This window comes from Ahaetulla prasina, chromosome 5 (assembly GCF_028640845.1).
Source record: "Ahaetulla prasina isolate Xishuangbanna chromosome 5, ASM2864084v1, whole genome shotgun sequence".
In the NCBI taxonomy this organism is placed as follows: Eukaryota; Metazoa; Chordata; class Lepidosauria; order Squamata; family Colubridae; genus Ahaetulla; species Ahaetulla prasina.
The window spans coordinates 37,240,017-37,384,195 of NC_080543.1; the positions used below are offsets into that span (position 1 = coordinate 37,240,017).

General features: G+C 37.5%; 1 protein-coding gene across 5 annotated transcripts; it reads right to left on the reverse strand.

The window, feature by feature from the left end:
• Positions 1 to 324: 324 nt before the first annotated feature.
• On the reverse strand, positions 325 to 89,618 carry CD47 (CD47 molecule). 5 transcript variants are annotated; one of them, XM_058184625.1, is made up of 11 exons: positions 86,038 to 89,617; positions 70,395 to 70,748; positions 52,906 to 52,932; positions 51,076 to 51,165; positions 31,264 to 31,365; positions 29,945 to 30,037; positions 28,721 to 28,816; positions 27,053 to 27,148; positions 22,171 to 22,202; positions 17,385 to 17,409; positions 325 to 2,988 (listed from the first exon to the last, which is right to left on the reverse strand). In XM_058184625.1, exons 1-11 carry the CDS (start codon positions 86,084 to 86,086, stop codon positions 2,972 to 2,974), a joined length of 981 nt encoding a protein of 326 aa, XP_058040608.1. In that variant the 5' UTR covers positions 86,087 to 89,617; the 3' UTR covers positions 325 to 2,971. The 5 variants fall into 5 exon arrangements, with proteins under 5 accessions (XP_058040608.1, XP_058040610.1, XP_058040607.1 ...); XM_058184624.1 differs by lacking the exon at positions 325 to 2,988 and adding an exon at positions 16,737 to 16,777 and having other exon boundaries at positions 86,038 to 89,618; XM_058184627.1 differs by lacking the exon at positions 17,385 to 17,409 and having other exon boundaries at positions 86,038 to 89,613.
• Between the last annotated feature and the right edge of the window lie 54,561 nt (positions 89,619 to 144,179).

Consider the following 144,179-nt stretch of genomic DNA (forward strand, 5'->3'; position numbering starts at 1 on the left):
CCTTATGCACAGTCACTCATGCGCTCGTTACCTCTCGCTTGGATTACTGTAATGCTCTCTACATGGGGCTCCCCTTGAAGTGCACTCGGAGGCTCCAGTTAGTCCAGAATGCAGCTGCGCGGGTGATAGAGGGAGCTACTCGTAGCTCCCATGTAACACCGCTCCTGCGCAGACTGCACTGGCTGCCTGTGGCCTTCCGAGTGCACTTTAAGGTGTTGGTTACGACCTTTAAAGCGCTCCATGGCTTAGGACCTGGGTACTTACGGGACCGCCTGCTGTTACCACATGCCTCCCACCGACCCGTACGCTCCCATAGCTTCTCAGGGTGCCGTCCGCCAAACAATGTCGGCTGGCGGCCCCCAGGGGAAGGGCCTTCTCTGTGGGGGCTCCCACACTCTGGAACGAGCTTCCCCCAGGTCTACGTCAAATACCTGACCTTCGGACATTCCGTCGCGAACTAAAGACACATCTCTTTATTCGCGCGGGGCTGGCCTAAATTGGATTTTTAATGGGAAATTTTATTAATTTTTAAACGGGGTTTTTAGTTTATGGTAATTTAATTTCAGGCTAATTTTAAATAAGTTTTTTAAATGATATTTTAACTTGTATATTTGTATTGCTGGTTTTATCTTGCCTGTACACCGCCCTGAGTCCTTCGGGAGAAGGGCGGTATAAAAATCAAATCAAATAAAAATAAATAAATAAATAAATAAATAAATAAATGATTAGAAAATAAATGGAGAGGACTGGGAGGAACCTCTCCTATTTAAATCCTAGAGATTCTGTTTGATTTGTTCTTCGTTACTGAAGTATATGGTATCATCACACTAATGAGGCATTAATAAAGACGGTTATAGATACCTGCAATTTGGCAGTTCAAATCTCACCAGGCTCAAGGTTGACTCATCCTTCCATCCTTCTGAGGTGGGTAAAATAAGGACCCAAATTGTTGGGGGCAATATGCTGACTCTGTAAACCGCTTAGGTAGGGCTGTAAAGCATCATGAAGCGATATATAAGTCTAAGTGCTATTGCTATTGCTATTATATGTCTGGAAAGGAATATTAAAAGATCACCAAACAATGATTTTATTGAAGGTGGAACAGTTTTTAAATAACTGGCAACTTAGCCAGACCAGGCTGTTTCTACAAGTTCAGCCTGAGAGCAGAATTCAAGATGCTGAAAGAAGTTTCTAAGAGCCCCAGAATTTCATTGTACATGTACCTCTTGGCATGATTGATGTTGAAGTACATGAGTGTACTATTATTTATTAAATTTGTTTGTTGATCATCTTACCATGAGGTGGTTCTGGGTGTCTTACAAGGTTAAAAAGAATAAAACTATATAAAAACAAAGAATAAAATACTATAAAAATACCAATTATCAGCTCTAATTAAACAATAGGGAGGAAAGTAGTAGGATGAGCAAGCGGGGGGGGGGGGGATGTTTTGTTACATTTAGTAGGCAAAGACCAGGATTTATGAACAATGTGCTCTGGACACAAACAAGCCAAAAATAGAGTTATTCAGTTACCATAACAAAAGACATATTTGGGGTGAACCAAAGATAGTATTTCACCAGAAGAACCTAATAACAAACTATCAAGGGTGCTTGAGGCTGCAATCAGAACCTGGGCAGCTCATCATCATAGAATTCACCATGAATTCTTCATTGTAAAAAAAGGTGTTTGAGAATAATGTGATACCATCTTGCAGAAGACTGAAAGTCAAGCAAGAGAGAGAGGGTGGGAGAGAGAAGGATGGATGGATGGATGGAATGGCTAAGTTAAAGTATAGATCTAAATCCCACTGAGATGCTATCAGGTGATTTGAAATTTGAAACAGCCCAAACATTGCACAGATGAAAAAAAATCTGCAAAAAAGGGAGGGGGGGATTCCTCCCAGGCAATGTTGGACAATAGTAAATAATTGAAAAAAAGGTTAACTTGAGGTTGTTTCTGTCAAAGGGTACATTATTAGAGACATAATTCTTTCATAGAAGAAAATGGCATATCTTTTAATTTTCTGGTGAAATAAATGATTGCAAAGTCATTTTTTTCTTTTTTAAGTTCATTTAAGTCACCTTTATATATTATTTAAATTAAGAAAAATATTGATATTTCCATATATATATATATCTTAGAGAAAATTTTACATGGGGTGTACTTACTTTTTTCACATGACAGTATAGATTGGGAATGCAGTTGTTTTTAAGAGAACAGTGAATAAAAATTCAAGAAAGAAAATCATACAATCTATCATGCAGTACAAATATTTGTATAAGTGGTCCACTAGAAATCTCTTCTGTGACCTTGAGATACTTTCAAACATCCCAGTGCTGGCTTAGCTAAACTTTTTTTTTTTTAAAGTGGGGCTGGAATTCACCAATTTTTGGCGAGCAAGAGGATCAGCAAATAAATACATACATACATTTTTCTTTGAGAACCTCTGAGCAATCCCCACTTTCAGCACTGCAGCTTTTTCTAAAATATAAAGATTGCTATTTCATATAAGCAGTTGTTGCTTAGGGATACCAAAACTGAAAGCAAAATGGAAAACAAACAAACAAAAGCCCTGGCCCAGAGGTGACGACAGCCAATGTATCAAGGTTGTGATGTCCAAAAATAGTCCCTCATGATGTTTGGTCTCTATGCAAAACAGCATTTTCAAGATCCTCTGAGAAGTGCAGCACTAAAGAGAAAGTGGACCAAGAGCGTCATAGTTTTTGCTCTCATCCATCTGTAAGGAAGGGAAAGGGGGAAACCTCACGTGCATACAACTTACTTCTCTTTTAAAATTACTACAGCTGCTGTGACTATAAGTTACATCAGGTGAGCCATTACAGCACTTTTCCAAACATGCAAAACAATTAATTTCCTGATTTTATTTCTCTTTGAGTAGTGCATCTTCAAGGCCACGGTGTATCAACAAAAGTCTCTCTCCACTTGTTTCCATGTCCATAATTGGATTCAATTACCTCATATCCAGTGCTGGAAAATAAAAAACAAAATCCTTATTCAAAATATGAGCTTCTTGTTTACTTGTTTACAATTACCTTGAGCATCTTGCTCATGAATTACTTTTATATTTCCAGAATGAAAGAAAAGGCGAAAGAACAACTGTAACATTGTCATTTCATAGGAAACTCTCTATGTAAAATTGCACAAAATTTTCACAATTATTTTCAGTTTCCCCAGCATTTATTTAAATACATTTCTCATGTGTGACAAGATAAAAACATACTGGATCATCTTGAATTATAAAAGGAAGAAAGGCTCTTTGTTTACATTTAGGGAAGGTTTTGCATTTAATGCTGAGTTGTGAGGTTCCTTTTTCTACCAGATTAAATGTTTGTCAACTTTCAGGGACAGCATTCAGCAACCTCAATAAATTATTGTAAGAATTTAAAACCCAATGTGCATATATACATTATTGCATGACACTTTAGACTCACCAAATATATTTAAATTAACTATAAAATTAGATAAGGACTGTTCAAGTTTAAGTAAATAAATTTATTTTTTGACTGAATCTAAAATAAGAATTTGCATGTGGAACAAACTGATGGAACACTCATCATTATCCCACTGATTAATTGCTTGACTGCATAAGACCTAATTACTTATTAGTTAGGCTGCAGTGAAAGTTTAATTAATCTCGATCCCCATGTAATGGCTTTAGTATAAAATAAAAATCAATGAAGTCTGAAGTAAATAGCAAGTCAGAGTGGAATGCTGCACACACAATATGAGCATTTGTTCAATTATTTTTCCTTTCAGGTGATTGATGGCAAATATGGCCAATAAAGAAAAATACATTTTACAGACTGTGCTTGAGTCACTGCAGTCAGTTTCATAGCTATAAATTAGTGAAATGGATCTATGTTACACAGATCTTACATACATAAAAAACAAAGATGGATACAGTCATTTTGATTTATATATCATTGTTTTTTATGTCTGTATATTTCCATAGCACCCATGAAATATACAGACATATAATATAAACAGTCATGTTTGTTGTCTCACAAACACGACTGTTTATGTTACTGAATTTAGTAATCAAAATGACAGGTTATACCAAGTAGAACCCACAACTTAATATTAAAATGTAAAAGGCTCTTATTTCATATACAACTACCCAGTCAGGTTCTTTATATGATATTCATTCCACCTCTGTACCAATCATCATATACATTCAATCCTTATTATTATGTATTAGAATTTCCTGTTCTCCCAAACCCTATAAATTTTCATACTTCTTCAAAAGTTGGAGTAAGTCAGTCTATTGACATATCCCCCTTTAAATATAGGAAGCTCAGTTCTGGCCTTGAAAGGAGTCATATTCAGAGAGTTAGTTTCTTCTAAAAATAAATAACCTTATTTGCTGTAGACAGTGTTCCTCATCCTTTGCAACTTTAAAAAGACCAGACATCTTAAAGTTGTTAAAGTTCAGAAACATTGCTATAAGACGTCAGAACTGATTTCAAGTTTTAAAAACATAATGAAAATATTGCAGAGGAGAGATTATTAGTGTTTTCCTTCATACATACAACTGTATTATTATAAATAACTTTGAGGACTATGACAAGAAGTAACAATCAGCACTGCAACATTTAATACAAATAATTATACAGTTTAAGTTTTGGACAAATCTTTTGCCCAGTGCAGAATTTCCCCAGATAGCAACTTCACAATTTTTCTATTGATTAAAATTTACTAAAATTTAAAAAATTGCAAAATCTCTGAGCTTGTGATGTTCTAGCTAAAATCCTGTCAAATCCTTTTTGTGGGGAGAAAACCCAAAATTTTGCAGAGTTTGGTGCTATGTTGAGATCTTAGCTATTTTAAAATTACTATTTTATTTTGGTGCCCCTCTTCAGCTTGACCATGGATAGAAGTAGCATTGTGAACCATACATTAGATCTAATGTGATACAGCTTGGGATACTTCAATATATATTTAAGAATTTATATTAAGCCTAAGAACATAAATTTTCTTTGCCCAAAATGGCAGTAAACACCCCATCAAATCAAACCATTCGCCTCAAATTTCCTACATATTCTAAAGACTTGGGAAATTTTTTCTTTACATTAGTTTAGGAAAAGACAGAAGCTCTTCAGCATTATTTTCATGTGGAGTTTTGAAGTTCAACAGTTTACAGACATTTTGGGAGATAATTATCTTGTCTTGGTATGCCAGAGTGACAAGAGGGACACTTAGGGCGTGGCCATGACCGTGGTGGGGTAAGGACCTTTCCTTCACTTCACAGGGCTTAATAATGAAGATTTATGAGGATTAATGCTGTTTGGAATGCACCGTTATGGATGAAAGTTAATAAATCATGAAGTGGAAGTGTTAATAGCCCAGCAGACTGAATTTAAAACTGGTAGGTCATCTGAAACTGCTTGAATTAAGGAGTTTTTACTGCGTGGGATGACCGAACTGGCAGACACAAGGAGTTTGGAATAAATTGCTGTCTTTTGCTTTCCTTATTATAATTATCGTGTTCTGTGTTAAATGCTGAGGCTAAGGAATATCAAAGACTGAATTTGTTAATGAGAAGAATTTTAATTGAAGAGATCGATCTTTTGTGCTGGACTGACTGGCTGATTGGCTGAAGAAGATTTTATTAGGTGGATAATTTTTTTTATTATTTTTCTTTTGAGAGGAAATTAATAGCTTGTTTATATTACAGAAAACAAAAAAAGGACTTTGTTTTGAAGTTCAAGCTGGTTTGTTTGTTTTTTTTCTCTGCCGACGTGGAGAAAAATGGCGCTGATTAAGCTGTGAGGTAATTGTGTTTCTTTGTGGAGTGAATATGACTCATAAGTTACTGATAAGCTACTAACGAGTGCAAATAAGCCGCTTCGCTTCAATTAAAGATTGTCGTCCTTGATCTTCATCAAGACCCTCTGTAAAATTGGTTTGACTGCTGTCCTTTGATCTTCACTAAGACTCTTTGAAAATTGGAATCCCAGTTTGAGAAATTTTTGGTTTGTTTTTTTCAAAATGACTCAACAACTTTCAGAAACGCAGCAAATTGCTGCAGCTTTAAATAAAATTGGGGAAAAAATAGCAGCACTATCAGAGCGTATAGATAATTTGACATTTAAACTGACATCCGAAGTGCAAAATTTAAAGCAAGATATGGATGATAACTTTGCTAAACAAAAAGAGGAAATGACAATGATTAAAGATGAAATGGAGCAGCTGCATGTGCATGAGGCAAAAGTAGATCGGCAAATTGGCAAAATATTTTATAAAATGAGCAGCAAGATAAGAGAATTTGTCTTTTGGAAGAAGAGATGAGGAAATATAATTTTGTTATCAGAGGAATCTCGGAAGAAGGAAGATAAATTGAAACAGCGGGTTTTGAAATGGATTAATGATTTGGATACGCAACTTACGTTCACAATAGCAGACCTGGCAAGCGTTTTAGAATTGGATATAGAAGGCAAAATGGTTCTAACAGGAATGTGCTTGTCAGGTTCGCAAATCTTGGTGATAAGTTGGAAGTTATGGCCAAGTTAAGAGAGTTGGGAGATGCTTTGAAGTTTGAAGGGAAGACTATTCAAGTCTTCCCGGATATATCAAGAGAAGAAAGGGCATGGAGATTTTTTTTAAAACCAATTACAAAAGTTTTGAGAGATAATGGAATTAAATACAATTGGAGGCCACCACAACAATTGAAATTTTTTTATAAAGGAAGGATGCGTACAATCACCCCAGATATAGATGCATTATTATATTTACGGGAGCTTGGACTGATTGAGATGGAGGATTTAATGGAGATAAAAGATCAAATGCTTCAGATGGGTGGAACATACGTGGAAACATCAATCTCAGAAGAAGAAAAAGGGGCTATTGGAGGGCAAGACTCCAAAGGGTTAAAGAGGAAAGAAATATCACCTGTGTTGGTTGAACAGAAGAAGAGTCGTGAGGATACAGTAGGAGAAGAAGCAGATAAGAGTCTTGGAAAATATGAAGCTGAATGCGGGTCATCGCTATCTTTTTTTTTGAGTGATGAATTTAAATAGACAGCCCGAAAGAAGTGCCCCGGGCATTGGCACGTCCCCTCTCCCCCATTCTCTTTATAGAGGCGAAACCGATGAGGATGTGGGGGAAGAAGATTGTTTGTACTTTATTGTTTGTTTTGTTTTTTGTTCCTTTTTTGTTTTCTTATTGTTGTTTATATGGTAGTTTAATGTCGGGTGGTGGGGGGCACAGAAAGGAAGATGCGGGGATAGGATTAAAAAATTTATATTTTAAATGGGAGTTATAAAAATAATGTCATGGAATGTGAAGGGTACAGGGAATCAGATTAAAAGAAGAAGATTGGAGCTTAAGATTAAAAGGGATTTACCAGACATTTTATTTTTACAAGAAACTCATCAGAAATCTGAAGATTCAAATAGAATGTATATAAAAGGTATGCAAATATATGAAAAAGCATTTGGAACTTCAAAAGCTAGAGGAGTTGCAACACTGATATCAGATAGGGTGTACTTTGAAAAACATAAGGTAATTTTGGATGAAGATGGAAGATATGTAATAATTGTTGGAAATCTTAATGAGGAAAAAGTGACACTTGTTAATTTATATTTACCGAATGAAAACAAAGAGAATTTCTTGAAAAATAACAAAAATTTTGGAGAATGAAAGTGTAGGAAAGTAATTGTGGCTGGGGATTTTAATTTAATCAGAGATAAAATAGACAGTACTAATCCCACCCGCTGTGGAGGAGCAAATAAAATGGGGATTTTAAATATGTGGATGCTTCAAACCAGCGTGGTTGATGTGTGGAGAGAGGTTAAAGGAATTGAGAGAGTATACACTTTTTTCTAAGATATATAATACATATTCTAGAATTGATTATATTTTTCTTTCTAAAGATTTGTTGAATAATGTGGATAAGGTAGATGTGGGAATTTTAAAGATTCTGATCATGCAGAAGTTATGGTGGACTTAGATTTTAATTTTGAGAAAAAAGAAGCTATTGGAGATATGACGAGAAATTGTATAAAATGAAAAGGATAAAAAATGGATACTTAAAAAATTGGAGGAAAGTTGGAGATTAAATGATAACGGGGAGGTTAAATTTGAAATTGTTTGGGATGCGATGAAAGCGGTGTTTAGAGGGGAGAGTATTAAATTATCAAGTAGGAAATATAAAAATTATAAAATTAAAATGGAAAGAGATAAAAATAAGATTAAAGAATTGGAAAATCAATTTTTGCTTACTAAAGAAAAAAAAATTCTTCAGGAGCTTAATATGTTAAGAAATAAAATGATAGAAGAAGATACAGAGTTAGTAAAAAGAAATTTGAGATTTTTAAATAGGAATTTTTTTGAATTTAGTAATAGAAATTCTAAATTATTGGCAAAGATGGCGAAAGATAAAAGAGAGAAGAGAGAAATTGGAGTTTTGATAGATGATAGAGGTATAAGATGTTATAAAAAATTAGAGAAATGTGAAGTGGTTAGAAACTTTTTTCAGAATCTATATTCAAAGAAATCAATTAATCGGGGAAAATTGCAGAGTTATTTAGAAAAGTATGTGGTGAAAATTGATCAAACATATAAGGAATTGATGGAAGAAGATATAACACAAGATGAGATTAATGGAATAATACAAAAATTAAAATTAGGGAAAGCTCCAGGTGAGGATGGATTACCTGTTGAGTTTTATAAAGAATTTAAAGAATTAATAATACCAAGATTGCAAAAATTATTCAATGGAATATTACATGGTGGGGAAGTACCTTCGTCATGGAATAGAACGGTGATATCCTAATTCCTAAACCAGATAAAGATTTAGAAAGGATTGAGTCCTATCGGCCCATTTCTTTAATTAATCAGGATGCAAAGATATTTACTGCTATTATAAGTAATAGATTAAATAGATTTATAGATAGATATATAAGTTATAATCAAGTAGGCTTTGTGAAGGGTAGATACATGAGTGATATTGTTAGAAGAGTATTAAATATTATAGATGTAGCTGAATATAATGGTGATAAAATTGGTATAGTATCATTGGATATTTTTAAAGCTTTTGATTCTGTACAATGGGAAACAATTAAAGTAATTGTGGAGGCTTTAGGCTTTGGTAATAAGTTTATACATGTTATTTCAAAATTGTACCAAAAGAGCAGTGCAAGAGTGAAGGTGAATGGAATATTAACTGAAGAGATAAAATTAGAAGCTGGTACGAGACAAGGATGTCCCTGTCCCCAACATTATTTTTATTGGCTATGGAAATATTGACAAAATGATAGAAAAGATGAAGAATTAGAAGGATATAAGGGTATAAGATAAATTTGAATGCGGATGATACTTTAATTATTTTGAAAAATGTACAGAAAGATTTGAAAAAGATATATAAGCATTTGATAGAATTTGAAGAAATGACAGGATTGAAAGTAAATTGGTCAAAGTCAGAATTATTGATGGATAGTAATGGTAATGAGTCTGAGAATATGCAAGAGCAATTTGGGATAAGGATTAAAAACACATTGAAATATTTGGGTATAGTGCTTTCACTTAAGGTTAAAGAATTGAAAAAACTTAATTATGATGTGGTGATTAACGAAATTGAGAAGAAGATAGATAAATATAAAATTTTAAAGTTGTCTTGGTTTGGTAGAATTGCAATGTGTAAGATGATGTTGCTGCCCAAGTTCAACTTTTTATTCGAGATGCTACCACTAAATCTGACAGAGAAAGATATTGAAGGATATCAGAAAAAACTGGATAAATTTTGCAATGGTAGCAAAAGACCCAGATTAGTGAAGAAAATGTGGTATCAAAATCAAAAGGAAGGCGGATTAGGAATCCCCAAATTATTTAATTATTATTGTGCGTATGGTATCCGGATAGTGGTAAAAATACTTAAAGGTGAAGATAATTATTGGAGAGATTTAGAGTTAAGGGATATAGAGAAATTTGGATCAAGGTGGTTTTTAGATAAAGCAAATTTAAAATGTGTAAGTAGAAGTTATTGGTTAAAGGGATTAAGTAAAATGTGGAACAAATTTGTTAAAATTTTAATTCCGGATATAATCTTTTTGGGGGAGACAACTGGAATTTGGCCGATTAAAAATAATATAAAACGTAATGAAGTGGACGACTTCCGGTATCCAGCGGCAACGGACGTCTGGAAGGTTTCTCCTGCCTCCAGCGCCCGAATCCGGCCGCCGCCGAGGCCCTCAGGGGCCAGGTGTTCCGAAAAGGACACCTGCCGTACGGACGGCTCGCCAGGGGTCTCCCAGCCGATATACAGGACTGTGGGGACCGATGCTGGCGCGGCCCTAGGCTTGGCGGGTTCGAGGCCACAGGCCGCGCCATTATTTTGGTCGCCGCTTGCCGCTGTGCCCGTGATACCGGGCATTGGATTTATAACTGCAGCAGCCTGGTGGTGAACAGGGCACGGAGAAGAATTGAGGAGGAGAAGGAAGGGAATATCGGTAACGTGAGTGGAGTGCTCCGGAGTGCGGGGGTTTTCTCCCTGCGGTTGGAAGGAGCACGAGTTATTCTGGAGAGAGGAGAACTTAAAATAAGAAGATTACCGGTTTTGTGGAGCTCTGGAGAGAAGAGGTGATGGAGAAATTTAGGAGGGAAGGTTTGAGGCCCCCCCTCCTTCTGGGGAACAGTGGTGGCGTCCAGCTTCCGCCTTCACTATGAGAATTTTGATGACATCACTTCCCTTCGGCTTCCTGGTTGACTAACTGTACTCTGGACTCGTTGCTCCTGTGAGTGCCCCCTGGTGGATCCGGAGGAAATTACAAGGATACTGTGCTTGCCTGAGGATTTTGAATACTTTTTTTTTCAAATGGCAAAAGGTCAGAGACCAACTGCTGGAGAGATGGAGAGAATTCTGGAAAAGTTATCCAATATGGACAAGAAATTGGATGATTTGCAAAGAGGCCAAACGGAAATAAGAGCAGAAATTGTGACTATCCAAAAGGATTTAAAGGATACTCAACAAGTCTCAGCAGAAAACAAGCAGAAAGTGGAAGGTCTGAGGGTGATATGCGGGCAGTGCAGAAAAGAGAGGAGACGACAGGCAATGCTGTGCTTGGACTACAGATGGATAAAATGTCTTATTTCCTTAGGTTTCAAAATTTGGAAGAAGTGGACCAAGAAGATTTGAGAGATGTTGTGACTAAATTGTTGGGAGAATTTCTTGGGAGAGGTGTTGATTTCATGAATTGGGATGTGGATCGAGTTTATAGAGTTAATTGCAATATGCACGCATGCAGTTCCCAGAGAGGTTCATGTCAAATTTGTGAGAAGAGAGACGAGATGAAATTCTTAGAAAACATAGGAGTGGGGCACTGATTTACAGGGCAAGGAGATAGCCATTCTGAGGCAGATTCCCAGACAGGTACGTGAAAAGAAAGAAATATTATTTTTGTCAAGCAAATTGTACCAGAAGGAGGGCTTCAGATGGCTGATGCCAGAGGGATTGATGATTTTCCGGGAGGGCATTACGAAAAAATTAGTAAAAATGTTGGAGATGTAATTGTGATGATGCTACATATTTTCATGTATGGTGGACTTGTAAGAAAATTAAGTCTTTCTGGATAAGAATCTGGTGGATTATGCAGAATGTTCTGAAGAAGAAGATAAAGTTCCTACATATTTTCATGTATGGTGGACTTGTAAGAAAATTAAGTCTTTCTGGATAAGAATCTGGTGGATTATGCAGAATGTTCTGAAGAAGAAGATAAAGTTCCTACATATTTTCATGTATGGTGGACTTGTAAGAAAATTAAGTCTTTCTGGATAAGAATCTGGTGGATTATGCAGAATGTTCTGAAGAAGAAGATAAAGTTCCTACATATTTTCATGTATGGTGGACTTGTAAGAAAATTAAGTCTTTCTGGATAAGAATCTGGTGGATTATGCAGAATGTTCTGAAGAAGAAGATAAAGTTCCTACATATTTTCATGTATGGTGGACTTGTAAGAAAATTAAGTCTTTCTGGATAAGAATCTGGTGGATTATGCAGAATGTTCTGAAGAAGAAGATAAAGTTCCTACATATTTTCATGTATGGTGGACTTGTAAGAAAATTAAGTCTTTCTGGATAAGAATCTGGTGGATTATGCAGAATGTTCTGAAGAAGAAGATAAAGTTCCTACATATTTTCATGTATGGTGGACTTGTAAGAAAATTAAGTCTTTCTGGATAAGAATCTGGTGGATTATGCAGAATGTTCTGAAGAAGAAGATAAAGTTCCTACATATTTTCATGTATGGTGGACTTGTAAGAAAATTAAGTCTTTCTGGATAAGAATCTGGTGGATTATGCAGAATGTTCTGAAGAAGAAGATAAAGTTCCTACATATTTTCATGTATGGTGGACTTGTAAGAAAATTAAGTCTTTCTGGATAAGAATCTGGTGGATTATGCAGAATGTTCTGAAGAAGAAGATAAAGTTCCTACATATTTTCATGTATGGTGGACTTGTAAGAAAATTAAGTCTTTCTGGATAAGAATCTGGTGGATTATGCAGAATGTTCTGAAGAAGAAGATAAAGTTCCTACATATTTTCATGTATGGTGGACTTGTAAGAAAATTAAGTCTTTCTGGATAAGAATCTGGTGGATTATGCAGAATGTTCTGAAGAAGAAGATAAAGTTCCTACATATTTTCATGTATGGTGGACTTGTAAGAAAATTAAGTCTTTCTGGATAAGAATCTGGTGGATTATGCAGAATGTTCTGAAGAAGAAGATAAAGTTCCTACATATTTTCATGTATGGTGGACTTGTAAGAAAATTAAGTCTTTCTGGATAAGAATCTGGTGGATTATGCAGAATGTTCTGAAGAAGAAGATAAAGTTCCTACATATTTTCATGTATGGTGGACTTGTAAGAAAATTAAGTCTTTCTGGATAAGAATCTGGTGGATTATGCAGAATGTTCTGAAGAAGAAGATAAAGTTCCTACATATTTTCATGTATGGTGGACTTGTAAGAAAATTAAGTCTTTCTGGATAAGAATCTGGTGGATTATGCAGAATGTTCTGAAGAAGAAGATAAAGTTCCTACATATTTTCATGTATGGTGGACTTGTAAGAAAATTAAGTCTTTCTGGATAAGAATCTGGTGGATTATGCAGAATGTTCTGAAGAAGAAGATAAAGTTCCTACATATTTTCATGTATGGTGGACTTGTAAGAAAATTAAGTCTTTCTGGATAAGAATCTGGTGGATTATGCAGAATGTTCTGAAGAAGAAGATAAAGTTCCTACCGCAATTTTTCCTTTTGGGAATATCAAGATTTTGGCAGCTATTCATGAAAATAATTTAATCTATCAGGTACTGTTTATAGAAATCTTCTGTTTCTCCAATTTCTTCTTATATAAATTTTAAGTTTATTAATTTTCATTTGTGTTATAAAATGCTTGGTGTAACTCATGCATGTCCAGGCATGCACTTGACATATTATATAACATTGCACCACAAGAGCCATGGTGGCGCAGTAGTTACAATGCAGCATTGCAGGCTAACTGTCAACTACAGTTTGATCCTGACCAGCTCAAGATTGACTTGGCCTTCCATCCTTCCAAGCTCAGTAAAATGAGGACTCAGACTATTGGGGACAATATGCTGACTCTGTAAACTGCTTAGAAAGGGCTGTAAGGCATTGTGAAGTGGTATATAAGTCTAAGTAGTATTGCTATTTCTGGAAGACTTGGAAACCATTTGTGGACTTTGCGCTTGGAACATTGGACGCTTCAGTACCTGTACCTCGAGAACGTGGATTTTGGCAATCATGAGGATATATCCGAAGACCCAAATCTTCCTTTTATGTATAGCACAAGGGTGTAATAATGTATTTTCTTTTTGTTTGTTTGTTGCAAAAAAATAATAATAATAAAAAAAAAATAATAAAAAAAAAAAAGAGGGACACTTAGTGTAACAAACATATTTCTGGAGCAATTGTGTCAAAAATAACACTGAACAATAAAGATTTTGCTTCCTGAACACTTTTGGGCATATCGAAGATTTTTGGCAGCTATTCATGAAAATAATTTAATCTATCAGGTACTGTTTATAGAAATCTTCTGTTTCTCCAATTTCTTCTTATATAAATTTTAAGTTTATTAATTTTCATTTGTGTTATAAAATGCTTGGTGTAACTCATGCATGTCCAGGCATGCACTTGACATGTTATATAACATTGCACCACAAGAGCCATGGTGGCGCAGTAGTTACAATGCAGCATTGCAGGCTAACTGTCAACTACAGTTTGATCCTGACCAGCTCAAGATTGACTTGGCCTTCCATCCTTCCAAGCTCAGTAAAATGAGGACTCAGACTATTGGGGACAATATGCTGACTCTGTAAACTGCTTAGAAAGGGCTGTAAGGCATTGTGAAGTGGTATATAAGTCTAAGTAGTATTGCTATTTCTGGAAGAGGTATAGTTTTGGTATATGTCAGGCATACTTAGGGTGGCTGGATGCTGCCTTGAAAGCAGCTTGCATGCACAGATGCTGCTCATTTCATTGATATCAGTTTCCATGTATTTTGATGCAGTTGTTTCAAGACATAGGATAGGCTAGGCACATGTAATTTACATAACAAGTAAGCCAGTTATAGACTTGCTATGGGACAACTAGTGATAGCAAAAATGTCTCAGTCATGTTGGAACAGTTGTGATATGTTTTACATTTGTGGCAAATACAGTTTAAGCCCCAAATGTTTTACATTTGTGGCAAATACAGTTTAAGCCCCAAAGATGCACCACGACTGGTCTTGTTAAGGAAGCATATGAATTTATTCTGGTTATGAGATTGGTGATCAAAACAACTGGGTTCGTCACATTTGTTATGAAAGATGTGCTGTTCATCTTAGATCTTGACTCCGACGAACTTGGAACTAAATGTCATTTGTTATCCCAATGATATAGTGAGAACAGAATGATCACATGAAAGTCTGTTACTTCTGTCTGATTAATGTCACTGGCTCCTCTGCTAAAAATAAGAAATAAATTAAAAAACCCAATCTGCCTTTAGCCATAAGACCAGTGCCACATGATAATCTGCCACATAATCTGCCAGTGCTGAAGACATCAAAGAAATGAAGCTTAGATGAAATAGACGAAGATGCTGCAATGCACCAGGCTGGAAGGAACAGTGACAATGATCTGGATTTTGAAGTGTGTTTATCTGGTGAGCTTCATCTCACACACAATTAAAATGAAATGAACAAAAGCTGGGTTCAAAACTGCTAGAATGGTGTTTGCTACCACCAGCATGAAGTGTTCTGTCTTTCAAAGCCGTCAAGATGATTTAACAAATTTCTTTCCACAAGTTGAAACCTCGTTTTTTTTGTACTGACATTGATTTGTTCACAGTTTTGGGTTGGGAGCATAACCCACTAGATTGGTATCTCTTTACTGATTCATCAGTGTTAAGTCTCAAGGCTGCCTTGTTACATAATGGCAATGTACATCCTTCAATTCCTATTGGTTATGCTGCACACATGAAAGAAATGTATGTAAACAAGGAACTGTTGTTGAAGCATATCCAATACACAAAGTGCAACAGGAATATCTGTGGATATCTAAAAGTACTCGCTCTGTGGCTTGCGATGCAGCTTGGATATATCAAGTACCATTGTTACAAAAGAATGTGCAAAAGAATCACATTACGTGGAAAAGAAATGGCTACTCCAAAAGAATTTGGTTCCAGGCCAGAAAAATGTGGTAGATGAACCACTTGTTGATCCAACAAATATATTTTTGCCTCCCCTTCATATAAAACTTGGACTGAAGAAAAAAATTGTGAAAGCAATGAAGAAGGAAGGTGAAGGTTTTCATTATTTGAAACAGATGTTTCCATGAATAGCTGATGCTAAAATTAAGGAAAGCATTTTTGTTGGTCCAAAGATCTCCGACGAAAAGCAGTTCGAAGATCTGTCAGTAGCGTGAAACAAAATCCCCTGGAAATCATTCGAGGATGTTGTTGAGAATTTTCTTGGCAACTGCAGAACACCAAACTGTATTCAGTTGGTTGACAAGTTAATTACAGCATACAAGATTGTGAAGTGCAACATGCCACTGAAGATTCATTTTCTGTATTCACACTTGGACTTCTTTCCCGAAAATCTAGGTGCAGTCAGTGATGAACATAGTGAAAGCTTTCATGAGAACATTGCCACAATGGAAAATCAGTACCAGGGCAACTGGAATTCATCAATGCTGGCTGACTATTGTTGGACACTGCAGTGAAATGCATCAGGCACTTAGTACAAGTGAAAATCAACAGCAAAACACTTTTAGCATGTTGAACTTGTGCAGTATGTTGGAAACATTATGCAATTAAATAAATTATAGTCAATAAAAGTGAATTTCATATTTGTCAAGATTACTATGATTTTGAAATCATATTTGTGTTCAGTCTGAAGGGGTCTAATCATAATCATCAAAAGATTTTCAGGAAGCAAATCTTTTGAAAAAATTTGTGTAGTATAATATGCACCAAGATTCTGAAAAATAAGAATAGCAATAGTTTGCTGCACGTTAGAAAAGAAACGTGGTTGTGAGATATAGGAATATAAGTCATGATGTAAAGTCTATATCATAACCAAGCTGACAGCTATTCATGTCTTATTGGGATAAGACTATAACACTAAATCATATCTTCCAAATTCTATTTTAGAAAGATGTAGAACAAAAGAAAATGTATATCATGTTGACAAAAATGCACCCAAAATACAGACAATGGCTACTCACCATCATCATTCTAACATTACTCCTTTTGCATCTTTTGAAAAAGCAAGCAAAGAGTTAGTAATTAGTCAAACAAACAAGAACAGAATAGTCCAAGCATGCCATAGTTCCATGTAACATGAAAGAAATGAGAGCACCAATGTTAACAAAAATCCCGCTGGATTATAAAAAAACCATTAACATTCCTCTTGATTTTATATTAGCAGAAGTGCTTTCAAATCAGCTGAATCAAATAAGAAATTGGATATCCAATAGCAAAACAAAACAAAGCCAACAACAAAAAAAGAGCACAGCATAATCCCAGAAATTCATGCACCCCATGCAAAAGGCAGGGTAACATCTACCTTTAAGAAGAAATCTGCTTTCACATTAAGAGCCTGATTCTTTTGGCCAAGCAACATATACGGTCACTATCCCATTTATCCTAAAAAAATACCATCCAGTAGACATACCAAAAACTACTGCACCGCAAAGTATTTAGTAACACTTGAAATGACCAGATCACCAGTGATTTGATGCCATGATTCATGTTACATTATCCTGCATACATGTCTATTTCTAAATGGCACCAACAGTCATTCTCTAATGTTCATCAAAACACCAATATCAAATCTCCCAAACTAGACAAAATTACCACCTACCATTAAGTGATTCTTCAACAGCTTTCTGTAAAATATTTAAAATACATAAAGCTTTCAAGTCTACTTTGGAGGTCCAAAATTTAAACAACTCTAATTGATATATACAATAAATAGTGATTCTATAAAAGAAATAAAAGAGGCAGCAAAACATTAGAAAGATTAGTGACAGGTTTGGTTATTTCCAGGCTATAAATGATGATGACATGCCTGCTTCAGAAGTACTTCAGTGGCAATAGCTTCTCTTTGCAATTTAGCAGTAATGCAGACAACAAACACTACAAAGAACAAGTAGCTGCATTCAGCAAGATTGCGCCTGCAATGACAACTGTGGAATACATTTCATTTAACTGGTATCAAACTACAAATCACAGAAACAAGCTGAAGAACTAAATCTTTCAAACACATCATCAAAACTTTAACAACGATAGTATCAGTTATATTTTTGTCAAAATACTGGGATATAACAGCATTATTGCTTTAACAGTGGCAGCTCCCCCCCCCAAGTATAGTTAAGGAAAGGGATGTGATGACCTCATCAGGAATATACAAATGCTGTAATTGAAAACTACCAATATGCACCCCTTTTCTTTTTATTTCAATTAATTTCAATATGTTCATTATTTTTTTAATGACATCACTAAAAAGCCCAAAAAATAACCTGGATACCAAAATAATCATCTTAAGAATGCTTTATTTAACCACATTCATTTTGGCAGGCACTAACTATTTAAACTGGACTAAAGTTTGTCTATGCTTGTTATATGAGACACAGAGCATAGATCTCAGTGCCTAATTTCTATTTGTATATATTTTTTTCAACCTGAATCAATCCACTGGCCTATTTGTTTGTCTAGTCCAGTAAAGATTGGTAGATATGTGTTTTCTACTTTCCAGTCTAAGGCTGAGAGTGAGTGACTGGCCCAAAATCACTCAGTTGGTTTGTCTGGCTAAGGGGAGACTAGAACCTGGGTCTCCCCAATCTTACTCCAGCACATTCCACACTGCACCACGCTGGCTCTCAGAGAGATAATAGGTTATGTTGTATATTGATAGACACGACATGCACAGACACACATGCTTTACATACACAGAAAAACTGAGTCTTTACCAGTTAATGATTGTATTTAAATGTTTCTTGTTTTCCTGATTACTGAATTATACAGATAATTTAAGAACTTTCCAGAAAAAGGGCACACTACAGATTAAGATATAAATCATTTAAATATACCTGGTCAGCCTAAACCAGGATGCCCACAAAACCTGTATTAAAAGGATTTGTATTGCAGATTATGTTTTCATGTATTAGAAAACTACTAACATTAGACTAGAAATCAGGTGTAGGGATTATTTCAAACTTAATGAATCTAAAGATTTGGCTAATGCCATTGCAGACGTAATACCATGCTATGGTTAAAGCAAGCCAGAAGAGATGGATTCCCAAATAGGACATGGACAGGTATAAGAAATGTGTAACCCAATTTCTGCTCTGCTATTTTAAAGTTAACTTCTCCACTATGTCTGAGTGCAAAACTTGACACACCCACAATAGTGCGCTGCACATTACACACCTGCTTTAAAGAAAAGGGCTAGAAAATTCATTTGTTGCCAGACTAATAAAGAAGCCAAGCCAAAGAGTAGTTGAAATTTGATGGCTGAATTACAAGTAGTCCTCGACTTACAACCATCATGGAATCTGCCCATTTACATTTGTAAATTGTGAAGTTGTAAACCCATGAGACCAACCCAATTTTGCAAAAAATAAATAATTTTTTTTTTCATAAAATGGATGTTGTGGTCACAAACCAACTGCCAGGGTTGCTAAGCAAACACCACAGTTGTTAAGCAAACTAATGGTTTGTTACAGGTAGGTTTTTGTGGAAACCAGAAGTAAACGCTGTTTTTTAGTACAAATGCAAAACCCAGTTTATATGACTGCAGAATGTTGCAACTGGCTATAAATACAGTCTGGTTTCCAAGTGCCTGACATGCAGTCACATGTTCATGGGAAAGACTGGCAGCTATCGGAACTTTGGAGTCATAAATATGCGAGGAAGTCCACTGTAACCTCAAATGGTTGTTAAGTGACCAGTCATAAGTCGAGGACTACCAGTATTAAAAGGATTTGTAGTACAGCTTATTTTTTCATGTACTGTTGGAAAACTAGTAACAATGAACACAAGTAGTACACTGAGTTACAGAAAAGGCCTGGAACACCTTATCTGCATTTTATTAGACACGAATTTGCAACTACGTTCACAGGTTCAACTATCTTCCTACTTTCCAAGCATATCAAAGGGAAAGGCGCATAATAAAGTCAGCATAGATAAAAAAGACAGTAGAGATGGCATCAGTAACCATCTCAGGCAGCAAGTACTCTTGGGGAATTTTGCATCGTAATTAATTAATCAATTAATTTCTATAGCCACCCATCTCAATCAATGACTCTGGATGGCTTGCAATTCCAAATGTTGTGATTTCATGAGGTCTCATTAAGAACCAAACAATGTTGTAATATTTCAGATGTATTTGTTTCTGGATGGCCAATTTAGCACACCCTCTGAGGCTGTCCATAGATTTGCATTACCCATCACTATTGTGCAGTCATGCTGTCTCCTATAAATCATTTCTAGGAACAATTTTTCAATATAGCAGAATAATGCATATCTAAAGTTGTAATTCATAAAGATCTTGTAGTACAGAGAAGTACATAGTAGAAAGCAAGAAGCAAGGCTTGGGAACACTGTGGACATGCACACAATTATTTTCTAATCACTTCATTGTATGATACTGGCTTTCTTCAATCATCCAAGAATTTATAGGGGATCACACTAGACAATAATTCACATATAACATATTTGCATTGCATGTACCAGTTATCCAAAACTTAGCAAAATGTCTATCTTAAAAATGCAAATGTTCATCCAAATCAACTTAGCAGTGAATCTTTGAAATATGTTCAATTATTTTAATTATGAAGTAGAGATACACAGCAGAAGAAAGCAAATATAGGGAATTAACCCAAAAATTGATTTAATTTGTTAAATTTTATTTTAGTCAGGTGCACATTTAACTAAGCTTTTATTTTGTCCAACTTCTTTGTATTATGTTAGCTACTTTTTTGATTTGGCCACTGACATGCCACCCCAAATTGGCCTCTGGTTAGACTGGAATGGAGTGGAGGATTACAGTAGGCAGCACTCTTGAGAATATACATTGGTTCAATAATGTTGGAAACATGGGAAAAAATTTGGGTTAGAAATGTTAAATTTACGCAAGCACAGAATTTAAGGGAAAATTTTTATAAGATGTTTTATAGATGGCATTTAGATCCTAAGAAATTATCATGTATGTATCCAGATATGCAAGCGAAATGTTGGAGATGTAATTGTGATGATGCTACATATTTTCATGTATGGTGGACTTGTAAGAAAATTAAGTCTTTCTGGATAAGAATCTGGTGGATTATGCAGAATGTTCTGAAGAAGAAGATAAAGTTCCTACCGCAATTTTTCCTTTTGGGAATAACAACGGACTGTACAGTGATTGAGACTAAGTTGATTTTGAACTTAATAACAGCAGCACGACTGTTGATTGGACAATATTGGAAGAAAAAAGAATTACCCACAATAGAAGAATGGATATTGAAAGTTTCCAATTTGGCTGAGATGGCTAAAATCTCAGCCTTCTTGAAAGACAGTACTCAAGAAAAATATTTAAATGAATGGAAGAACTGGATTGATTATATTCAAAATAGATATCAGATTAAGAAATTTCGGATTGCTTTTGAATGAAGGATGTTATTTTGATTTTAATGGAAGAAGTCAGGTTATGTGAGAGAAAGATTATAATTGTGTTAGATTTTAAAAATTTAATGTATGACTGTTTTGTTTAAGGAACTATACCTTGTGTTTGCTCCGGGAAGTCTGGGGGGGGGAGGGGGGTTTAGGAGGGAGGGGGGGAGGGGGAAAAAATTTAATTGTTGTAAAACTGTTTTAATAAAAAAAAAAAAAAAAGAGAATATACATTGGTTTAGCTATTCTTTAATAACTAAGCATGAACAAGTCAATTGCGATTTCAGGGTTCAAACCCTAAATTAATTAGCATGACTGTATTTTTCCAACACTTTGGGATTTTGTTTTTTAAATCGTATTTCCTCCATAAATTGTATTTTAGTTTTTTATTATTTTAATATAAAAAGAAAGAAGAAGAAAAGATAGGTGAGACTGTATAATGACACACAGAGGAAAAGAAAGAAACCAACACAAATGAGTCCACTGGAGTTGGATAGCTTATAGATTCAAGTAAGAATGAATGAATGAATGAATATGTAATTAATCTAGTACATGCAGACAATAATTCAATCTAATTTTAAATACCTCATTAAATCCTCATCATATGAAACAATATAATAACACTGATCACCCATTGACAGAACATCCTGATTCCAGTGGATAACTGATCAAGCTGCAAGTAAATTTTGCATTTTGCAGTTTCAATATGAAACAGGGTAAGAAAAGATATTGCCAGAAAGACTTCTTACAGTGTAGAATGAAAAATGTGGAAACCCAGGTTTAATGAGTTCCAAGAGAGTTGATACTGACTTGATGGCATATAATAGTAAAGATCCTTGAAGAAAGTATAGATAGCCAGTTACTGACAACACACATTCTTGCCAAGTTTTCTGTGGGTTTTGCTTGCTACCAACCTGCAATTATGAAAGCTTAGCATCTCATTACAAATTCCCCGAGCCATGTAGACACCCCAAATACATTAATGGTAAGCTTACCCTTGGAGGCTGATGATCTTTCAAGTTGGAACCTAGGTTAAAAATATAGAACAAATTTTCTGATTAGATAACTAAAGCACAAATATCGGATCACTTTGTACGGATGATATCATCAGAATTTAAACCGAGTGTCTCATTAATTATTTTTAAATGAGGGTTTATTTCTATCTTCAGTTATTACAATATGACATCCTTCATAAGCTAAATTAAGGGGGGAAAGTAAGAAGCAAGCCACTGCAATGTTAAGGGAAACTCTAAATAGTTCAATTGCCTAAGACAGGAATGAAGACTTAACTGAAAACTAACAAACTCTCCTTCTACAATCATTTTTCTATAAGAGGGTTAATTTATCAGAAATCTGATGAGTCCAACACGTAGCCTTTAAATGTTAACATATATTTCTCAGATATGATTTGCTACAGGTTCATTTTCTTCTGTCTGGAGGATAAATACTGGGACTCCCACCTTACAGAAGACATAGGAAGAAAATTGGGCAACTGAAACAATTCTAATAATGGAAGAAGTGATACTGGGATACAGAAATTGAGGATGATCCTGGAAATACTATCTAATCTGACTACGTGAAACAATTGTTTCTGGTACAGATTATAGTTAATCTTTAATATCCTTTACCTCCGATCTCCTAGAGTTCTAAGCACGCAGGTAGAAAATTAATGCTGTGTTAAAGTAGTCTCAACATTCTATGATCACCCCACATTTTTTGTCCCTTTTTGATGTTAGATGCATGAAAGGGGAAAAGAAGAATTTTTGGAAGAAAATATAAAGTTGTTCTTTATATATGTGAAATCTATTCATACAGTATCTACTAATTACAGACGTTGTATGATGGAACTGCATATGTAAACTGGCTTTCAGGAATACACCAAACAACGCTTATTGTAGACTGTCATCCTTGATTTTTTTCTCTCTGTTGATTGAAGTTTGTTTTCTCACACTATAATTTAATTATTTGATTTATATTTTCCATTAGGTCAGCAGTTCTCAACCTGTGGGTCGGGACCCCTTTGGGGGTCGAATGACGATTTGCCAGGGGTCGCCTAAGACCATCAGAAATATGGGAAGTATACTTGCGAGTCGAAGAATCACGCTCCAATGGTTGACTTCACAAGCCAGCTGCAGGCTCTTCAAATCGCTAGCCGAATTCGGCTTCAGGCGCGATGAATTAAAAAAGAGAGAAATCTTTGCTCTGATGTCTCCCTCTCAAGCCAGCTGCAATCACTCCCAATCACTAGCCTAATCTGGCTTCAGGCACGATAAACTTAATAGGGGAGGAGTCTCCGCTTTAATGCCTCCGTCCTCAAGGCAATCGCAAGCAGTTCAGATCGCTAGCCAATATGGCTTCAGGCGCGATAAATTCAAAACGAAAATAATTTTACGGTTGGGGGTCGCAACACCGTGGGGAATTGTATTAAAGGGGTCGCCGCACCATGGGGAATTGTATTAAAGGGGTCACAGCACTATAAAGGTTGAGAACCACTGCATTAGGTGCAGCTATTTTGTAACAAAACAACAGGATATAAATATTTTTAAACTAACCATGACTACATTCCAGCTGGCACTACATATAAGGGCAATAACTCTCTACATCAAAGTTGGTTCAAATCATTTATTATTTAATGCAGTTTTAGATTGCTTTATTTGTTATTTCAAAGCAGTCTTTTATCAGCACCCTCCTACACTAAAATCTTGCTGTTTAAATCAAGATATAATAATGGGACATCAAAATTAATTCTACTGTAGAACAAAGGGCCACACAAAGCGAAGCTCTGGGAATTTGGAAAGAATTTGTATGCAAGATAATCAGATTTGAGTCATTAATTTGAGTTCTCTGAAGCTCCTTTAAACTGTTCCACTGAAATTCAATAGCAAAATGACAATTTTATTGGATTTTTAACTAACTGCATTTAGTTTAAATTGTTTTAAACTAAAATAGAGTTTACTTATTGGACTTCTATGCTGCCCATCTCAATACTACAGCGACTCTAGCCAGTTTACAATATAATAAAGATTAAAATGGGCAAAAAGCAATTTAAAAAGCATAAAAAATTAATAAAAATTAAAACCAAAATTATATGCAGCCTCGGGTAAAGCATCTTCTCTATCCTATCAGGCCCCCTCAATGTAGAGGACCCTACAGGGCCACAGGCCAAGCAGCAGAACCAAGTTTTTAGGTTCTTCTGGAAGGCCAGGAGTATGGGAGCGGATCTCCCCTTTGACAGGGGAATATTCCAGAGGGCAATTATATCATGGGTAGAGTTATTTCATGCATGAGCAACCTTGCCCTACATCTCATTTTAAGGCTCCAGTGTACCTATGGATTGCATTATAGAAATTTCCTGATAACTCTGCCAATATTATTCGATGTAATTTTCTCAAAAACGGATTTTGTATCTTAAGCCATTCAACCTTGCACACGGAGTATGGTCTCCTTCCAGAAAACATTGTTTGGATTTCTTTTTTCTCTATTACTCTACTTATTTCTTATTACTCTAAATACCACACTGTCCTTCTGGTCTGGTCACTGTCCTATTCTGTCTAGCCTTAGGAGGCCAACATGAGGGAAACTGATCATCACTGCAACAGAGAGTACTAAGCTAGACAGATCAAGTGGTTTGAGCAAAAATAAAGCAAGCTGCAGTACTTCTGTCTGCTGACTGAATGCACAAATGTATTATAATTATAATTAAGTTCCTAATGGGAAATATATAACCTCCAGGTTGTAGGGTTACTATCAACCCAATATAGTACACCTTTTTCTCTTTGTACTATAATAGAAATAAAATTAGGTACCTGATACACCTTTGGAAGATTGTAGCATACAAACCAATCATATATAATGAGATATGTCTCTCACTGAAAAACATGCGTAACAACGCAATGCACGAATAAATTAATGGAAAACATATACTAAAAAGTAATTCTAAATGTAACGCTTGAGTAGATAATTCTGGACTCAAGTACTTCTCTGTATTTGATATAACTCAGGATTAAACAGCCACTATTGAATAGTGCTTGTTTGACTTTTACTTGCTTAAATAGTCACAGTCGTGCCTTTGCTTACATTTCTACCTATCATGATCAGTTCTCTATCTATGCAGCAGTGAGGATTTATGCACAACAAAAATCATCATTGTCTGAAGTAACTATTGAGAATGAAAGCTCCAGTCACAGCAGGTTCTTCATCATACATATTATGAACATTTTCTATAGGCACAAATTATTATATATTTATAATATATATTTATAATATAATTATAACTTATGTCATAAATTAATACCCTAAATGTCATAATTTTTATTCTTTCACTCTAATCTATTATAAAGTTTCCTAATTTTTCCCCTAACTGCTTGAAGCTTCCAATATTCAAATGTAAAAGTATGGCATTTTATGTATTAATAAAAATAAGTAATAAAATGCAAATGAAATGTTCCTGATCAAGCGTATATTAAAGCATATTCCAGTTGTGGATCATATGAAATATATCATACAACTGTTAATTCAACTAAAGGTCTCAAGTGCTGTTGTGGTGTTGTTATTGAGTCTATAACCAACCACACAGTACTATACTAGCTTTCCCAATAACCAAGGCTACATTTTCTAACTGCATGTTCATTAAGCAATATCTTTTGCCAGAAGAAACTTAGCTATGTAGTAGAACAGCATATATTAAGTGTGATTCATTCAGATGTTTATATGCCTAGGCAATGATAAATGATAATTATTTAAACTAAGTGGGGGTCACATGGTTATTTAAACCATGTGACCCCAGATGATTGACTGGATTTAACTGCTGTATATGTGACTCACATACAGGAGAAAAAAAGTATGGTCTGTGGACACTGATTAAAAACAATAATCTTGTAAATATATGACTGATGTGCCATGATAGGGAAGGCCACGCATCGTATGAACTTTCTTCATTCACAAACAATACTATGATCCAAATATTTGTTTTGTTAAAAAAAGAAAATGATTAAACAAGAATCTCTTTAAAAAAATCAGTAATTTTCTTAACTGAATATTTATATCTTATATAAGCTTTATCTATCTATCTATCCATCCATCCATCTATAAAATATATTTAAATATACTTTAAGCAGCAATTGTGATCAAGAGGGCTTTCACACAGATTGAACACTGTTCAATTAGTTGTGCCTGTTCCTGGCACTGTTGTTAGTTGTGCCTGTTCCTGACTGTTCAGACAATCACTCACATCCTAGCCACTTCATAAATGGGTAACTACAATGTACTCTAATCAGGCTGTCTTTAAAGGCCACACAGAAGCTACAGCTGCTGCAGAATGCAAGGGCACCCACAATGATAAGCATGCTGTATTATGCCCATGTGATGGCAGTACTCAAGCGCAATTCCAGGTGACAGTTATTATATAAAAAGTCTATTATGACATACAGCCTGGATTTTGATGCTGAATGTACTATATTGGGTTATAGCTGAGTGTTTCTGCCCATTCAGCATCACTGGGCAGAGTGGGATGCCTTCAATGAATCAATGTCATCTATTGGGACCTAAGAAGTGCATTCCTCTCTAACAACACCTGCCTTCTGGAATAGCATCCCACCAGAGCGTCCTACAGCTGCCATCCTGATGACATTCGTAAAATCTCTGAAAATGTGGCTATACATCCAAGCCTTGGGATACCGAAGTAATTGAGTTGGATATTGTGTCATTACACCATTTGCCTTCTGGATGCTGATCATCTGTTTCTTTTTCTTTTCTTTCTTTCATAATTCTTGTTTGTTTGTTTATTTGTTTTTAAGAAAAGTAACCTACCCAGAATCATCTGGGGTCAAATAATCTTATGAAATAAATGAGCAAACATTTTCTACAGAAATTACTTACCAATAATAATAATAATGTAAATTAAGCCAATTGCTGCTACAGCACTAATAATTGCTAAGCCTGCAATCAAAACAGCTCCATTTTTCGGCTGACATTCTGTTGAGAGAAAAAAGATGGGCATTTAAGTTAGCTGTGAAAGACCGGGGGGGGGGGCTAGTATTTTCACCAGCTCTGAACAATATTGTATAGATGTTTGAGTGCTCATATACTTTACATTTTTCAGACATAATAGTAGAACATGCAAGGACATCTTGAAATTATATACATAAATGAGGCTTAGTTTTTTCATGGCTTTACTATATAAACGTTAGGACTAACAGAATTTTATTTATTTTTTTATGGCAGACTAGTTTGTGCATGAGTCTGTTTAACCTGTATAAGGAAGGCTGTATCAGTTAAAACAGTTACATAATAATTAAACATTTCTAAGATGTTGTAAGAAGCAACCCACAACCCAGAGGCCTGACAGGCATATCTGGAATTTTAAGAGAACTCAAATTCTTACAAATATATGCCATGAAGGAAGCCTGACATGCATGACAAAATGTCTGTCACGGTAACATATCTGTTCTCACAAACGCTGATTCATCAGATAGCAGGAGATAGTAGTCCACAATAGTGAACAAAACTGTAAGCTCAAAAATGATACTATTTAAATTGTATAAAAATGCTTCACAGTTTAATTTATACAGAACTTCCATATCTGGGCTTCAAAAAAGTGCAATAATCACTAGGTGGCAGCAAAAAGAGTTTTATCTGTTATTTGGAATTTTACAGCTCTGATATGGTAGCCCCATATTAAGGCAGTATCTTTATTTATAGCTTTATTTGTTATATTTGTATCCCACCTGTCACACAGGCACTCAAAGTGGGAAACATGAAAGCAATGCAAAATATATAAAATACTAATCTTGGTCAAAAGAAACGAATCGCCAAATGTAATATTTTTGTCCTCTTTGGCAGCTCCTTAAAGCATCCATGTCTTTTCCCAGAGTTGAGTATCAGCTGCAAACAGCTGCTGCAGCAAAACCCCAGGAAAATCTATGCTTGGGTTTAGAAGATGCGATGGATGCTTACATGCAGGCCACTGTGCAAAGTGCCTTTTCCCTCTTGAAACTGAAGCCATGCACAACCATAGCACATAGCAACTAGAAGGTAGGGAGGAAGGGAGTGACGGAAGGACCACACTGAAATGGGTTAAGAAGATAGGAAGGAAAGCAAAAAGGGGGAGGGGAGGAAATAAAATGAATTAAGAGAAGGTAAGGGGGTGGAAATCATTGGGCAAGGAAGGAAAAAACCAGAGACAGCATCACAAAGGCAAGCCCAAATTAAGCTACAGCTAAGCTAATCTTCAAAGGTATTCATTCTTTTCAGCAGTGATGCTTGCGATAATTTGCATTTTTGATTTATTACCTTCTTTTCAAGACCATGTAAGATGATGCTGAGCTGCAAGGGCCAGCATTCTTTCCCATGCTAACTAGGACACTGGAAGTCCAGAAGCATTTGATATGGGTTGATAATATCTGAAAGTATTGAATTTGATATAGACATATAGCTATGCTTTGTTGTAATTTTGTTTTAGTTTGTGACAGCCACAATATAAAAGTTAAGTAACTTCTTCAGAACCAAGCTGTAACACATATTACTTTGATAAAGTACATAGTTTACCTGTCACACACAAAGCAAATCCAGCCACAGCAATTACATATCCGAGTGCTTTCAGAGCTAGCAAAATAACTGCAAAAAGTGGTTGCTTCTCAAAAACTAGGGAAAAAACAATAATGTTACTGAGAAAAGAACATATTCACAAACAAATGAGAAATAGAACAAGTCAGGATCTTTTAAAAAATAATTTAAACTTGTACAAATATGTCTCTGGCATCGAGTGTGAAACAGATAAAGGTATCAGGATGAATGAATGAAATAATCCTAGGGTAACTTGTTTCATGTGAAACTCTCAATTATTTTTTCTTGTGTTCAATTGTGTCTGATTCTCAAAGAGTGCCAGGACAAGTCTCTTAAGTTTTCTTGGCAAGGTTTTTCAGAAGAGGCTTGCAATTGCCTCCTTCCCAGAGCTGAGAGAAAATGATTTAACCAAGATCACCCAGGTAGTTTTGTGCCTAAGGAAGGACTACAGCTTCTGGTCTCCTGGTTTCCACCCTGATGCAAACATTACACCAAGGAGGCTCTCACAACTCTCAGCATAATGTAGTAGAACAGAAATTGAATACTAAAGGCCAACAAACAATGCTGGCTGGCACAAGAGTATATGGAACTCCTAGGCCACACTGACTTATGGCTCCATCTTCTATTGATGCAAAGATTTCCATATTTAGAACTATTGGTATTGGTGCTTTCTAAACTTTGGTGCTCTAAGCTTTGGTGCTCTAAGGTAGTGCCTACTTGATCTTAACCTAATGTCAACCCTGACAACAAGTACAACCCATAAACAGCCCATCAGTTATTGTACACCTACTTATAAACAAAAGTTTTGTACATTTTTCCCCAATGGGTATTTTCAGCTCAAATTCTTCTCTCACATAGGACAGTAAAAAATCACCTCTTCACTTCAAGAAAAGTGATACTTTGAGGAATCTCTAACTGATGCTTTGACCTATCAACGAAAAACAAAAAATCTCCTTGGCAATATTACATATTGTAATATTACATATTGAATTTGGTACTCTGGTACCAATTCAAAGTTCTGAATCCTTTCCTCCTTCTCCCCATATGTTGTCTAAAACGCAATGAGAATACTGTTGTTCAATGCCAATAGATCTCTACTAATTTTATGATTCCTTTCTCTTCTGCATTCCCCCCTGCACCTTCAGTTACATTTAACTTAGTCTCTAAAAAGAAATACAGTGATCAAATAAATTAGAAGATTCTCACCTGATGTGAACAGGAAGTATAAAAGAGGCACTACGATGATTGCAGGGATGACAATGAGGCCAATACCAGTTTTAACCAATGTTGTATATCCACCTGGATGAAGTCAATTTTTTAAAAAATAAATCCAGTCTTTACTGTCAAACTATTATGTAAGAATACTATTTATATTAAGAATAAAGTAGAAAAAAGTAGAAATATCCTTTTTCCAAGTTGTCTTTTTTTATTTTATTCCAATAGAATGGGCTGGAGGACCTGTGGATTTCCGGATGGCAGAACCACCATCATTCCCCACCATTAGCCATACTGGCTAGGCATAAAATGGCTACATCTGAAGAAAAAGATTGTCCCTTAGCTCTAAAATTTGCAACTAATAAAGCTACAGTTAGAAAGTAGGGAACAAATCTGATTCAATCAATACCTTCATCAATTCATATTTAATCCATAGAATTTTTTGATATGTCACTAATTATTAGTTCTTAGATAGGATGCAATATTAACATTGGAAGACAACATGTAAAATAGCTTATTGTAGGAATTTCATACTTGGAAATAATTGTGATGATTGTATTCTAAAATTAGCAGAAAATTATGAAGGTGACCTACTTAAGTGCCTCCTGAGGGGAAGAACAGCACAAGAGAAATACCACTTTCCTTTTAAATGTTTACCCAATAGTAAGGGGAAGTTATCCTACTAACACAGGAAGAAAATATTAATATGAATATTTTTAAATGACAAGGATTAATACTGGACATGCTTCATCTATATGAACCATTCTATATTTTAATGAAGGATTTCTACTCTTACTAGTCTCAATGTTCGTTGTTTATGACTGCAAATTAGCTGAACAAATAACAATGCATTCAAGATGCCTTTTATTTTATATTTGTGGTAATTTATTAAACAAAAAAAATAAAAATGTATGTTTTGTATAGTAAAGTAAAAATCGGGAAGGACAGTGAGGGAACCATGACCAAATATTTCATAACCTCAGAGATACCTGCGTTTTTATAATATTTCTAATAAATAAATATTTAATATGTAGCAAGAATAATATATACCAAGTGTATTCAAAATATATGTTGAACCTATAAAACTAGGACAGTTACAGTAATAGAAATAGAAGTAGTAATTTAATCAGGGTTACGAGTAATATCTTTAATTCACTTGGTAACATTTTGAATCTTTCAGATTAATTTGCCTTTTTTATGTAAAAACTATTATCAGTCACATACTGGCTATTATCAAATTCAGTCTTGCTATATATAGCTTAAGGCCCAATTTAGCTTGATGGAGTACATTTATTTATTAAAATTCTTACCTTGGGCATAAAAAATGATACCAATTACAGCAAAAATTGATATTAATATTCCTGTAACATTTAAGCCAATTTTCTTTTTGAATGTCATGTCAAACTTTTTAGCTAAAAGAAAAATAAAAGATAAAAACAACAATTAGAGATTAAATGCTTAAATAAATACATGACTTTCAAATTATGCTTTTGAACAGTATCAACTGAATATGAATGCTGTATGTATGTATTAGTGGTGGGTTGCTCCGGGTTCGCTCCGGTTCTGGAGAGCCGGTAATAAAAATCTGCTGGCGTTCAGAGAACTGGTAGTAATGGCTGGCTAGCCACGCCCCCAAACCGGTTCCCAGATCATCAGAGGTTTGGGTTTTTTTTACTTTTGAAAGCCTCTTTTCTTCAGCCAAAAAAAGGCTTTTAAAAGTAAAAAAAAAACCCTCTGATGATCGCGCGGCTGAGCAGGGATCATCAGAACCCTTTAAAAGTTTTTTTTTTTTTAAACAATCTCTTTGGCTGAGTTAAGAGCTTCTGGGCTGCTATTAGGCAAGTTCAGCTGGGATCCTCAGAGGAGCCTTTTAAAATCTTTTTTTCCTCTGGCCCACCTATCCCCCCTCCTCACTTACATAATTACTGCTCCTTTCAGGCTCGCTTTTCCTTGGGTTACTGCAATCAGTTGCATCAGCTAGCAACTGAATCTGCCTGTCTGGAATCCATGTCCTCAGTGCCTTTGGTGGCTGAGGAACTCTGGGAATTGAAGTCCACAAACCTTAAAGTTACTAAGGACTTTAGTAACCCCTGATCTAAAAAATATAAATAAAATAAAATAATAAAATATTTGTGCAGCTTTCTGAGATTTGGTGTGTATCTGTAGTGTTTCACTCTACACCAACACACAGAATCTCACAAAGCTGTATGTGGTATTGTATGTGTGTGAGAGAGAGAGTCAGTTGTGTGTGTGTAAAGTGTGAAAGTTGGTTTTTGAGCTTTTTGTGGCTGTGTGAGGTTCCTGCTTGTTGCAGGAGCCATTTTGGATGAAGTGCAGCTGCTTTTACATTGTGTGTGAGTCTGTGTGTTGTGTGTGTGTAAAGTGTGAAAGTTGGTTTTTGAGCTTTTTGTGGCTGTGTGAGGTTCCTGCTTGTTGCAGGGGCAATTTTGGGTGAAGTGCAGCTGCTTTTACATTGTTTGTGAGTCTGTTGTGTTGTGTTGTGTGGTGTGGTGTGGTGAGGTGGTGTGTGTGTGTGTGTGTGTGTGTGTGTGTCCCTTCGCAAGGACTTGGAGGCAGCTCCTCTGAGGAAAAGAGGAGGTGGCGAAGCTCTGGCTGCCCCCTGGGAGAAATCGCCCTATCTCTGCAGCATTGGTCATGTGACTGAGTGGGCTTGGCCAACTTGATGTCATTCACAGCAAGGTGCCGCCCCACCTTGCCCTGAATGACTTCAAGTTGGCCACGCCCATTCAGTCATATGACCACCAAGCAATGCCCACCAAATAAGCCATGCCCACAGAACTGGTAGTAAAAAAAATTGGAACCACCCCTGGTATGTATGTATGTATGTATAACTTTGTTTAGATTACATTCCCATATTTATTTATTTAAACCCAAGGCTCCTGTGGTTTTACAAACTATAGAAAAAACATGAAAGCTCACACAAAAATCAATGCACATTTCTAATGTATATATTTTCTATTTATTTTCTTCTAAGGAAATGATTTTAATCTAGTACACAATATATTTTTGCACAATATGCTTTGATTTAAAAATTAAGTCAATTTAGAAATTTAGCTAATCTAGAGGTGTGGAGGAGGAGGAGGGGTCTTTCTTTTCCTGGAAATGCTCTAAAAGTAGCAGCTGGACAGCCATCTGATGGGGCTGCTGTGACCTGAATTTCTGCACTGAGCAAGAGCTTTGGACTCAATGGCCTGTAGTATATGGCCTCTTCCAACTTTATTTTTCATCCGCTTTGCAAAATTCTGAAAAGCATGGATTTAAATGAAATCCAGGTCACACGTAGGTTTGGGAAGTGCAAATTGTGTATCTCTAGCTTTAAAACAATCCAGAATGAATTTTGTAAGGCAAAATAACCCTTACACTGCCGGAGATTTAATCTTAAAAGATCACACATAAGGGAGATTAACAAGAAAACAATTAAGACAACCACCTACGAAGAAAGATAGACAAAGGGGGCAGGGGGAGACCCAGAAAACAAACTTGCACAATTCTTAGGCATGCCTGCTCTTTGGGAGGGTATTCCCCTTCCCCCACACACAAAGAAAATTCTGTATGATCCCAATCTTAATAATAATAATAATAATAATAATAATAATAATAATAATAATAATAATAATAATAATAATAATAATAATAATAATAATAATAATAATATTTTAATTTGTATACCACCCTTCTCCCGAAGGACTCAGGGAGGTGAACAGCCATATAAAAACAACAATCAAATACACACAATACAGATAAAACAATAGCTAAAAAACTTATTTAAATTTGGCTCAAATTTAAAATACATTTAAAATCCCAAAAAACTAATTAAAATTAAAACCCATAAAACATCTAAAAATTTTATGCCAGTCCCGCGGAAAAATAAGTAGGTCTTAAGCTCGCGGCGAAAGGTCCGAAGGTCAGGAAGTTGTCAAAGTCCAGGGGGAAGTTCGTTCCATAGGGTAGGAGTCCCCACAGAGAAGGCCCTTCCCCTGGGGGCCACCAGCCGACATTGCTTGGCTGACGGCACCCTAAGGAGTCCCTCTCTGTGAGAGCGCACGGGTCGGTGGGAGGCAAACGGTGGCAGTAGGCGGTCCCATAAGTAACCCTTTAAAGGTGGTAACCAACACCTTGAAGTGCACCCGGAAGACCACAGGCAGCCAGTGCAGCTTGCGCAGGATTGGTGTTATATGGGAGCTCCGAGCAGCTCCCTCTATCACCCACGCAGCTGCATTCTGGACTAACTGAAGTCTCCGGGTGCTCCTCAAGGGGAGCCCCACATAGAGAGCATTGCAGTTGTTCAGGCGAGAGGTAACAAGAACATGAGTGACTGTGCATAAGGAATCCCGGTCAAGAAAGGGGCGCAACTGGCGGATCAGGCATACCTGATAAAAAGCTCTCCTGGAGACGGTCGTCAAATGTTCATCAAAGGACAACCATCCATCCAGGAGAACGCCTAAGTTGCACACCCTCTCCATCGGGGCCAATGACTCGCCCTTGTCTATTGGAAGAGTATTTAAACCTTCCTAACTAAAGCTTTCACAGGTTCTGCTGTGACATTAATCACTGAACAACTGCTATGTAACTTTTTAATTGTGGCACATTTTATCTCTCTTTTTTTCCTGGTGTGGTGATCTTTTATACTATTCTTTCCACGTATCTTTTTTAATTCTCTGACAGAAGTCTTGTCAACACCAAATAATGCCAATGTGCATGCTAATAGAACCTTCTGGAGTGGGAATTCCACAAATGAGATGTTGCCTTAAAAAAATCCTATAGGCTGTTAGAATTGCGTAAGATTCCAATACCACTGTACTTGCCATTAAATTGTACCCCTCTTGTCTCAATCTAGGTAAGACAACCAAGATGAAGATGGTGACCGGCATGGAGAGCAGAGAATAGCCGCTCCTCAGCCGAGTTGAGAAAAAACCGCGGTATTGACTGAAGTTGCTTGCAAAAGGGAATATTTTTAACCAAGCAGCTTTTAAGAAAAGGAAAGGAAAGAAAAGAAATATAAACATCTGGGAAGCGGAGGTAAGTGGGACCGCCTGGTTTAAATTCCCCCTTCCCCCACCACCTTCACTGAAACCTCACCTCACCGCCGTCACCGCCACCACTATCCAGGCCAAAAAATTACAAATAATAAAGAAAGGAAGTTTTGCAAGTAAGAGTGTGAGATCATAGAGAGCTCTCTCAGAGAAAGAGAACAGAAAGGCTGAAAGAGAAAGAGAGAGAATGAGGAGAAAGACAGCCGCCTTTGCTACAATAAAGCAATAAAGCCTCCCAGAGATACTTTTAAAGAGACACTTTTACTTTTAAAGTGATACTTTTAAAGCTGAGGCGAGTGCATGAGAGATTGAGACAGATGGAAGGATTATAATCTCCTTATGAAATAGAAAGAAAAAGAAAAAAATAGAGAGCAAAAGGAGGAAATGAAGAAGAAGAAGAGAAAGTTAAAACGACAGGATGAGAGATTTAAATTGCGAACTAAATGACCACGCTGAATGGAGACTTAGACTCACCAGCACCAAGCAAGCCAGTTTTTAAGAGAGAATATAGCAGCCGAGATATAATTCCAGTTCAAGATTCAAAGACAGTTAATTTTTGTTTCTTTTTCTTCTCCTGTAACCATACTTTGAACATCCCTCCACCATTTTAAACTGTACTGAAACTGAATCTATCACCATCCAAAAAAATCCCAACTAGAAGACAACAGGAAACAAACTGATGCTTGTCTCCCAAACAAAGGAACCAAACAAATGGAATGCTGCAATCTGTGCTGATTTTCAAACTAATCACTACTGCTGAAATTTCCTCTGAAGACAGCAAACCCCCACTCTTTCATTGTTAACTGTATAATGAATTGATAACTATTCCTACTTATGCTTATTGCCTAGATATTTTTGTATAATTAAATAATTAATCTTGTATAATTACTTGATAGCTATTCCTACTTATCTATAATTGCTTAGCTATTTTGTCATACAACTATATTTCATTAAGAAACGGTTAACTCTAATATTATTAATCATTAATTATCACTACTAACATTTATCTACTATCAAATATCAGTTATCATTAGTCTTTAATTAATTAACACTGAATAGCTGAATATCCAATAATCTAATTAATTAATTATTAGCAACTCTATAGTTAAGTAAATTGTCATTATTTACTGTTCTATGTTAATTGATGTACTATTGACATTAATTTGTATCTGAGTAATTACTTGCTGGTTACTATTTCACTATTGATATTGACAAATTAGTTTGTAAAATACATACGGAACATTGACCATGCCAAGCAAAAATTCCAACAGACCTGCCAAACGCCCTCAAACAAAAGTTGTCACTACAAACAATAACTCAAATGAATCCAGAATATGCTATAAATGTAATGAAGCCATAAACGAAAGTGAAGAATTCAAGAAATGCCAACTATGGACCAATTATGCCCACCACTCCTGCCTGAAAATAAACAAATCAATAGACAATTTCCTACAATCAGATCCTATATTTATCCATTTATGTCCATCTTGTTTTCCAAAATTAAACTACCTAATTTTCATATCTGATAGAGTCCATATCATAGAAACAACTATAAAGTCGCAACAAACTATCATTGACTCCTTTGACGCAAACTTAGAAAAAAGAATACTAGCATGTTTAGAACCACGTCTCCCAAATCTTGGGGGAAAAAATTACAGCACAAATTAATGGAAACTCAGCAGATCAAAATCTTTTCCCAGTCCAACAAACATTACCTAATCCACAACCTAAACCACAAATATCTGCCAACCAACCAAACAACATAGCCATACTAGTAAAAGATACCATCGAGAGAGAACAAAAACGTCAAAATGCTATATTATTTGGATTAGATAATACCAGTGAATCAGATATCACTAAAGTTCGTAACATCATTAAAAATTACATTTCACCCACCTTCTCCCCTGACGAAATAATTGAAGTCTCAAGAGATGGACCTGAATACAAAAACAGTGATGGCTCAGTGGCACCTAAATTCTGTAGAGTCATCTGCATAAATGAGACCAGCAAACGAAAGTTCATTCATGCTATAAACTCAATTGCCAGAAACATCCCCAGCCTCAACAAACTTAGAGCAAGGCCTGATCTATCATTTCTGCAACGAATTCGCTCCCGTGAACTCCGCACAGAACTCAAACGACGACAAGACGAAACCAACCTTTACATTGACTACCGTGCTGACTGCATAAAAAGAAAAACCTACAGTCAACTGGCAAACATCCAACCCCCCATCACTCAAAACATCCAACCATCCATCGTACAAAAATTCCAACCATACGACGTACAGAACCTTCAACCAGCTGTCGTTCAACCAACCAACCTCCAACCATCCATTGTACAGAACTTTCAACCACCCGTACAGAACTTCCAACCATCCGTCGTACAGAACCGTCAACCTGTTGTACAGAACTGTCAACCAACCGTCATTCAATCAACCAACCTCCAACCATCCGTCGTACAGAACTTCCAGCCACCCGTCGATCAACCAACCAACCTCCAACCATCTGTCGTACAAAACTTCCAACCATCCGTCGTTCAGAACCTCCAACCACCCGTCGTTCAGAACCTCCAACCAACTGTCATCCAAAACTAGGTACGCACACCCCTTATTTCCTCTACACCAAACACTGCAGATCTTAAATGCAAATTGATAAATGGAAGAAGCATTGTAAACAAATTGCCTGAATTTCTCCTCTTATTAAATACTGGTACATTTGACATTATATTTGTATGCGAAAAATGGCTGAACTCATCCATCCCTGACTCCATTATTTCAGACAAAGAGTATCATGTTTTTTGGTCAGATCGCGAAACTCGCAGAGGAGGTAGAGTGGCTATCTTTTACAGAAAGTCACTGAATCTAAAAAATATTCAAGTTGCACATAAATTCGCTCTTCCTGAAACTATTGTATGCGAACTGTCCCTTAACATCACACTTTGCTTCTTGCTATGCTACAGAGCCCCTGACTATGACATCGCACATGCGAACTTGTTAACAACACTACTAACATGGGCTACCTCTTGCCCATATCCTCTCATCTTCCTGGGTGACCTCAATCTACCTCTTATTAACTGGGTAACAAATGAATGCACAACTGAACCCATCCATACTACCCTGTACAATGCTGTTACAAATCTAGGTCTTGATCAACTAGTAACTAACAATACAAGACTCAACAACTGACTTGACCTCATCTTCGGCAACAACGCAAACTCAATTTATGGACTACAAATAAAAGAACACTTTTCCAACAGTGATCACAACATGATTCAGAAGTTGTGAATGCTCCAACACTGGAAATTTTTAAGAAAATGTTGGATAACCATCTGACTGAGATGGTGTAGGGTTTCCTGCCTGGGCAGGGGGTTGGACTAGAAGGCCTCCAAGGTCCCTTCCAACTCTGATGTTATATATTATATATATATATATATATATATATATATATATATATATATATATATATATATATATATATATTATATATATATATATATATATATATATATGATAGACTTTTGTCTCAATATACGCCCTTACAAAAATCATCATAATAATGGTATTCCAAACTACAACTTCAAAAAAGCCAACTATGACCTTATAAACTACGACCTCTCATCTCTATTCTCAAAATCTATTCTCAACCTGTATCACTACTGAAGACCACTATAGAGTTTTCCTACTTGAAGTCAATAGAGTTATTAAACTATACGTACCACAAACCACCACCAAAATCAGAAAAAACAAATTACCCATTTCAATAAAAAAGCTCCAATCCCCCCAAAAAATCCCTCTGGCGAAGAAACAAAACTGGCTATGTAGCCAACTTCAGAAACCGCTACAAAAATATATGCAACCAAATAAAAATTGAATGCACTAATTACCACACCAAACAAGAAGACCTTCTGCGCACAAAATCCAATCGTGCTTTTTATAATTTTGTGAGCAACAAACTTAAAGACTTGAGATCCATCCCACCACTAAAAGGATCTAACGGCAAAGAATATAATGATGAAACAGTTAAAGCAAACCTCTTTAACACATTCATCGGCTCAGTCTTTGTTAACAGTAATAGCTCATACCCAACATTCCCCAGTCGTACCAACAATGAGTACAATGACCCAACATAAATAGATTTCACAGAAGATAATGTTGAAAAGGCCCTTCGCAAACTGAAACCATCTCTATCTATTGGACCTGATGGCCTATGTGCATACTTCTTAAAAAAGCTTTCCACTAATATAGCAGAACCCCTAAGCATAATCTTTGAAAAAGCTTTCACGACCAGCTCCCTTCCCAAACTTTGGTCACTAGCCATGGTCATCCCTATCTTCAAAAAAAGAGACCCCAGCTTAGCTGAAAATTACAGACCAATCTCTCACGCTGCGTCACCTGCAAAGTAATGGAATCTATCCAGGGTTGAAATCTAATTTTTTTTGCTACCTACTCTGTGGGTGTGGCTTGGTGGGTGAGTGTGACCTGTGACTGAGTGGGCGTGGCCAACTCAATGTCACTCACAGCCATGCCCACTCAGTCACAACCCTCACCACCAAGCCACGCCCACAGAACCCACCTGTTCTCCCTTCACCTAGGCCGCGGAGCCGCCACCTGCCTCAACGGGATCGGGGAATGTACCATTCCCCAACTCCGGCCTTTCTCCGGTCTTTCTCACCACCCGCTCGCCGCCCGCTCGCCCTTCGCCTTTGGTCAGGGGTCGGGGCCCAGGGACGCCCCATTCCCTGAGGCCCCGGAGTCGCCCCCTGCTCGCCGCTTCCTCAAAATAATAATAATAATAAAATGCTCCCAATCTTAAACTGCTTTGTGACTCATCGCGATGCTACAAAAGTTTTGATTTGGGGAAAGCAAGCAAGGTAGGAGAAAATAAATAAATAGGAATATGCCCAGTATATCGTTAGAAGCAACAAAAGAAGCATAACATTCCTGCTCTCACAGTAGCCCCAAATTTCTCTTTCTCTCCCTCCCTCCTTCCCCAATTTGATTCCTTCGGCAACCCCCGAGACTCTAGCGGGTCCCTTCCTTACCCGGCACTTCTCTTCTTTCTTTTCCAACCTTCGCTCCTTCTTTTTTTTCACGGCCTGCCGCTTCCAGCCCCGGATCACCAGACAGGCATCCCTTCGCGGCCAAACCTCTCCCTTTGGCTCCGAGGACAGAGGCAGAAAAGAAACCCGGTCGCTTTACCACAGACAGGCTGCTCAGGACTGAGACGCTCCCGACTGCGCCTGCCTACTTCTTCCCCACCCCGAAGGAGCACTGGCGCTAGAAAGTGGAACGAAGCCCAGAAGACAAGCTCTGCCTGCGCTCCCACGTGGAAGGTGTGGGGGGGCGTGGGGGAAACGGGAAGGGCGCCGGGTAGAATCTCACACGGGGCGGAGCCAGCATTGCCATCCAGTTTGGCTGTTACGCCGCGTGATCCAGCGTTTTCTGGGGAGGGGAAAGCCGCGATCCTACGCCCCGCTGCCCCGGGAAGAATACATCTTCCGCCTCTCTTTGCATTGTGAGAGTCTTCGCACGAAGGGATCTAGCTAAACGTGGACTAGATCTGCTGGCTAACGGAATTGGGAAAGTGGCTGGAAGGTCCCAGGCTGTAGAGGGATAAGCTGGTTATTCCCCGACACCAGCCATTCCCCGACACCAGCCTTGTCCCGGAGCCGCCGCCCGCTCTTCCTTTGCCATGCGGCATATACTTACTTTCTTCCATCGGCTGGCTGCCGGGAAAGGCAAGCATCCAAAAGTTACCCGAGTTCCTCTCCTTGAATATGCCGCCTTGTTCTATGCACTGGCTGCGCAAGCGCGCACACAACTTGCCGCTGATAAATAAATGAAATAAACGGGTGTGGGCTTGCGCAGTCGGTGCATGGAAAACACAGCAATAGCGGCGGCAGATTCAAGGAGAGGAACTCCGGTAACTTTTGGACTCTTGCCTTTCCTGGCAGCCAGCCGCTGGAAGAAAGTAAGTATATGCTGCGTGGTGAAGAAAGAGCGGGCAGCGGCTCCGGGACAAGGCTGGTGTCGGGTAATGGTGCATTCCCCGACCCGGTTGAGGAAGCGGAGAGCAGGGGGCGGTGGAGTGGTTCGGGGGCATGGCCAGCCAGCGATCGCTACCAGATCAGCGAACCAGAACCAAACTCCGCTACCTACTCGCCCGATCCGGTCCGATCCGGTAGCATTTCACCCCTGAATCTATCATCAACCAATCCATTACCCTCCACCTAGAAACAAACAACCTACTCTCTAATAAACAATTTGGTTTCAGAAAAAAATTATCATGTAATTTACAACTTCTGCACTGCAAAAAAAATATGGACTACAAATCTTGATCAGGGCAAAGCAATAGATGCAATTTACATAGACTTCTATAAAGCTTTTGACTCTGTGGTGCATGATAAACTTTTCCTAAAACTAAAATTCTACGGCATCTCTGGACCCCTCCACAATTGGATAACAGCGTTCCTATCAAACAGACAACAAGTGGTCAAAATAGGCAGTGCCCTATCAAATCCTGTTCCTGTCAACAGCGGCGTTTCCCAAGGCAGCGTTCTTGGACCAACATTCTTCATATTATACATTAATGATCTCTGTGACCATATTATAAGTAATTGTGTTCTCTTTGCTGACGATATTAAACTATTTAACACTACCAACAATACAGCTACCCTTCAAAAAGACCTTGACTTTTTGTTGGAATGGTCAAAAACTTAGCAACTCCAAATCTCAACCAGCAAATTCTCTGTCTTACACATTGGAAAAAAGAATCTGAACACTAAATACAAGCTCGATGGACATTATCTTGTAGATGACCCTCACCCCATTAAAGACTTGGAGTTTTCATATCAAATGATCTAAGTACCAAAGCTCACTGCAACTACATCGCAAAAAAGGCTCTAAGACTTGTAAACCTAATCTTGCGTATCTTCTTCTCCAAAAACACTACACTACTAACCAGAGCATATAAAACATTTGCTAGACCAATTCTTGAATATAGCTCACCTGTCTGGAACCTATATCTCATTTTGGACATTAATACAATTGAGCGTGTCCAGAAATATTTTACAAGAAGAGTTCTCCACTCCTCTGATTACAACAAAATACCTTATGCCACCAGACTTGAAATCCTGGGTTTAGAAAATTTAGAACTCTGCCGCCTTCGACATGACCTGAGCTTAACTCATAGAATCATCTGTTACAACGTCCTTCCTACTGAAGACTACTTCAGCTTCAATCACAACAATACACGAGCAAACAATAGATTTAAGCTTAATGTAAACCGCTCCAATCTTGATTGCAGAAAATATGACTTAAGAAACAGAGTTGTTAATGCCTGGAATGCACTACCTGACTCTGTGGTCTCTTCCCAAAATCCCCAAAGCTTTAACCAAAAACTATCTACTATTGACCTCACCCCATTCCTAAAAGGTCTGTAAGGGGTGTGCATAGGAGCACCAACGTGCCTACTGTTCCTGTCCTAATGTTCCCTTTGATTGTATCCAATGTCATATAGTTATTACATACTTATATTTATACTTATATATTGTATAGTCATTTCATGCTTATGCTTATATATACTGTTGTGAAAAAAAAAATACTAGGTAACACTTGCTTTGGGTTTTATAATCCAGCAAGATGCAGTGTTTCAAAGCTTGAAAGAAAGACATGAAGAGCTAGTCTCAATGTAGGCATCAAGCTGCTAAGTATGTTAAACAAAAAAAAAAATTAAACAAACAAGTTTACAAACAATTTGTTGAGAAATTAATGCAAATCACCAAGGAAATATAATGATTTTGTTTATTATTTGTATGAAAAGATAGCAATTTCAGTAAATATAATGAGCAACTATGACTAATGATATAATGAAAACATAAAAATATATAATGATCAATTTATAATCATTATGAATAATAATAGATCTAAAGACTCACTCATGATCTGTGACTGATACAGCTGGAAAGGCTGTAACTCTTTAGTAGTTTATAACTCTTGTACTTTAAGTAGTTTATAAGCCATTGTGCTATTCCATTAAAGGCAGGAGCTGAGGATAGTCCCCCCTCCCACCTTCATCAGTCCAAGCTGCTGATCCTGGGATATTATAGCAACAAGTTTATTGGTTTGACCTGGGATTTGGATCTTCCACCTAAAAGCCTTGGGAAAACTGGAATCACTACAATAAAGCTGCCAAAGATACAAAGGCATAGATGCTTACCTATTTTTAAACAGGTGTTTTTTTTTTGCTCACTTAGCTTTATCTTTGTTTCCTTTACTTGTCTTTCTGTTTAATTGCCTGGTCTGTTTAATGATTAAAGATTTCTAGATCAAAATACAATATAAAGTTCCGCTAAATGGATCAACAGTGGAGCTTTTTTCATCACTGATATTTACTTAATTTCCTGTAAACTGCTCCTGGTACGTGAGTCACTTGCTCTTTGCAAGCAAGTCTGGACTTTCTATGTTGTCATGGTTATGACTATAGGATCAAAGCTACAATACCTTTGTACTTCCCTCAAATAAAGGCAGCTCCAGTTACAAGATGCTAATACTGCAAAATTTACCCCAACTAAATTTAGTTGGAGCTATTAATGTTAATAAATACCTCAGACGAATTTACGCTGGTTTGAATGAAACATTGTATAAGGCAGTAGCACAGGTTAATTTAAAACATTTATTTTCTAAAATATAAAATTCGTATCATTGATTTAAACAAAGATTTTAATTTGAAAGAAAGACATAATACTTTTTGTAACGCAAATAGACCTGGTAGGTGGTTAGCATACACTTTAAGGAAAAGACAAAAACAACGTATTATAGAAAAAATAGAATATAAAGGCAAAGAGAGATATCAACAGGATAAAATTAAAAAAGCTTTTTTAGAATATTATACAAATTTATATCTTAAAGATAATATATTGAATAGGGATATTGATAATTATCTGAAGGAATATAAGGTTAAAAATTTAACTTTAGAACAAACGGATGAACTGAATCGGCCTATAACCTCGGAAGAAATTATTTTGGTAATTAAACAATTAAAAATGGGGAAAACTCCTGGTACGGATGGGCTCACAGTTAGTTATTATAGGAATTTACAGGATGAGATGTTAGGTCCACTTAAGAAATTATTTAATCAGATACAACTAGGAGGGGGAATTCCCCCCTCATGGAGAACCTCTTTTATTTCATTGATACCAAAAGAGGAACAGGATTGTTCTAAACCTGGGAATTATAGGCCAATCTCACTTTTAAATAATGATTATAAGTTTTTAGTTAAAAGAATAGGTAATAGATTAGTGTTGATTCTGCAGCGAAGAATTCATAATGATCAATCTGGATTTATAAAAGGGAGACAGATGAGGAATAATGTTAGGCAGATTGTTAATTTACTGGAGTACTTAGAAAAGAAAAATTTTATTCCAGCAGCATTTATTTTCTCGATGCAGAGAAAGCTTTTGATCGATTGCATTGGGATTTTTATTTAAATTAATAGAAAAGATGCAATTTGGAGATGGTTTTTAAGAATAATTAGGGCAATTTATGGAGAGCAAACAGCACAGATTATAAACAATGGTAGCTTAACAGAACCTTTTAAGATTGCGAAAGGAACAAGACAGGGATGTCCTTTATCACCATTATTGTTTATTTTAACTCTAGAACCATTATTGGATAAAATACGAAGTAAAGGAGATAGAGGAATTAGAGTTAGACAGTATGAATATAAGTTAAGAGCTTTTGCAGATGATTTGGTGATTACTTTAACAAACCCTATAAATTCTAGTAAATCTTTGTTGGAAATAATTGATCAATATGGGAATGTCTCAGGGTTTAAGGTAAATCAGAAAAAGACAAAAGTGATAATAAAAAATATGGCCAGACAACAGAAAGAAAAACTAGAGGAAGTAACAGGATTTGAAATTGTAAAGAAGGTTAAGTACTTAGGGGTTTATATTACATCGTCAAATGTGAAATTGTATAAGAATAACTATGAGGTTTTATGGCAAAAAGTTCAGAAGGAGTTGATTGCTTGGAAAAATTGCAATTATCTTTGCTGGGGAGAATTGCTGCTATTAAAATGAATGTTTTACCTAGATTTTTATTCCTCTTTCAGATGATACCAATAATTAAGAAAGATAAGAATCTTGAGGAATGGCAGAAGGGAATTAACAAATTCATATGGGAAGGTAAAAAAGCTAGGGTTAAAATGAAAATAATTCAAGATTCTCGGGAAAGGGGAGGTTTAAAAATGCCTAATTTTAAATTATATTATGAAGCAGCTGCTCTCTCTGCAATAAGTGATTGGTTTAATTTAACAGAGGACAGAATTTTGAATATAGAAGGTTATGATTTGCTATATGGATGGCATGCATATTTAATTTATGACAAAAAAGTGGATAAGGCCTTTAAAAATCATGTGCTAAGAAATGCTCTTCTGCGTGTTTGGAAAAAATATTCTTATAAACTAAATTATAAGGTTCCTATATGGGCAAGTCCTAGACATACAATAGAAAATATAAACATAGAACAGAATCAGGAAATGATTACATATAAAGATCTTTTGTATACTGAAAGAGGTAATTTGCAGTTAAAATCTCTGCAAGTATTAAGAGAGGAAGGGAAAAATTATACTTGGTTTCAATATGAGCAACTACGTGCTAGATGGAAGGGAGATCAGAAAATTGGTATAGAGCAGAACGAGGGAAATTTGGTAAAGCAAATTAGAAATCAGTCTCAGGAGCATATAAAGAGATTGTATAATGTGTTACTTGAAATAGATTCTGAAAGGGACTTGGTAAAGGACTGTATGATAAAGTGGGCACAAAATTTTCAGGAGCCAATATTATTGGAAACTTGGGAAAAAATTTGGGTTAGAAATGTTAAATTCACGCAGGCACAGAATCTGAGGGAAATTTTTATAAAATGTTTTATAGATGGCATCTAGATCCTAAAAAAATTATCGTGTATGTATCCAGAAATGCAAGCAAAATGTTGGAGATGTAATTGTGATGACGCTACATATTTTCACATTTGGTGGACTTGTAAGGACATAAAGGCCTTTTGGATAAAAATTTGGTGGATTTTACAAAATGTTCTGAAAAGAAGATAAAGTTCCTGCCGCAACTTTTCTTGTTGGGAATTATTACGGATTGTACAGTAATTGAGACTAAATTGATTTTAAATCTAATAACTGCAGCAAGATTACTAATAGGACAATATTGGAAGAAAAAGAAGTACCAACAATAGAAGAATGGATATTGAAAGTTGCCAATTTGGCTGAGATGGCGAAGATATCAGCCTTTTGAAAGACAATACGCAAGAAAGATACTTAAAGGAATGGAAAAATGGATTGACTATATTCAACGAGATATCAGACTAAGAGTTATCAGACTGTTTTGAATGATTATGATGTATTATTTTGATTGTTTTGGGGAAGTTAGGAATTGATGATTGTAGGGGTATAATTAAGTTGGGACGAAAATTTTTTAGCATATGTTTGTTTTATTTTTAACTATACCTTGTGCTCGTTCCGGGAAGTCGGGGGGGGGGGTTGTGAAGGGAGGGGGGAGGAGGGGGGGAAAGGGGGAAAAAAAATTTGTAAAACTTTTTGAATAAAAAAAAAAAAAGAAAGAAAGAAAGACATAGGGAGGTCAATATTGCCACTATATGCCGTTAATGATTTTTTTTGCAATGTATTATAAATTATTAAACACGTTTTTGCCTATATTTTATACTACCAAATTATTGCTTACTAGAGATAACCTATCCAAACTTTAATAATTTCCTTGACTACCAGGATCTTCCAATAGATATGCAAGTCTGCCTTTTTACCAGCAAAAGCAAGGCTTTTTAAATGGGCTATTCCAACTCGTGGTTGGTAAGGTCATGTAGCTGTCAAGGTTCCAACCGATGCCTATAGCAACTCGAGAGCAAGCCAGGGATGGTTTGCAAATTGACATTAGCTTCTAAAGAGAGGCATTTGGAAGTACCGAACACTATTACCAACCATTCTTATTTTTGCCAGAGGCTCTTTTAACAAACTGGCAGATACATGTCTATTATAGACACTACAGTTTTAGATATTGCATGAACCAGGAGACTCAGCATGATTTTTGATATGTAGGAGAAAATACACCTTATAAATCAATATTATCGCTGTTGCACAAGGCAGAAAAAACACAGCATGGTTTTTGATATATAGAAAGCAATCAGTTCTAAAGAACAACTTTTAACAAATGAAAAGCTACTAATACAACCTATTGTATTCTTCAACCTATTTTTTAGATATTTTTCTTACCTTTATAAATTTTTATAAATGACTCAAGGTGGCAAACATATCTAATACTCTTTACTCTTCGTATTTTCTCCACAACAGCCCAATGAGGTGAGATGTGACTGGCCCAGAGTAATCTTTTATGTTTATGGCAGTTTAGAACTCACTATCTCCTGATTTCTAGCCTGGTATCTTACCCATTGGAACTGGCTTTTATTTAAATAAATGTTTGAAAACATTCAGTTTTGTTTTGATTCTGTTTACATAATCAGTGTGCCATGAAGTAATGCCAATAGGTATTGAGTTAGCATCTTCAAGAAAGATTATACCACACAGATTTAAGTAAAATATAAATCAATTAAGATATTATACAGCTAACATCTTAATTAATAAACCTAACAATAAAAATTAGAGCAAAATAATTTGCTACTGCCTTGGATATGAAGATTTGTGACTCATTTTAAATTCCTTTAATGTCTACAAATACTACTTGACTGTATTAGTGTGTTAAGATATTTTAAATTATAAAAGTATTATAAATACAGTAGCTTTTTCAAGAGCTACATTTATGACCCAAAAGTAAAACGTATCTTTTTATTTTAGATTTTAGATTAATGTTTTATAATATTCTTAACATACTAAATTTTCTGTAGTATTTTGTGTTCCTAGTGCAGTACAGTATACCTAGTACAGTGCAAATAAAATTAGTAAAATACACAGCATAGGGAAATTTATTTATTATTTAATTTGTGTGCCATCCATCTCACCACAGTTTACAAATATTTCTAAGTAAATTGGAGAAGAATATTACTTAATAAGTAAAATAAAAAACTTGTTATTTCTCATATAGGCTATCAATTGCGTACAAATAGGATTCAGTATAGAATGAGAAATATATTAAAATTGGCCATAAAATTTTCACTCAGAGAAATGATCCAACAACTGGAATTGAAGATTAGCTTTTTTTTCATCACCAACCTGATTTAAATGGTATCTTTCATTTAAATATTTGGAGTTAATGCCAAATCTTAATCCCTATTGATTACATATGGAATGAATGATTACTATTTTTGCCGCCTAAGCAGTTTTTAGAAAACATTTTTGCAAGTGCCATTACCATCTTGCCAAGGCTGAGAGAGAGTGACTGCCCCAAAATTAACCAGTTTCTAGTTTCTGTGCTTATGACAGGATTAGAACTCTGGCCTCTTCACTCCTATTACCCCTATAACTGCTAAACTGACCTAGCTCTCATGAACACGGTTATTCCATCTTTAATAAAAATTACCACAGGATTTAACAATATAAATCTGTTTACAAAACAAGCAAAAATTATATTAAGGAAGGCATTCTTACTTAATGTTGATAAAATGATAACATAAACATAAACATAAAAATGTACCTAAGATTAAAATAGAAGAGGTTCAAAGTAAGTTCTCTTAAAGAAAGCATTAGACATTAGACTGTCTCCCACTCTAACACTCTTTCGGAAGGCACTGAAGACGTGGTTCTGTCAGCAGGCCTGGGGAATCCCAAGTGGGATGGAGCCCATTAAATGGTTTGTATGAATGTGTGTTGTTGCCAGGGTGGGGGTGGGTGGGTGGGGTTATTATTTTACTGTTTTATTTTATTATTATTCATTTTATTATGGTTTTTATATCCGTGTATGAGTTGTCATGTGCTAGTAGGCGGCAAGATAAATTTTCTAAAATAAATAAATAAATAAATCTTATCCTTCCCTGATATGATGTGACGATGGAATTCTATTGGTTATACTTATTCTGTTTTATGGAATTTTTTGTGAACGACCTAGGATTAGCATGTATAAGACAGGCAGCTAAATAAATAATCATTCAGCTTGTTTATACCACAAAATATGTATCTTATGATACAAAAATACTGAAACACATTAATCTGATCTAATAAGAGAGCCTTGTATTCACCAAAACAATCTATACTCCCAATGACACAGCAGAAAAATTGTCAGGCCATGAACCTTCATTTTACTGTAAATGAACAGTTCTCCTTCAACCCCAACAAGTTCAAAATAACTGTGATGGCTCTATTATCATTATTTACTGGCTAAACTCTATTTCTTTCCCACAGAAAGACATTAATATAGTATTTACTTAAACGGGAAGGAAATTTACAGTAAATAAAGCATTATTGTCTATCTGACTGACTGCCTACTGAAGTAATACCTGATCAAAGTCCTAGCAAACATCTTAGTTTCATACATAAATCCTTAGAAATGTATATCATAGGACACTTTGTAGCATCTATGTAAGTTATATTAGCATCAGGTAAAAAGTACAACTGATTTCAGAGAAACATTAGCTACTTATCAGATCTTCATGATCACACCCTTTTGTATGTTATTAGAAGCCAGAAAATTCAGGATTTTAAAAGAATAGGTACATCTGGATGCATCAAAATGGAGGGACTGCAAATTTGGAATAATATTGTATAAAATATTGCATAAATATAAAAATAAATAATTATAAAAATAAAATTTGCCCAGACTTATGGATAAATATTGTCATATTAAAAATATGAAGCCTATTTTGAATTATATTCCAAAATATTCCATGTTTTATGTGGATTTTAAAATCTCAGAAAAATGGGTGCTATCCATATCTCTGGGTGGGATCTGTTCCAGAAGGTGGGGGCTGTGACAGAGACACCACCATGCTTCCTGGGTCCCACACAATGGCAACATTTAATAGAAAGGCCCTAGAGAGAAGGGGCAGTAGGAGCAAGCATATTAGGCAGGCAGAAACAATGAGAGACCTGCAGTACCTAAGGTGATCTCCAATTATCTCAGGCATGGGGCATAGCAAAAAGAATTATATTAAGAAACTAAGAAGACTCCCAGAGTGCACTAGACTGTCTATGACAAATGATAATTCAGTATTTAAAGAACTCTACCAAGTTCTTCATTTCAGGTGGCAACCTGTTCACATAGCTCATACAGTTAGGCAATTCCTACTGAATGTAGCCTGAAGCACTTTTCATTGGTTCTGGTTCTGCCTTGTGCACAAAATAAGTCTACTCTCTTTTCAATATGACATTCAGTTCTTCAAACAGAAGTAGAACCATTCATTAGCAATATTTGGGCATGATCACTCTACCAATTATAAATCTTTTTAACAATAGGATCATCTTGTTCATATTTTACCATTTTATTAAGTAAAATTTCATTCAAGATTCTGTTGAAGACCAAGTACTGAAGTCCAAGTACTCTCTACAGCATTCTCCTAATCTACTAAACTAGTTATTCTATAAAGAAAATGGATTTGCTCTGGAATTGCAGCAGACACATACTGGTTCCTTCTCATTGTAGCATATCAATCAATGTTCAGAAACATATTGCTTTTATATTATTATTAATATAAAACTTAATTTATAGAAATAATGACATTAAAAGAAAGGACATTTTCTACAGAACGATAGTTGTCTGTATTCAACTTGTGTCACTCTATGGCCAAATGCTGAACACCCACAGGCAAGTACAACCTTTTTTTTAGTGCAGACTGTTATAGAAGGTATTAATAAATACTCAAAGATATCACAAAATGAAAGGGTAGCAGGTTTTAATTAATTACAATGTCACCTTTTATTCTGTTATTTCCGCAGTCAAGAAAACATTAGTAAGCAATTACATAAACTTCTCAAAATGAAAATGCTTACACAAGTTTTTAATCATGTAAATCACAAACTTGTTTTGCATTATTCCACACATACAATAATACACTTTATTATATCAATATTAATAAAGAAAAAGGAATTTAGTACTTACCTACTGTAATGAACTGGCACCAGTATAAAATAACAATCAATATTATGATGGAAATGATAGAGTACCGCTCCACAGGGTTAAACCAAGGTACTATAAACAAAACAAATACAGTACAACTTCAGGAATGAGTGCACATTTATAATATATTTCACATATTTCTGTGCTGACCTTTTGGATATTTCTTTATCATTACAGCAGAAAAAGGTCAAATCATTTACAGTATAATTGTTCTAGATTTTCACATTAAAATTATAGTAGGATTGCATATTTCTTGTTATCTTAAATAACTTCTGTTAGCAGATTCTCCATCTAACTAACAATGTCCTATATTTAGGGGGCAAGGTTTCTTCAAATCATCCATCCTGAAATTTGCCACTCCTCTACTAGTGTCTGCCTATCCATGACAATAAACACACATAATCTAATAAACTTGTGTTTATTACATTCAATGTACAACTTTTAGTGATTTCAAGCATAATGTAAGTAAGAGCAGTTACTAAAAATGGAAGCAATACTGAAGGACTGGCAACACTTAACAATACCTATGGCATCTGCAAGTGGCATTTGAAAAATATTCTCAAAATAGGTCACAACGAAACCAAGATGAGCAGCTCACAAAACAAATTGGACCTTTGTCCTAACACGCAAACTATTGCAGACAAAAACAAGGCTTAAGAAAACTACTCAAGTTGTCATTTATATTGCCTTAGTTCAAACCATGGAACAACTCAGTCTTTTGGTTGTGTTTCAAATTATCATCCTAGCACTATCTTCCTGAAGTTTCTGGAAATCTGTCCCCAACGTTCTTGCACATTTTTATTTCCTTCACCTTCCTGCAAGTCGCAGACTTTTCTTCTGAGAATTAGCATTCTACATTCTATCAATTGCAATGTTTGTATCACAGAGGCTTTGTAATTTTCCACTTGTGACTTTAAACTCTAACTGTAGTCTTTTGTCATGGCATTAAAAAGCACTTTCAATAAATATTTGGATGTAAATGTAAAAACACCAGCTATTGAAGACATTGGACATGTTCTGCAAACTGTGCTCTGCAGAAAGGGCTGCCTTCTTAGATTTTTATTTAAAATCTAAAAATTATTGGGGTACCCAAGAATGTTACTTTTTGCTATCTTCCATAGCATTAGTAAGACTGCACTCTTTATTTCAAAGGCTGTTTTGAAGATTGTAGAGTTAAAACTTACTATAAGCTTGCCCTATTTTTTAATACATTTGTATATTAGTTTTATACAGTTGATATGGTCAAATGACTTAATCAATAAAAACCACATTCCCTTTCCTTCTTTTCCATTTTGCAATATTAGCAAGGGAAGAAAAAAAGCGTAAAATCTTTGGACATCCTTATCAAACAGAGTGCTACATCCTTCCACAGAACATAGCAGTGCCCAAGCTAAATCTACTGTGCTGCCCAAGGGCTGACAAAGTAAGCCTTACCAATTCTCTGCTGGCAGAGGGATCAGGGGATACCAGGTACTTCCCGCAGGAACCGACTAGGCTTCTGCATTTTCTCAATTCCAGATTTTGACCTAGTTAATATGGTAGTATATGCTATTCATACCACAAACTATGATTGGGTCAAATATGCTTTTTGAATTAAAGAAGTAATATGTTGATCACCCAATTCTGCTATGACAATACTGAGCACATTATGATCTCATTCTTAATTTCTTTTTAGCAGCAGCTGTGAAATCTTAAGAAGAAAGGCTGATGCAGTTGCCAGGCTGACTGAAGTGGGAGGACTAATTCAGGAAAACTGTCAGAAAGAGTGAACAAGCCTTTTATGCAGCTTCATTTTCCAGATATTCTTCTTACCGATTTCTGATGAATTATTTAGGCAAGCTGTAAGGGGGAAAAAAAAACAAAACAGGGACAACTCTAATTTTTATGTTTGGATATATTATGCCATGGTTAACATAAGGTACAGTTCATTAGCCCACTGAGCTTCCCACCGCACTTTGTTGCTAGAAAAACATGGCCTGTTGTAGGCTCAGATAAATGTATAATCTTTAACTTGTCAAACTATAGCTTGCGTCGACTTCAAATCTACTATTTTCTTTTTAAAAAAGGAAAATTATATCTAGAAGTGGGCTATTATTACATTAACTGAAGCTATTTCCACTTAAATCCTTTTAGAAAGTCACTTTTTCACTTCACGTATCTTGTTTGTTGATCTAAACCTACTACCAAGTTAATCTGTGCATAATTCTGGATCAATATATACATTCAGGCCGAGGTGAAATCTACTTACCTTCCCTACTGGTTCGGAAGTATATGCGCCACGCATCACATGCAGGCCCTGACCCTCTGCACATGCTAAAACCCTTTTGCACATGTGCAGAGGGTAAAAAACAGGTTATTTCCTGGTTAAAACCAGGAAGTAATGACGACCGGGCAGGTGGGTGGAGCCTCAAGCTGCCATCGCTACCGGTTCTCCAAACCACCAGCCAACATCACTACCGGTTCAGCTGAACCGGGCCAAACTGGGAACATTTCACCCCGATTGAGGCTCAATTAACTACAACGTTCTAAATTCTCAAATACTTACAGAATTGATGTTACCACAGTTTTCTTGCCATCTAATTCTTTTTCTATAATATCACCTATTCCATAAAAAAGCAAGACCTTCAATAAACTACAATAGATGAAAAATATGAAATATTTAAGGGCAAGGTGAAGTGGAAGAGGAGACCAGCTTCTGTCTATTATTGTATAAGAAGAAAATACCGCATAGAACCTAATGACAATTCAGAAAATTCTGCATGATATTACTTCTATCTGTTTGGGGTGTGTGTGTATGCAGCTTTTTGTATTTAAGTTTTCTCCTTGTAAGCTGCCTGGAGTCACCAAGAGCAAGTTGGGTGGCCATTTTTTTCCTTTTAGCAACCCTAAATTCCTTGCATTGCAGTGGAGTTGGGGCGACTGAATGGAACTAAGCATTTAAATGGCTGGATGCCCTTCCTGATGTCTATGCGGAGCTCACAGCAGATATATTCTCATTACACCCAGAGAGAGAAATATCTACTATTACCTGGGATTGAACTCACAGCCTACTGATTGTGAGGCGAGAGCTTCACCTCTAGGAGGTGGCCATATAATGTTCTTAAATAAAATAAAATGCTAGCAAATAATTCTAGCATGCAAATAAGTATGATGGAATGAGGATACAGACAAGATTTCAACTGAACAGTCATTGTATCCTCCTGTTACAGTGTCACAAGGGTTTTTATTTAACTGAAAGTGTACTGTTTTTCAGGGACATAACCAACCCAGAAAAAAACAGGGCTATGTAGGCTTTTATGCTTTTCACTATACAGGAGTTCTCACTTAACAACTGCTTCAGAGAACAACCCTTCACAATTATGATGGTGATAAAGAATTAAATTCACCACCAATGCTTCGCAGGTCTGTAAAGCAGAGGAAAGATGAGCAAGCTCATAAGCACAGTTGAAGTCACATGATATCTCACTTAGTGACTGCATTGCTTAATGAACAAGTTGCCAGTCCCAACTATGGTAGCTAAATAAGGACTACCTGTATATAATGGGGTTATTTACAGTAGGCATTTACAAAAGATATATACTATACAATACTGGTGTTCACTGGATGCGAGTTTCCTTCTAGTCTACCTCACAGAGTTTTAGCCTGGAATCTCCTAATTAAGGCACAAAGTTATAGTGATAAAACACTGACTGAGTTTGAGTAAACTTCCCTCCTCCCAATTTTTCAGGAACTTCATTAGGTTTTCACAGGTCCCTAGGATCAGAGGTGGTATTCAGCCAATTTGTACCGGTTTGGGCGACCTGGGCACAATCCTGTCCTATATCATTGTGTTTTTGATGTTGCACGCATGTGTGGATGGCGCATGAGAGCGAATTACCGTGTTGTTTGACATTGCATGCATGTGTGGACGGCGCGTGCGAACGAATTGCCATGTTTTATGACGCCACACATATGCGTAGGCGGTGTGTGCGCACTCACATTTCCAGTGCTGGGCGAACCGGTTGCTACAGTATGTGAAGCCCAGCTCTGCCTAGGATTCCACAAAACAGAGTTTAAAAATCCCCAGCATAGGGATTAATTAAAACATGCAATTTGAAGGAGTTGATTTTTGCATAAAACTGGAAGAAACAAGTTCAGCTGAAGCCTAAAATCCCATCCTTGCTAGATCTGTTAGGAAGTTAGTTTTAGCTAAAATGTATCTGGAACTTTTCATGTTGTCTTCCCTTTTTTAAAAAATTCTATTCTGATTTTTTTGAAGACTACTTTAAGTGGTGTTTTGAACTTACTGTATCACAATCAGAACCAAATCCATGCAAAATAGAAAATGTTTGGTCCTTCCAATATTCAAGTGTTGGGATGAGGATGACAAGAAATCTGCTAATTAGAACCATGCCGAGGTGAAAACTCTGACAATATACTGTCCAATGTTCCCCAGTTGGTGTACATATGCCTAACTTTACTCTTTTAATCGTGGCACAGCACTATACTTTTTTAAAGGAGGACAATTGTTTTGTATGTAGAGGACAATTGGTGGAGTTACTGTTTTCTATGATAAATCTTTTCATCATTCCAAAGCACAGCTGGCTGGCCACACTTCTCAGTATGAAAGAAGCTCAATGGGAGATGCTCCTTCATGGTAGTGTTAAAATGAAGTGTGGGAAGACAGAGAGGCTGTACACCAGGAGTGGTATTCACTTACCTTCGCTACCAGTTCGCAAATGTGAGTGTGTGTGCATGCGCTTCGCTCGCACGTGCCACCTCTGCACATGCGCAGAGCATCAAAAACAGGATGTGATGAGGTCCGGGTGGATGGGCGGAGCCTCCAGCTGCCACTACCGGTTCATCCGAACCAGATGGAACTGGCTGAATACCACCACTGCTGTACACCTTGGACAATGAAGCAGGACATTTTCAACTTTCCCCTACCATCTTCTACATGTTAAATAAAACTACGACACATTAAACTCTTAACACTCAATATTTCACTGAAATGTATTTATTTATTTAATCCTAAAATACCCATGCTGTTCCATTCCAGACCAACCATTTCTGCTTCAGAAACAATTTAATTTGTTTCAATTTACATCAGAAGAGATTTTTTAAAAAGTATCAGGTTTTATATTACTAAAACAAAATCTAATGAAAAAACAATTAGAAGACTCAAACAAGGATCCAACCTCTTGTCTCTCTCAAGATTAGCAACTATCAGATCCAGACAGGTGGTCTCTGATTTGAATAAATCAGGAAAACCACAGAGGAATAAAAAAAAAAACCCTATCCACATGAAAAAGTTATTCCTGGGATAATACTATGTTACACTACATATGATTGCAGAAAAGCGGTTTAAGAACAGTCATCTGAGTTCGCTTTCTTGCTTTCCTTTCCCTTTTAAGCCTTTTTCCTCATTTCTGCCTCATCTTTACATTGCAAGCCTTCAGGCAGAGCCTGTCTTTTTTTTTTTTCAGTGACTTTATGTAAGCTCTCTTGGAGCCTTTGAGCTGAAGAAGATATAAATACTTTAAACCAGGGGTAAATGCAATCTGTGCTCTTAATCTAATTTCAAATTTCTGGCCTACTGCACAGAATAGGGAAAATGTATTAGGAAAAGAGAAAGAGGGACAAAAAGCAAGATGTGAATGGTGTGTTGAGCAGAGCTTCTTAAAGTCTGTTCAGTAAACAACTATCATAAAATACCTATACTGATATATTTTATATAGTGATATATTTTACTGATCGGCATATGGTTTATTTGCAAGCCCAGAAGGGGCCTGTGAATATTGTTGTTCTTTAAAACTACCAACTTTATTTTTGTGGTATTATGTCTCATAGGATACACTTGAAAGTCTTCGCAACAATAGTGTGAATTCCAGGTGCCCACCATTTTAACATTTCATGTCTTTTGCTTGCCTGAACCACAGGCAAGAACTTTGGGAAGAGCTAACTTTGAAATGCCTAGGTGTTTCTAAATATCTGAAGCATCCTGTGGCCAACCTGCTTCTTACTTTTTCAAATGCTGGAAGAAGAGGCCGAAGACTGAACCAGAGACACAGTAACATGGATGAAGTTTTATAAATGGAAACTTATTTGCATTGGGCCCAGAGAGAGCATTGCTGATCTGTTGCATCAGCCCATTCATTAGCAAGAAGGCCAGAAAGTGCAGATATTCTGACAACTGCCAAAAGAGAGGGCAAGATGAGAGATTCCATTAGTCGGCAATAAGAGCCCCATGTTTAATAAGAGTGATAGGTGAAGCTTAGAATTTCCACTGTTTCCATAATTGTTCAAAATCATGTACAACCTCAAACGTAGCATCAGTACATATATTGGCCCTGCGACCTTTAGCAATTTCACAAGCCCCATTAAAAGCAAAGATGTCTGCAAATTATGCAGAACAGCCAGGCTGGCTACATCAAAGTTCTCCCCATACTTTAAAAATTACTGGAAAGTGATTAGCTGCACCCTTTAACTCAGGCAATAAAAAGACAATAGGTCCTCAGCAAAAACTCTCACCTTACTGAGAGAAAGCCTTTCAGAAACTTGCCTTTTCTTATTTCATCCCCCCAGTCTTTTTTCCCTTTCCTGATAAATCAAACTGTTGGGTAAACATTCAAAGATTGTGTGTGTTTTCTATACACTGCCTGCCTTGAGTGGTAAAAGAGAATGGGTGAAAAGGGCAGGAAGACGGGAAGAAAAGAGTGGTTGTATAAAAGAAGCTGAATTGATTTTGGAGGTTTGACTTAACCCTCTCTTCTTTCTCAATGTATTGTAGTTTTAAATTAGTATGTTTGCCTATTGTTTTTCAATTGGCAATGGCCTTTTTGCTTGCCAGACTAAAGATATTTTTTTAGAGAAATAAGTTTTTGAACCATTTTTCTCCTTCGTGCACCTTTCATTTAATAAACTAAGAATCAATATAAGTTCCTTGCAGCTATACAGATTCATGTTTCAGTGTTTCTATCACTTGGTTGACTATTCTAAGTTTATGTCAGTTGTTTATGTTGTATCATAAAACAAAGTTTAATGATTAATAAAGTTGATGTGAAAAGAAGCTTTAAACTTTAGTCTTGGTAACTGGAAATTTGCACATGCTCAGCTATTATAATGGTGATTTTCTAATTGTTTTTCCCCAAAACCCATGGATGATTAAACCTTTTAAACCTGTGAAACCTCCTAAGAGGGATTTACTGCATACAATTGGATTTAATTTTGTTTTATTCTTGTGGGAAATTTATTTCTTTAATTTTTTTAATTCATGCTCTCACTAAGAAAAAGCAATGGATTCTCCCAGTGGCCACAGGGAGATTTCTTTCTGACCCCACATTTGTGGAGTTCCTTTTTTTTTTTTCATACGGTAGTCATGAGATTCCAACAAAGAGGAAGAGAATACAAGAAAAGATTTCATCTCAGGAAACAATTTTTCAATGTGCTCTTTCTCCCTACAAGATGGTTTATACTTCTGGCACAGAGAAATCTTAATATTTATTGTTTTACCTCGTAATACATTCTTTCCTTCCCCACCCTACATGAGTGGAAAAGAGGGACATAATTTCAGGTTTGTATTTATTCATGGGATAAAATAATTTTAAAGTGGGTTTTAATTATTTTATTTGGACTTTAAAACAATTGAGATTTTAATAATTATTGAGAAAACACGAAACAACCTTGCTTTGCATCAATTATATGTGCTCTCCACTTGACTGATTCTAACTGGTAAATTTTAGTCTAGGATGGGATTCTTCATTCATCATTCAAACTTAACAAAAATTCCATTAGGAACTATCAGAAATAACAGCATATGTAAAATTACAATATTAATCCCTTCAAATGAAGTCTCAAATTAATTTATCATTTTGTCTTCATCTTCTCTCAATTTTAATACCGTAACATCATTTTTACTAAAAACATAAAAACTCTTTTCTTCCCATTACTTTTCTATAAATAAATCTTTAAAGCCTCATCATTCAGTCCTAGTCAAGAAAACTAATTAAAATTGTTAGGAAAAAAAATTATATACATTTTAACTTTGATTGAATAAGCCAACTTTGCAGACCTACATTTTTCTTTCAAAGATCTTGATGGAATGTTCTTTTAAGGAATGTCCCAAACCTGATTTTTTCTCTGTCTCTCTCTAACTTTTCTCAAGAATTCTTTCATAACACGTTTCTTTTGTAAAACCAAAGTAAGAAACTTGTCCAAGTCACTTCCCTGAGTTAAAATCCATATATCAAAGTCACTCTTCTGGCTTATTATTTGTGTGTCCCTTTTAATTATTAAAACCTCAGTCTGTTCCATTTGTCAATATCATTGTTGTATCCTATCACAGGATGGCTTTGATTAAAATCAAATCAATTTAAATCATGATTTAAATCACTAGTAAAAAGCAATTTAAATCATAATTTTTAAAGAGCAACTGTCATCTCTGTCCTGGAGCGGCTTCTCCTGTGACCCGCTGTTGACTCACCGATGGTCCTAATATTATAGAACATACAGCCTCATGCTACATAACTAAGCTCCATTTCATGCTGAATAAACTAAATTATTAATGTAGAGAATAGAGAACTATATTTAGATAGATTTTTACTACAAAAGCATTTTATTAAAATAAATTTGATAAAAATAAAAAATCCAATTTAAATAAAATAAATCCGATTTTCTTTTAAATCATTGATTTTGCACCATGTCCCATCAATTTTAAACCATATCCCAAACAGTTTGATTTTCAATATTTTCTATCTCTTCTTTTAAGGCCATTTTTATGATGTAAGACAGTCTAAATAGAAAGTTCTGGTACATTGTTAAATATCCTTGAATTCTTCCAGAGTTAAAATAGTTTTCTCCATTCAATATTAGTGGGTCTTCTCCTCTGAGTATAATCTTTAATTCTTTCTGGTAGCTTCTAGTAACTAGCTTTTAAGGCCTCCTCTTATCACATTTTTCTATCATCCAGCACATTTTCCCAGAGGAATTTCTTAACACTTAAATTCAAAATCTTCATATATTTTTAATAAGATTTAAACACATTGTAGGGAATATTTTAGAATCTAATTTTTAATAAATCTGGCCTCTTAATCCATTTAAAAGCTTTCCAAAATCAACATTCTAATTATCTTTTTGCTACTCATTTCTAAATTTAAAAAAGTTTTTTTTAAACTCTTTTAAACTTATATAAAACTTGCTGGAGGTTGAAGGAAAAATACCCAAGATAGTAAAACTTGTACTTCTGAAGGTTTTTAATATCTAAAAAGCAATTGACAAGCCATTTCCAGTAAGGATGGTTAAGAGAGGAAGCAAGTGAACCCAATATTTTTAAAGGCTTGGGCAAAACTGACTTCTCTTGCACAGAGCTCAACCAGCTTGAGACCACTGTTTCACAATTTCATCACAGGGAATGTCTGCTGGGAATTCTCAAATCCTCCCCTTTATCCTTAAAGGGTTCAAGGAGCCAAGTCTTTCACTGACTCCACTTTCTGCTACCATCATTGGCTTCACAAAAAGTAAAGTTGTCTTCAGTCTGCCACTGCTTCCCTGGAAGCCATGTCAGAAGGTATTTCTTGACATTAACCATATAATGTTAATTGTCATCAATACATTAATGATACCATTAATAATACTGTAAAGAGGGCCGTTAAAATATTTACAGATCCCTCACATCCTGGACATAAACTGTTTCAACTCCTACCCTCAAAATGATGCTATAGAGCACTGCACACCAGAACAACTAGACACAAGAACAGTTTTTTCCCGAAGGCCATCACTCTGCTAAACAAATAATTCCCTCAACACTGTCAAACTATTTCCAAAATCTGCACTACTATTAATCTTCTCATCGTTCCCATCACCAATCTCTTTCCACTTATGATTGTATAACTGTAACTTTGTTGCTGGTAATCCTTATGATTTATATTGATATAGTGACCATCATTTGTGTTGTAAATGTTGTACCTTGATGAAGGTATCTTTTCTTTTATGTACACTGACAGCATAGGGGCCTCTGTGGCTCAGACTGCTAATGCAGTCTGTTATTAACAGCAGCTGCCTGCAATTACTGCAGGTTCTAGTCTCACCAGGCCCAAGGTTGACTCAGCCTTCCATCCTTTATAAGGTAGATAAAATGAGGACCCAGATTGTTGGGGGCAATAAGTTGACTTTGTATATAAATATACAAATAGAATGAAGACTATTCTAACATAGTGTAAGCTGCCCTGAGTCTTCAGAGAAGGGTGGGATATAAATGCAAATAAAAAAAAATGCACCAAGACAAATTCCTTGTGTGTCCAATCACCCTTGGCCAATAAAAAATTCTATTCTATAGTTACTTTGTTATACATCTCTACCTGAGCTGCCAGAGTTATACTGTTGGGAATTCTCTCTTGGTGTCTGGAAGCTGTGGAGATTTGGAGGGAGAACAGGCTTAAACAATAACAAAAGCAAGTGGCTTTGAGGTCTTGCGTCCTCAGATCTGAGAAATTTTCCAGTTTCTCTCCTTAATAAGATAGCACTCCTGCAAACAGAATTGTGTGTACTTCCTAGGGACTTCCTGGATTTAGACTCCTGTTAAGGAACAGACGAAAAGATTTTTGAGCAAATCTATCTTACACGTAACTTTATTTTCTTCGATCAAGAGGTACTGCTCATGTTCACTTATTCCCTGGGTACTTCCCATACTAGAGAGAAGCTTCAATGAGAAAAACCTAGCTGCATTCATGTGTGTGCAGAGAGCAGAAGCTGGCACTGGACTTGGCCAAATGGGAGGCAATGCAGCAGTGAAATGGGCAGAGGAGTCTGGAAGAGCAGGCAACCTGAGCATCACTAATCAGCTGGTGTAACCTGGTTCACCCCCTGTGGTGCACCAAGGTTAGGTATGCAAGTGCCGAACAGAATGAACTAGCAATTAAGGCTGTCAGGACTGCATTGTGTCCAGCATTTGTAGTTTTCCATGACACTGCATGCCATACTCTAAATAAAATAATATTCCATCCTACCATCTCTGATCCTAGAATCTAAGTTAATTATTTTCACATCACCCTACATTTTAGTACCTATTCTATGCATGTTTTTAGCAGATTCCAAATATCCTATGTCTGAAAAAGTTAGCATATTATTTAAGTATATTTCTTAGCACTGGTTTTGAGTGCTATTATTCATATAGTATGAACTCTATTCACATAATATGAAATTATTATTACTAATATTATTACAATTATTACTATTGTTATAGCCATCTATATATAAAAGGACGTATGAACGTATGTATATATGTATGTATGTATGTATTTGTTTTCATAGGTTTTCACAGGTACAGGTATGTAGGTCTTGGCGTATTCGGGTCTTTTCCCGTGTAAGGTTGAGAGTATCTTGGCAACGTTTCAACGAGGTCTCACTCGTCATCTTCAGGCTGGTGTTTACGGCTTCATACTTGTGCGAGCAAAGCGTGGTCGGAGCGGCCGTCTCTCTATAAATACTGGTGGGGAGTTGGGGAGTGTTGGCTTTGTTGCTATAAGCGGGTTGGTTGGCTGTATTGTTACATTTTTTTGAATTTTTTTTTATTTATTTTAACAGAAAAAAACAATATCAAATCAATCAAACCAATTTACAACATGCTGCATGGGTGTTAACATATCTTCTTGTGCATTCAGAAAATAAACATCTCTTTCATACATATATCTTATATTATCTTTTCTAACATATCTTTCCATGTAACCAATGATGAAATAAATTCCATATTTTATAGTATTGCTTATCTTCTTGCTCTCTAATTTCAAATGTTAATTTACTCATCTCTGCACATTCCATCATTTTTTTAATTATTTCATCTTGTAAAGGTAACTTATCATTTTTCCAATTTTTAGCAAACACAATCCTAGCTGCTGTAATAATATTCACAATCAAATATTTTATATCAAATAGTATATATCTCAGGTATAATTCCCAACAGAAAGACTTCTGGTTTAAAGTCAATATTTTTTTGTAATCATTTTTTCCAGCCATGTGTGTATTTTAGTCCAGTATCTTTTCACTTCAATACATGTCCACCACATGTGGTAGTATGATCCAGGCATCTGATGATACTTCCAACATTTTTCAGATTTGTCCTTGAACATTCCAGCAATTCTTGTCGGGGGTAAATGCCACCTGTAAAACATCTTATACAAATTTTCTTTAAATGCCGTAGACATTGTCATTTTATAATTATACATCCACAATTTCTGCCAAGCCTCTAAATCTATCCCATGACCAAAATTTTTCCCCCAAACAATCATTGTCTCTTTTACTTGTTCTTCCTGGTTATGTTGTTACATCTTGATTGGTAGGTGGAGTGGATGTTTGCAGATTAGTTGGCTGTTTCGTAGCATCCTGTGTGGGTGTGGTACTAGTTGTGTGTCCATTAGACTTCTGTGTTATAAAAACCTGGATGATGGCTGTGTGGTAACATCCTGAGCTTTGGTATTGTGACCTCCTGAGTCTTGTGCTGTAACATCCTGGGTGGGTGGTTGTGTTGTAATGTCCTGAGCTTTAGTGTTGTGACCTCTTGAGTTCTGTGGTGTAATGTCCTGAGCAGATGCCTGTTATGCAGCATCCCGGGTTTTGGTTTGGCTCCGAGTTTGAGGTCTTGTCATGTGTTCATGGTGTGTGTCAGTTTGCTTTGTGTGGAAATCGGAGGGGGGCGCAGCAGCCGGTGGTGCCAACATGGTCCGGTGTCAATTTTCGTGGCTGGGACTCGTTTGTTGACTAGGGCTAGTTTCCAGATGTCTGGTAGGCGGGAGGTATCGTTACGCTTGTTCATGTTGTGGGGGTGTTTCTCTATTTCGATGGCTTCCATAATTATTCTCAATCAAGATGTAACAACACGGCCAACCAACCCGCTTACAGCAACAAAGCTAACACTCCCCACCTCCCCACCAGTATTTATAGAGAGATGGCAGCTCCAACCATGCTGTTGTGGCTCTGGCTCCCAGGCCAGGCCTCCTGGGACCGGATGACTCGGAGAGAGAGGAGGAGGATCTGGCAAGGCCTCCTTCCCCCCCGGATCTTCCTCTTCCCTGGCACCGTCTCAGATTCCAGCTGCAGGCCAAGAGGAGGAGGAGGAGGAGGAGGAGGAGGAGGAGGAGGAGGAGGAGGAGGAGCTGACAAGGCCTCTTTCCCCTGACCCCTCCTCCTCCCTGGCAACGCCCCAAGAACCAGCTGCTGAGGATCAATCTTGGCTAGATGCAAAACAGCAACGCCGAGAGAAACATGTGCAGAAGAGGAAGAGGAGGGCCCAGGGAGTGCTGAGTCATGGAGCCACACCCCACAGGGGATAAAAGGGGATAAAAGCAGAGAGAGTGCTCCGTAGGCCCTTGTGTCGGACAAAGTTATTGACTACTGGTTCTTGGACTGCTTTGGACTGAAGGCTGGGATTACTTGTGATCATCCTGCAGACTCCTGGTTGCCCTGGCAACAATCTGTCGGCACACTGCTAAGTGATAAGGACTTGGCTGGCACATGAAGGAACATTGCCAGAACTTTTGTTGCCAGAAGGAACCCAGCCAAGTATAAATAAAGTGCTGGCAGACCACCTTGGCTGGTGTATTGTTTTGGGAAGGAAGGGAGGGGACAGAACACATGCTTTGCTCGCGCAAGCATGAAGTCGTAAGCACCAGCCTGAAGATGACAAGTGAGACTTCGTTGAAACGTCGCCAAGATACTCTCAATCCAGCATAACTCTGGAACGGCTCCAGCAATTTCAACCAAACTTGGTACACAGATGACTTACTCTCTGGAAACAAATACTGTAGGGTAAGACACCCCTGGTGTGTGTGTGTGTGTGTGTCTGTGTGTGTTCCACCATAACTCTGGAACGGCTCAAGCAATTTTAACCAAACTTACTGCACAGATGACTTATTCTCTGGAAACAAATTCTGTGGGGATAACACACCCATAACACCCGCTAGGGTGCTGGGATATGTGTGTCTATGTGTGTGTGTTCCACCAGAACTCTGGAATGGCTCAAGCAATTTCAACACAAACTTGTTACACAGATGACTTACACTCTGGAAACAAATACTGTTGGGGTAAGACACCCCGTGTGTGTATGTGTGTGTGTGTGTGTGTGTGTGTGTGTTCCAGCATAACTCTGGAATGGCTCAAGCAATTTCAACCAAACCTGGTACACAGATGACTTATTCTCTGGGGGAAAAAATGAAAAAATTTTGAAAAAAAATTAAGACTTGCATTCTCAATCACGACAATAAGTCACCGGGTCAGTCTATTAAATACTGTGGAGTGGATTTGAGATAACCGTGTTTCTCCCACAGATAACTTTATTTTATTTGCTCAAGGGTCAGCTCACCCTTATTCTTGCTCCTGGAAGTGAAATTAAAAATGTTGTTTATAATCAAGTTTGTCTTAAATTAATATTATTCTTAATTTGAATATTTTACTTTATAATTTGTATACTGTGCTTATACTTTTAAAACTCTGTGAATAAAATTGCTTTGATTTGACACTAAAGATATAATTTATTCCTTTTCCTGTCTAATACAAGATTGGGATAAATAAATAATCATCATTAGCTAGTATTTAATAAAATTCAGATTTCTTCCCAACTGCAAGTTCACCCCTTACAAAATAACTTTTACACAAAATGGTGAACACATTATCTAATGTCCAGAATTATTAAAATGTTATCATATATCATTTTTGTTAGGAAATTGTTATTTGTCTAACTAGTTGGCCAGGCAATATAAATAATAATATGTTTGCAGTAAGAAAGGTATTATGTTGCTTTAAGGCTTGCTGCATCATCATGCATCCTGATTGGCTGAGCTCTGTAGTCAATGTATATAAGGAAAGCTAAATGATGGCTTGTGGGGACTCTACAGCATTGTTATCTGTTGATATGCTGCAACAGTATATTTGAGCTCTATGCATGATCATTGCTTGATCATGACTATTTACTGATTCCTCAATATTTTCTGACTGTTGTGTATTGAACTGTGTTCCTAAAGAAGATCTGGTTTGTTGTGCAAGTCTACGTTTGGTAAGAAGACTTGGTATTTGTAATATCCCTGGACTGGCTTTATATGTGTATGACCTGGATTTTGCTTTTCCCTAAAAGTAAAGTAATATCAAACCCCAGTTTGTCTGTGTAGTAACTGTTACTGTCCACAACCAGTCTCAGTCGTTTTCATGCGTAGGGTACTCTGCTCAATACTCAATAGGCCACAACCTTGGTTGTGAGCCCAGATTACCCTTAACAATTTTTATAATTATGCATTCATATTTCTAAAATGCTACATTTGGTACAAAATTAAATTAAGTAAAAATAAATATGTTCAGAGTCATTTACTTTTATAAGACTATACATTTTAATCTAATACTCCAAATCCATAATTTGAATAAGTGAAAGAAATCAAAAATCTAAGTTTTGCTCTTATCAATTTATTCATTTATAAAACTTATTTTTCTGTGTCCTGATTTTCAGATAGGCAAAAGGAGGCGACACAGCATGCATTAAAATCTCAAAAGACTTGGGGAAGTTTAAGCTTTGCAGAAATATAAAAGGACTTTTAAAATAAACAGGAAAAAACAGCCAGCAGCTGCTGAAACACTTGCTTTATTGCTTCAATCACATTTTTCTGTTTTAGAAAAAGTGAGGGGGGGGGGGAGAGAGAGAGAGAAAGAGAGAGAGAGAGAGAGAGAGAGAGAGAGAATTAAGTAATTTATTTCAAGTTCACTTAAATATCTCTAAAAACCAAAGATGAAACATACTTTAAGTTGCTTCTGGCTGCAAGATAATTACCTGCTTCCTTTTCCAATGAAGGTAAAAGTAGAGGCGGTTTGATTTAAAGTTGATTCTTAGTGACAATGTGGAACTATTCGTGTAATTTTTTTGACAAATATTCTGAAGCATTGTAATTTTTGGCTGCTTTTAATAGGATGTTTAATAATCTTTAAATTCTATCCTATAGCCCAAGAATTAATGATAATCCTTCACCTAAATAATAATCAGGTTTGACCCTCTTAAAATTCTGGAAACTAAGTCATCTAGGTGCTGGCACCTACTTTAAGCCTTAAATTCCAGCTAGAGTTGGTTAATTAAAAAAATAATATAATGACAGTAGATGAAAAAAAAATCTTGTTGGCTGTTATCTGAAAAAGAAATGGAACAGGAACTGAGAGAAAAGGAAGTTTTGCTTTCTTAACCCCCTTATAGTGTAATCTGCAGTCACCATCCTTAAGATAATTGTTTCTCTTAGGACTGGAGGAATATACTATCACGTCTACACAATACCATTTGTATTTCTATTGCTAAACTTCAGCCTGTGAATACTATTCTCCAACAGCAGAGAAAGGAAACCTGATGCCTGAACTTTCCAAGGAATTTATTATTTATTAGTTTATTAATTTCAAAAAGGCTTACTTATCATTTGCCTAATATGTGGTTTTACTTTAAGGAACTTTTCAATTTTGCTTACTAGCTACAGTTCTTTGCAGTATCCAAATTAATTGCAACCTGATATTTACTGAATGGCATTACAGTTCTTTGAAAAATATTCAGTTGCTCTGATGTGTCTATATCTACGAAGATCAAAATACAGGTAGTCCTTGACATACGACCACAATTGAGCCCTACATTTATGTTACTAAGTGAGACAGTTGTTAAATGAACCATTGCAGTTGTTAAGTTCATAACACAGTTGTTAAGTTAATCAGGTTTTCCCATTGATTTTGCTTGTCAAAAGTTCACAAAAGGTGATCACATGATCCCAGGACACTGCAGCCATCTGCAATATGAGTCAATTGCCAACTGTCTGAATTTTGATTATGTGATCCTGCAATGGTCATAAGTGTGAAAAATAATCATAAGTCACTTTTTTCAGTGATGTAACTAATATTTTGAACTCTGATGTTCGAAAGAACAATCCCTAAGAATTATATAGACAGCTACGGAGAAACAGAAATAATCATCATAAAAATCAACTCACTTGAGGCACAAATGATTAGACTCAAATTATCCTACTTTGCACACATTATGCAAGGACTTAATTCTCTACCGAATGCTGAGAAAGATGGAAGAAAGAAGAGGCTGACCAGCAAGATGGCCTTACATGACTATTAGGCGCACCATGGGAAGATTTGAAAGGCCAGATTAGGGAAAGATCATTCAGTATTGCACAATTATAATCTGAAAAACTGGCTAACATTTTATGTTTTTTCACTTATATTTCTATAATATGAAATTAACTTGTACCAAGCAAGCTTGTGGGTCTATGTAGTCCAGGGGTGTCAAATGTGTCACGGCGTCATCACATGACATATCACAACTTTTTTCCCCTTCACTAAACGGAGCATAGGCATGGCCAAGGCATGACGCATCCAGGTCGCGGGCCGTGAGTTTGAAAGCCCCTGATCTAGTTGAAGTACAGCCAGAGGAACGGTAGCAGTACAGGGTTTCACACAGACAGAAAATCTTTGCACCAGCAGCTTTTGATCCAAATGCACTAGGAGACACCTTTCTGGCATACTATTACAATAAACATTTGACTTTTTGCAGATTTTCCTTCCTTGGACATGCACACAGATACATCACAAGTGCACTCAAAAATATTAGAAATGGTTTTAAGAAACATCCAACTGTAGGTCATTCATTTCTGGTCTTATATAGAGTTAGGATTAGATTCTAACATTAAGAATCATTTAAGATGTTCCTTAACACAGATTGTATCACATGTAAATTAGATAATATTCCAACATTATGCTAAAATCATATAATGACAGAGTCAAAAGTTAGCTAAAAGATAGAAAGACTAAATGGAGCAAATGGATGATTATATAAAGAAACAAATTTATGAACAAAGAGCTTTTATTTCTTATGATTATTAATCATAATTGGTGGACTGGTTCTCTCAAAAGTTAGCCTATCCATTTTCATAACTATTCCAATGATAATTACACCATTGTGCAGAACTGCATTTGATCACATAATTAAGTATCATTAGTTACCATTTTCTTTCATTCTGATCCTTCTCTACCCATTCAATATATTCAAATCTTTTAAGAAAAATACACATCTCTACATATTTTCTACATATAGTAATACTTATTTTTAAAACATCTGACTTTACTACTCTCAAAAATATTGATTTGCTTGGGAAATACATTGAAAATAGTGTTCAGTTTCAAACCTAAAATTTATTTCATTCAATTCAGTTCTTCTCCTTTCAGTCTTAAGGTACACATTCGTTCTGAATGTCCATTACAATACCTCCTAGTATAATTTCATCTTACCTTTATCCTGAAAGAACTGAACCTCATTCATTCTTTCAATTATGTGTCTCCATCTTCCTCAATCATTTCACCTTTAGGCTTAGAGTAATTGAAAACAATATCTGGAGAGTTTTGTGTCTATGATGGGTTTGATCCAGTGGTGAAATCCAATTTTTGTTTACTACCGATTCTGTGATACTACAAAATCCCCATTCCTCCCCACTCCTGGATATTGCAAAATCTCCATTCCCATCCCACTCTGGGGCCAGTCAGAGGTGGTATTTGCCGGTTCTCCGAACTACTGAAAATTTCTGCTACCAGTTCTCTGAACTGCTCAAAATTTCCGCTACCGGTTCTCCAGAACCTGTCAGAACCTGCTGGATTTTATCCCTGGTTTGATCTTCAGCTCCCTAATGCTGGTTGAATATTTTTTATCAGAGTTTTCTACAGAGAAGAGTTTATATTTGCTGGGCATTTTAATTGGCTTTTCTTTGCACTTCTGAATTATGGCTGCAAAATTATATGGCTGAGAATAACAGCATGGCATTTACCCACACCATTTCCCCCATATAAAAGATTTACTTCAACATTTACCAGAAAGTTTTCTTCTTAAGTAAATAAAGAAATAATCCTATTGATTTGTGGGGGGAAATGTTTTTTTTAATCTTATTGAAAAATGGCATGGGATAGTCTTAGCTAACAATTAGATTTTAACTCTATTTTCAAGCCCTCGTGGCATGAAATGAAATGCCTTCACAGTCGCCATTGTTCAGTGAAAGATTTCATGGTTCTTTACAGTACAAAGGGATTTGGGACAGCTTAAGTTTGGCAAACCAAATATGCTGCTCATATTATTTGATACAAACAGGCTTCAGGGAAAGGGAGATTACGATTGATAAACCCAAATTAGGACTAGCTATATTAAGCCAAGCCTAACATCTGTATTCTTCTGATGATCATATTATCTTCTCCAATATCTGAACAGTTCACGGATAGATTTTAAAAACCAAAGTTTCAATGGATTCCACAGAAAATCTGAACAAGTAACTTACCTGAACTCTCTCTCAGTTCAAATCTTGTTTTTCCTTCTCTGTTTCCTTCTGTTACTTCACAAGTATAATTTCCTAGACGAGCCTGCTTTGTCGATATAGAAAGTGAAACAATGCCGTAGGGTACCATCGAGCGGTTCAGAAAAGTTGCAGTATGAAAACTACTGTTTTTGGTAATGTTATCAGAAACTCCATCATAAATGAAAAATTGATTTCCTTCAAATTGCCATGACACAAACATTGCCATACTGCTATTCTCTTTCAGATTAGTTACCACACAAGGGAGGATGATTTTCTGTCCATTACAGTTGCTCACTTCAAGAAATGGGACACTCGCAAAGGACAGCTGGGCTGAACCTAAAAGAGAGAGAAATAAAAACATTAATGTTTGTGTTCTAAGAAGGAAATGTGGCTAACGCAGGAGTACATGCATTTTATCTCAGCCGAAGATGAGCCAAGAAGTCTTTTGCTAGAAGAGGCCATTCTCAAAGCTTGAATCTTTGCTTTACCTCAGCATAGTTTCTGAGAGCTCAAAGATCCACCACCCCCACTTTGGTGAAGGAACCAATTAGAAGGCGAAATTGTCAAATAGAAAATGAATTGCAATTTAAGAGTTTTAAAAAGAAGGGAAGATGAAAGCAAACAGAGAGGATAGTTTTCTTCTCTTTCGTCTAATCCTGTCTTTGAACACATCAACTACAAGCCATAGGAGACATTTGCTTCCCGTTTGACTAAAGAAGCTTCCCTTTCTCTTAAGGGAAGCTTCCTTAAGCTTCCTTCTTAAGCTTTTTTTAAAGGAGGAATTTCTTGACAGTGAGAACCATTAATCAATGAAACAGCTTGCCTGTCAAGAGTTGTGGGTGTTCCACTGCTGGAGGTTTTCAAACAAAGATTTGTTGTTTGCCTGGAATGGAATAAGGACCCCTCCCTCCAACATCCCTTCCAGTCCTATGAGTCTATGATTCCCCCCCACCCTTTTGCCTTTCTTCTCCCTTTCCTATGCTGTCTTCTCTTTCCTATCTTTTCCCACTGACAGGTATAGAGCAATTAACAACCATTAGCCAACCTTCAGGCTGAGATAGTAATGATTCACTGCATGAAAAACATTTTTGAGCTTCAGAAAAGGAATAAAGATTAATTCTAATTTGGTTCTTGGATAAGAACAAAGGGGAATATCATCTAGATGTACGTATACAAATTGGATGGCCAGAGTGATAAAATGTAGCATGTATATGTACAGTTGTGTGCATGTCTGAATAAGTCATTGTCCCCATGGGAAGGAAATGTTAGTTCCACGCAACAGGCAGAAGATGACCAGTACCTCACTGTGACAATAATACCCAAATGTGAGAAACTGACAATCTCCAGTTAAAGGGTAGACTATCACTCCCTTGGAGGTGAAGACTTATTCAGAGGGCTTGAAAGTAACAGCTTTCAATCAGAGTCCAGAAGATCATTAGTTCCTTGAGAGTAGAAAGCTGGTAGTCAGCACTTCTTGGCTCCTTAAGAAGTGGAGTGATTGGTGGGGGTGGGGGTGGAGCTATCCACATATAATCGAGCCTAAGTTAAAAGGGGTTCCACTCTATAAGGCTTTTCTGGTTTCCATTGGGCACAGCAATGTTACAAAATCTGAATGTTTTTAAAGTAATTTTTCTTAAAATCCTAAAGCAAAAAATGTAAGGCACATGGCAATCTCAATCTGTTTTATAAATTGAAAAGAAAAATTTCAGTCCATCAAATTTTAAAAGTGCAGTTCTTAGACCTTTGGTTACATGCAAAGTACCTCTTACCCATTCCTGATGAAGTGTCTGTAACAGAAAAAGAAGAGTGTTCTGTACAAATATATTAAACATGATTTAAGAACAAATCAGGGCATGTTATGCTATTTATTTTATAAAATGTTTAATCTGGCCTTCAGTCAAAAATATGCTTAAATAAATTATTTACAGGTCAGGCCATGGCAGACTAAGACATTTCTGAAGGAGAGTGACAATACTGCAGTGGAGACCAATGGCTGGGTGAGAAGCCCAAGCCAAAAGAGCCTCTCCGCACAAGGAAAGAACAAGAGATCATCCACTTATGCTTCAGACAGCTTCTCCTTGGAACTCAGAGTCTGAGAGATGGGAGTCAGAGAAAAGTCAATAAATTGATACCTGCAGTGGAGTCTGTAAGGAAACTAGGTCCCCTAAACTCTCACTTTCTTAAGCATATTTGGATTATAGCTATTTTACAGCTAAAAGAGATCTCTGGAACATTGGGAAAACTTTATTCCAGATTAAAGATTAAAGAAAAGATTAAACATCAAAGAAAAGAGTAAAATAATAAACTAAAGAATTTTACCAGGCAAAAAGTTTGGGTTAGAATTTATCTTAAGAAAGTTTAAAATAGACTAAGGGGCTAGTTAAATTTGAAACATTATGATTTTTGTTAAGATGTTTTTGAAATTAGTTGAATCAAATAATGGTTCATGGAAATGCAAATTGTTTATAGAGTTTTACCAAAGACATGATTAATTACCAAAGACATGATTAATTGCAAAGTAAAGAGATAAAGGATACTTGAGGTAGACCATGTGATCATAGAATTACAAGTGCCAAAAGATATCAAACACTTAAGGACTTCAGAAAGACAAAAAGGGGGGGGGAGAGAGAGACCCTCTCTTACCTCTGTACTTGATTAAATGGCTGTTATTAGAAAAGTAGTGAAATGTACAGAAGTTACAGAAAAAGTTATTACACTTGAGACATTCCAAATTTTTTTTGAAGAGTTGGGAAAGAACACTATAGTTACTATTATAATTATATTATATATTATAATTACAATAACAGCATTCATAAATCTTATGTGACTACACAATTCAAAGGAGATTTGAATGAAGAGATAAAAGAAAGGATGAAAAATAATTCTGAAAAATCTGCAGGTCAATTGAGTGCAGAGCCAAATCAAAGTCAAAATGGAAATTTTGGAAAATGAAATAAATATATATATATATATATATATTAAAAAACAGAGATAGAAAGGAAATAAAGTCAAGAAATAAAATATGATATAGATAATGGATTACTATTGTCTTACAGAGAAATAATTTTGTTTGAGATCAAGAATATAAAACAACTTCAACATACAGCTGTTGAAGCTTTAAAAAATCCTATGCTATCAGGAGAGTAGCTTGAAAGAAGACAGTGACTGTCCACTTCAGTATTGTTGTCAAGAAAGCAACAGCGATGCGTTCATGAAGTTACAGGTAATCCTCGACTTATAACAACAGTTTGTTTATTGACTGTTCAAAGTCATAGCGGCACTGAAAAATGTGACTTATGACTATTTTGCATACTTACAACCATTGAAACATCCCCATGATCACGTGATCAACATTCAAACACTTGGCAACTGACTCATGTTTATGATGGTTCAATATCCCAGGGTCACCTTTTGCCAAAGCAAAGTCAATTGGGAAGCCACATTCATTTAACAACCATGTTTCCAACTTAACTGCAGTAATTCACTTAACAACTGTGGTAAGAAAGGTCATAAAATGGGGCAAAACCCGTTTAACAAATGTCTCAGCAACAGAAATTTTGGGCTCAATTGTGGTCGTAAGTTGAGGACTACCTATATTGAGAAGTTGTTTTAGCTTTAACTAAAGAAGGCTTAAGGTAAAAGTTCCACCGCACATGCGTGCTAGTCGTTTCCAGCTCTAGGGGTGGTGTTCATCTCCGTTTCTAAGCCAAAGAGCCAGCGCTGTCCGAAGATGTCTCCATGGTCATGTGGCCGACATGACTAAACACTGAAGGCACACAGAGTGCTGTTACCTTCCCACCAAAGTGGTCCCTATTTTTCTACTTGCATTTTTATGTGCTTTCAAACTACTAGGTTGGCAGAAGCTGGGACAATTATTGGGAGCTCACTCCATTACTCAGTGCAGGGATTCAAACTGCTGAACTGTCGACCTTCTGATCAACAAGCTCAGCGTCTTAGCCACTGAGCCACAGCATCCCCTAAAGAAGGCTTACAGTAGGCTTATTTGAACTTTGGGGCTACATAAGATTAAGCATTTGATTACTCTATTCAGGCTCCAAATTGAGTAGATTGATATAAAGTGGGATAGGTATCCAATGGATGTTATATACATCTGTTAACAAGCTAATGTCATATTCTTCTACATGAAAAAGGGGGAGAATATTTCATAAAAGAAAAGTACTGAGAGTTCAAACAAGAAGTATCCTTTGGCTGGAAGAGCCCAGGAAAAAGAGAGCAGGAATAATTCTGCCTAAAGATGGATTGAGTAAAATGCCCTCGGGGCAGCTAGATTTGTCAAAACAGGGACTGTTCAACAGCATGACTGTCTTATCCGGAACTTTGGGTCATCACCCAAGTGGGTGCCAGGCACCATTATACAAATAACCGGGCCCTATTCCTACAGGGTCCGGCTGGCCGACGGACGAGTGGCGCCGCCATATAAATCAACTCAGACGGCGGACAGCCAGCACGGAGGGGCCCATCTATGACCAGGACTACCCAGGAACATCGGAGCTGGCCGCCCAGCTACACCTCCCAGGCCACCAGCCCTGGAAGGAAACCACGACCACGCCCGGCCCGTTTGGGAACCCGGCCTTCCGGACTTGCAGGCCAGGGAGGGACTCCAACCCTCAAGACGCGGATCGATCTCGCCGAGAAACGTACCTGAAGTTTCGAAGTTCCCGCACGGGCCAGGCCTCCTTTAGGGGTGGAGTTGTCGTTCCCAGCAGAAGACTCAGCCACTCCTCCTCCTCCTCCTCCGGCAGCTACCGCCCTGAACTAAGAAGATCTGGGCGGGCCGGCGGCCTACATACTTGGCTGATTACGCATGCGCGGTCCAGGAGGGGAAGGGTGTAAAGTCCTCAGAGTTACGATGCGTCTCTAGCCTGGCAACAGCCAGGCGTCCGCTGATTGGTTGAGACGCGCCACAAGAAAGGCGGGAAATTTGGAGCCCTGTCATTGGTGCAGCCCTTCTGGCAGCCGGTATATAAGAGCTGTCAAGGGTTTTTCTAGTTAGTCAGAGTTCTCTTGTTGTTATCACGTTGCTTAATAAAGTTGTTAAAGCAGTCCCTGACTGGACTCTTCCTGGTATCGGACACCAGACTTAATAGTTTTAGCTTTAACTAAAGAAGGCTTAAGGTAAAAGTTCCGCTGCACATGCATGCTAGTCATTTCCAGCTCTAGGGGTGGTGTTCATCTCTGTTTCTAAGCCAAAGAGCCAGCGCTGTCCGAAGATGTCTCCATGGTCATGTGGCCGACATGACTAAACACTGAAGGCACACAGAGTGCTGTTACCTTCCCACCAAAGTGGTCCCTATTTTTCTACTTGCATTTTTATGTGCTTTCAAACTACTAGGTTGGCAGAAGCTGGGACAATTATTGGGAGATCACTCCATTACTCAGTGCAGGGATTCAAACTGCTGAACTGTCGACCTTCTGATCAACAAGCTCAGCGTCTTAGCCACTGAGCCACAGCATCCCCTAAAGAAGGCTTACAGTAGGCTTATTTGAACTTTGGGGCTACATAAGATTAAGCATTTGATTACTCTATTCAGGCTCCAAATTGAGTAGATTGATATAAAGTGGGATAGGTATCCAATGGATGTTATATACATCTGTTAACAAGCTAATGTCATATTCTTCTACATGAAAAAGGGGGAGAATATTTCATAAAAGAAAAGTACTGAGAGTTCAAACAAGAAGTATCCTTTGGCTGGAAGAGCCCAGGAAAAAGAGAGCAGGAATAATTCTGCCTAAAGATGGATTGAGTAAAATGCCCTCGGGGCAGCTAGATTTGTCAAAACAGGGACTGTTCAACAGCATGACTGTCAGGCTTACAGTTAGATGCAAAAGTTTAGGCACCCCTGGTCAAACTTTACACTTCAATGAATCCTTAAGTGAATAGAAGCTGACACAATCCCTACATAATACAAAATGAAGATAATTCACTCTTACAAAACAGGGTGAGGGTATAAATAATTTTCTAAAGACTTCCGGCTAGCAATTTCAGCTGTGACAGGGTTAAGAAATGGAAGCTATACTGAACTGTTGAAATCAAGACAAGACCTGGAAGATCAGGAGAAATCTTTACTAAAGCTACCTGAAATCTAATTAGATCTACAAAACAGAATCCATAGATCACTTCAACAACCTGCTCCAAAGTGTAATGGCATCAGGGGTGAAATCTAAAACTTTTTGCTACCTATTCTGTGGGTGTGACTTGGTGGGTGGGTGTGTCCTGTGACTGAGTGGGCATGGCCAACTCAATGTCACTCACAGCCATGCCCACTCAGTCACAACCCCACTCACCAAGCCACGCCCACAGAACCCAGTAGGGAAAAAAAATTAATTTCTATTCTGCCTTTTCCCTTTCCCTCACCACCTGTTCTCCCTTCACCTAGGCCCCAGAGCCGCCACCTGCTTCAACGGGGTTGGGAAATGTACCATTCCCCAACTCCGGCCTTTCTCTGGAGCTGCCGCCCATTCACCACCTGCTCGCCGCCTGCTCGCCCTTCGCCTTTGGTCAGGGGTCGGGGCCCAGGGACGCCCCATTCCCTGAGGCCCCAGAGTCGCCCCCTGCTCGCCGCTTCCTCAACTGGGTCAGGGAATGCACCATTCCCCAACACCAGCCTTGTCCCAGAGCCGCCGCCCACTCTTCCTTCGCCACACGGCATATACTTACTTTCCTTCAGCAGCTGGCTGCCAGGAAAGGCAAGCGTCCAAAAGTTACTGGAGTTGCTCTCCTTGAATATGCCGCCTTGTTCTATGCGCTGGCTGCGCAAGCGCACACCCAACCTACTGCTGATAAATAAATGAAATAAACGGTGTGTGCTTGCGCAGCCAGTGCATGGAACAAGCAGCAATGGCGGCAGCATATTCAAGTAGAGGGACTCCAGTAACTTTTGGATGCTTGCCCTTCCTGGCAGCCAGCCGCTGGAAGAAAGTAAGTATACGCTGCGTGGTGAAGGAAGAGCGGGCGGCTGCTCCAGGGAAAGGCCGGAGTCGGGCAATGGTGCATTCCCTGACCCGGTTGGGGCAGGCGGCGGCTCCGGGGCCTCAGGGAATGGGCCCCGGCCCCTGACCTAAGAGCAAGCAGGTGGCAAACTGCCTTCCCGGTGTCCAGCTTGCGAAGGCTGAATTGTGGGCCATGGACTGGTTCAGGGGCATGGCCAGCCAGCGATTGCTACCAGATCGGCGAACCAGAACCAATCTCCGCTACCTACTCGCCCGATCCAGTCCGATCCGGTAGCATTTCACCCCTGAATGGCATTGTGATATATGTCTATGGATCCACAGTACAACACTGCCTATACACAATGAACTGCATGAGAGAATCCCAATCTCTCTTCCCCTCCCTCCCTCCTTTCCTTTCTGACCTCATTACAGAAGTTGTTTAAAATATACAAAAGAAAACTTCAATAAGTCTGAAATGATTTGATCTGATTAAATTCAAATTGAAATGTTTGGCCACAATCAAATAAGTTTGAAGAAAAGGCCATCTTGCCAATTGAAAGAACTATCAAAGAGAATCGTATCAACACTGGCAGGCCAAGCTACTGTATATAGATAGGAAGCAAACCCTACCCTCATTAGCACTAATGGTGATACCTAGTTAGGTAGTCTGCAAGCATACAGCCCAGCTCAGAAATCATCAAGGACTCAACAAAAGTTCTATTATGCTTTGGGGTTGTGTGACATCTAGTGTCAAGGAAATGTGCTAGTAAAAGGAAGATATGCATTCAACTAGGTATCAATATATCCTAGAAGTCCTGCAGGCAGGGAAGATACTGAAAAAAGGTTGACTATTTCAACAAGATAAAAATGTGAAACACATCTCCGAATCAATTGTGAAATAGGAAGGAGAGATAAAAGATTTTTGGATGCCCTTCACAGTTCTCACAGTTGAACACTATTGAAAAATCTGGAGAGAGATATCAAACGTATAGCATAATCAAATAGAAGAACATTTCTGAACTAGAAAGTTCTCCAAGGAAGAATGGACGAAAAACCCTAAAAGCAAGAATAGAAGGATTCTTCATTCACTACAGATATTGTTTGAAATCACAAATGGCACAATTAATTAACTGTGCCAATGAAGAGTTGGAATTTAGTAAGTGAAAAAATGTCCAATATTCTACACCTGCCATTTTACTCTTTCTTATCTGCAAACTGCACATAAATAAGAAGTATATATTCATATTTGCAGAGACGTCATGTTTAACCTTGTACCATAAAGAGGTTATGTCAGCTTCTATTAATTTAGGGATTGACTGGAATAAGCATTTCAACGAAAGATATCTATCTTTTGTTTGTTTGAGCTGAGTTGGAATGATACTTTTTTACATTTTCTTGCTGTCTGGTTTGATTTTTTTTGTCTTAGTATTCATAGATCTGTGTTTAGGTAAGAAGCAGATTCTTCATTAAATATCAAGATCATCTTTCTCATCCGTCCTTTTCCTAATACTTTCTTTCACTGGGATTCTTATGTTGTGGTAAAATGATTTTAGATATCCATTTGTTGACTAAGCGTCATAACGATTAAGCTCACTCATAATATTAAGTTTTAAACCATTAGTTCCAAACTAAATAGCTGGATGTACATCTTAAGTCATAAACTTAAAAAACCCCTCAATTTGGCAGAATATTGAAATTCAGTTTTTGTCTGTATTATATAGCCTAACAACTGCTTGTTAATCTTGTTTGTTAATCTTGTTTGTTAATCTTCTGCCATATTGTTCTGTATATTTACAGTGATGAGAGACAGTTTGTAAATGTTTGTGGCCTGCAAAATTCAATATTGTATTGAATGCCTAGGGCAAGTTTGTTAGACAAACAATCCTGGAAAGAGTAACAGTGGCACCATGTTTCTCCATTTGTACACACTCTATTAGCTGATAGAGCATTTTCTTTGGCAATGATTTTGTAGACCTTTTCAGCAAATTGAACATCAGGGCCTTTTTTTCTGAGCTCCACAGAAATATTTTTGATTGGGGCATGAATTATTTTTGATAGAAGTATACATCCAGAAACTCATGTTGTGAATAGTAGATTGCAATGGTAGAAACCAATATGTTTTGTTTTATTTAATAAGAGAGGGTTCTCCAAACCACAGATACGTCAGAACATCTATAAGTAGTCCTCAACCTATGACCAAAGTAGCATTTGAACAATTGTAATTGTTAGTAGTGATGGTTATTAAGAGGATCATCACACTGCAGCATTCATTAAGAAAACACAGCTGCTATTCAGCAAATGCAGGTGTTGTTAAACAAACCCATAGTTTCCTATGGAGCATTTTTTGCCAGAAACCAAAAATAAATTCCGGTTTCCAACAAATGTTTTTGTTGGATTTGATTGCAGGATGCTGCAAAGAGCTATAAATATGTGTGACTTAACAAATGCCCAAAATGCAGTATATGACTGCAGGGGGTGGGGGTGGGGTGGTCAGTTTTTGGAACCTCAAATCTGGGTTGTAAGTAACATTTTGGGAATCCATCATAACTTCAAAAGGCCACTAAGCAACCAGTCATAAGTTGAGGACTACCTGTATCTCAACTGATCTCCTGCTGATTACCCCGGGGTTTTACATACCTTTTCTAATAATAACATAGTGAAAGTTGGCTCAATTTCAATACAGAGATGGCACAGCACATTGCTTGGGATATTGTTTACTTTAACCAGGATACCTTTATGCATTTGACTTTGATGATTTTTGCATCACATTGCAGGTCACACTACTACACAATTACAGATAGGTTACCATTATTTTCCTCCATACTATATTAACTTGCTCTTTAGGGCTACTTTTTTAATAACCTTCTCCTAAATATGCTTGGGTTTTATCAAAAATATCAGAGGAAAAGTATCTTTTTAATTCAATGCAGTTTTAAAAGGTAGGTAAATATGGGTATGTGATCAAGAGTGTTAATGCCACACTCATACTAGAAAATAAATTCACTTTCTAGGAATTTTATACCAGTTCTTCACTTCAAAGAATCATCAAATCAGCAACTTCTCAATTCAGACACAAAAACTCATCAATATAATAATTAACTTTTCAAGCTACTAAATTGTAATCGTGTCCTTGCACTGTAAAGATTTAGAATTCACATCCCAAATTTCCTTCATAATTCAGCTATGCATTTACAGCATCCATTGTTATGGCCTGGAATCAGAGTCTGACTATGAAAAAGTTGCTCCAGCTGAACAAGTGGAATATCAGCCCCAGGAGACACCAAACCAGGAATCACCTTTGGCTGTTTAAACACAGGGAACATCTGAAAAGCTGGATCAGTGGGATGCTGAGGCATGTTCTCCACTCCCTTGGACTTGGCAAGCAAAGCGAAGATGCCCTTGCCACAAAAAGGAATAACTGTCTTAATTAAAGATAGATGGCTCCAGTCTGATTTAGGAACACTCCCGACCCATGTTTCTCTATTGAAACAACTGACTGATCTCCTATTTCAATATCTCGTTCTTATAAAAAGTTCCTGTAACTGTGACCTTTGGACTGGCTGATAAACTGATTTGGCTGTTGGAACTTTAGCTTAGATTTCAATTTTTCTGTTCCTGTTAAAAACGAAACTGCTCAGGCAAGCTTTCTTTCCAAATGACCCTGTTTTGATATAAATCAAAACAGGGTCATTTACTTAGTACTGTTTATCTATCCAGCCTGAGTAAATTGCTATTATCACTAACAATGGTGTCTGAGAGTTTAAAACCTAAAACGGGACATACATCCACATTGGAATCCATTCAGCTAAACTACAAGAGAACCATGTCTCATGCTTTCCCCATAATGACTAATACATTTCTCCAGCTGCAGTTAAATTGTGCCTCGGTAAAGGCAGAATGAGAATTATTGAAATAAGTCTACAAGCATGTTTTTAGCTCAGTTTATCCTAGCTGAGAAATTCATCTGTTCTTGGAAGAGGCAAATAACCGCTGATTTGGCTAACGAGGACTCTCACCTCAACCTCTGCTTATGGTAGCAGTAGAGAAAGCATGGCTGAAATCAAGCAAAGAGTATTTGACTCAGATCTGTTAGCTGACAGAATCAATTCCTCACACTGCTGCTACTTTACTTTCATTGACACACTATATGCCACTCCAAAATACCTCTCCAATGTCCCCCTTATCTAACAAGGAAGGACTGAAGGACATTCACCCTGGCACGAGTTGATATCCTACCCTGACAAATAATAGAGACACGATTTAACAACATCCCTTTTCAAAAATGCATTTGCATCTATTCACATTTCATCTTTCTTTCTAAGCTACCCAGTATCATTGTTGGCAATTAGAGTTAATCACCCCACACATTAGCTGATGCTTCAAATGGCTTCCCTCTGAAACTCTGCTCTTTCCACTAAGGGATCAGTCCAGGGTAATCACCACAAAGATCATAAAATTCAGCACTATTGAAATTAGAAAGCAAAAAGTTTAACGTGGAGCCAAACTGTAGGTATTTGACTGACCCTCACAGGTTGTCCTTGACTTACAATCACAACTGACCCTCAAACTTCTGTTGTTAAGTGGGACATCTGTTGTGAATTTTGCCCCATTTTATAACATTTCTTGCATAGTGAAACACTGCAGTTGTTAGTTAGTAACCCAATTGTTAAGTGAATATGGTTTCCCCATTGACTTTTCTTGTCAGGAGGTCACAAAAAGTGATCACATGACCCCGGGACACAGCAAACATCATAAATATGAACCAGTTGCCAAACATCTACATTATGATCACATAACCATGGCGATGCTACAAAAGCTGTAACTGTGAAAAATTGTCATAAGTCACCTTTTTCCAGTGCTGTTGTAACTTTGAACAGTCACTAAATGAACTGTTTAAATTTTAAGTTGAGGATTACCTGTATGAAGTCAAGCTGGGGTGAAGTATGATATAGAGCCATGATGGCGAACCTATGGCATGCGTGCTGGAAATAATATACAGAACCATATCTCTAGGTACGCGAGCTGTCAGCCGTTGCTCTTCTGGGTTCCAGCACACTAGCCAACTGGTCTTCACACATGCAAGAGCGCCGGAAACTGGAAGAGCAGCTGTCCGATGTGCATGTGCGTGCCGGGAAGATGATCTTCTGGTTTTGAGCATGCGCACCAGCCACCTGGTCTTCCGGTTTCTGGCATGCATCTTCCCAGCATGCGCATCGGGTAGCTGCTCTTCCAGTTTCCTGCGCATGTTCTCCTGTTTCCGCACTTGGTGCCGAACAGGTTCGCCAACACTGGTACATAGGTAGTCCTCAGCTTACAACTGGTCGCTCAGTGACTGTTTGAAATTATGATGGACTTCCCCAGGAGTACTAACTACCCAGTTCTGAAGTTCCAAGGACTGCCCCACCCAAGGTCACACGACCACATTTTAGGCACTTGGCCCACACTTACAGTTGTTTGCAGCGTCCCATGATCATGTGATTGCATTTTATATTTTTGCTGAAAAGTGGCATTTACTACTGTTTTTTTGGCAAAATTGCCCTATTACAAACAATTGGTTTGCTTAACAACTGTGGCATTCACTTAATCACCCCCACCAAAGAGAATCATAAATTAAGTCAGTCACATGACTTAATATGTTACTTTATGACATCAGGACTTGCAGCCAGCAGGCTCTATATATCATAGGGCTTGGCTTAATATATGTATAAATGACATGAATGGCCAGAAAACATGATTTGCAAATTTGCAGATAATACCTTAAAACAGGGGTGTCAACCTCGACCACTGCGGACCAGGATAGCAGAATCAGGATTTTGTTTGCCCTTGAGGGGTCAAGGTGGGCATAACCTGGTTGTTGAGGCCGACTGGTGGGCGTGGGTGGGGTAGGCCAGGGCCAGGGCGGCACAGGCTGGTCCCTTGCTGTCTCTGGCACAGCCCTGTGGGACAACTCTGGGTCTACCACAGGCCAGATCTGGTCCAAGGCCACGTGTTTAACATGTCTGCCTTAAAGGATACTAATAAAGCTCAAGAAAAGTTTGACAAGCTGGAAAATTAGGCCCCAAAATAGCAGTATGAATCTCAGTTCAACAGGGAGAGTGTACAATATCCTAAATTTGTATTAAAAAAATCAAGTGCATGGGAATAGAATGAGAGAGATGTAATATTTGGCCATGCAAAAGTTCTGGGTATATATGAGCCAATAGTGTAATGCAGTTGCATAACTAATTAAATGTGATCCTGGCTGAACCTGAAATTCAGAAAGAACATTAAACAGGCAGAACAAGTCCAGAAGAAGTCAAAATAATACGAGGCTAGAGGAAAAATTAATTATATGAATTGTCTAATTATCTTAATATCTACAAGAACCTGAGGAGGCATCATGCAGCACCTGGGGCTCTCCAATTGTACTAGACTATAGTCCCATTATCACAATTAGTTTTGTTTGGAGACTTTGGAAACTGTAAAGTTATAGAATTGGTTTTGGTAGTCCTTGACTTATAACCATTTGTTTAGTGACTATTCGGCACTAAAAAAAGTGATTTACAACTGTTTTCACCCTTCTGACCATGGTTGCTACATCCCCCATGGTCATGTGATCAAAATTCAGATGCTTGGCAACAGCCATGAATTTATGACAGTTGCAGTGTCCCAGGGTCATGTGATCATCTTTTGCTATCTTCTGACAAGCAAAGTCAATGGGGGCGCCAGATTCACTTAACAACTATGTTACTAACTTAACAACTCAGCAATTCACTTAACAACTGATGCCAGAAAGGTCATGAAATGGGGCAAAACTCACTTTATGCCTGCCTTGCTGAGCAATGGAAATTTGGGCTCAATGTGGTCATAAATCAGTGGAAAAAGGTATATACTACCAGTATATCCATTTCAACAGCAAGTCCAACCCCCTGTTCAAACCAGAAACTCAAATTAAGGCAACCCAGAGAAATAGCTCAATAGACTCTGCTTGAATATATCTAGTAGAGATCCCCACCCTACTGATTTACTGGTTCCATGTCAAGCTACTGTAGTCTTAGCTGTGTTCAACATATCTGACAGAAGTACCAAACTCCAGAGATCAATTCCTATGGTGACAATCTGGTGGTAGCCTTTCATTAGAAGAAAAAAAGCTCACTGGTTTTTCCAAATGATAGAAATGCAATTTTTCAAGTTTGCTTTGGGAATCTGAAGCTGATTTGTCCAATAAATGAAGCCAAATTGTCAATAAATCTTTAAAGGTAAATGTTAAAATTATCCCAGAACGCTTACCACTTTTAGTTATTCTCAAAAAGCTGGAAGGTGTCAAAGATCATTTATTACCTCCATTTCTACAGCTGTGTGAAATGCATAACTTGAGCTTTCATAATCCCTGTACAACTCAACAATCTGCTTGCAACAAAATTCTTCATTAACAGTCTGATTAAAAGTATACTAGCGCAATGTTGTCACTCTGTATGATTCATTTTAATCTCGAAATCTGTCCATGACAAGGTTTGGGGATTACATTAGTCGCATCCTGTGTTGCTGGGAAATGTTGTTTCGTACATGCAATACTGGAAGCCTGAACTAGATTAGTCAGTCTTTCTGCTCTCTTTTCCACAACGACATACGGCAGTGGCCCAGGTGAAGCGAAATACTGGTTACTTTCACCCCTCAGGTTACTCTTCCTTTGCTACATGTAAATCGGAGAGTGTGGGGAAGTTGCTATGCACACGTGCTCCGAAGTTTTAAGGTCAAAAAGAAGAAGTGGCTTCTACACAGTCACAATTTCTTCAGCTGGGTTCTTCCAAGGGCAGCAGCCATCAACAGTAACCGTTAACCGAAAGGGGGGATGGGTGGGGGGAACCAGAACTGTCTCGCAAACCAAACCAACCAGAAGGTGAGAAAGCACCACCCAGAAAGGTCTTCGGCATATTCCGAAGCAGGGCGAACGTCGGAGTCACATTCAACAATCGCTCACCCCCCTCAAAAAAAACAACAACACCACACACACACTCAAACACCCGCCAGCCTGCTGTCACTTCTGCCACCGCAGCTTCGGAGCAGCAGGACTCCTTAAGCGAAGCGTATGGGAAGCATCAGGCGTTAAAAGAGGTAGCCAATCCCAGAGCTCAGCACCCTACGCCTGTCGAAATAATTGGGTTCGCTCGGGGGAACTGGGGTGGGGGAGGGGAGAGGACGTGTGGTGCAAGGCAGCGGTACACTCCAGCCAAACAAACCCAAAAGCCTCAGCTTCATGGCGCAGTCAGTGGATAGGACGGAAAGCCAAAGTCTCACCAGCCCCCGGGAATGGGGTGGGGGTGGGGAGCGGGGGAGGCGTAGGGGGGGGAGGCAGCTTCTCTCCCTTCCGCTCCTATTTTTTATTTATTTATTTATTTATTTTCAAAAGCGCCGTACTCTACCGTCCTTGGAGCCCCAAAGCCAACCCAGCTCTCCCCCCCCCCACTCCGGGGGGGGAGGGCTTCAAGACACGGCCAAGCAGAAACGGGGAAAGGAACTCCAAAACCCCCGCGGAGCAAACGGCGCGGGGTAGCTGCTAGCTTTTTTTCCCCCCCCCTTTTGGACTCGGAAGGAGGCGAAAGGCCGAGAGAGGAAAGCGAGGGGTTCAGCAATTGGAGCGGGGACAGCGCCGCCGAGGGCGAGAGCAGCAAAAGAAGCGAGAACCGACACTCACCGGCGCCCAGAGTGCCCAGCAGCACCCACCACACGCATAACATCCACATGTCCAGGCTGGCGCAAGGGAGGGCAATCCGTTTTCTTGCCGCGACGATCCTCTCGCAGGCCAAGGGAAAGACTAGTAGCGGGGGGAGGAGGAGGAGATCCGGAGCGCGGACCCGGAGCCGCCCAGCCCGCAGCCTGTCAAGCTTCGACGGTTCCCTCCAGCCGCAGCAAGCGGGGCGGAGCCACACCCGGCTTTCGCTTTCGCTCTCCGCCGCAGGAGGGTAGACGAAGGCGTAGGTGGAAGAACGGTCCCCTCTGTAGCCGGCTGCCGGACTGATGCTGCGCGCTACAACTTGAGGGCAGGTGGGCTTGCTTTCGTGAAGAGCCGGAGAAAGACCTGCAGGTTCTCCCCTCCCCACCTTTTTTTTTTTTCCAGTTTAGTCCGCGGTAAACCCAGGGAGGAGCTACGGCGGTCCTCGAGAATCGCCGCAGCCCTTTAGAAGACCTTGAAATCGTCCACCGAAAGTTTCCAACCTGGCGAGGCGACGTTTTCGGCTGCTCCCGTGTCTTCTAGCGACGCAGGAATTGCGCAGACTTGGAAATGAACGCCGGGCTCTTGGCGTGACAAAGGAGGAACTCTGCGTCATACTGAAGCTTGCGATCGTCAGGGAAAGCCGACGCCGCCAAAGAGAAGTCTTCGCCCATCTTATGTACTGTACAGTATGTGCAAGTCTGAGATGGCGCAGCAGACTGGCCCTGAGGCTCCGGCGAAACCCGAAGCAAAAACTCCCAGTGAAATCTTTACCGCGCTCTTCCATGAGTGTTTCCGCTCAGCCTTATAATAAGGCGGTGTTATGAAATAAGGTTTCTGCAGCCTTTATACACGCACCGTTGCAGGAAAAGCAGTAGCTATAAATAAGAGATGCGTGAGATTCCTGGTCTCATCTGCGGTTTCTACACCAGGGAATTTAGATTGGAGATTATTATTTTTTTGGCTGATGTCTTTTCAGCCCCCCTGCCCTCTCTGCTGGTACCTATCATTTTTCATAAAGTATAAACGCATCCTGCATTAGGAACATTTGAAGTTAAACCCATATAAACCCACTGTAGAAGCTGGTGTTTTAAATTCAACGATAAATCACACTAGATAGCATCGCAAGTAAATTAATTTAGAATAACTCAGATAAATATGGCCTTTCTACAGCCTTTTCAATAGGCTGCTATATAATAAATACCATGCTGTCAACATATTAGGACTTCCACTCAGACATGTGGAGAGAATTGGCCATCTTTCAGACAATCATTCTTGATGTTTCCTTCATCAAGAGATTATTAGGTAATAATAAGCCAAAGGGGTTTTTCAGCAACTGCACGTTGAAATCATAGCATATAAATAAAGACAAATTAATTAATCCAGTTTCAACAGAATCTAGAGGCAACTTTATCTTCTTTTTAACCCAGAATATCCTGGATTTTTTAAAATATCTTTTTTATTTGAAGAAGACTAGGTAAATATATGGGAAATCATTTCTTCTCTAAATGCTCCTGACTGGAATATTTTTTGGTGGCTTTGGAGAAATTCAGGATTAATAGGCAATATCACAGAGATGTACCAAATTGTATCTTTGTTTAAACAATGTGACAGGTGCATATGTTTGGATATCATTTCAGTCATGACTTAGTAATAACTACTTTGCCAGAAAAAAAAACCATCTTCAGAGCATTCCTGTAGACAACTGACAGCCTATTTTTGCTTTAAAAGTTTTTTTCCTCTACTCTTCCTTGCAGAACTCTTCTAGCTTGGAAATATTCTTATGTCTCTTTACATAAACTTTGTTTCAGAACTCCACACAGATGTTCACACAGTCCAAGTCTGGCGATTGTGAATGTTATTCCAAGACTTCATATTTCCTTCATGAAATTACTTCATGGTTAAATTGAAGATATGTTTCAGATCATTGTCTTGCTGAAATATCCAATTTACTTCCAGCTTCATTTTTTTTCACTGACTGTGGGATTCTTCCCTAATTTTAGAATTTAATTGTCCTCTCTCAGGACAGGGACAAATATTTCATTGAAATGATGCCTTACGTGATAGAAAAGTTTATTTATTAATGGCATCCATATCTTATGCCTTTTTCTAGTAACTTATATTAACGTGTGTTTCTCTTTCCCTTTTACATTCTCAAAAAGTAATATGGATAATTTGCAAATGAACTAGACTAGACCTATATTTATGTTCAAATAATGCCACATTGTCTTGTAAATAGCTTCCTTATACTAGATGGATATTTTTTAAACCTGGGAATATTTATTTATTTATTTATTTATTCATGCAATTTAGCTACTGCCTTAATCCTTATGGACTCTAGGCAGTTTGAGTTATTAAAATATTAAGAATAAAATACATTTAAATTTTTCAATAATAAATTATAACACGAAATAATAAATGTTCATGCATGCATGCGCTCATTCTCACACAAAGAATAAATTGTGGCTTTATTGTCAGTTCCCAGAGGCATTCTAGAAAAGCGAGGGTTTTACTAGCTGCCAGAATGCCATAAGGATGGGGGTTGATAGTCACCTACGGGGGCAAGCTGTTCCATAGGAAGAAATCTGCCCTTGAGAACACCTGATGTTTTCATCTTCTCTTGCCATATCTCCTAATAGATGGAAACTCTTAGTAGAGACTATTGGGCCATCTGGTTCAATAGTTCTGAAACTATTTTATAAAGGGAATCTCTTAGATACCCTGGTCCCAAGCAATATAGGCCTTTAAAAGTAGCAACCAGCATCTTCAACTGCAGTCATAAACATGCTGTCAACTAGTGCAGCTCCTGCAGCAGTAATATGACAATACAGATGCTGTACTAGCTTGTGAGTATGTGTTCTGGCCAGCTGAAGGTTCTGATTATCTTCAGGGGCAGCCCCATGTAGAGTAATTTACAATAATCTAAACAGGAGATAACAAAGACATGAATGGCTGTGTTCAGAGCCTTGGTTTTATTTTGTTTTTTTATCTCACAAGATGCTTCTGCATCAAAGAATGTACTGTATTACATAAGGCAGAGCAAGGTCAGTTGAAGATGATAGAAGTAAAGTGTGTGCATTGATAAGACAGAACACAATATAATTAAGGATAATAAATTTACTAAATAAATCCTAAATACAGCATCAAACATATTTTTTTTGTTTACATTTATATCCCGCCCTTCTCCGAAGACTCAGGGCGGCTTACAGTGTATAAGGCAATAGTCTCATTCTATTTGTATTTTTTTTTTACAAAGTCAACTTATTGCCCCCCCAACAATCTGGGTCCTCATTTTACCTACCTTATAAAGGATGGAAGGCTGAGTCAACCTTGGGCCGGGCTTGAACCTGCAGTAATTGCAGGCTCTGTGTTCTAATAACAGGCTTCTTTACCAGCCTGAGCTATCCCGGCCCGTTTGAACTTAGGAGGACTTTATCAAATTGAGAAACCAGTGTGTTCCTATCCATTAGCAATTTGCTCTGTTTTTTAATTAAAATAAAGTTTGTTAAAACACCTGACCAAAAATATAGACTTAATTTTCTTCCCCATTATGTTAGGCAGGGTAAATGTTGTGTAAATAAATCTCTAGCTTCAGACAAAAATCTGTGATGGCTTTTGTATTCTTTTTTTATAGTCCAAGTGTTTGTGACCAGTAGTCTACTTAATTACATTCATGAAGAGTAGTTTTCTCTAGCTAAGGATAATAATACATTGTTGAAGTTGCAGTATTTACAAAAGCTTATGCGACAAAATATTTTCTGTCTATAAGCTGCCATTTTTAATTATTGCCAAAACAAACGTTACGTTTGAAAATAAGATAAAATAAATACCGTTTCATTGTTTTTCTGCTTGAAGAAGGTTAAGTGGGAATATTCACATAAGTGTTCGAGTTCTGCTGGCGGCCTGGCACATTTGCAAAAGTGGGCTATGTGTTGTGACTGAAAATTAAGTCCAGCGGAGCTTTCTGACTTATAGAAGTGTACCTAAGTGAGATAAATGTAAATATATTCCAGCAAAGATGTGCATAAAGGAATAATACGATAAAACTATAGCTGTTAGTTTTTTAAAAAATCTTCCTAAAAGCAACAATGAATTGCTAAGGAAGCAACATTGACTATGTTCAATGAGAGAATAGAATATTTTATCTACTTGAAAGGACTTCTTTGTTCTAGAAATAAAGACTGGTTTCAGGGCTGAACCCAGCCTAATGTGTTAGAACTCATTTTCAGTATAACTGAGCATGCAGTTTGATGATGTAAAGTGTATGTGTGTGTGTGTGTTTGTGTCTGTCTGTCTGTGAAGGAATATTCTATTCTCTGTTCCCATCTAGTAAATGCTTTGAATCCTTCTGCACCTTGACCCTAGACAAAATATACTTTCTACCTGAAAAGCCATAACACAGTCAGAAATCTGCCAGTAATCAGGATTTCCTATAGCATTTCAATCCAGCTGGCTATGGAAAAGAAATCAAATAGAAAGGGTAAAGCTTTCAGAGGGGTGGAGGCAGATACAATACCCAGCTAGTCTCCTCTCTGCAGAGGGAGTCAAAAGGCACTCATTTATAGCCAACAGAAACTAACTGAAGCTCAGGGAATATACAAAGGGAGAAATTCTTGATTCAGTTCTCTAGATAATAACTGAATAGACCGAAACACAGGCTGGCTTCTTTCTGGCAATACTGGCCTTGCATTCAGGTGCACAGTGTCTGAATGTGCAATGACTGTGCAATGCTACCTCTGCGCTGCTGAGTCCAGATCGCTGCAGCTGCAGCACACCCACTCATCTTTTGGCTGCCAAGGCAGCTCTCCGAGCACACCCACTCCCGGCTGCCTAGAACACCCACACTCTGCTAGAAGCAGCCATGCCACGTACACACAACCAGTTACTGATGCTGCCTCTCAGGGTGTGCTGCGTAGGAAAGCAGATGTGTAACAAACATGCTGAGCTCTCTGCAAAAGGAGGAGGGAGTTGAAGCTGTATTGTGACAGCTACTATGGAAAGATGGTATTAGCAGCAGCATTTGTTCTGTATAATACTGAAGTTGGTTACTGATTTCCATCTGGTTGTTGTAAAACTCTGAAACACAGCTTAGTCAATCCAATGAATATAACTTAAACTTAAAAGGAATGCATAATCACAGCATCTGATAATTACACTCAAAATTTTGACAGTGGAGCTTTGGACAATTGCAAAGTTCCATTACTAGCTTTGGACAATTGCACATACATGTCTAAAACTTCCTTTACATATACAGCAATGTCAGTCAATGTGTGACAGATTATGTTGGCAAAGATAAGGAATCTCTGCACCATGGTGAATGGTAGGTCATGGTAGGTACCTACATATCCAGGAATCAGTTTTTAACATGATAAAACTAAAACATGCCCAAAGCTTTGCATACATAAAGCACCATCAAATATGCATGACAAACATATTTACTCTGTATGCACTATTGCCGATTATATGTTCACATATCCATGAGAATATTGGCAGTGTGCTCAGAAGTAGAAAAATCCAACAGTTAGAAGAACGGTTGGTGAAGATGATGAAACTTGCAGATATGACTAAATTTACTTTCTTGGTTAGAGAAAAAAAACATTTCTACATTTATGGCCGATTAGAAATCCTGTATTGCATAAACTTTTGCATGAAACAAAAAATGCACATATGATTTGCACTTTTGATAACTGGAAAAAATGTCTAACAAAATGGTGAGCATTTTTATAGTCAAAACAGTAAGTCATAACTTTGTAATTATGATTGCTGCAAAGGAAATTAGAAGTTTCATCTATGTTTATCCTTTCTGTACTTTTTTTCATTTCTTTGTTTTATTTTGTATTTGCATGTTAGTTTTTATGTTCTGATATATAGTTATTGGTTTATCCATTTTCTTATGCCAAATTGGAACAAGCGTGCAGATCTACTAGTTTTACCCATTGCTTAATTGTGAAGTCTCTTTCACTACCAGTTAGAAGTGAAAAAGTCTTCACAATTCAGCAATAAGTAAACCTGGTAGATCTGCATGCTTGTTCCCACCTGGTATCAGAAAATGGATAAAGAAGGTTCCCTCTATTTCTCTCTCTCCCCCTCACACACACAATGAGATTATTACAATACAGAATCATCCAGTGATACTAATTTATAGAAGAATACCTCTTCACCTAACACATAATTAACATTTGAATTTTGCAACTGCAAAGTATATACTACCCATCAGGTTGGATGGCTTCAAAAGGAAATTAGTCAAATTCAAGGAGGAAAATACTAACAACTACTAATTATGATGACTAAATACTGCTTCTGATATAGAAGACTGGGTCCCAAAACTCTTTATCAGGGAATATGAGTGGGAGCATACTATCAACATACTTTTGAACTTCCCACTGGTTTGGCCTGTGATAAAACAATACTGGTCTAAAAAGGCTCAAGATGTAGGCCAGCAAGGCTTCTTAAATGTCATTATTCAAGGAAGAAAGTAAATGATATTTATAGTTTATTCAGCTGTAGGTGAAGAACTGTAGATGACTAGATTTTAAACAATAACCCCAAGGCTCAGAAACTAAGATAATACCATAAAAAGGAAGTGAGAAGTCAAAGGTGATGGAACAGATCTATGTTATACAAGATTTTCTCTTGAGGAGCACATAAATCGATGAGAAGATATCATACATGCTCATGAAATCAAGACATACTTCACAATATAAAAGTATCTGAGAATGGGCCTTAGGAATTGACAGACAACAACAGATACTGTAGCAGTTAAATAGCTGCCTGACTTTAAAAAAAAATACTGAAAATGGCCCCAGTCACTCAGTTTGATTAGATTAGCAATTTTAGTAGGTGAAGAAAAAAAATTACATTTTTAAAATATTGTTCAGGTAGAAGAAAAGGGCAATAGTTGTTAAGACTACAGCAAAGACCTGCTGGATCAGGTCGCCACACCATAGGTTCAGAGACCAATTGATTAAGCGTTATTGATATACTTCTCTTTTTAAGGTCATTTTAGCTGGAAGAGGAGAGATATCGTCACACTTTTTGGCAGTAGGTATCATCAATCAGAAAGCATTATATGTAGGATTGATTTATATTCTCATTTCTTAATTTATTGCCAGTTTCACTGGATGACTGTAACCTGGTGATTATTTTTATTCCAAGTAAGCATTATTTCCTAAAATTCACATTCCTATCATACTTTATTGAGTCCTTTTGTACATAGTTTTGTTCCTTAGCAATTTCTCTCTGTCTTCCATTCTCTGCAATAATTTAAAGGCACATTCATTCCTGTGTCTAGCCTGAGATTTCAAAGGAGCTAAAGTAGTTTGCTGTAGCAAAGTGTGGTTTCAAAAATCTAAGAAATCAGCAGCCAGGCTCCAGCAAATTATAACAGTCTGAGATTGTTTTAATTGGGTGGTAGTCTGCTGAAAGAAAATGAGGGGAATAAATGTTCTACTGCTCTTGTCTTCTGCCAGCTTGCCTGCTTTACAAATGCCTCACTGAAGAAATGAGTGAAAAGACAGCTGCATTTTAGTGTTTTCCAGTTATTACTTCCCTATGTAGCTTCTGTCAAAAAGAAAACAATTATAAACATTGCACTTCCAATATTTTTCATGCTACTTCTGAACCACTTATTTTTGAAACAGTTAGCTAAGTGTGTCACAGAGGTGAATAGTGTAATAAACAGTTCTGTATTCACATAATGTGAAGGCATTCTATAACAATTTAAGTACTAAAGAATCCTTATCGTTACTGTATTAGAACAGTCAATCTTACCAACAGGATGACCCCCTTATATCTAGTATGTTGCAGGTGATTGTCCATCTTCAAATCCTAGTTTTATAGAAAGATGCTGCACAGATAGCATCTCTGAAGACCATGAGACATTCTGACATTCTAGATACAGAGCCTGTATGAAACAGATGGAAGGATCAGGCCTGTGAAGAGTGCATGTGAATTCATGTTTGCCTAGTTACAGCTAAGGGAAGATTTGCTGATTCAAATCTCTTTATTTTTCTCTTGACGAATGTTGGCATCCCTAACCACAAAATGTCCTCCAGCTGTTTTCTTCTCTGCACAACATTTTGTAGTCATGCATGCAATTGTAAATGACTGCATGGATGAGTTTCTTAGTATACAGAACTCCTAAGAATCCCATATACAACAAGAGGCATGCAGGTGCTTGTGAGACGTGTGAGAGAGAGGGGGAGAGAGAGAAAGTTTTACCATAAATTGTTAACCACTCCACCTCTTTTTATCATGCTAACGTATGCATAATGTTAAAGAAGAAATATTTTGGATTATTTCCCTGCTCTCTCTCACACACACAATGAGCAAAGACATTCTGGAAGAAGCATTTCAAATGCTAGTAGCATTTCTCTGCCATAGAGGTCATCGTAAAGCAAAAGAATTTCCCCTTTATTTGCATTCAAAAATATCAGCACTCCAATAGTACTGTCCCTGCCCTGTGAATCTTGTCCGTCTGTAAAGAGGAGAGAAAACTTATCAGCCTGACAGGCCAAATGGGCCTTGAACAATGACAAATGTTCCTTCTTGTGTAGCATGAGAAAGCTCTGAACAGAAATGTGCTAGGCAAAGGAAGACAAGAAATGCCGGTACAGTATTAAAAAGCAAAGGGAAATAAAACATTAAGCTGCTGCTATAAGACTCAAAATTATTATGAGACTTGCTTATCCTGATTCATGTAATACTTTGTTATTTATTTATTTTATTTTGTCACAACAGTATACACAAGCATCAACATAAATCAACAAAATATCATATAAGCATATATATGAGCAAAAGTATGTAATAATTGTATTAATTTGATATAATGAAAGGAAACATTAGGACAGGAATGGTAGGCACTTTTGTGCTCTTATGCACACCCCTTATAGTCCTCTTAGGAATGGGGTGAGGTCAATGGTAGACAGTTTTTGGTTAAAGCTTTTGGGAGTTTGAGAAGAAACCACAGAGTCAGGCAGTGTGTTCCAAGCATTAACAACTCTGTTACAAAAATCATATTTTCTGCAATCAAGATTGAAGTGGTTAACATTAAGTTTGAATCTATTGTTTGCTCTTGTATTATTGTGATTGAAGCTGAAGTAGTCTTTAACAGGAATGACATTGCAATAGATGATTCTGTGTGTTAAACACAGGTCTTGTCGGAGTCGGCGGAGTTCTAAATTTTCTAATCCCAGATTATTTATTTGATTATAATATTTGGATTATAATATTTGGAATGATAGAAGATAGCCTGTGTGTGAGAACTTCGTTTGATGGGAACAGTTCTAGGATTAGAGCAATAACAACAGCTCTGTGTGGCCCTTATTGCAAGCACTTTGTTCTATGTTGCTGTACACACATCAGACAAAAGTTTAAGACAGAAGGTGTTCATCATGTAAGCTGTGTCAGGAACAGATACTAATATTTCTACAAATATATCTTCTCTGATATATTAATGTGTGGCTTATTGAGCCATTTTTTTCCTCAAAAATTAACCCAATTGCCTAGCTTTACATCACATACTGAACCATAAATTAATTATACTGGCTAGGTTTTTACCACACACTGAGCCACAAACTACATTACCATATTTTTGCTTTCTGTGTTGAGCAAGCTCAGTCATAATAATGGCATCAAGAACCATGTCTATGGTCCAATAAACACGTGCTGAACAGTGTGAAGTTTAAAATGTATGACTTTTTGTGAGCCAAATAACATATTTTAATGTTTAAATTCTATAATTCCAAGCTTCAATTGCTTTAGGTTTTTTTTAAAAAAATTACTAAACAGAATGGTACACATTCAATTAAGATGTAATTAAATGATTGCATTTCATTCAAACTCTCAGCAGTGTCCTAGGTTCTCTGAATGTCTTATTTGACCACCACAGCCTCTGGATATCTTACAAGTCAAATAGTTCTTGCTGAGCAAATGAAAAAGTACTAAGATAGCTGGTACACACAGCACTAGGCTTTAGAATCAGTTAAATATATAGAATAGAATAGAATAGAATAGAATAGAATAGAATAGAATAGAATAGAATAGAATAGAATAGAATAGAATAGAATAGAATAGAATTCCTTATTGGCCAAGTGCGATTGGACATACAAGGAATTTGTCTTTGGTGCTTATGTTCTCAGTGTATATTAGATTAAAATACATTTGTAAAATTGTGATTAAGTACACTCTGTGATCCATTATCTTAAACTATAATATGGATTTGTTTATTTATTGCTTTGGAATAACAGGATATATTTTGGTAACTCTTTGATTTAATTTATTTATTTAATTAACATACACAGTGTTTGGACAGTTGTTTAAAAACCACGCTAATCTTAAAGGAATCTGGGAAGCGAACAAAGAAATGAAAATAACATTTAGAAAACAGAAATGAGAAGATAGTTAAAAGAATCTTATAATCATATTTCTTATAGTATGCAACTACAATGAACTATCAAATATGTTATCACTTCTTAGTCAGGAGTTTTATCTCAATTAGACAACAGTCAGTTCCAGCTTCTTTTCTTCCCTTCCTCTCCAGATTTTGTTTGCAACCAAAGTATAATATTTTGCCTTAGCACCCAGGCATATGCTCATTAAACAAAGCCAGTTCATTCCTGTTCTTTTTCTTCCCGCACTCCCAACACAGAAGAGTGATTCTAGTACTTATTCTTTTCCCTGTCCAACCCACACAAGTATGAAGAGATTTTATTTTATTTTTATTTATTTATTTGTCACAACAATATATATAAGTATTACACAAAAAGATTATACAGTATATAAACATATATATGAGGAGATATAAGGAAGTATAAGCATATATAGATAAGAAGAAAAAGAAAAACAATAGGACAGGAACAGTAGGCCCATTTGTGCTCTTATGCACTTATGCTCTTATGCACGCCCCTTATGGTCCATTATAGGAATGGGGTGAGGTCAATAGTAGAAAGTTTTTGGTTAAAGCTTTTGGGATTATGGGAAGAGACCACAGAGTCAGGTAATGTGTTCCAAGCACTGATGATTCTGTTACAGAAGTCATATTTTCTGCAATCTAGATTAAAGCAGTTAACATTAAGTTTAAATCTATTGGTTGCTCTTGTATTATTGCAATTAAAGCTGAAGTAGTCTTTAACAGGAAAGACATTACAATAGAAGATTCTATTAAAAATAGATTAAAGCTCTTCAGCAGCCTAGTAAAAAGATAATTATTCTAAGGCACACTTCATATGACCTCCCAACATGAAGGACCTTCCTCATGCAATAAGCAGAAGAAGCCTAGAAGACAGCCTTTGGATTGCCTGGATCATACACAAAGGCTCAGCACCAGGACCCAACGTGATCCCTCTCAGGCAGAAGGTTAGCAGAAAAAAGCAGAAGACATTTAACAACCAGCTCTTGCAAACCAATCAGAATTATCTAGACAGCTTTCCCAACCTAATCATTTATTAATTAACAACAGAGTTGGAAGGGACCTTAGAGGCCTTCAACCCCCTGTCCAGGCAGGAAACCCTACACCATCTCAGACAGATGATTATCCAACATTTTCTTAAAAATTTCCAGTTTTGGAGCATTCACAACTTCTATAGGCAAGTCGTTCCATTTATTAGTTGTTCTAACTGTCAGGAAATTTCTCCTTAGTTCTAAGTTGCTTCTTTCCTTGATCAGTTTCCACCCATTGCTTCTTGTTCTACCCTCAGGTGCTTTGGAAAACAGCCCGATTCCCTCTTCTTCGTGGCAACCCCTGAGATATTGGAACACTGCTATCATGTCTCCCCTAGTCCTTCTTTTTATTAAACTAGACATACCCAGTTCCTGAAACTGTTCTTCATATGTTCTAGCCTCCAGTCCCCTAATCATCTTTGTTGTTCTTCTCTGCACTCTTTCTAGAGTCTCAGCATCTTTTTTTACATCGCGGCGACCAAAACTGAATGCAGTATTCCAAGTGTGGCCTTATCAAGGCATTATAAAGTGGCACTAACACTTCAGGTGATCTTGATTCTATCCCTCTGTTTCAGAACAGAGCAGAATCAGAAGAGAAGCAAGAATAATAAATTCAGTCCCAATTCTGTGTGGCCCTTGTTACTTACCTCAAGTTAGCTTGCCTAATTCTTGACAAATCAAAATGGATGTTTTGAGCAAAGGCATTGGGAAAATGTACAGAGAATATAAATGGCATAAAAATACATGAACAGAGAGCTAGCATTCCTGAGCTGTTCTGGATCACAGCATCAAAGAACTTGCCATTTAAACCATTGAGCCTCCTCAGTGAGGGAATCCAAATTAAGGCATTGCTGGCAGGCATCTGTCCAGCTTCTGTTGAAAACATGTAGAAAAGAGAAGCTCACTATTCCCCTTAGTAACTGGCTGCAGTATTGAACAGTTCTTATGTTAGAAGGCTTTTCCTAACATAATCTGCCTTCCTGTAACATAAGGCTAATAGTCGACAATACTGGTGTTTGAGACAATAAAGAACAGGCCTTGGTCTTCAGTGGAACATGTTTCAAGTGTTTGAAAATGTGATCATATCCCTTTTCAGTGATCTTTTTGAAACATCAAACACTCAGTTTTCTAAGTGTCTTCTCATAGAATAGAATAGAATAGAATAGAATAGAATAGAATAGAATAGAATAGAATAGAATAGACTTTTTTATTGGCCAAGTGTGATTGGACACACATAAATCTTAGTTTTCAGTACTCCTTTTTCTTTCTTTGCATGAGCTTCAGTTTCTCATACCTTCGTTCTCTAAGTTTGTCTTGTTAGAAACTTAGAATAGGTGAATAGAATTATATGCAGGTATTCTGAACAGTACTGATTATAGTGATTTAGAAAGCTATATGTTTACTTGATACAACCAAAAATCATATGTGCGGCATATCAGTGTTTCTTGTTATATTGAACTATACTCAAGTTTACTTTCTAGGAGAAAAGGCTATCACAGGATCAACGGTGCAAACACATGCAGAGAAAGTTGGGAACAACCTTCAAAGCAGCTCTACAAGCTTTGGAAACAACATGGCTCCTTTCACTTTGCAAAAAGAAATGCTTCATTAAGTTCTTCAACGTTGATTAGCATTCCTTTGAATCTTTTTCACAGACATACCAGAGATGGGTTTCAGCAGGTTCTGACCAGTTCTGGAGAATTGGTAGTAGAAATTTTGACTAGTTCGGACAACCGGTAGTAAAAATTCTGATTGGTCCCACCCCCATCTATTCTCTGCCTCCTGAGTCCCAGCTGATTGGAAGGAAATTTGGATTTTGCAGTAACCTTCCTTTGGATTGGGGAGGGAATGGAGATTTTACAATTATCCTTCCCCTGCCATGCCCACCAAGCCACGCCCACCAAGCCATGCCACGCCCACCAAGCCACATCCATAGAACCGGTAGTAAAAGAAATTGAAACCCACTACTGAGAGATACTGTGAAAAATGATAGATTTAGTATCTAGACATTTTACAAAACCATCATTTCTAGCCTGGTCTGTTTAACTAGGTAGCTTCTCATTTAAACTGTTCAATGACTAAAACAAGAGACTTCCTTTCATGTATTTCCTCCTGTGAACTTCTGCTACTCTGGTGTGATTTTCTGGGTATCTTTAGAACATAATGTGCGTATCTGGACGGTTTTCTAATTTTAATGGTCAATGGGCATATGAGAAAACTGGAGAGCATCTCATGGGCACTCTGATAAAATGACTGTCATGCCAGATGTGACTAATCATTTTATCAGAAAAGAAATGGAGAAGCTCTCTAGTTAATCTCTGCCTTTTTTCCTAAGTAAATGGGCTTCCATACAAAATCTTAGAAGCAATTACTTCCACTTATAAACATCAGGCCCAGGGGCATCCTTGAGAATAAATAATGCTTTTAATTAAAAACAATATCTAGAAATATTTTAAAAAGTCAGGTGGAGCAGTACTATTCACTAAAGTATCTCCTGCTGTCACTGATGTTTTTTCTTCATCACTATGTGCACACCATGAAGTATAATAACCCTGGAATTTTTTTTCTTGTTCTTCCTGACCTGACAACAGCAATAAATTATAAGTAGTCTTACTATAGATTAAAATTAACTGCTCTGTTGCCATTTCATGTTTAAGTTAGCTGTAATTTTTAAAATAAATACAAAATATTCCCTCAGCCTCATTTGCATGCTTAGTCATATTTATTTAGGCAAACACAGATTCATTATGAAATTTCCCTGTGCTTAGTCACTTCTCTCAAACTTTTTTTGTGTGGGGGGGGTATCTAAAAGTGCTTATTTCTGACTTTTTCAAAAATTTTGCCTTAGTTACTTGGTGTCTTCTTTCTCTCTTCTCCCTCCTCCAGCTCTTCTTGGCATGGTGTTTAATTGATGATAATGTTTGAGAATGCTTGGCATGATTCACTCAAATAGAGGAATAAAACTGAGTGTTCCTATTTTCCCCTCCTCCAAGTTCGTTTACAAAAATGATTGTTGCTTATGCCAAGCAGGAAATATCCAGATTTTAAAATACTAAGTAGGATCAGTGAGCTAACGATAACATGAGCCATTGTTCCATCAATAATTTTATCCATTAGTGCCGCGACTCAAGTAAGGCGAACCACTTTTTCAGGCAAGTTTCTACATGTCTGTTATTTTCTGGATCAGAAACCACCACCGTAAATTAATGGTTATACAGACACAGATGTCAGCTAACTACAGTGCATTTGTTTCAAAAGCATGGACATTCTACTCTATGTTTAAATAATTGATCTTATCTACATTCTGGCACAACTTTCTAGAGTTGCTAGAGCTGGACTGAAATGGAAGCGAAATACACATTATAAAGGGCCTTTTTGCATAACTGCACGTTCATGCTCTGATGCAAGAAAGAACCATATCGGTCCATGTTAAAAACTTGGATATGGAAAAAGCAGTATATATTGTCAATGTTCAGAAGAACGCTGTTTGTGTAGAAGTTCAGATTGGCTTTTGCACTATTGCAAATAACTGAATACCGTACATAGCGATGACAAGAAAGCAGATCAGATAGTGTTACTAAATGTACTGCATAAGTTTAATTAGCTTAGCCAGTCTTTATTCAAGTGCACATAAGATATGTTTATTATCAAGAGAATCAGTTGTTGTGGTGGTAATAGCATTTATGAAGAATGGGGAAATTCTATCTTAATTGAAGCTTACTGGGTGACTGTCAGCTAGTCTCATTCTTGAAATCATATCTCCATACAAGACCAGGTGTGTTGTGAAGATAAAATGGAAACTCATGCATTCTGCCTTGAGGTTCCTAAGGTAGACTATACACATAAGTCATGGATAATAAACATTGCATGAAATTTTCCACTTTGTTGTTTATAGTTCATTAATTATGTTACCTGGTTCATTAAATACATGAAGATTCTATGGACAGAATCTGATTTCCTTCAGTGTGAAAATTATGTATTCTACCAGTCCAGTATAGTTTTTCCCAGTATATATTATATGCTACAAATAATATTAATTAAAATGTAATTGTTTTCTAACTCCTTGATAAATTACTTAACAAGGTAATTTAACAAGACTATCTGAAAGGAATCTATTCTTAAAAGTAAGAAATTAATAAAGCTGTTTTCCATTTACTTACAATCAAAATTGTTCTTTTCTGAACCAAACATTTTTGAGCTAAGTATCTTCCAAAACAACAAAACATTCCACTCCACAAGAATGAATTTTAATAGGAAGTGATTTAAGTGTAGCTTTTGCCAGTTGTCATGTTTTAAACAATGTTTTTAAAGGAAAAGAAGTACAGAATTAACAACTGGTTTTCTTGCTTTTTCTTTTATCTGATGGACCAAGATATTTAGTTCATTTTATGAGCTTTTATAACATTTTGTACAAATACTGTCAGATTGCACGATGGATGGTTATGTGGATCCGAAAGACAGAATTATTTTGATGTTTTTGTTTTATTTAATTTCTTTTTTTTAATTTTTTATTTATTGTTTTTCTAAACTCAACATCAACCTGCTGGCTAGTATATCTCTACATGATTTATATAATTAATGGATAGTACATAAGCTGAGTCTTTATTGCCAATTGCTGCCTTCCCTCCAAAGCCTTGGTTATTTCCTCACAGCCCCTACAAAGCTATTACAGTGTTGTCAATTTGGAGGCAATTCCATACCGCAGGCTTTGCTGTTTCTCTCCCATGCTGCTTCCATCTTTCTAGAAGGAGACTTTAAAAATTCCAGACCATACAGTAGAGCAGGGTGTCAAACTCGTGTTGTTACGGTGTCATGTGATGTGTCAGGACTTTTTCTCCTTTGCTAAACAGGCGTGGGCATGGCCAACGATGGTGCATCTGGACCGTGGGTCACAAGTTTGTGAATCTTCAATTTCAGTTGAATCAGAAATGTTTCTACTAATACATCCATGGAGAAACTGCAATTAGCCAATCCACATGTGATAAAGAAGAAAAACAGTGCAGTTATGGAAAACCCAAAGAAATACAAGAATGCAGATTGGATAAAGCAGGTAGATAACTATAAAAAAGAATCTGAAATGAAAAAACTTGTAATACAGCCAAAATAGCAGAGAAAGGGGCAAGGAAGATCAAGAATTGGTCAGCACCGATTGAAGAAGAACTTTTTGGTTGAAGTATCTGACTGGTCTACACCCACTTGTTGCCAAGCAGTTTAACAACATACTATAAAGAGGTCAAATTGAATATTGGTTAATATCCAGAAAACCGTACCTGATAATGAAAGATCCAACAAAATACATAATATGCATATAATTAATAATAATAACTTGATTAGTTTTAATAGATTAAACATATAAGATATGTTTATTATCAAGAGAATCAGTTGTGGTGGTAATAGCATTTATGAAGAATGGGGAAATTCTATCTTAATTGAAGCTTACTGGGTGACTGTCAGCTAGTCTCATTCTTGAAATCATATCTCCATACAAGACCAGGTGTGTTGTGAAGATAAAATGGAAACTCATGCATTCTGCCTTGAGGTTCCTAAGGTAGACTATACACATAAGTCATGGATAATAAACATTGCATGAAATTTTCCACTTTGTTGTTTATAGTTCATTAATTATGTTACCTGGTTCATTAAATACATGAAGATTCTATGGACAGAATCTGATTTCCTTCAGTGTGAAAATTATGTATTCTACCAGTCCAGTATAGTTTTTCCCAGTATATATTATATGCTACAAATAATATTAATTAAAATGTAATTGTTTTCTAACTCCTTGATAAATTACTTAACAAGGTAATTTAACAAGACTATCTGAAAGGAATCTATTCTTAAAAGTAAGGAAATTAATAAAGCTGTTTTCCATTTACTTACAATCAAAATTGTTCTTTTTCTGAACCAAACATTTTTGAGCTAAGTATCTTCCAAAACAACAAAACATTCCACTCCACAAGAATGAATTTTAATAGGAAGTGATTTAAGTGTGTAGCTTTTGCCAGTTGTCATGTTTTAAACAATGTTTTTAAAGGAAAAGAAGTACAGAATTAACAACTGGTTTTCTTGCTTTTTCTTTTATCTGATGGACCAAGATATTTAGTTCATTTTATGAGCTTTTATAACATTTTGTACAAATACTGTCAGATTGCACAATGGATGGTTATGTGGATCCGAAAGACAGAATTATTTTGATGTTTTTGTTTTATTTAATTTCTTTTTTTTAATTTTTTATTTATTGTTTTTCTAAACTCAACATCAACCTGCTGGCTAGTATATCTCTACATGATTTATATAATTAATGGATAGTACATAAGCTGAGTCTTTATTGCCAATTGCTGCCTTCCCTCCAAAGCCTTGGTTATTTCCCTCACAGCCCCTACAAAAGCTATTACAGTGTTGTCAATTTGGAGGCAATTCCATACCGCAGGCTTTGCTGTTTCTCTCCCATGCTGCTTCCATCTTTCTAGAAGGAGACTTTAAAAATTCCAGACCATACAGTAGAGCAGGGTGTCAAACTCGTGTTGTTACGGTGTCATGTGATGTGTCAGGACTTTTTTCTCCTTTGCTAAACAGGCGTGGGCATGGCCAACGCATGGTGCATCTGGGCCGTGGGTCACAAGTTTGACGGAATCTTCAATTTCAGTTGAATCAGAAATGTTTCTACTAATACATCCATGGAGAAACTGCAATTAGCCAATCCACATGTGATAAAGAAGAAAAACAGTGCAGTTATGGAAAAACCCAAAGAAATACAAGAATGCAGATTGGATAAAGCAGGTAGATAACTATAAAAAAGAATCTGAAATGAAAAAACTTGTAATACAGCCAAAATAGCAGAGAAAGGGGCAAGGAAGATCAAGAATTGGTCAGCACCGATTGAAGAAGAACTTTTTGGTTGAAGTATCTGACTGGTCTACACCCACTTGTTGCCAAGCAGTTTAACAACATACTATAAAGAGGTCAAATTGAATATTGGTTAATATCCAGAAAACCGTACCTGATAATGAAAGATCCAACAAAATACATAATATGCATATAATTAATAATAATAACTTGATTAGTTTTAATAGATTAAACATATAAAATTACCATGTTTCTTTCTTATAGTCACTATTTACAAGACCCAATCACTCATGTTACACATGTAGATTTTATTGTTACGAATCATCATTCACACCAGCAGTGTTTGAATTGTTTACTTCCATTCACTTGGAAATTGTTATTTCTTTCCCTCAGTGATGGGATTTAAAATGATGGTGGAATGAATGTAATCCATCAATGATACTATCAAGATCATTACCTGATTTTTAATGTGACAGAATTTTCTTGTGTATTGCAAATTCTAAGTGCAGCCATTGGTTCTAAGGGATTGCACACTTCTTCTATGCAGCCCCTTTCACAAGAAGGAAATTGTTTTGGTGGAGCTGACTAAGATTAGTGTGCACAGAATTACAATTGCCCACCTACTTAAGACTAAGATCCATTAAAATTAATGGGGGCCTCGTATGAAGTAGTTTTATATACGATAGAACCATAAATCATTACGTGATAGATCAATGTGACTTATTTATTTATTTAGTGTATGGCAATCAATGTGACTGAGAATGTCTGTCAGCATCTACAAATGAGCTCATACAGATGCATTACTAATTATTTGCCATTTGAATTGTCTGTTTAAACAGTATGAGGATTGACTCACAAATTACTTTCATCTCCAGGAGGTCTTTTTAAATCAGCAGTCACTAATGTGGAAGCTCATTAGGGTCAATGATCTGTTGCCATAAAATTAGAGTTTTTCTTGTTCTTACTTTTAAGAGGTATGTGGTTAGCATAAGGTGGTTGTCGCCATCTTTACCAATATGCTGTGTCTCAGGAAGGATTGATTGGCAAACAACCATTCATTTTTAGTGTCTGCTTTGCTAAGGCACATTGCTACTCAGGCAAATTTCTATCTGGATTTTTGGGCATAAATTTGCTAGTCCTTTTAGATGTAATGCAATGTTGTATTTATTTTTAAAAATTGTGAAGTAATTGGGAACATGGAGTCTCCCTCCCAATGATAATCCAGAAAATCAGCAAATCAACATTTGAGAAGAGGCCCATACGACTTTTAGTATGAGAAGGTGTTCTTGCTTGGGGAAAATTAATTTCACCACCAATTGCTAAGAAATATAATTGGAAATTGCCAAGTATAAAAGAGAAGCCAAAGAAAAACAAAAATCTCAATTTACCAAAAAGTTTCAAAGAGTTAGAAGAGGCAGGTATTACATTTATAAAGGCAATGTTAACAGCACTGGAAAAATAAGGAAAGACTTCCAAAAGATCTCTGGAAACTCAGAAGGAAGTTTCAGTCTCCGATTAGAAAGTATACCAATGATGATAATTGAATCAAAGAAGAGCAAAGAAAGATGGCAGGTGTATACTGAAATGCTGTACAGTAACAATTCAATATCTAAGATACCTTTGAAGATATTCCCTGCTTACAAGAACCTCTAGTACTAGAAAACATAATTATATCACCACTCCATTCCTGACCAAGTTAGAAAGCTACATGAATTGGTGGAATATCTGCAGAAATGTGGCAAACAGTAGAAGAAGAATCAAGAAGGATAATTACCAAGCTGTATTGGCAAATCTGGATAATGACATAGTGGTCAATAGATTGGAAAAAGACAACCAACATTCCAATGTAGAAAAAGACGACTTATCAGAATGTACAAATTATTGTACAATATTCTTAATTTAGCAAAATAATGCATAGTATTGTTCAACACAGATTAGAATCCTACATGGAAAGGGAGATACCAAATATTAAAGATGGCTTTTGAAAAGGCCAAGAAACATGAGACATTATTGCTGATGCCTGCTGAATATATGAAAAATCCAGAGAATATTAAAAAGAAGTCATTATATGCTACATTGTTTGTAGAAATGCATTCAATTGTATTGAACATGTCAAGCTATAAATAATGGAAATCACAGAATATTTTATTGTCTTCAAGTAAAACCTATATACAGGCCAGGAAATCAAAATATGGACAGAGCATGAGAAAATAAAGCAATTCCAGGTTGGGAAAAGTGTGTAGTGGGCTATATGATTTCTCCTTAATATATATATATATATATATATATATATATATATATATATATATATATATATATATATATATATATATATATATATATATATATGTCTTTAGTTGGTTTTCTCCCGTGTAAAATTGGAAGTGTCTTGGCGCTTGGAAGCCAAGACACTTCCAATTTTACACGGGAGAAAACCCGAACAACCAAAGACCTACATACAAACACCCATGAAAACCTCAGAAAACATATATGTGTGTGTGTGTGTGTGTGTGTGTGTGTGTGTGTGTGTGTACTAAATATATATTAAGGGAAACTGGATTGGATGAAGCTAGTCCTCATTTAGTAAACATAATTTGGACCAGCAACTCAGTAGTTAAGCAAACTAAGTGAAACCAGAACTGTCCTTTCTGATTTTTGGATTTCCTTTGCTTTGTAGACTTGCATATGGCATAAATGTGAGACTTGATAATAAACTTACTTTTTCATCACCACTATAATTTCAAACAGTTGGCAAATGATGCAGCTACTAAACAAGAACTAGCTGTGGTTTTAAAACTGAAGAAAGAAACATCAATAATCTGCATTGTTTTGATGAAACTATCCTCATAGTCAACAGTGCAAAGAATCTGCAAGCTCTAATTGTAAAAGTCAAGGAGTGCAATGAAAAAAATGAGACTTTTATTAAATGTGAAGGCAGCAAGTACAAAATATAATGACAACAGGTAAAAGAACCAGCCTCAGAATTTATAATGAAGATATCAATGTGGCCTTTCGGGATAATGTAGAAAATGTTAATGAAGGTGTTGGAGAAAACTCCTGAAAATACCATGGATAGCCAAATAATCAAACAAATGGGTCATCAAATAAATCAATTTGGTTAATGATTATTAGCTCTCTGAGGAAAAAAACCCCTCTAATGCTGGAAAAGGTAGAAGGAAAGAGAAGAAGAGGACAACCAGCAACATGGTGAATTGACTCAATTACAGTGGTAATGAGTATACCATTGGAATACCTGAAGGATCAAGTTAAGAACAGATCATCATGAAGAAAATCTATCCTTGTGGTCATTAGGAGTTGAGAACAACTTAATTCAATCTTTATTATGGTCACAGACCGAACAAAAAATTAAACATTAAAATAAAACAAAACTGAACAGAATTGAACAGAACAAGCCATAATAATATATTACAATTGATAGTGAAATCAATGGGTGCCTAATTTTACAGTCAGTGTAACAAAACTTAGTTATGTTTAGAGAAACTGAATCATACTGATCCAACAATAATAATTTAACATAAAAATGATCAGAGTTTCTGGGATATTTAAACAGGCAAGGTGTTATAAGATGAGTTCATGAGTCCTAATAGAGCAGGCAATATAACTGGATATGAGCTGTGGTTTCAATGGCCCCTTGTCCATAAGTCCACAGTCTCAGCTCATATGAACCTTTTTATATAAGACCTCCAGAACTGCAGTGGACAGAGCATTACAATGTGCTAAAGTTAATGTGTAAGTTAATGCCTTATGAAATTTAGAAATAGTTATATAATATAAATATTTTGCTGTTTGTGTATGGGGGGGCTGTCATGCAAGAAGACATTCTTGGAACTTGTTGACACATAACGAATCAAAACAAGTGTTCATATAATATCCATTCATTTATCCAAAGGGCTGACATTTTTGCCATGCAACATTAGGACAAGCAGAGATAGATTTGTGGAGATATGATCAAAATTATACGATCCATATGACTTGGTTAAAACATTTTAATTGTTCATGATTTATCAAAACAAAAAACATTATTCTTTACAGGTTTGAGATTAGTAATGCTTAGAGTTCATCTGATGTGTAAGATTAATATTCATCGGACTTCCAGTGGCACCGTAGGTGTTGAAGACGGTCTTTTCAGACTGCCAGCCTCACAATCGCGTAGAGCCGTTCAGACAGCGAAAATCAGCTGTCTGGTGGCTTGGAAACCTTTACCTCGGGAGAAGAGGGAAAGGTGAGCAATTGGACGGAGGTAGAGCTCCCTAAAAAGCCCCAGGAATAATTCTGGGGCTAGAAGGGTGAGAGCTCCCTGGAAAGCCCAACGGTGCTCCGGATCTGGGACATTTCTGCTTTTAAGCAGAACAAAACACCACGATCACCTCTGTTTCAAGATAAAGATTTAATTTGATTAAAGCAAACAGAGCAATGACAGGAGCGCTGGCAATGGCAAGTACTCCGTTCCCGGACGGCAATTAAGAAGAACAAAGGAAATGGCGCCTGCACTTAAAAGGGTGTGAAAGTGAAACTTAAGGAAGTCTTTGTTAACATTGTTGCGCTCTCAGTCTTCTTTAAATTACCCGGATTTAAATTTACATTTACATGAAGAGATTTTAAAGTGAAAAGTGGAAGGACTATAGAATTGATTTACCTAACCCAAATATAGAGTTTATGAAAAGATTTGAAGATTTATTGAACTTATTGAGATGATTGTAAGGTATAAAATTAAAGTGAAAAATGGCTTCTAAGCAAACAAAGCTTGGTGTTATTAAGGATGTTAGGATTTTGCCAGTTCAAATGCAAAAGCTACAAGAAGATTTGAAGGAATTTTTAAAAGGTCTTTTAGAAGAAGCTCTAGATTTTCAAACCTTTATTATAGATCAAAAATTTACGGAGCTTGAAGAGGAAATATCTCAAATAAAAGACATTATTGAAACTAGGAATAAGGATCTAAAGGAAGATGTGGTGGCAGTATTTCAAAGATTGTTTGATTACAAGGTTCAGTTGGATGGAAGAGTGGAAGAAATTAATCAAGCTAATGTGAATTTGGAAAATAAAATAGAGGAGGTCCAGACAAAGATGAACAGGGCAGACGAAGAGTTGGCTTTGCTGCAATATAGATCAATGGAGTTTGCCCTGAGAGTGAGAGGTCTCAAAGAAAATAAGCGCAAGAATCTAAAAGATATTTTTGCAGAAGCTTTTGCACATATATTTGGAGAGCAACCAGCAGAATTTGTAACTCAAATCGAAAAAAATTATCGTGTTAATTCCTGGGTTGCCAGACAGAGACAGTTACCAAGAGATGTTGTTATCTATTTTACAATTAGGAGGATTCAGAATGAAATTTTACAAGTATCTTATAAAAATAAAATTCAAATATCAGGAGAAGAGATATCAGTGTTCAAAGAAATTCCTCCTAAAATGTTAAGATCTAGAAAGGAGTTTACTTTCTTGGTAGATGAACTTAGAAATCATCAGATGCAGTATAGATGGGATTTTCCAGCTGGACTAACAGTAAATTATAAAGGAGGAAAATATCGTCTTAACACAGTTTTTAAAGCAAGAGATTTTTATACTAATGTATTAAAGGCAGGGGTGAAATGCTCCCGGTTCGGACCGGATCGTGTGATCTGGAAGCAAAGGGGGCAGGTAGTTCGGAGAACCGGTAGCAAAAATCCCTGCCCCCCCTCACTGCCCATGCCTCGCTGTTCCTCTTCTCAGTCCCTGAAGCTCTCAGTGGTGATATAGCTGCAAACGGCCTTAAATGACTGCCGCGGCACTTCAAAGGGCCGCACTACAGCTGATCAGCGCTGTAGGCAGCTAGTAGACCAATGCCTCTTTTTTTAAAGAAGGTAGACCGATGACTGCCAAAAAAAGGCACTTGGTAGACCAGGGCCTCTCAGTAAAAGGCAATTAGTAGACTGGGGCCTCTCAGTAAAAGGCAATTGGTAGACTGGGGCCTCTCAGTAAAAGGAAATTGGTAGACCGGGGCCTCTATTTTTAAAGAGGTAGACGAGTGCGTCTCAGTAAAAGGAAATTGGTAGACCAGGGCCTCTCAGTAAAAGGAAATTGGTAGACCGGGGCCTCTATTTTTAAAGAGGTAGATGAGTGCCTCTCAGTAAAAGGCAATTAGTAGACTGGGGCCTCTCAGTAAAAGGAAATTGGTAGACCAGGGCCTCTCAGTAAAAGTAAAAAGTTTTATATACTTTATTATTTTTATTATTTATTATTATTGACCATGCCCATTCAGTCACCTGACCACCAAGCCATACCCACCAATTAAGCCACACCCACAGAACCGGTAGGGAACATTTTCAGATTTCACCACTGATTAAAGGCTGGAAATCCACCACTGCTAGAAGTTAAGATGGGAAGCGAAGTAGAGATTGGAAAAAAGTGGGAGAAGGAAGTAAAGCACACACAATTTAAAGTTGGGATGGCAATTGCTGAAGAAGAAACATTGGAAAAAGTAGGGGATTTAAATGAACAAAGATTGATTCGAATAGATATTAAATGAAAAGAACAAAGAGTAAAGAAGCAGCAATATCAAGCGAAAAGAGTTTCGTTTTATGGGAAAGGGTAAATTATAACTGAAATTTTTGAATATATTTAAAAAGTATTGTGTATCTGTTTAAATTTTGAAGAAGTATTTGTAGTAATGTTATTTGATTTGGGAATATAAGGTGTTGATAAAAATAGAATAAGGAATGGAATTAGTTAAGTTTTATAAAATGTTTTGTAGATGATTGGAATTTAAATGCAATGTTATTTGATTATATATGGCGGATTTGTTTAAAAACTAAGTTATTCTGGATAAAAATTGATTAGGGGTTATATAAGGTATTGATAAAAATAGAATAAGAAATGGAATTAGTTAAGGACTGTATGATAAAAGGGGAAAATGGACTAAATGTTAAATTTATATAAGTTAAAAATTTAAGAGGAAAATTTTGTAAAATGTCTTAGAGATGATATCTAGATTCTAAATATTGGTGTGTATGTATTTAAAAATATAATTTAAATGTTGGAGATCTGGTTGGGCTGATACTATGTATTATTATATATGGTGGATATATAAATTTGGTGGATTATACAAAAAAAAGAAGAAGATAACGTTTAAGGGTGTAAATTGATTTTAAATTAAATATTAGTAGCTAGATTACCGGCAGCGCAATATTGGAAGATGGAACATTTGCCTATCATTGAAGACTGGATGCTAAAAGCAGTGAACTTACTGGAAAGGTGGAAATCTTAGCGTATCAGAAAGATTATCCACAAGAAAGATGTATATTGGAAAGGAGAAGATGGATCGACTATTTTTAAAACAAATATTGGATTAAGAACTACCAAATAGTCTATGAATGAATAGAATGTACTGTATATTTTCTTTTTTCTTTTCTTTTTTCTTTTTCTTTACTATGGAGAAGGGGAGTTAAGGTTCTAGGGGATGAATGGGAGTCTATGGATAGTTTGTGTATTCTAGTTTATGATTGTTAGATATTATACCCTGTATATTGCTCTGGGAAGTCTGGAGGTGGGGATTGGGTGAAGGGGGAAGGGAAAGGGGAAGGGTTGGTGGGAGGAGGAGAGGATGTATGGGTAAAAAAAATTTGTAAAACATTTTAATAAAATAAAATTTAAAAAAGATTAATATTCATCAAACATTATATAATAATTACATTGTTTAATCAGAGTTATCAGATTTTTAATTAAAATGTGGGCGTGGCTTGGTGGGGGGGTTATGTGGCTGGGAGTGGCCAACTTTTTTTTTTTTACTTTTAAAAGCATTTTTTCTACAACCTCTTTGGCCGAAGAGGTTGTAAAAAAATGCTTTTAAAAGCCTCTGATGATCAGGCAACTCAGCTGGGATCTCCAGAGGAGGCTTTTAAAAGCATTTTTTTACAACCTCTTTGGCCGAAGAGGTTGTAGAAAAAGTGCTTTTAAAAGGTTCTGATGATCCCAGCTGAGCCGCACGATCATCAGAGGCTTATTTTTTTTTCTTTTAAAAGCATTTTTTTGGCCAAAGAAAAAATGCTTTTAAAAGTAAAAAAAAACAAAACCTCTGATCATGTGGTTCAGCTGGGCGTGGGTTGGGGGGACCAGGGATTTTTGCTACCGGTTCTCTGAACCACCTGCTGCCATCGCTACTGGATCAAGCGATACGGTCTGAACCGGGAGCATTTCACCCCTGCTCTTTTCCATTTAGAAGTTCCAGGCAAACTATGGAGTTAGCTTCAGAGGATTAAAGGTATCTAAAAACATTGTTAAAACAAGTGCGGTTAAGGACAGGCAAAATAAAAGATGGGTGTAAGAGAAAAATAAAACCATCTGTCCAGAAGTATGCAATTTGTTTTAGATGCAATTTACTTTCTTAAAAATGTAAAAAGATATTCACACAAAGATATTTAATTTGTTTAATTAAGCATTTTAAAATAAACAGTATTCCAAATGAAGCTGATATCTTAATCCATTTTAGATTTTTGTAGTTCAAGCTCTTAATAGGTTCCTTGCTTTAAATTATTTTTAAATCCTTATAATTATTTCTTTACATTTCATTTGACTCTTGTTCCAACTCAAAGTCCTTTGATTGATTTATGTTCCTGGCAGGCTGCTTGTGGTTCACCTGTAATTTTCTATGGTAGATCCTGCGGGTTTCGTTGCAAAAAGGAGCCTTCAAGAGTACATGTGGGTCAGGGGTGAAATCCAATTTTTTTCCCTATCAGTTCTGTGGGCATGGCTTGATGGGCGTGACAGGGGAAGGATATTGCAAACTCTCCATTCCCACCCAACTCTGGGGCCACCCAGAGGGGGTATTTGCCAGTTCTCTGAACTACTCAAAATTTCCGCTACTTGTTCTCCAGAACCTGTTAGAACCAGCTGGATTTCGCCCCTGATGTGGCCGAAATCTGAAAGACAGCCCTCTATTAATTAAGGATGCTTGTTTCCCATGTTTCCTAAAATTAAATAATTCTTGTATTTGAACAGACTAAAATATATTAAATAAATGTGTTATGGTTATATAAGCTATCTTGCAAGGAGTCCCTAAAAGCTGGTCTATATTATCATTAAAATTAGGAGTAGCAGTAACAGTAATTATGTTAGCACTGTCATTTGTTTCAAATTGTTGTGATGATCTTAACACTTGTTTCGCTATCAAATCAAAAAGGAGCAGAGGTACTTAAACATTTGAGTATTAATATCTTAAATATTTGAATATTGTTCTCTTCAACAATTGAATTCAATAAAAGCAGCAGTTGTATCTATTGAGGCGGCAGAGTGTGGGATTTCAAGAAAGTCAGGATGGCAGTTGTGCCAATAGGTTTGAAGATCTTTCCCTTTTATGGCTGTATATACCCCCCATAAAATGAGGCTTTGATTATGATGGAACAATCTACCTCTTGTCTTTTCTTACTCTTCCTGCAGATACCTTTGAAGAAGATACACATCTTGGCTTATTAAGTTCCTCAAGCTTATCCTAAATGTAGTTTTATATAGGTATCTTTGTTCTCAGTGGATTGACTATCACTGAGAACAAAGATATCCATATAAAACTATATTTAGGATGAACTTGAGGAACTTAATAAGCCAAGATGTTGGTTTTAAGCTGACTACCCCTTAATAGTCGCCCTGCCTATATAACTTATATGCAGAGCACATCTTGAGAAAGACGGGGCTAGATGAATCAAAAGTTGGAATTAAGATTGACAGGAGAAATATCAACAATCTCAGATATGCAGATGATACCACTCTAACGGCAGAAAGCAAAGAGAAACTAAAGAGCATCTTGATGCGGGTGAAGAAGGAGAGTGCAAAAGTTGGCTTGAAACACAACATTAAGAAAACTAAAATCATGGGATCCGGCCCTCTCAATTCCTGGCAGATAGATGGGGAAGAAATTAAATTAGTGACAGATTTTATTTTCCTGCGCTCCAAAATCACTGTAAATGGGGACTGCAGCCAAGAAATTAAAAGATGCTTGCTCCTGGGAAGGAAAGCTATGGCAAATCCAGATAGCTTACTAAAAAGCAGAGACATCACCCTGCCAATAAAAGTGCGTATAGTCAAGGCTATGGTTTTCCCAGTTGCAATTTATGGCTGTGGACCATAAGAAAAGCTGAACTCCAAAGAATTGAAGCCTTTGAACTCTGGTGCTTGAGAAGACTCCTGCGAGTCCCTTGGACTGCAAGGCAATCAAACCAGTCAATCCTAGAGGAGATCATCCCTGACTGCTCTTTGGATCCTGAAGATGAAACTCAAATACTTTTGCCACCTAATGAGAAGGAAGGACTCACTGGAGAAGAGATTAATGCTAGGAAAGATTAAGGGAAAAAGAAGAAAGGGACGACAGAGAACGAGGTCACTGAGGCAGTAGGCATGAGCTTAAATGGGCTCCAGAGAATGGTAGAGGACAGGAAGGTCTGGAGGAATGTTGTCCATGGGGTCACGATGGGTCGGACATGACTTTTCAGCTAACAACAACAACCCCTTAATCTGTGCTACACTTTAGAGCAAAATCTCTGTTTTGTTCTTTATTTCAATAGAATATCATTGTTCTTTACATTAGATGTATGGAGTACTAGGTATATTTTCATTTCTCCTTTCTTCATATTATAATCTTAAAATGTCTAACCTGTCATTCAGAATTGCTGTCAATGGAGGTAAAATAAAATATAATACCATACAAATCTCTTCAAACTCTTGAAGGAAAGGATTTAAATCTAAGAATTATGTAAGTAAACATGTCTAAAAGGTGACAGATTGAAGAACACTGCGGGTTTTGCCTCTCAACTTGAGGGACTGCCACTCATTTGTTTGCTTATTATGTATTTCATAATCACCCAATATCTCAGTTTGACCATGAATTTCATAGCTGACCTGTTCTCTGAATTTATTATCTATGCTGATGATGACCTGAATAATTATCCTTTTTAAAAATAATAATAATAATAACCTGCTACCCTAGAGGAGTTGTCAAGATATGTAACCTCCCCTGCCCCCCTCTTCTTTTGCACTGCTTTTATCAAAGTCCTTGAAACACCACTGACAAGAAAAAAGATAAAAAGCATCTAATGCATTAATAAACCATTTTCGACAGATCTAAGAGGGGGAAAAACCCATAAGTGATATAATCTATACCGTTCTAAGGAATAAAGATAAAACATATTTTAGCCAGTCTGCGCATGGTGGAGTACTGAACTATGTAAGAATGTGTGGGTGGATAAGAGATTGAATTGCTTGGAAAATGGAATGTTAAGGACAGAGGAATTGAAGTCTACAGAGTGTAGTGTATTGGAGTGAAGCCACTAGCATTTGTCAGTGACAAGTTTGACTGCTAAGATCCTAATATGCAGAAATGAGAATCTGAATTACTAAATAATTATAAAAGTAAGTACACTGCATGCAATTCACAATTACATGATAAGTTGAGAACAACTTTCTTGTCATATTCAAGCTTCACATGTTGAGTGGGACCCATACTCTTACATTCTTTCTGTTACTTTATTCATCTTGAGAGATTTTAGAATAGGAAGTCTTCTGCGTACATGTGATCTCTCAGATTAATCAAGAATCTTCAAAGAGATTCCATCTTCTACTAGCAAAGCCTTAGAATGCATGGGCTTAGACACTAAGCATGGTATTCATGCATCAAACATTAATCTATGGATGCTGGTTCTAATAAGGATCAAACAATAGATTCTATATAGAAAGAGATTTAACATTCTGAAGGGGAGAAAGTTCAGAATCCAAAGTTAATGCAAAATGCTTATGGATTGTGAGAAAGAGATGAAATAAAATAAAGAAAGAAAATAAAAATGTCCAATATCTTTCATCTCTCTGTCACCTATCATTCTTCGTATGTTCAATTCAGGTTATAGAATATTACGTAAAAAGGCACGATAGAAAGCAGATAATACAGGTAGGCCTTGATTTACAACCATTTGTTTAATGACTGACTGTTCAGGGCTTTTATGAATATTCAAAGATACAACAGTACTGAAAAAAAGTGATATAACCAGTTCTATACTTATGACTGTTGCAGCATCTCCACAGTAGCATGATCAGACTTCAGATGCTTGGTACCTGGCCTGGATTTATAATGGTTCCAGCGTCCCAAGGTCCTGGGTGTCAGCCCTGGTGGCCATCTTTCTCTTTGGCTCTTCAGGGCTGCCACATTTAGTGCATAGGCCTGCTGTGGGAAACTGGGAGGGGAATTGCATGGAATGGGTAGAGATAAATAGCCAAAATAACATTCTTTTCTCTGGAAGTCAAGGATGTTCAGCCTGCACCTGTAGAGGTGTGACTGGGACACATCTCCAGTTGGGATGGTGGATTGATTGGACCATGTGATGGATTTGTGGGTGCAGGGAAAGGGATTTCGTCTTTCCTTTGGGTGGGAAAAACTGGGGAACTTTCAGATTCGGGTTTTCCCAGATGTGCCAATACGACATCTCTAATAAAATGTAACTTTGAGGAACTGCTGACCTCGACGTCTTATTCGGTTGGGGGTGTTACTTGGAACCCTGACACTGGGACTGTTACCTGAAATCTTTGAAGGAGCTTCTGACCAGCAAAGTCAATGAGGGGGAAGCCAGATTTGCTTAATGACTCCATGAATTACTCTTGATGTGTAGCGACTTGCTTGACAACTATGGCAAAAAGGTTGTAAAATGGGGCATTTCTTAAATGACAACTGTGTTGCTTAGCAATAGAAATTTTGGACTCAATTGTGATTGCAAATTGAGGACTACCTGTAAAGCCATCATTGTCGGGGAGAGGGGCATGGGGAGAGATTGAAAGAACTGTAGTTATGTGCTCTGATCAATGCTACCCAGAGACACTTTGGAATTGAACAGCAATTGAATTGGAAGAAAAAATCAAAGAAATAAAAGTAGAAAATAAAGTCCAATTATAAGGATTTCATCTGCTTAGTATAATTGCTAGTAAGTTCCAAGTCAGTTTTGTTTCTCAAATGTATTAGAACGGGATTGCTAGAAAGAACACTTGGGTGTCACACAACATGTGATATATGTTGAAATAAACATGGAGTTGCATTACTTTATGCTCTATTTTCCATATAATGGGTAAGAAAAAAACAGAATGTCCGCATCAAGCTTTAGAATTAACATCTCTGGGGATTTAACTGCAGCTATGCTTTATATTAGTTGGCCTGTTTCTTGCAGTGACCTGCTGCTTATATTTGATATTACAGTATTGACATTTTTCAGTACTAGCACTAGCTATTTTTTGTAATAAGCTTCAATGCAGGGAACTTTTTTCTGTTGTTTTTGTGCTGTTCTAGATGCTTAGTTATTCTTTGTTTTAATTCTTTTTATTAGAGGGCTTTGTTCTTTTTGAGGAAAAGGCAAAGGAGAGGATACCTGGTTTGGGAATGAAAATGATTTAATAACAAAATTGGACTAGGAGGTCTTCTAGTCCAAACCTTTGCTCATGCAGGAAACTCTATACCATTTCAGACAAATGGTTGTCCAATCTCTTCTTAAAAACCTCCAGTGATGGAACACCCACACCCTGTGGAGGCAAGTTGTTCCACAGATTAATTGCTCTAACTGCCAGAAAATTACTCCTTAGTTCTAGATCAGTTCTCTCCTTGGTTAGTTTCCGTCCATTGCTTTTTGTTCAGGTTTTAGGTGCTTTGGAGAATAAGGTGCTTTAGTGGCAGCCCCTTAGATATTGGAAAACTGCTATCATGTCACCCCTAGTCCTTTTCATTAAAGTAGACATACCCAATTCCTACAACTCTTCTTCATATGTCTCAGCCTCCAGTCCCGTAATCATCTTTGTTGCTCTTCTCTTTCTAGAGCAGTGGTAGTCAGCCTGGTCCCTACCGCCCACTAGTGTTCCAGCTTTCATGGTGGGTGGTAGGGGCTTTGTCCGATACTGAAGCACTTTTCTTTTTTTTAATTTAATTGACTTTTAAAAAATGTTCATAGCATTATTTAAAAACATTTTCATTAGGTTGTCATAAAATTCCCAGTGACAATTTAAATTTCTGAAAATATACTATTTGTATCGCCCGTGCACAAGTTTAGTTCACGTTACCTAAGTGAAACTAAATGGCGCTATAGTGCGACCGCAAACAAAAGAGCCTCATCCCAGAATAGCTCGCGTATCTCCCCACACCACCCAGCTGTAACAGACAAGCAGAGCTGGTAGCCGGTGCCCCCCCCAAACCCAATCCAGGATGTGCGAGAGGCATGTGCAGACGACGGTACATGGCGCATTACTGTGAAACGGGGGACGGTTAGAAAATTTTACTACTAACAGAGATACAAAAGTGGGCGGTAGGTATAAAAAGGTTGACTACCCCTGTTCTAGAGACTCAACACCATTTTTATATTGTGACGATCAAAACGGGATGCAAATATTCCAAATGTGGTCTTACCAAGGCATTATTAAATGGTATTAATATTTCACGTGATCTTGATTCTATCCCTCTGCTAATGCAGAGCTTTTGTCTTCCTCAGAGCACACAAGCCCCACTATCACACCAAGGTAATGTTTCACTGGAGATTATTATTGTTAGGTTTGTCGCACAGTCAGCCAGATGTTTAGACTGGATTTGCCATTTTTACCAACTTATCGAGTCATTCCCAAGGTTTTGGAATAGGCAGAAGTTGTTATTTGATGGAATTAAAAGTATGGTCACAGGATGTAAGCTGCTCCAAGCAAAACTGCCTTTTGCAGTTAACTGATGATTATTTTGTCAATGCCAGAGGTGTTTTAATAGTGCTCCATTGTTTTGGATTGCACCCAAGATGTCAAAGGTACTACCTTTGCTTTCTTTTTGCCACAGTCATTCTATTTCTATTTGCAGATCTTTGTATTTTGTGATTTTCTCCAGTTCTTTCTCTTCAAATCTGTTATTTCCAGGTACTGCCACATTCACTCTCCAGACTTTTTTCTCTTTCTAATTAACCATTGTTAAGCCTGGGCATTGTGTGGTAGATGTTTGTCTGTTTGAATTCTAAAATCCCAAAGCACTTTAGCTTCTTTGTTTTCTATGCCTTTGTCTATTTTGTAGTCCCACCAGTTTTTACTTGTAAGCAAATGTTATTTCCTTTTTCAACCTCTGAAATAAAAATATTTACTGGAAAATGTTTGTGAATGACTTTCTTTTCAAGTACTGCTGCCTTTATCCTAAGTATATGTCAACTCTGAGACACAATGTAGTTCTCTTCATCTTTCAACATAGGGTTTGGTCTTGAATAATAAATAAATATCTAAATAGATGTTTAGCTGTCTAATACAGGAGGAGTTTAGAACCTTTCTTGGAGCACACCCAAGAATAAATAGATGATGTAAAAGTGTCAGCTGATAATAAAAAATAAAACAGCCTCTTGTTTTGTATTTTAGAAGTTTGTTATTCATAAACACCTGAAATGTCATGCTTGCGAGATAATTCAGTTTACTCGAATGCTTATTGGTTTAGAAATTGATGGAATGGTTTTATATAAAGGTTGTGGTTGTCATGTATTTTTTGTCAGTGTTTGTGAGGATAGTTATAAGTTAACTTCTAAGATAGACTTATAACAGCTGTGCACTGTTTCGGATTTGAAGGGAAAAATCTGTTTCAGAATATGTGTGGATATACATGAATTATTTATTGGTAGAGCCTTAAATCAGATCGACCATTTTCCAGGATTGCATGGGGACTATAGAAGGACACTCATGCAACCTGGAAAAAGATGCTGCTGCATAGGGGATTGATGACAGGGGTTATGTGGGTATCTGGCACATCTGAAGCACCTTTTCCTTTCAAATCCCAAGGTATTTTTGCAGCCCCATTTCACATAGGATTTTCTTTAGTTAGTTTCCCCTGAACTAAAATCTCAATTCTTGAAACATAAAGACCATTTTAATTTCTGAATTTTCCCAATTCCTTACCATTTAGATTGATTAATAATCTAACTTTCTTTAAACTATAGACCCGTGATGGTGAACCTATGGCACACGTGGCTCTGCTGGCACGCGCACCATTGCCCAGAGGTCAGATCTCCATGGCGTTTCTTTTGTGAGCTTCTGTTTCCCTGCAAACGACAAAACAGAAGCTCACAAAAGAAAAAGATCTTACCTCTTGCCGCACTGCCAGTGTTGAGATGCCCCGCCTCCTACCAGCCAGCTGGTCTTCGGGTCTCTGTTGTGCATTTGTGTAGGAATGTCAGCGCATGTGCATGTTGCGTATATGTCTGCACACATGCCCATGCATGTTAGTGTGTGTGTGCGCGCACTTTTCAGTTCGGGCACTTGGTGTCTAAAAGGTTTGCCATCACTGCTATAGAACAAGGCCATTTCTTCAGCATTACAATTTCTTTTCCCCAATCCCTCAAAAGCAGCACGGAATCTATCCTCAATTGTCTTCACTTCTGCCAAACTCAAAATGGCTGAAAACAAAGGAGCTTTAACTCTGCAAGAAAGAGAGGATGAATTCTCACCACAAGGAAAACAGACTGTTTGTAAGCTCCACAAAGCTGCAGCGCTTCAAGTGAAAAGATCAACTGATATGATTTAAGAAACACTGCAGCCAAGCCAGCAACAAATCAACTTTACTTCCAGGCAAAGCCAATATTTAAGATTGAACAGACCCAGGTCTGGTGCAAACACCTTTATGGAGAGCTTCTTACAAGTCCTTCTTGCTCTTTTTCTCTTTAGAAAAAGACTTTCTCAGTGATTTTACTCCCGCTAACTTCAATTATCAGTCATTTGTATCATAACACACACCCCACCTCTACCACATATTAATTTTTTTTAAAAAAAATTTTTTAATAGACAGTAGTCATTTAACCTGCTAGACTCTAAAATAAGCTTAACAAATATATATTGTAATTGCTGTATTGATCTAATATTCTATACTCAAACCAATAAACTATATAGTTATTGGGTATGTTGGCCTAATTTGCATAACATACTAAGAAAACCGTTGAATTGTATCAACAACACATTGAATTACAGCTATCGACTCAACTGTAATGTCATTTAATATGTTATGTCAGGCCAGCCATTATGCAATAGTTCATCCAAACTATACAATAGAGTAAAATTTACAATTAACAATTGTACAATTAATTTACAATTAAGCAGAATCACTACAATTGGTGAATGTAGATGATTTATGAGTTCTGTTTTTGGTCAAATTATTTGTTGCTCAGATTTCATGGATCTTGTGCATCTTAAAGTGAACATGGAGGATGAATCTAACAGAAAATCAGATTTGGATTAACAATAAGTTATAAGTAACTATCAATTATGGGGACATGGTGGCTCAATGGCTAAGACGCTGAGCTTGTCGATCAGAAAGGTCAGCAGTTTGGCAGTTTGAATCCCTAGTGCCGCATAACGGAGTGAGCTCCTGTTACTTGCCCCAGCTTCTGCCAACCTAGCAGTTCGAAACATGTAAAAATCCAAGTAAAAAAATAGAGGTCACCTTGGTGGGAAGGTAACAGCGTTTCGTGTGCCTTCGGCATTTTGTCATGCCGGCCACATGACCACGGAATTGTCATCAGACAGCTCTGGGTCTTCAACTTAGAAATAGAGATGAGCACCACCTCCTAGAGTTGGAAATGATTAGCACATATGTGCAAGGGGAATCGTTACCTTAACTATCAATTAATCATTCAATTGAACTGATTGATCACAAGCCATTATGTTATTTTTGACTCTTAGTGAGGAAATAATTATATCAATGATGATCTGTCCATAAATGGTTCTTTCGAGTCTTCCAATGGTGTATTCATCTCCATCGTCACTGAGTCAGTCCATCTTGCTGCTGTTCATCCTCTTTCACCTTTCCAGCACTAGAGTTTTTCCACAGAGCTGGGTCCTCACACAATGTGTCAGAAGTAGGATAATTTGAATCTGGTCATTTCAGCCTCAAATGAGAATTCTGGATAAATACTGTATGTTCAATGATTCATAAGTTTATTTGCTTAGCTATATGCTCAGGATGTTTTCCAACATCAAAAACTTGGAATTGCTTTTATCCAAAATATCTTTGTTGCCTTTGAAGTTTCCTTATTTGTTACATTCTGACAGAATGTATGTGTACATTAACTTAATACATTATATGATCCTAGATTTTTGTCATTCTCATTCATAACTAAAAATTTATGAAAAGAGCATTGGCAGTATTATCTTTTGTTTTTGTTGTTTGAAATGAGGAAAATTTCTACAAAATTAGCATGATAATTTTGTCCTCCAATAAATAACATTCAAGAGATAAGATGGTCTTTGGGTTGCAATATAGGAATGATTTCATAAGAATGATTGTATGGAAGAATAAAATCTGAAATAAAGGAAAAGCTTAATTCACAAGGCTATTTATTCCAACATTATATGAACTAATGTTAGGTGGGAGGAGGAAAGAGATAGTACCTAAAATCTGTAAGATTTGCAGAATTGAAGTTTCCAGGCATCACAGATATAATTGCAGGCTAGTAAAGAAATCTAACTCATCTTTTCAAAGTGCTCGAAGGCCAGAAGCTCTGAGAAATATGGCAGTCTGCCAATGAAAGACTGATATGGTGGGGTGGGGGGAAGTCTATGCTCTTTCTTCTCAGCAATTTTGTATTTTAAAAATCAATTTTGTCCTATGATTTGTTGAGAAGTTAAATGTGAGAGATGCTAAGAGATTCAAAAACCTTTTCAGTTTTTCCTTTCCAGATTTTTCTGCAGACAATTCCATCTCTGTAAAATGTTTACAAAATTACATTTAAATTGGAAATCATATATTGTAAAGTTCTATTTAAAATTGGAAGGTTTGGATTGAAAGTAATACATAGCAAACCACTGTTAGTTGAGATTCGGTTCAATAAGACTCGATTAAGCACAATACATTGTTGAAAAATTCTCTTTCAGTGTTCAGTATCTATATTGAAGGAATGTTGTAGTCCTTGACTTACAACAATTCATTTAGTAACTGTTCAAAGCTATATCGCTGCTGAAAAAAGTGACTTATGACCATTTTTCACATTTGCGATTATTGCAGGATCCTCATGGTCATGTGATCAAAATTCAAAGGCTTGGCAACTGACTCATATTTTTGACGGTTGAGGTATCCCCTGATCATGTGATCCCCTTCTGTGACCTTCTGACAAGCAAAGTCAAGGGGGAAGCTACATTCATTTCACAACTGTGTTACTAGCTTAAAGTTTCACATAAGAACTGTGGCAAGAAATGCTGCAAAATGAGGCAAAACTCACTTAGCAACAGAAATTTTGGGCTCAATTATGGTCGTAAGTCGAGCACTACCTATAGTTTCTGAGTTATCCAGCAAAAAAGCTGTAAAAAAATTGTTCCAAATTATTGCAGAAATTGTCCTACAATTAAAATAACTGCTTCAAAAAAAGTAATGTCAAACTAAAAATTGAAATGTGTTTCATCTTTTGGCCTACTTGTTTTCTTAGGCTGGCAGTTTTACTAGCATAAGTCATAACTCCTCTGAGATAGATGTTATTTTGTAAATGTACAGCAATTAAGGCTGAGAAAAGTGTGTTTTATCACTGCTACATATAATAGTCAATATTATAAACATTGGCCCAATGCTATCTCAGACACATGCATGCTATCTCAGACACATTCATGCAGTGAAGAAGACACACTCTGTCTTTATAAAACAAGAAAGAGACTGTTAAGTAACAATATGAAAACAGGAACTTTGACCAGGGAGCATAGAGAAAAGAATGATTGGTAGGGTAAGTGCTAAAGAATTACAACCAGACGGGATATGGAGATGAATAGGAAATATATTAAAGGATAGACAAACAGACTAAAAATTAATGAAACAAAAGGATAAAAATGATTGGATTTGTGAAAAGGTAGAAAACCATGTGTGGAAGACCAACCAAAATTTAAGTGGCAGAATAAATCTTACTTTCTGTTTCCTGTCTTTTGATCCCTCCTCCAGGTGAGCTGGATTAATTAAATATTAAGTAAGACACAAGCTCTAAATTAACATTTCCCCAAGCACCCCTAAGTCAGAGTTTATGGAGGTGAGATAAAACTCATTGACCACCCATTCATAACAGCATCAGAGAGAGCCCATTGTGCTACTTCATTCCCCCAGTTGTCCATTATCGAAGAAAAGATGCAGGGATGATTGATGCTTTTGAAAGCTTAAAAAAAATATCAAATCTCTGAATCATCTTCAGCCTTGCCAAAGAGGTTTTTTTTAAGTATTTGATTCACTTCAGAGCTTTGATGTGATTCAAAGATTTTGTTCAAAGATTCAGTCAGAAAAGATGATTCAATACAATCTCCTTTAAATCAAATTACCGCTTCAAAGATTTGCATTGCCCTAGGAAGGGTGTGCATATCTCTGCCTCTGTCCTTCCCTATATGATGCTGTTACATTTTGGAATAGTATGGAAATAAATAGTATGTTGTGTTCATTTAAGATTACATTATCTGAGATCAAAAGAGGAAAAAATAGTGAGGGATTGGCGAGAAAGTCATTCTGTGTGTAGGCTATTTGATAATAATATTCAACTCTTTGTAATTGTTTTTTATAAGTAATTATAACATTTCCATAATTCATAAAGTAAACTCTCATGATGTTTATGTTTTTTCTAAAAAGAAATGTTTTAAAGAAGAAAGAATTAAACTGACAGAAACAACAGCAATAGTGACAACAAAATGATTGCAGATAATTATGGTAAATAACCAGTTAAATCCAGCATCTAAAGGCCAACTGTCTGTTCTAAACCATAACATAGAAGAAAGGCAGGATGGAGACCCAAATTAATTCTTATAGACCAAAGTTCAAAAATATGAAAGGCAAGTTCTTGACCTTTATTCGCTCTTGTCCAAAATAAACACCATTTGGAGCAGAGGACAGTCTCCTAACATACATTGCAGAGAGCCAAGAGTGAAACCTTCAGATGCAAATCCCATTTGAAGCAAATCAACATTCATGAAAATGTATCCTTGTTATTATGTGTAATTCTCTGTTATAAGCTTCTGACAGTGCTTTTTGCCGCTTCCAACTCATACAGCCTGTGGCATTAGAATGACTGATTTTACCGACTTAAACAACCCTGACCATATCTCTCTCTGGGTGTCCTTTCCATTGATTGCCTGGAGGGCAAAAGAATTAAATTCAGCATCACAGGATTTCTTACCATAGCCTTGCATAAATCTTGGCTACCTTGTGTCTTGGAATTCCAAATTATACACAGCTACCATATTTTCTTTGGGGATCCTGCCATCATGGCTGAAGTAATTCCCTTACTATAATTTTAGGTTGCAGTCTTAGAAATGCTGATTTCAGAGTAATAAACATTGAAGTCAAGGCTCTTTCTGCTATATAGAAATATCACTAAAGCTAAAGCTCGTGTGGCCATGACCTTTGCCTAGGCAAACAGTGCATCATAGGGCAACAATTTTTAAGCCAAGGTATCAGTGGGCTATCTTGTAGAATGTGTCCAAAATCCAGGACCCAAGAGCATGAAATTTGGGGAAAAGGTGGTTGCTTCAGTGCTATCGACTGCTATTGTGCTGCTGGGCGGCTGCTGTAGTCACTTGATCTTCATTTTCACTCTTTAGTGACAGGTTCTCAGTCAGCCTTGCAATTCTTTGCTCCCTTCCCCACCCAGCAGCAAAGAATTGATTCATTATGTGGCTCTTAAAGAAACAACAACTTTAAGTTCATGAAGAAAAGCTTGGATAGTTTTGTGTTACATGCCCCTTTCCTGGCACACAAACATGTATATGAATCTATAAGCCATTGTTGTTCAGGAAATAAAAGCACGTATCTAGTGCTCCAGCCTCCTATATTTCTTCACAACAACCCTATGAGTTAGGTTGGATTAAAAGTTACCAAGTGAGCTACTATTCCTGTAGATGGGGTGGAAACCAGATCTCTGTGATGTCTGCCAAATATATCAACTACTATACCTTAGTCCTTGCCTAACTTGTTTTATTTTTCAATTGCTTTCTGTTCTGAAACTATCTGTAACAATAGCTTATTCCTCTCTATTTTGCACCCCCCTTTCTCAGGAAAGGTAAAAATGTTTTAGAAGCATTTTCAACACTATGCTTTGTTTATTTGTGTTTTGTTTATTCAGTATTTGATTGTTTTGAGTATGTAGCAATGAGGACAATTTTGAAATAATCTTAGCATTTGAAGAATGAAAATGGTGGCTACATGAAGATATACCAGGTCTGTGGGCAAAATTGGTAATTAAATTTATAAATCTCTCTATTTATCTCCTGGAAGATGGCTGTAGCAAAGCATTTCTGAATTATTGCCAAGAAAATGGTACCGTTGTGTATAGAAAGTCATTTGGAGCTGAGCCCACCTTTAAGGAAAATTCTCTTTTAAAGCCTTTTTATTCCCTAGCTACTGATAAGGCTAGTGGTAGTTATCCTTCAGTTTGTTTCTCTGCATTATTCTTTTCTCTCTATTGTTTATTTACTTCTTTTAAAAAATTATTTCATTGATTTAAAGAAAGATTCATTGACTATATAGCATCTAGTTAATATCAACTCTTAATGATTGAATGTTAAGATACGTTCTCCCTAACTTAATCCTTCATCATTACTAATGGTGCAACTATCTTCCTTCTTGTTCCACCTTTCCAGAATAATAGACCACACAGTGTTCTCAGAGTAGATAATATTAACCTGGACATTTATACCTTGAGTTAATTTCTTTGATTATTAACTTGTTTCTTTTTATTGGATGTCCATAAAACTGAAGATCACCACCTACTTATTCCAAGAACAAGAGTTGTGTGAGGGATATGTGGAAAATGATGACATATGTATTATAGCTTTAGAATGCAAGTGCTTATACATGTATCAGACACTTTGAAGCCTGGAAAGAATTATGACAATTACTTGATGATGTCATCATGCAATATATCAAGTGAGGATAATTACCAATATAGAAACAGTTGCTCCATTCAAAATTACTCTCCTTTTTTGCTGCAGAGAGTCAAATATTTTGGTATTATATGGACATCACTTTTTTTTGTATAATAAGAGATGTCCCCATTTGGATTTGGTCTGTGAAAAAGAATGTAGTTGAACTAGAAAAGGTACACCTAGAGGAAATCAAAATGATTAATGGACGAGAGCAGCTTTTTATGAAAACAAAGCAAAATGTCCAGGGATTTTGTTTGAAATGAAGAAGGGTAAGAAGAAGCATGATAGTGATATATAAAAAATCATGCACAGAATGGAGAATGTCCATTCAGAGAAAAATTTCTCTTTTTATTGCAGTGTTAGATCTCAGTCTTGCTTTAAAACTCAGTGCAGTGAGATTCAGGACCCAGAAGGGATTTAAAGGAAGTTGAGTTTAATTACAAGAATGGATAGAAAGATCTATCAGAAGTGATGATGACCACGAGTTGAGACATTTTTTAAATTTGGACTGGCTAAATTTAGGAAATTTAGGAAAGGCTATCAATTATTAGCTATCTTAATAGTTGTTCCTGTTTTGGAACTTTAGCAATGTGCTTCAATGTTAGCTGCTAGGATGCTAGATTAAAAGAGTCAATCATCCTTTGATCCTCTTTTCTGATCTTCCTGAATGCATATTATTGACCATTACAAGAAAGAGATGGGGTTAAATCATTCACATTTTTATATTTTGTATAATATTTATTCATGAAGTTTAGCAAAAAAGCAAATTATAGTAAGACTTCAACGAAAGGTTAAAATAACTTCATAAATTATAGAGAAACATAATGAATAAAACATAAAAGAAAGAAAAAAGGAACCAGGAAAATCCATATAATAGCAACATAACATGAATTTAGTTCTTAAATATGTCATTAAATTAGACCATATAAAAATGTATTGTTCCAACATCTAATTTGTAGAATATAAAGACATTTTAAAAACTGATAACAAATAAGAGTTTATTCTTTAACATCAGGATAAGACCAAGCAGGAATATTCATATATTTTGTTTTGTTTTTATGGCTACAACTCTCAGACTTTGGAGCTGCAGTGGGAATTTTAAGAAGACTGTGTCAGAGCTTAACCTGCATTTAAAACAAATTATATAACACAATAAGCAAAACCAAAATCCACACAACCCCAATGTTAGAAACTCTTGGGACTAATATTATAATGTTGTTAGCTTTGCTACAGTAATTTAATATTCTAGTGTACTGCAATGAGAACAGTGGTCTCTAGTCCTTAATATTTAAGCCACAAGACTCTTCATTATTTTAATTGCTACCCAGAAAGTAGTAGTGACAGACAACTTGAACAGCATAAGAATGGGCACATACTGTTTATGTGTTATGCAATGCAGTTTCAATTTCTGCATGAAGTATTCCAATGCGGTTTCATTAACGTTTACATTGTTGCACAATTTCCTTTTTGTGTACTTGGATTGCCTCAAATATATTTTTATTAGACAAGACTCCAAATTAAGCTGTTTGGTAAGCTGGTATAAAGAGGCAGGAATAAACACGGGGGAATCTCCTGTAAGTGATAGGGATAATAACAAATGTTTAAAGAAGACTAAAGAGTGTTTCATTGATTTACAATAATCAGCAGAGAGTTAGAAATATCAAGAAATGAGGCTGCAGGGAACTACAATCCTAGGATGGTACCACAGCTCATAAAACAGTAATTTTATTTATCAGTAAAATGTGAGATCATCCATTACCACAGGATGAGGTATTATGAGTATATGGATGATACCCAGGTGTACATCTCTTTCCTGGGAGAAGTAAGTGATGCTGTGGAGGCCCCTCCATGGTGCTTAGAGGCTGTGGGGGTCTGGACAGGGAATAGACTTCAACTGAAACCTGGTAAGATGGAATGGTTTTGGGTAGAAGGCAAAGTGGTATTCAGCAGTTCTGACCAGTTCTGGAGAACCGGTAGTGGAAATTTTGAGTAGTTCTGAGAACTGGTAAATACTGGCCCCACCCCCATCTATTCTCTGCCTCCTGAGTCCCAGCTGATTGGGAGGAAATGAGGATTTTGCAGTAATCTTCCCCAGGAGTGGGGAGGGAATGGAGATTTTACAGTATCCTTCCCCTGCCATGCCCACCAAGTCATACCATACCCACCAAGCCACGCCCACAGAACTGGGAGTAAAAAAATTTGAATCTCACCACTGATAGAAGGCTCCTTTTTATCTGGGGTTTACCATCTTTGATCCAAGACTCATAACTCCTGCTTGAGGAACAGATGACAGTTGTAGTGTAGGAAGTTAGCATCCACCCCCCTCCTAGAAGAATGAAATATTTTGGAAAATATTTAAAAGGACAGAGTATATTTCCCTGGATGAGAAATGGAGAAACATGTTTTAAAGACAAAGCAGCTTCCTGACTCCCCCCACCTTTGTCAATGGGTCAGAGACAGAAACTCACTCCCCCCACCTTTGTCAATGGGCCATCATCTGCAACATAATAGGACCCATCTAGCAACTGAAACTCACCACATGATACCTGGGAAGATTACATCAGCCAGTAAGGCTAGCTAAGACCCCCACCCCCTGGGAGTCTGACAACCAATCAGGATACTCTTCCTGTGCCCCAGAAAGTTCAAAGCTCAGAAAAAGCATAAAGCCAGGGAGCGCACAGGATCTCATCCCCTTTTCTGTTCAGGATCTCAAGCCATGTGATCCTGGCCACCATTAAACCATCCTTCCAAGCAGCCTCCATGTTTCCAGTGTTTTTGTCCCCACTTGGAACTGAACCCAGATGGATATTTCTTCCAACAGTAGTTAGGAGAGCCTTCGCTCAATTTTATGTTGTGTACCATTATACCCTTTCCTGGATCAAGAAGCCCTTTTTTCAATTACTCAATTACCCTGATCATCTCCCATAAAAACTGCAATATGCTCTATTGGTAAACAAATAAATATGGCCTATGTAAAGAATAATTTATACTCAGTCTTGGCCTTTGGAAGAAAGGAGTGGTGGGAAATCATGAAAATAGGAATAAGCAGAATAGGCAACAGAGAATAGGCAACAGGGAAATAGATGGACAAAAGTAATTTGATTTATTTTTGGTCTCAGGCAATGTGGGGGATTAAAATAAAAAGAACATTTGATGGAACACTTTTGTGATATTAGGATGTGATGCTTCTTGGCTCATACAATGCATGCACTGATTTACATTTATTTATTTTTAATCTTTTTATTTATTTATTTTATTTTAATTTATTTATTTGTCACAACAGTATATATAAGCATAAGCATGAAATAACTATACAATATATAAGCATAAATATAATCATAAGTATGTAATAACTATATGAAATTTAAATATATGAAATTATATGAAATTTAAACCGTCTATCTAGACCCGTTCCAGTCCGGTTTCCGGCCCGGTTACAGCACTGAGACGGCTTTGGTCGCGTTGGTGGATGATCTCTGGAGGGCCAGGGATAGGGGTTGTTCCTCTGCCTTGGTCCTATTAGACCTCTCAGCGGCTTTTGATACCATCGACCATGGTATCCTGCTGCACCGGTTGGAGGGATTGGGAGTGGGAGGCACCGTTTATCGGTGGTTCTCCTCCTATCTCTCCAATCGGTCGCAGACAGTGTTGACGGGGGGGCAGAGGTCGGCCCCGAGATGCCTCACTTGTGGGGTGCCTCAGGGGTCGATTCTCTTGCCCCTCTTGTTCAACATCTATATGAAGCTGCTGGGTGAGATCATCAGTGGTTTCGGTGTGAGATACCAGCTGTACACTGACGACACTCAGCTGTACTTTTCCACACCGGACCACCCTAACGAAGCTATCGAGGTGTTGTCCTGGTGTCTGGAAGCCGTACGGGTCTGGATGGGGAAAAACAGGCTCAAGCTCAATCCCTCCAAGATGGAGTGGCTGTGGATGCCGGCATCCCGGTACAGTCAGCTGCAGCCGCGCTGACTGTTGGGGCGAGTCATTGGCCCCAATGGAGAGGGTGCGCAACTTGGGCGTCCTCCTGGATGGACGGCTGTCTTTCGAAGACCATTTGACGGCCGTCTCCAGGACAGCTTTTTACCAGGTTCGCCTGGTTCGCCAGTTGCGCCCCTTTCTAGACCGGGATGCCCTATGCACAGTCACTCATGCTCTCATGACATCTCGTCTGGATTACTGCAATGCTCTCTACATGGGTCTCCCCTTGAGGAGCACCCGGAGACTCCAGGTAGTTCAGAATGCGGCTGCGCGGGTGATAGAGGGAGCCCCTCGTGGCTCCCATGTAACACCTCTCCTGCGCAGACTGCACTGGCTGCCTGTGGCCTTCCGGGTGCGCTTCAAGGTTTTGGTAATGATCTTCAAAGCGCTCCATGGCATAGGGCCGGGCTACTTACGGGACCATCTGCTGCCACCGAATGCCTCTCACTGACCCGTGCGCTCTCACAGAGAGGGACTCCTCAGGGTGCCGTCGGCCAGGCAGTGCCGACTGGCGACACCCAGGGGAAGGGCCTTTTCTGTGGGGCTCCCACCCTCTGGAGCGAGCTTCCCCAGGACTTCGCCAACTTCCTGACCTTGAACCTTCGCTGAGCTTAAGACACACCTATTTATCTGCGCAGGACTGGACTAGAATTTTAAATTTTTAAATGTTTAAATTTTAAATCTGGTTTTAAATGGGGTTTTATTATTTATATCTCTATTTTAAATATTCGGCCTATATAATAAGTTTTTTAAATTAATGTTTTACTCTGTATATATTTATGTTTTTTATATGGCTGTAAACTGCCCTGAGTCCCTAGGGAGATAGGGCGGTATAAAAGTATGAATAATAAATAAATAAAAAATAAATAAATCATGATGGCTTTAATACATAGACAGCACAAGCATGGGAAGTACACACATGCAATTTAATCCAGCAGAAATGAACCATCCTAAGGAAAAAGTAAGCTTTTCAAGTTAGTTCTAATTCAAAAAAACAAACAAACCCATCTCCAACTAACACATACATTGCAAGAATGACTTATTTCTTCAGATAAAGAAACTGGCAGTTTTCATATCGTAATTTGTCACATCCCATGTGGATACAGGTTCTGCACATGTTCACAGATGTGTTTGCTTAGACATTCACCATCAGCCATCAAGAGGCCATCTGATTAGCCATCAACAGTTTTGTTCATCAATTGGTTGATTAGCTATCAAAAGGCACACAGAGATAAACAATATTCCCACACAATTCAAAAGATACAATACAAAAGCTAAAAAGGAACAAGAAGACCAGAACACATTCTTGCCAGCAATCAGCACCTAGATAAGCAGTGATTAACACTAGACAAACAATCAAGCAGTAAACAACTTAATCAAAGAATACCAAGAAGACCACTATACCCACCAATACTGGCAGGACAAACTAGTGTATAGAAAACCTCACTCCCTTCTTGCACTGAAAATATTACCTAGTCAGATAATAAAACATTTGCAAGCAAACAACCAAGCTCAGAGAACACCAAAAACTCCAGAGTTCAAAAACTCCTGAGCTACCTATCTTATCTTTTATTGGTAATACTCTCCAATATAGCTGCACACCTTGTCTATATTTCCCAAAGGACTAACAAATGCTTCCATTCCTAAGCAAGATTGGAGGTAAATACTAATTCCTTTTTAGTAAGAAAGAGACTTTTCCTTTCTAATTTAACACTTAAAAGCTGTTGCCTGAAGCAGACTGTTCTTTGTTTAATTGTTCAGTTGGTTGTTAGTTATAGACCAAAGCTCATAAGGGCTTAAATACATTTCTGCATTTCACACACAGGTTTCATAGGATGTTTTCCGTAGTGACAATGGAAGATATACTTTGCTTCAAATGAAGGGTTTTTTACAGAATTAATAGAATTCTGTTTTTATTCCTTAGAACCTCTGTAAGAATAAAATCTAAATTCGCCAGAGCATGCTTGCTCTAATTTTGTTTATTATCACATCCTCCAGCTGAATCTATGTGCATTTATTTTTATAAGGCCAAAGTGAAATGCAAAGATATTATTAATGTCATATGTAACTTGGACAAATAATCCCCATCCATTGCAGGAGAATCAGAAAGCTACAGTGATAGCTGTACCTCATTCTTAGGGAATGTGCTAGTTTATTTTATTTTTTATTTATTTATTTTGTCACACAATATATATAAGTATAAGCATGAAATAACTATACAATATATAAGCATATATATAAGCATAAGTATGTAATAACTACAGTATATAAATTGGATATAATGAAAGGAAACAATAGGCAGGAACAGTTGGCACGCTTGTGCTCTTATGCACGCCCCTTACAGACCTCTTAGGAATGGGGTGAGGTCAATAGTAGACAGTTTTTGGTTAAAGCTTTGGGGACTTTGGGAAGAGACCACAGAGTCAGGTAGTGTGTTCCAAGGATTAAGAACTCTGTTGCAGAAGTCATATTTTCTGCAATCAAGATTGAAGCAGTTAATATTAAGTTTAAAACTATTGTGTGCTCGTGTATTGTTGCAATTGAAGCTGAAGTAGTCTTCAACAGGAAGGACATTGTAATAGATGATTCTATGAGTTAAACTCAGCTCATGTCGAAGGCGGCGGAGATCATTTATTTATATGATTCTTTTATTTTACTTTATTTGTTAAATTTATTTGCCGCCTATCTCCCCATGGGGCCACGCTAAGCAGCTTACAACAATAAAAAGGAGGAAATGAAAAGTGTAAACAAAACAGAAGTAAAATAATAGAACAATAAAACAAACAATGAAAAATAAAACAATGAGAATACATCAATATGATAACAATTATTATCCCTATAATGTCTGAATGTTAAACCCAATTAATCATTAATACACCAATTAATGGTGTAATGCTGTGATAGTACTAAATTGAATTATATATTTCTATAGTTATAATTCTGCATTTTTATTGGAAATGAAATCTAAATTGTGGTCTTTTAATTGATATTCTGTTGCTGAGTAAAGCTGCAGCCTGTGCTTTTTATAAGCAGGAAATAATCACAGGGCAAACATTTTAGGACTGCTCTGATGAGGAGCAAAAAAAATGAAAGAAAACCAGCTAAGGTGAAAGTGGAACTGAGGGATTCTTCCCCTTTTCTTCCTTTTAGGGAAAAAGGGCAAAGGATCAAGCAAACAATGGGAGCGTTATCCCAACTTATAGACACTGCAAAAAGGCCACATCTTGTATCAGCCAACACTTATCCTAACAGACTCTTTGTGATTGTGGCAGATATGTAATACCCTTCTTCACATCAACTGGAACATTTTCAGCTATTCAGAGAAAAGAACTGAAAGAGCTGTGTGAAAAACATCCTTATTACTCAGTTTTTAGCTTTCCCATTTCTTCTTCTTTCTTTACTTATGCCTTTTACCTCTGTTTCTCTCCCTCTAATCCCCGATAGTATCTGTCCTAACTTAACCCCTATATGTTTCCACTCTCTTTCATAAGCGTTTTCTTTCACACTTGCTTAAAATCTTCTCTGCATTTCCTATTGCAGCTGCTATCCGCAAACAGGAATTGCACCAATTTATGCTTGCTATTCTCTGAATGGTCATGTGTTTTTTCCCCTCTTTCGTTTAGACTCTTCTGTGTTCTCTCCACACCCCTATACAAAAATAGATTTCAGAGCTAATCTTCTATAGCTTACATAAAAATGGTATTTTCTGACTTCAGTCATATTATTATTATGCATTTACTAAGCACCATCAGTGTGTATGTTGCTATAAAAAAAGAAAAGACCACCAATTCAATGGATAGAAAAGCATGTGAATTGATAAAGAGTTAAAACTATCTGGAATATTAAGTAATTTACATGAACAAAGTCACACTGTAAAGGACATTAAATAATGACGTTCAACAGAAGGAAGAACAGCTGAATGTGAACAAGACAACAAATGATGCCTCACTGTGGAAGTAAAACTGCAAAGCATAGGGATCAACAATTGGGATGGGTGGGAATTAAAGCTATATAACTATGAGAAAAATTGCTCATAGAAAAATGGATATAGGATATAGGATACTATATCGAGACAATGACGAATCCGCATATAAACGAGAGGTCGAACGACTAGCCTTGTGGTGCAACCAAAACAATCTGGAACTGAACACACTCAAAACCGTAGAAATGGTGGTAGACTTTAGGAAAAACCCTTCCATACTTCCACCTCTCACAATACTTGACAACACAGTATCAACAGTAGAAACCTTCAAATTTCTGGGTTCTATCATATCGCAAGATCTCAAATGGACAGCTAACATCAAAAACATCATTAAAAAAGGACAACAAAGAATGTTCTTTCTGCGCCAACTCAGTAAGCTCAAACTGCCCAAGGAGCTGCTGATCCAATTCTACAGAGGAATTATTGAGTCTGTCATTTGCACCTCTATAACTGTCTGGTTCGGTTCTGCAACCCAACAAGAAAAACACAGACTTCAGAGGATAATTAGAACTGCAGAAACAATAATTGCTACCAACTTGCCTTCCATTGAGGACCTGTATACTGCACGAATCAAGAAGAGGGCCGTGAAAATATTTGCAGATCCCTCGCATCCTGGACATAAACTGTTTCAACTCCTACCCTCAAAACGAGGCTATAGAGCACTGGGAACGATATGACCCGTTTGAGCTTTCTAGAAGCCAACGAACTGCAAGGAGTTCAGATAACCAAGGGCTTATTTCTTAAGCCAGGTGGTCTGGAGGCCATTGATATCGCGGAAGCCCTGGCAGAGCCAACGCCGTTACAATCGGTGTCGTGGCCAACTCTACAGACTTTACTAAAAAACCACTTCGCACCAACGCCGTCCAAATACGTGCGGTGGTGTGAATTCGGAGAGCGAAGGCAGATGGGGGGCGAAACCCTCGGTGACTACATGGCCGCCCTAAGAAGCGTCCAAGGACTGCGGATACGCGACCTGGGCGAGGTGCTCCTCGAGCAACTCATCCGAGGTCAGAGACATCCGTTTGCGGCGGCTGCTAGCAAAGAGCAACCTAACGCTGGCCACGCTCTGGGCGAAGCCAGAGCACATGAAATGTCCACCCAAGCGGCGGAGACACTGCAAAGCCTGTCCCACCAAAGGCGGCGAAGCCAACTCCAGTGCACCAGGAGGAGGTTCAGACCGAATCCGGCGGTGAAGATGAGGAAGGGTCTGCCGAACCGAGAAAGCGACAAAGGGGACCGAGGCGAATGCGGAAGCTGCGGTGGTCAACACCAGCGCCAACGCTGCAAGTTTAAGGGCGCGACATGTCGGTGTGGGAAGAAAGGGCACCTAGCTCAAGTTTGTCGGCGGCCCAACCTTCCGCCGAAAATTCAAATCGGCCAATCAGGCGCGGAATCGGCAAGGCGACCCGCGATTGGCTCAAACAAAAAGCGCGGATTCAAACCAAACGACTGTGGTCATAGGCGCGCCTCGACCAGTGGAGAAGAAGATCTTCACCAAACCAAAATAGAGAGTACGGTGCGGCTCGAAGTAGACACGGGATCAGCGATCACCATCATGTCCTGGGACACTTTGGCGAAGTCACTGCCGTCAGTCGCAGCGCCACCTGCAAGCACAACGGCTACGAGTCCACGACTACCAAGGGAATCGCATCCCTGTTCGAGGACCACCTCCGTCCGAGTCGAGTACGGACCACACAAGAAGACCCTGCCCATCACGATCGTCGAAGGACCCTGCCCAGTCTGTTGGGACTAGACTGGTTTCGTGCCCTGGGCATGGGAGTGACTGGCATCTACAGAAGTGACTGTAACCTGAAAGACATTCTCTTTAACGAGTTCGAAGATGTCTTCAAGGACTGCCTGGGCAAGTACAAGGGACCCCTATTTCCTTCAACTTAGACCCCAGGTAGCTCCCATTAGGCTTAAGGCGAGGAGAGTCCTTTTGCCCTAAAACCAAAATTGACAAGGAGCTGGATAAGCTCATAAATCAGGGATTTTGGTGCCAGTCGATCACGCAAAGTGGGAGACGCCAATCGTCACCCCAATAAAACCAGACGGGTCAATTAGAATTTGCGCTGACTACAAGGCGGCGCTTAACAAAGCCTTACAGAAAAGCGCTTACCGGTTCCGTGGTGCAACACTTGCTGCACTCTTTGGGGCGAGGCAAGTCTTTGCAAAGTTAGACTTGGCCCAAGCCTACCAACAACTGCCCGTGAGCGCCCGCTGGCGAAGCCCAAACGATTGTAACGCACAGGGGGCCTTCAAGTGCACCGATTGCAATTTGGGGTGAGTGTGGCACCAGGGCTGTTCCAAAACCTAATGGAACGACTTCTGCAAGGGCTCCCAGGGTAGTTCCCTACTTGATGATGTCCTGATTTCAGGGAAAACGTGGAGGAATTGGGGAGCGTTTGAGAAAGGTTCTGGGCATTTTCGGACAGCGGATTAAAAGTCAAGGTAAACAAATGCCAGATAGGGGTCGAATCCGTCGAATTCTTGGGCTACGGATAGACAAGAAAATTCACCCACTGAGAGCAAGGTCAAGGCAATTAGAAAGGCTCCAGCGCCCAAAAACAAAGCAGAACTACAGGCATTCCTGGGGCTAGTGAATTTTACGCGGTCTTTTAAAAACAAAGCGACCGTTGCTGAACCGCTGCATAGGCTTTTAGGAAAAATACTGTTTGGTCTTGGGAAAGTCGGAAAATAGGGCTTTGAAGCAGTAAAAACCTGCTCTCAAGTGACAGCCTGCTCATCCAATATCATAACTCATTGCCCTAGTGCTGGTTTGCGATGCCTCCCTTACGGGGTGGGGCTGTACTCAGCCATAGACTTCAAACGGCACAGAAGCCCCTATAGCTTTTACTCTAGAACGATGTCCTCCCAGAGAGGAACTACAGCCAATTAGATAAAGAAGCACTAGCCATTGTGTCAGGGTGAAAAATTCCACGAATATGTTTTTGGGCGGATTTTGAAATCGTGACTGACCACAGACCGCTACTAGGGATACTGGCTGGCGACACCAACGCCTGTGGCACTTTCGCCACGCTTGACCCGATGGACTATTTTCTTAGCCGCTTATTCGCATAAGCTGCAGCATCGACCAGGAAAGAAGTGGGGCATGCAGGCGCGTTAAGCAGATGCCCACTACCAGGGGCCATCGAAGACCCCACTCGGGACGCCCATCCTGCTTATTGACTCTTTGGACTCTGGCCCAGTCACATCTAAGGAAGTGGCTCGGGCATCATACCGGGACATTATGTTAAGGACTGTACTCGGTTGGGTACAAGAGGGTGGCCACTGCACACGGCGACGCTTTAAGGAATTTGTTAAAAAACGGGATGAGCTCTCGGCTCAAGGGGGGTGCCTGTTATGGGGTGATCGTGTGGTAATCCCCGATAAACTAAGGGGAAAGGTACTGGACCTCCTCCACGAGGGCCACCCAGGGATCGTCCGGATGAAGGGGCTAGCGAAGCTATGTGTGGTGGCCACTCATGGATTCAGAGATTGCTGAAAGGGTGGGGGAATGCCAGGCTTGCCAAGAGTCCAGACCCCTACCCCCAACAGCCCCAGTCAGGGAATGGGAAAAACCCCAAGGGCCCTGGTCAAGAATCCACATTGATTTTGCTGGCCCTTTCCATGGCCAAACTTTCCTAGTGGTTGTCGACGCATTCTCTAAATGGTTGGAGATCATACTCATGAAATCCACTACGGCCGAGGCAGTAATCGCAGCCCTGCGCCACTTATTCGCAACCCACGGGTTGCCTGACACTCTGGTGTCCGACAACGGCCGCAATTCACGGCAGGCCAGATCGAAGAATACTTGGCAGAGGAGGGCATCCGACATGCCCTCTCTGCGCCTTTCCACCCTGCGTCGAATGGCCTTGCAGAGCGTTCCGTCCGGAGCGCTAAGGAGGCATTGTCCAGGCTCAAGCCAGGTGACTGGCAAACAAAGATAGACTTCTTTCTGGCCATTCAGCACAGAACCCCAAGCACTGCTACAGGCAGAAGCCCAGCCGAATTATTGATGGGACGGAAACTCCGGTGCCCACTTGACCGTTTGAGTCCCCATTACACACCAGAGGGTTACAAGGGGGAAATAGACAAAACAAGGGAATTGGGCATAGGCGACCGAGTGTGGGCCCGCAACTACGGGGACGGCCCAAGTTGGCTCGCAGGGCAAATAATAAAGGCAACCGGCCCAAAGTCATACTTGGTCGAATTACAAGACAACCGAGTATGGAGGCGCCACATAGATCAGATAAGGAGACGAATAACTGAACAAACTAAGCCACAGGAAACAAATTATGACCCCTCCTTATTTGAACCCACAGCTGACCATGACCCGGGGGAGGCGCAAGACTTAGCTGAGGTCCCGGAGGTCCAGCGACGCCATCAGGTTCCCGAGGGAAACGACAGGGAAAATTACAAAGTAATCCAGGGCCGGATGGCCAAGAAAAAGAATCTGCCAATAATCCAGGGCCCGATGGCCTAGAGAAAGAGCTGGGAGGAGAAAACAGACCCTCCGAACAGCTCAAAACACCACCCAGGACTGAACCGCGCAGGTCTGAAAGAACTAGGAGACGCCCAGGTTATTTGCGTGACTACGTCGAAAAATAACATGTAAATAAAATGCAAATAGAGGCAAAGTGTTTTCTGGGAGGGGAGGAGTGTTATGTATTCTTGTATGTACCTTTAAATATTTGGGCGGGAAATCAGCACGTTGCTGATTGGTTGCTCCAGTAGAACTGTATAAAAGGAGAGGTTTTCCCCCCAGCCTGTTGCTGGGTTCACCCTATATTAAAGAGCTGTTGTCACTACCCTGGTCTCCAGCCTCGTTACTTCCAGAACATAACAACTAGTATATAAAATGAGAGCAAACCCTACTCCCTACTAGCACTGATATTATTTAGTTTGGTAATGAAATATCTGCAAGAAAATAACCAAGCTCAGAGAGCACCAAGAACCTGACAGTTCAACCTTCAGCTGCAAATATTCTTGTCTAAAGCTTGAAAAATAACCATTTCCTGAGTGTGAATCCCTGAGTTTTAGATGGAATCAGGAGAGACAAAGAGATGGCAAATTACTATAAGAATTTTCCCTCCCTTCATTTCCCTTAACCATATAGATTGTTACTTCAAACCCTTACACAGAATGCAGCGCTCATGTGCTTCAGTTAAACAGTGTGAGGCTTCAGATGGCCTTGAAAGATACGAACAAGGGCATATGGCACAACAGGTGAGTAATAATATTCTCTTAGATAACCACAGCAATGTCAGGTCCATCGTAGTAATTGAACAAAGTCATATAGCTGCCTAGCTGCTATGAACTGAAGAGAATCATATTAATATTTAAACATTTTACTTTGTCATTAATGATCATAAAGATGAAAGAATTTCTGATAGATATTCAAGACCTTTGCTTTAGGATAAAGAACACCACCCAACAAATGACAACGGGCAGAGGAGACTATTCCTGTAATGCTTCTAATCAGGTAGACAGAATGTGTCACTTAGCAACTTTTTTAAGGCCAGAGAAGGCTAGACCTAACTTAACTGGGCAGAAAAAGAGAGAGGAGAAGGAGGAGGTTTAATTCAATCATTTGAAACCTTTCCCAAAGAGATTAGAGGCATTAAATAGTTCATTAATAACCAGCACCATAACAGAATCGCTTAAAGAAATCTCATAAACAAGCCAAAGTGATACAAAGATAATTAGCACTATATAAAAACTAACAACACTACAGATTGCATCAAAGTATTTGTTGTATAATAAAAATTTCAGTCTTGAGCTGATATTAAGATATTATTAATATTAAGATATCCATTGTGTTATTAATATCATATATCTTATGATCTATAATATCATACCATAATAAAATATTGGGAGTCAGTTTAGTATAGTGTTTAAGAACTGGGAAACCATGAGTTCTAGTCCTTTTAGCACTACAGTACATTTCAGCTTTACAGCCAATAAGCTTTACATGAATAACCTGCAACATTTATTTATGGGATGGATTTAGGATTAGGAACTCAGGTATTTCTACTTGAGTCTTTTGTGTCAAGGTTTTGAGAAAAGTCTTCCAAGTGAAATGTTCTGCAGGCATTCATGTCCAAAGTCAATACCAGTATCTGGGTAAGGATGTAAAATATATGATTAAGGTTACATTTTCTAGTTGAAGGCTTGGGTTTACTGATATAGATACATTCCATCCATGCATCCTGAAAAGTTATGGTAAAGCAAAAAAATATGATACAATTTACCCCTCCCCCTTTTTGTTGATACTCTTGGAAATGGGATATGACCATACAGTAGATATGCTGAGAAAGAGACCAACTGATACAGACAAGCAGATCAAAACAAAATTTGTGCAATTGTGATTGCTTACCATTGTTTATTCTTCAAGCAACCCAATATACAATACAAGTCACTCCCCCTTAAATATCTCAAGACAGAGAGAGGGCTGGGGAGAAGGAGGGCAGAAAGAGGAGGAGGAGGAGGAGGAGGAAGCAGCTGCCTATACAGGAATAGGACATGAGGAATTCTCTGTTTCCATGTTTCTTCTGCACTGTTGTCTGTATGAAGATATTCAAAGAACTTCACGATCCTCCTGGATGCAAAATTTCTGAATGGTTCTGGTGGTATTGATCTATCTACTTGAAGAGAAGGATCCCAAAATTACCTCACAAATAGCAAACTTCTATGTAATTGCATGCCAAATACAGAAATATTTAAAAAGCAACAAGTTTAAGTAATTATTTTAGGAGAATTACAATAAAAAACTCAAGAAAGCTGATTAGTAGCACTTACTTGTAATTAAAAAAAAAGAATTCAATAGTATCTTATCAATCAACTTCAAATTGTTTCCATAATCTTATTCAGGATTTATTATTCTGTTTTCAAAATAATATTTTGAAATTGATCAGTTACCTGTGTTTATTTATTTATGCTCATTTAATAGACATTCTTTCTGTATTATTATTTAGGATCTATAAAGTATGGAAGTTCCCTAAGAATCTAAAAATATGCAAAAGCATGATTAAAAAAATGAAAACTAATGTGAAATTTGTTTCATCCGGATGGAAGTCTCTATAGAATAGGAATAATAGGAACTATTAAAAATATTCCAGATCTGAATATAGTGGAAAGCAAAGTATAGGGACACCAATGCCTGGGAAGAGATGGAATCTCAGACTAGGTCAGATATATCTCACATAGCTCAACTAAGTGGAAACACTAGCTACTCTTAGCTGCTTTTGAAAGCTAGCAAAATTCAGTTAATACCATCAGGAAATACTAGAGAGGTTTTTTTAAAAAAGAAAAATCCCCTAAAATCCTGGGATTTCCCAATCCCAGAAGAAGGAAATACAAACCTCTTCTGTAATATCACCAAGAAACCTCAAGGGTGTGTCTATGGATATACCAGAAATCATAATTCTGTTTGAAGCACACTTTTCCTTTACATCTGACACCGGTTGCATAGCTAGAGGCAACATCTGAGTTTTTTCTTTTAAATGAATAATAAACTGGGGAAATTCACTAGAAACTATAGTGTAAGTGAAAGAACATTTTTAACTTTCCTTTTTTTCTTACACTCTTAATGAAAACGCCTTCCCTTCACACAGCAATTAGCAGGGTGGGGGTGGGGTGAGCTGACATTGATGCCAATAGAATTTTTCCCCTTCAGGCTAATTGCTGCACGGGTGAAGAGGGGGACTTTAATCTAGATCACAACTCAAGGAAGGCGATTGTAAAAACTGTCATCTTATGTCCTCCAGTCTCAGTGAAAATCGTGGTTTCCTGCCAAGCTTACTATTAATTAATTAATGTCAACAAAAATAGATGTAGCTACTAGCTGTGAGCTTATGAGTAGCTTAGAGTTTGTTTCTTAGCAAGATCTAACATTGTTGCCTTCACACAGGGAACTTCATGAAACCTTATTAAAATTGCAGGCTGCTTCCGTTGGCTGTTTATTCATTCCTAATACATTGTTCTGCTTAGCATGTGTATTTGGATATATTGGTTCAGTGAAATCCTCAATGACTCTTTTTTATTTATTTATTTATTTATTTATTTTATTTAATTTTTTATTTATTTAATTTATTTATTCGAATTTTTATACCGCCCTATCTCCCGAAGGACTCAGGGCGGTGTACAGCCAAATAAAAACATAAGAATAATACAAATAAAAACAACAATTAAAAAACTTATTAATTAGGCCAAAATTAAAATATCACTAAAATAGTATAAAACCCCATTAAAACTAAATTTAAAACTAAAAACCCTAGGCTAGCCCTGCGCAAATAAATAGATGTGTCTTAAGCTCGCGGCGGAAGGTTCGGAGGTCGGGAAGTTGGCGCAGCCCTGGGGGAAGCTCGTTCCAGAGGGTGGGAGCCCCCACAGAGAAAGCCCTTCCTCTGGGTGTCGCCAGTCGGCACTGCCTGGCGGACGGCACCCTAAGGAGTCCCTCTCTGTGAGAGCGTATGGGTCGGTGGGAGGCAATCGGTGGCAGTAGGCGGTCCCGTAAGTAACTCTAATGCTAAAATATGGAAGGTGGCCTGTGAATTATATTTGCTTCACAAAATATGTCACAATATGATTTTTCCTCCCTTATGGCCCTACCAATACCTCAGGAGTAGAACTAGGTGACTAGCCACTGAGCCTGACTAGGTGGCTCAGTGGCTAAGACACTGAGCTTGTCAATCAGAAAGGTCAGCAGTTTGGCGGTTCAAATCCCTAGTACAAGTCTCCTGGCTGAGCAGGGGGTTGGACTAATTGACCTCCAAGGTACCTTCCAACTTTGTTACTGTTAGCTGTATCCTTACAGCAAATCTGTGAAATAGACTAGACTGAGAACTGTTAATAGGCAAAATGCCATCTGATGATGGTTGAATAGAAATATGAGTCCAGATCTTAAGTAAAATCAGAGCTTACATCATGCTGGTTTTATAACACCGTATTCAACCTGGTGTCAAGATTTTAACATAATTTACAA

Coding starts and splice junctions, on each gene's coding strand:
- CD47 (XM_058184624.1), bottom strand. CDS start 86,086: ATGTGGATGTTATGCGTGTGGTGGGTGCTGCTGGGCACTCTGGGCGCC. Junction 31,366..51,075: donor GTGCCAGTTCATTACAGTAG/GTAAGTACTAAA, acceptor TTTTTCTTTTAG/CTAAAAAGTTTGACATGACA. Junction 22,203..27,052: donor TTACATTATTATTATTATTG/GTAAGTAATTTC, acceptor TTTTTAACCTAG/GTTCCAACTTGAAAGATCAT.